The 134840-nt window shown below is 47.8% G+C and overlaps 17 protein-coding genes, 1 long non-coding RNA gene, 2 other non-coding genes and 1 pseudogene across 34 annotated transcripts in view; 10 read left to right on the forward strand and 11 right to left on the reverse strand.

The window, feature by feature from the left end:
- Positions 1–2578, forward strand: part of LOC117850490 (profilin-1) — a 2663-nt gene extending 85 nt beyond the window's left edge. The window contains exons 1-3 of the mRNA XM_034732315.2: positions 1–287; positions 387–524; positions 2211–2578. The exon at positions 1–287 is cut by the window's left edge and continues 85 nt beyond it. Of these exons, the coding sequence (XP_034588206.1) occupies positions 1–287; positions 387–524; positions 2211–2345 (560 nt within the window). The 3' untranslated portion in view covers positions 2346–2578. The remainder of the gene's footprint in view (positions 288–386; positions 525–2210) is intronic.
- Positions 2579–2920: 342 nt separating this feature from the next.
- Positions 2921–3824, reverse strand: LOC117850799 (large ribosomal subunit protein uL2). The gene is made up of 2 exons (XM_034732666.2): positions 3382–3824; positions 2921–3278 (listed from the first exon to the last, which is right to left on the reverse strand). The coding sequence occupies exons 1-2, from the start codon at positions 3822–3824 to the stop codon at positions 2939–2941; spliced, it is 783 nt and encodes a 260-aa protein (XP_034588557.1). The 3' UTR covers positions 2921–2938.
- Positions 3825–13165: 9341 nt separating this feature from the next.
- LOC117847103 (auxin-responsive protein IAA18) lies at positions 13166–16313 on the forward strand. Of its 2 annotated transcripts, none has more exons than XM_034728261.2 (7): positions 13166–13437; positions 14073–14435; positions 14539–14701; positions 15022–15302; positions 15434–15581; positions 15832–15895; positions 16074–16313. In XM_034728261.2, the coding sequence occupies exons 2-7, from the start codon at positions 14084–14086 to the stop codon at positions 16107–16109; spliced, it is 1044 nt and encodes a 347-aa protein (XP_034584152.1). In that variant the 5' UTR covers positions 13166–13437; positions 14073–14083; the 3' UTR covers positions 16110–16313. The 2 variants fall into 2 exon arrangements, with proteins under 2 accessions (XP_034584152.1, XP_034584153.1); XM_034728262.2 differs by having other exon boundaries at positions 13187–13437; positions 15040–15302.
- Positions 16314–25071: 8758 nt separating this feature from the next.
- LOC140222152 (uncharacterized) lies at positions 25072–26598 on the forward strand. Its single transcript, XM_072292354.1, has 2 exons — positions 25072–25473; positions 25561–26598. The coding sequence occupies exons 1-2, from the start codon at positions 25072–25074 to the stop codon at positions 26596–26598; spliced, it is 1440 nt and encodes a 479-aa protein (XP_072148455.1).
- A 12595-nt stretch (positions 26599–39193) lies between these two features.
- On the reverse strand, positions 39194–40551 carry LOC117850292 (uncharacterized). Its single transcript, XR_004639223.2, has 2 exons — positions 39727–40551; positions 39194–39638 (listed from the first exon to the last, which is right to left on the reverse strand). It is a non-coding gene; the product is annotated as an uncharacterized lncRNA (long non-coding RNA).
- A 1735-nt stretch (positions 40552–42286) lies between these two features.
- LOC117847894 (uncharacterized) lies at positions 42287–45970 on the forward strand. Its single transcript, XM_034729196.2, has 2 exons — positions 42287–45102; positions 45201–45970. The coding sequence occupies exons 1-2, from the start codon at positions 42393–42395 to the stop codon at positions 45662–45664; spliced, it is 3174 nt and encodes a 1057-aa protein (XP_034585087.1). The 5' UTR covers positions 42287–42392; the 3' UTR covers positions 45665–45970.
- Positions 45963–50948, reverse strand: LOC117847896 (hexokinase-5). Its single transcript, XM_034729197.2, has 9 exons — positions 50374–50948; positions 49334–49484; positions 49065–49247; positions 48330–48404; positions 47966–48121; positions 47733–47831; positions 47510–47640; positions 46743–46824; positions 45963–46661 (listed from the first exon to the last, which is right to left on the reverse strand). The coding sequence occupies exons 1-9, from the start codon at positions 50670–50672 to the stop codon at positions 46314–46316; spliced, it is 1524 nt and encodes a 507-aa protein (XP_034585088.1). The 5' UTR covers positions 50673–50948; the 3' UTR covers positions 45963–46313.
- Positions 50949–55822: 4874 nt separating this feature from the next.
- LOC117847033 (protein IQ-domain 26) lies at positions 55823–59021 on the forward strand. Of its 5 annotated transcripts, none has more exons than XM_034728175.2 (4): positions 55823–56191; positions 57107–57429; positions 57918–58076; positions 58172–59021. In XM_034728175.2, exons 2-4 carry the CDS (start codon positions 57124–57126, stop codon positions 58784–58786), a joined length of 1080 nt encoding a protein of 359 aa, XP_034584066.1. In that variant the 5' UTR covers positions 55823–56191; positions 57107–57123; the 3' UTR covers positions 58787–59021. The 5 variants fall into 5 exon arrangements, with proteins under 5 accessions (XP_034584066.1, XP_034584060.1, XP_034584064.1 ...); XM_034728169.2 differs by lacking the exon at positions 55823–56191 and adding an exon at positions 56198–57018; XM_034728173.2 differs by lacking the exon at positions 55823–56191 and adding an exon at positions 56198–56783.
- Positions 59022–62855: 3834 nt separating this feature from the next.
- Positions 62856–65708, reverse strand: LOC117846812 (probable pectinesterase 53). Its single transcript, XM_034727901.2, has 5 exons — positions 64999–65708; positions 64681–64870; positions 64376–64582; positions 63191–63426; positions 62856–63091 (listed from the first exon to the last, which is right to left on the reverse strand). Exons 1-5 carry the CDS (start codon positions 65421–65423, stop codon positions 62944–62946), a joined length of 1206 nt encoding a protein of 401 aa, XP_034583792.1. The 5' UTR covers positions 65424–65708; the 3' UTR covers positions 62856–62943.
- Positions 65709–66782: 1074 nt separating this feature from the next.
- LOC117848629 (proteasome subunit alpha type-1) lies at positions 66783–69781 on the reverse strand. Its single transcript, XM_034730105.2, has 2 exons — positions 69150–69781; positions 66783–67457 (listed from the first exon to the last, which is right to left on the reverse strand). The coding sequence occupies exons 1-2, from the start codon at positions 69498–69500 to the stop codon at positions 67005–67007; spliced, it is 804 nt and encodes a 267-aa protein (XP_034585996.1). The 5' UTR covers positions 69501–69781; the 3' UTR covers positions 66783–67004.
- Positions 69782–69917: 136 nt separating this feature from the next.
- On the reverse strand, positions 69918–74484 carry LOC117848627 (uncharacterized). Its single transcript, XM_034730100.2, has 10 exons — positions 74195–74484; positions 73484–73569; positions 73333–73410; positions 72625–72737; positions 72475–72537; positions 72050–72151; positions 71403–71952; positions 71041–71246; positions 70434–70597; positions 69918–70309 (listed from the first exon to the last, which is right to left on the reverse strand). The coding sequence occupies exons 1-10, from the start codon at positions 74362–74364 to the stop codon at positions 70159–70161; spliced, it is 1683 nt and encodes a 560-aa protein (XP_034585991.1). The 5' UTR covers positions 74365–74484; the 3' UTR covers positions 69918–70158.
- A 94-nt stretch (positions 74485–74578) lies between these two features.
- Positions 74579–80552, forward strand: LOC117848630 (pseudo histidine-containing phosphotransfer protein 5). Of its 6 annotated transcripts, none has more exons than XM_034730107.2 (9): positions 74579–74788; positions 74898–75102; positions 76239–76361; positions 78552–78682; positions 78779–78847; positions 79719–79790; positions 80176–80248; positions 80339–80417; positions 80492–80552. In XM_034730107.2, the coding sequence occupies exons 3-8, from the start codon at positions 76257–76259 to the stop codon at positions 80390–80392; spliced, it is 504 nt and encodes a 167-aa protein (XP_034585998.1). In that variant the 5' UTR covers positions 74579–74788; positions 74898–75102; positions 76239–76256; the 3' UTR covers positions 80393–80417; positions 80492–80552. The 6 variants fall into 6 exon arrangements, with proteins under 6 accessions (XP_034585998.1, XP_072148800.1, XP_034585997.1 ...); XM_034730110.2 differs by adding an exon at positions 76563–76709 and having other exon boundaries at positions 74582–74788; positions 80339–80552; XM_034730111.2 differs by adding an exon at positions 76591–76709 and having other exon boundaries at positions 74582–74788; positions 80339–80552.
- A 100-nt stretch (positions 80553–80652) lies between these two features.
- LOC117848626 (kinesin-like protein KIN-14K) lies at positions 80653–90629 on the forward strand. Of its 2 annotated transcripts, XM_034730098.2 has the most exons (22): positions 80656–80794; positions 80946–83465; positions 83850–84004; positions 84103–84216; positions 84834–85071; positions 85305–85402; positions 85494–85577; positions 85660–85737; positions 85818–85910; positions 86003–86032; positions 86336–86677; positions 86756–86837; positions 86927–87022; positions 87109–87288; positions 87397–87503; positions 87597–87772; positions 87889–88053; positions 88129–88382; positions 88499–88662; positions 89481–89839; positions 89981–90075; positions 90176–90629. In XM_034730098.2, exons 2-22 carry the CDS (start codon positions 83426–83428, stop codon positions 90241–90243), a joined length of 3018 nt encoding a protein of 1005 aa, XP_034585989.1. In that variant the 5' UTR covers positions 80656–80794; positions 80946–83425; the 3' UTR covers positions 90244–90629. The 2 variants fall into 2 exon arrangements, with proteins under 2 accessions (XP_072148797.1, XP_034585989.1); XM_072292696.1 differs by lacking the exon at positions 80946–83465 and having other exon boundaries at positions 80653–80794.
- A 139-nt stretch (positions 90630–90768) lies between these two features.
- On the reverse strand, positions 90769–90841 carry TRNAF-GAA (transfer RNA phenylalanine (anticodon GAA)). The gene has a single exon. It is a non-coding gene; the product is annotated as a tRNA-Phe (tRNA).
- Positions 90842–91198: 357 nt separating this feature from the next.
- Positions 91199–93737, reverse strand: LOC117848628 (E3 ubiquitin-protein ligase APD2). 2 transcript variants are annotated; one of them, XM_072292698.1, is made up of 10 exons: positions 93551–93737; positions 93327–93433; positions 93073–93210; positions 92873–92980; positions 92562–92631; positions 92387–92487; positions 92139–92276; positions 91937–92009; positions 91553–91841; positions 91199–91468 (listed from the first exon to the last, which is right to left on the reverse strand). In XM_072292698.1, the coding sequence occupies exons 1-10, from the start codon at positions 93645–93647 to the stop codon at positions 91393–91395; spliced, it is 1197 nt and encodes a 398-aa protein (XP_072148799.1). In that variant the 5' UTR covers positions 93648–93737; the 3' UTR covers positions 91199–91392. The 2 variants fall into 2 exon arrangements, with proteins under 2 accessions (XP_072148799.1, XP_072148798.1); XM_072292697.1 differs by having other exon boundaries at positions 92139–92282; positions 93551–93733.
- Positions 91272–91344, forward strand: TRNAK-CUU (transfer RNA lysine (anticodon CUU)). The gene has a single exon. It is a non-coding gene; the product is annotated as a tRNA-Lys (tRNA).
- A 4397-nt stretch (positions 93738–98134) lies between the features above and the next one.
- LOC117847785 (uncharacterized) lies at positions 98135–99445 on the reverse strand. Its single transcript, XM_034729073.2, has one exon. It carries the CDS (start codon positions 99267–99269, stop codon positions 98373–98375), a length of 897 nt encoding a protein of 298 aa, XP_034584964.1. The 5' UTR covers positions 99270–99445; the 3' UTR covers positions 98135–98372.
- Positions 99446–105997: 6552 nt separating this feature from the next.
- Positions 105998–106125, forward strand: LOC117851068 (small nucleolar RNA Z247; annotated as a pseudogene).
- A 1523-nt stretch (positions 106126–107648) lies between these two features.
- On the reverse strand, positions 107649–109021 carry LOC117850431 (uncharacterized). The gene is made up of 2 exons (XM_034732258.2): positions 108577–109021; positions 107649–108455 (listed from the first exon to the last, which is right to left on the reverse strand). The coding sequence occupies exons 1-2, from the start codon at positions 108613–108615 to the stop codon at positions 108024–108026; spliced, it is 471 nt and encodes a 156-aa protein (XP_034588149.1). The 5' UTR covers positions 108616–109021; the 3' UTR covers positions 107649–108023.
- Positions 109022–114576: 5555 nt separating this feature from the next.
- Positions 114577–116634, reverse strand: LOC117847233 (GATA transcription factor 9). Its single transcript, XM_034728402.2, has 2 exons — positions 116113–116634; positions 114577–115801 (listed from the first exon to the last, which is right to left on the reverse strand). The coding sequence occupies exons 1-2, from the start codon at positions 116410–116412 to the stop codon at positions 114947–114949; spliced, it is 1155 nt and encodes a 384-aa protein (XP_034584293.1). The 5' UTR covers positions 116413–116634; the 3' UTR covers positions 114577–114946.
- Positions 116635–128027: 11393 nt separating this feature from the next.
- LOC117849880 (uncharacterized) lies at positions 128028–134773 on the forward strand. Of its 3 annotated transcripts, XM_034731611.2 has the most exons (10): positions 128028–128164; positions 128248–128469; positions 128748–128808; positions 129048–129084; positions 129754–129831; positions 129944–130016; positions 130380–130419; positions 130601–130646; positions 133389–133500; positions 134248–134773. In XM_034731611.2, exons 1-10 carry the CDS (start codon positions 128114–128116, stop codon positions 134584–134586), a joined length of 1059 nt encoding a protein of 352 aa, XP_034587502.1. In that variant the 5' UTR covers positions 128028–128113; the 3' UTR covers positions 134587–134773. The 3 variants fall into 3 exon arrangements, with proteins under 3 accessions (XP_034587502.1, XP_072148801.1, XP_034587501.1); XM_072292700.1 differs by lacking the exons at positions 133389–133500; positions 134248–134773 and adding an exon at positions 130860–131305 and having other exon boundaries at positions 130601–130667; XM_034731610.2 differs by lacking the exons at positions 128028–128164; positions 128248–128469; positions 128748–128808; ... (3 more) ...; positions 130380–130419; positions 130601–130646 and adding an exon at positions 132451–133144.
- Positions 134774–134840: the final 67 nt, after the last annotated feature.

Here is a 134840-nt window from a genome sequence, read left to right on the forward strand (position 1 = left end):
CCTCTAGAACTCGTCGGTGTCGGACGGGGATCGGAGCTCACGCACCCCCCTCGATCAGCAGATCGATCTCCCTCTCTGACCCGTCCTATCGAGCAGCCCGAGATCATCAGAGAACAAGAGAGAGGAGGAGGAGGAGGAGGAGGAGGAGGAGGAGGAGGGCGAAGATGTCTTGGCAGACGTACGTGGACGAGCACCTGATGTGCGAGATCGAGGGCCACCACCTCACCGCCGCGGCCATCGTCGGCCACGACGGCGCCGTCTGGGCTCAGAGCGCCGCGTTCCCGCAGGTCATCACGATCGATCACAAAGCCCTTCTGTTACTACTGCTATCTTCTTGCTTTGATCGCGCTAACATCTCTTCGGAAACTTTTGTGCGTGGCGTCCAGTTCAAGGCCGAGGAGATGGCGGACATCATGAAGGATTTCGATAAGCCGGGGCACCTCGCCCCGACGGGCATGTTCCTTGGAACCACCAAGTACATGGTCATCCAAGGCGAACCTGGCGCTGTCATCCGTGGCAAGAAGGTGACTGCCCATCATATCGCTGCTACTGCTCTCTGTTCCCATGCCTTATTCAGTTATTCTTGTAGTGATATTTGTCGGTACAAATCGATCCCGAGTAGCGTAATATTGCCAACAGGGAAAACTCAGATACCACACAAAAGTAGGCACACAATTATTCGAATTTTCCCCCTCAAGAATTCAGGGGTCCTCCTTCATGATCCTTTCTTTTTGTTCATAACCCTAATTCATATTCCTTATTTATTCGTTCATATTTTTTGCCAAGAAAATGCCAAACTTAATACATTCGTAATATGATAGCACTAGGCCGGCAGTCTTTATAAAGACTTCTGAACCATAGTTGTCCACCATATATTTTATAATGACTCACTTAGTCCAAACTTTCAGGTTCCAAACTTTGTCCATCAGTTGTGGTTCTTCCTAAATTGCTTTCTTTCGTTGACCGCCCTATATAAGCGTTACATTGACTCTGGCATGGATTTTATTCTTGGAGCCGAGTTCTCGTTAGAGAAACGTTAGCAATTATACAGGTAATGTTGTTGAAAACTATTCTTCTGTCCCATATCCTGAACTCGAGACTACCCAACAATTCATACCTTAGACGTTTTATAAACGTGAGGTATGTGCTCAATCATTCTTCATTCCGCCACAAAGCTGCACACACTTACGGTGTTTTATTTGTCCATCTTCCTGATGAGCCTCCCCACGTGGTTGCTTTTTACCTTCGTGATGGTCTTCAAGAGAATTACTGACGAGTTATTGGCAAATTCTTCAGGCACCTGTCTTTGATCTAGCTAGAATCAATAGATCCCTTGGGATATAGTACGTTATTTGTTCTAGGGATACATATACCACGTTTGGCATGCAGTTTACTAAACACAACTTCTTGTTGCTTCTCTTAAGATTCTCCGTGGGCCTGTTTGGTTGCCTGGACTATTCCAGCCTGGCTCGCACCAGCCAGCCAGGCTCCCCAGAGCCAGGCTGAGCGCATGCAACAGGATGTGTTTGGTTCACTGCATGCAACGAGCCAGGCTCATCAGAGACGGTGTTTGGTTGTCTGTACATGTCACGTCGCATGAGATAAGATTAGAAAAAATAAGTGATTTTATAATGTTTAGCATATGGAGTTGTGTTTTAATGGTTTTATTTTACCTTTGTAAATCTTAATCTATTTTAAAATATATTAATATTATTTAATATATATTAATCATGTATTAATAACGTCATCAGTAGACTAATCCTGGGCTCCTGCGAGCCAGGCCCGGAGGAAACGGCCGCTCACGGCGTACACGTAGAGCCTGGCCGGGGAGTCGTTTTGCACGCGCTCAGCCTGGCTCACTGCGACGGAGGGTGCACGCGGTGAGCCTGACTCACGCGGGTGCAGGCCACCAAACAGGCTCTATATGACTGTATCATGTATCTACTAAACCATCTTTTTTTAACCTGGGTATGTTTTGTGTGTGGTTTTTGAATACTGAATAGTACAAAAAAAATTCAAAAATACCGGGCACATCTTTCCCTCACCATGTGAATATTTGGCATTCCCTGATAGCATACACTGATACAAGTAAAAAAAAATCTGCTATGGGCACTAGATTTACGTAAATTTAGTGGTTCCTCACGTGAGTCAGTTTTACAATCTTCCCGTCCAGTAGGATTGCCTTACAATTTTCTTGTTTTGCTTCACAGGGATCGGGTGGCGTCACGGTGAAGAAGACAGGGCAGGCACTCATCATTGGCATCTACGACGAGCCGATGACTCCCGGGCAGTGCAACCTGGTGGTGGAGAGGCTCGGCGACTACTTGATTGAACAAGCTATGTAGCGGCCTTGATGATGGTTTGAAACTTTGAATAACAAGCACATCGCACGTTGCCCCGTTTGCCTGGCTCTTATTACACCCTGCCAATTGCTGCTCTGAACAATTTCAATTCTGACATGCATCGCTTTGGTTCACAATTTTGTGTTTGTTCGATCATTTGGCTGTACTGTGACTTGTGTGTTACGAACACTCCATGGGGATATATTTTGTGCAATGGGATAGTAGGAATAAGCTAACCCCCTATTTTCATCGTTAATATTTTATGGCTTGCTCCTGACTTAAATGCATGACGATTGACGGTGTATAGTTCTGATCCTCAAATAGGATCGGAAAGGAAAGATAAATCCTCAAATAGGAAGAAAATATAAGTTTCGGTACGTATGTGAAGCATTTTTCCTAACCACAATATAGCCAAAAAAAACTTTTCACTAACTCAGAATTGATATGCCCTTCACGCAAAGAATTTACATGCGAGTAGGGACACATCAAAACAAGATCTTAAACAAAAGAGTCTCTTAAGTCCAAACGCACTCAGATCCAACAAAACCGTAGCTATCTCAAAAACAAAAACCAACGAACTAAACATTACTGCCATCTCATAGCATAGATTTCCCGGCGGTGACAGCGGCTTGGCCCGTGCGCCTGCCAGTCCTCCGCGCACCGATCTGACCGGTCTTAGCGCCGGGCGGAGCGTCGCGGCGGACGGTGGAGGCGTGGCCAATGTGCTGGTGGTTGCCTCCTCCGTAGGGATGGTCCACGGGGTTCATGGCCACGCCACGCACCCTGGGCCAGCAGTTCCTCTTCACGCGGAACTTGTGGTAGGCGTTGCCGGCCTTGAGCAATGGCTTCTCGGTCCTGCCGCCGCCGGCGACCTGCCCCACCATTGCGCGGCAGTTGCTCTGCACCAGCTTCTTGGCGCCAGACGGGAGCTTCACCCTGCATCCACGCATCATCAAAGTATCGTTAACTAACATGCAACAGAGAATAATGATCGTACATCAATTTGCACGCACGTGCGCATATATACAAGTGAATTAACCTGGTGGTGCCGTTGTCTGTGTTGTGGCTGATGACGATGGCGTAGTCGCCGGAGCAGCGCGCGAGGGCGCCGCGGTCGCCGACGTGGCTCTCGACGTTGCAGGTGACGGTCCCCTCGGGGAGCGTGCCGACGGGGAGGACGTTGCCGATGGAGAGGCTGGCGCGGCGGCCGCAGTAAATGAGCTGGCCGGTGTACATGCCCTCGGCGGCGAGGAAGAGCTCCTTCTGCTGCCCGTAGCGGAAGGGGTGGCGGAAGGTGACGCGGGCGAGCGGGGCGCCGCGGCCGGGGTCGTGCACGATGTCGGTGACGAGGCCCTTGAGGTAGCCGCGGCGCTCGCCGACGTCGAGCGAGCGGAAGCGGGCGGGGCCCTTGCGGTGGTGGGTGTGCGACTTGAACACCGACCCCGCCGCGCCCTTGCGCTGCGCGCGGATGACACGGCCCATGGCGGCGGCGGCGGAGGAGGAGGAGGCTTTTCGATGGATCGGGAGACACACGGCCGTGGTTTAGGTGCACGGGTTTATACGGATTTATATGGGCGGTTTCGTAGGAGGTACGGAAGGGTTACCTGCCTTATCTAACGGCGTAGAATGCGCCGCTGGGTGGTGGGTATTGGACTATGAGCCGTCCGATCGAACGTGAGGATACGCCGTCAAAGAAGCGTGAGCACCACCGTTTCGCCGCGACAGAAATACCGACGAGAGAAGGCAGGTGCTATCTTTTATATTACCAAGAAATTTGAGGACTTTCCGATGCAAAAGGTGGGCGTTTTATATTGGCATCCAAATATGATGTAGGATAAAATCTATAAAAAAATTAAAAATAAAGGCAGATCAGCCACCTGAAGATTTTATTAACGGGATTGTGGAATGTTTCTTCCAACCGTCATGATTATTTTGCAAAAAAGTCTCTCAACTTTTTCGTAATCAACCCACAGTCCACGAGATCATCCGGCGCTTACGCGTGTTGCAGCAGCCGCCCATGGCAATACCCTTGGGCAAGAACACTAATGGCCTGCCACCTTGGCCTCGCCTGCGGCACCACCCACGCCACACACCTCGGCGTGCTTGCCTTCACATCTGCATCCGTCGCTGGAGAACCCACGCACTGCATCATCTGCCACTGCTGCCACCTCAGCCTCGTCGGCGCCACCGCATGCCACACACCTCGGTGTGCTCGCATCATCTGCCGCCGCGCGTTGCTGGGTAAGCAGGGCTCGATCCCCGCACCCCCGTCCAGTCTTCCATTGCGGAGGTGCGTCGGCTACCTGCTCAATGGACGGCCACCTACTCAATGGAGGCAAGAACTCCGTGTTCAATGAGCTCATTGCCTTCGTTCCCTGATGCCCATTGGGCATCCTGAGAGAGAGCCCGAGCGCCACCTCCACCAGGCTGCCAAGTGGGTCGTCGACGCCACCAAGATGCTCGCTTGCCAGTGAGGATCTGCAGTCTGGTCGTCGAGCGCTCATCGTCAGCCTAGAGAAAGGCACATGCGGCTGCCTTCTGATTTGCTTGGGGAGGATAATGTAAGGTTTGTGAGTGAGAATAGAGATGTGTTTTGCGGCTGCCTGGTGATTTGCTCTGGGAGGACAAATTTGTTCATGGGTTTCTGGGCCGAAGGGAAATAGTAGCCTGGTGTACTTTTTTCTTTGGTCCTTTTATTTTTTTAAGGGCTCCCAGGTCAGCATGAGCTAGAATTTGAGTCAGCGTTGGACCCACAAAATTCACTACCGAGAAGGGTCTAATTTAATTCTACAGGTCTTGAACGTATGCGTGGAGTCACAATGGTAATTGTGACGTACCCGTTACCTACGAAGCATTGTGCAACTTCGTCGATATCTGGAAGAACATTGCGTGTATAGTTTGTAGGTCTAGCGTGCGCATAGGATGTGTGTGGAGTGTGCGTGGGTGTAGTGTGTGTTTGTATGTATGTTCGATACTACACTATACCATTGTTGCCAGCCTAAAAAACCAATTAGATGTATCGGGTGGGGTTTGAGGGTTAATTATGGAAAAAGTGAGAGTTCATTAGGACTAGAATCAGGTTCATTTGGTCGTGCGGTTCACACATGCTCCAATCCTCTCCACGACAATAAGAATTTCACATCTACATCTAACAGAAATAATTGACTATCATAAATCTAATTATCGTCGGAGCTTTGAGTCGTGTTTAACTATTTATCAAGTTATAGAGGAGTGTTTGTATTTTTTTCTCCCCGTTGCGACGCACGGGTATATTTTAGTAAAGGCAAAACAGCGGAAAAAAGTGAGCCAAGTTGATTTATACGGTAGACTTACACAACTACACCAGGATTCTGCAACGGCCCACCTCGCGGTGGCATCAAGATAACTGGGCTGCAGACGAGAAGGCCGAATGCATCTATGTATTTTCCGCGTCAGGATGGGCCATTTCACCTTAGTCACAGAAATATGGGCCTGTTCACCTAGAAAAATCACGCTGCAATTGTACAGACTGCCGGAAATCACTACGCTACGTCGCCGCTGACCACAGACCACCCCAGCGGCACGAGCCAGGATCAGCAGGATCAGGCGACAAGCAACGACGGCGGGGCGTCCGCGCCGTCCCAGCAAAAGGCGCAGCTTTGCCCCATCAGCATCCGCGCGCGGCGGCCGGCGCCGTCTGCAATCCCAAAGCTGAAGCCACAGATCGCACCGGGGCATTTCCCATTCCCACGCACGCCCTCCTGGTCCTCCCCACCCCAACCCAACCCTCGTCACCCACGAGACGCGCACCGGCCTCCTACCCTCCCTCTCGACGCCCCCGCAACGTGCGCTTCGGGTCGGTGCCGGCCGGCCGCACCAGGATCGCACCACACGGCGCACGTAACCGATCATATATGTGTGCCTCACAGCTGCACGCCACTCCTCGTCGGGCCGGCGTCGCGCGTGCACGAGACGCGTACGTCTCCGGCCACGCCCATCCCGCAGTCGAGGACGGTGCCGGCACAGGATGGACGTGTACTCCAACTCAGCGCGAGGCTCCAGGACCACCACCCAGCGCCGTAGCCGTAGTAGACGCCGCACCGTACCATACCGTCCATCTGCCCCGCACGGCTGCACGCACGCCTCCGGGCGCCGGCGGTGACCACGCGCACAGCCACTTCCAATTGTGCGCGCGGGCTAGCGCCGAGAAGTCCACTACTCTCCAATCCTCTCCCACGCGGGCGCCCGTCGGTGTTCACACCGTGCTTTCGTTTCGTGCGCTGCTCGCTGCGTTGCCGCTGGTGAGTTCCGTGGTGAGTTACGCGCTGGACGCTTTGCTCCGTCCGTTGTTCGATCGGCTTTGGCTTTGTTTCGTCAAGTAGAGTACCAACTTGAGGCGCGAGAACCTGAAAGGTGGTTGCTCTCTTTCTGGCCGGCCTCCCTTTTTTGAGTTCGGTTATGCATGGACACGGAAAGCGCAAGCGTCCCCCCGGTTGCGGCTGCATGTAGCTAGCCCGGCACTGTTAGAAAAGTAGCCCTCAAGCCACCTGCTAATCTCCACCAGCAGAAACGTCGATTGAATCTACCGAGACGAACTTGTACAATCACAGACGATAACGGAGACACGATCTTTGTTAACGAGATTCAGCCGAAACCTACATCCTCGGGGCATGACTACGAGCGCTCCTCCCCAATACCGCAACATTGGTCGCTCCGGGATCCTGGCATCGTGCCGCCTCCCCCCTCGAGCCTATCGCTATGTCGTCATAGTTACAACAGCAGCCCCTCATATTTATGAAGAGGCTCGGGTTACAGAGTATGACACGGACTCTACCCTGTACTGCTAAATACAACTCAAGTCCAATCGTAACCGGACTCGTACAAATATTCGACAAAATATCTAACAAACTCCACCTTGACGAATATTCCGCCATCTTGAAGCCGTCATGCGCGAACCTCCATGTATACCGGACTTGAGTTGTCACCTTTGCCGCTCTATCAAGAGCTGCCCGAAGGAACACTGCTATCCTACAATTCCCAACTCTGTGACTCCACCTGCAATTGTGCACCCTTCTCTTGTATCACTACAATCTCTGCAGAGCAAAATTAGATTCATCTCAAGCCAACACAACAACTGAATCTAACACCATGCTCAAGCTAACTGCATACATGATACTGAGAATCTCACAATCGCTACCGAGTCACATATCAGAATTGCCACACTAGCATTGCTCTTATGTTACCGCTGCCATACTATGCCTAGCGTCTTACACCGTAGTCTCCTGTAGCCATGTCCAACCAGATTACTCCAGTTGCAAGTACAAACACCACAGTCTATACTTCCTTCCAATTCAGCCCTTGAAGCTTCTTTGCGCCTTTCGATCCACGCTTTAGAATCCCATAGCAACAACTCGAATCGATCCGTGCCCTTGCTAATTTGGAAGCACGCAAACTCCTCTCATGCAAACCTGCATCCTAAGCTCGCGCTGCGTGTCGCCACGCCACAGAGAACAACGACCCTTGCTGATTTGGAAGCACGCAAACTCTTCCCATGCAAACATGCATCCTGAGCTCGCGCTGCGTGTCGCCACGCCACAGAGAACAATAACCCCATCAGCTGCCACGCTCCTATGTTGTCGTCGCTGATCCTGTCGTCGCCTCTGACCACGGTATGACCAGCCTGTTGCTGCTAGCCTCTTCGCCATGCACCACGGTATGTTCACCCTCCAAGTGAACTGTCCACCAACCATCTTGAACTATCCGCTATGTGCCCCGTGAACTATTTGGCCCGGTCTATCCGTCACAGGTAGACCACCAGTGAGCTGCTCCACACCTCGACCATGTCAACCTGCCACTGACTCCGTCCCTCCTGAGCACCCACTGAACCGCCATCGAACTTCAATCAGTTTCCTCGCGCGCCACAATTGAACACCGTCGACAACATCAGCTCGTCGCCAACGAGCCCGCAACACCGGCATGAGGTCCGATCTGCCGATCACTACCTCCTCCATCGCCTGTTGCAATTCTCCATCCGCTTCCACGACATCCTGTGATGCTCTTGTAGTTCTGTTGTATGCACAATCCTACCACGCACGATACACCTCATCGCTATATACTGATCCGATCGACGTGGCTCGTCGATCGCCAAACTGTCCACCCTCATCGTGAACTGCCACGTCGATCGCCGGACTGTCCAGCCTCATCGTGAACTGTCTGCTTTTATTGGTTCATCACCGTACCCATCTGTTATCATCGAGGAACCCTGCGCGAACCTTTGCTTCGTGTCTGCACAGCCCTGCGTGCTCGCGGACCCACATGCTCGTACTCTTGAAGCTGCAACTCTCGAGAGGATCACTTGTTGCCTCTTTGATCGATCTGCCTCGCTTCCCAAGACCGTGTCCGACTCCCCTGCACACTGCTAACACGCTGCACAGCACTCTTCAGCGCGCTCATCTGGTCGAGATCGAAAAAGAAAATCCTAAAGAGAAAAACAATGATGCCTTTTCCATGTAGAAAAACAACACGTCTCCTTTTCTCTTCCTTTTTCTTTCTCCTGTGCGGCCAATTCCATAGCAGCATGTAACTTGGACACTTCCGTATGAGCACACGTAACCGAGCAGCGAACCACTTTTGCCAAACGCGCACGTGGACTCCTGTCCATGCACGTCCATGGCCTCGCCGCATCGGTACCTAAGTCTTCTGCTCAGCGATAACATACGGCACCGACCGTACGTCGTGCAGATGCTAACCCCCGCGACTCCAGGTGTTCGCACCTCCTCTAGATCCAATTCAAATCATAACTCTGATACCATTTGTTAGAGTATGCAGCGGAATCTGACCCGGCCCGCTATACCCACGAGCCGGCATCCCAACAGGCTCAGGTCCACCGGAGTCCACAACAACAAGATCTTGAGCCTAACTCATCCCAAAAGACTAGCTTGATGGGTGAGGGCTGCCCCCACCTATATATTATGCTCCCCTACCATCAATTTTCGATGTAGGACTAAACCTAACAATCTTCCCTATCACACATCGAGTCCAACTCTTCCATCACATACCTGCACCAGGTTGCTGCTGCAGCATACCTGCAAGATTTGAGTGACAATGATGCTTAGGAGCCTAGCCATGACCAGTAACTAAAAGCTGCCATGCTCGAATATGATGTTTTATCCATAGCGGCCATTTTTAAAGGCTACTCGATCAGAAATGACACAAGTCAGGTGAATAATCTATTATCTTAGTACAATAGTGTTAAAAAGAAGCCACCATGTTCACCGATAGGATCTAGAAATTCCCACGTTAATCAGAAAAGGAGAAGAATATGCACCGTCGGATTTTATGATGATTTGACGGTGTGTAAACTAATCTAAAGAGTCTATATCAAAAAGACTAGCAAATATATATAAAATAATAAAAATATTAAGGTCATATAAATAGAATGGGACTTTTATTAGTTAAGAAAGTTTGTGTAGGTGCAAGTATACTTTATCTAAAGAAAATAATATAGGTATAGAATACAACTTTGATTTAAGAAAATTTGTATGCGTGTGTCCACATTATCTAAAAATATGAAACATGTCCAACTCCAATTTTATCCACTGTCACATATTGATGAATCGACGGGTCATAAACAGTACGACCGTGGTCATGCAGGTTATCAGGATCGCGGTACCCGATCGTAGGATCACACGATCCCATGATACTTCCTGCGCTCAGCGATACGGATAGGAGTCAGAATCGTTTTCGGGTGGGACCAATTTAGGATTGCGCTACGGGTCGTGGAGTCACTAGAATCGTGACACAACGCCGAAGCAATGGCACTGGCAGTCAGCCGGCTCTGATGCTGCGATGTCCTCTACTCGGGCGAGCAGGAAAACATCGCGACCTTTCTTCTCCAATGTGAGATGGCCTTGCGACCACGACCTCGGCTCCTGTGGCAACCAGGCTGTGCCACGACCGTGATCTTGCGAACAGCGTGACGATTGACGACCTTATTACTTGAGTCCCCTGACAAGCAATGTTGTGCCGTGACCTCATCTCCTCCAGCAAGCAGCGGGACTCGCAGACGCGATCTTGCCTCCAGCGAGCGGCACGGCGTCCACAGCTCATCTAAGATCCAAGGAGCAGCGGAGCAATCTTGCTCACCAGCGTGATGCGCGGACGAGCGATCCTTTCATGGATAGAGAAAAGAAGAAGAAATGTGCGGTTCCCGGTGGTTCTGGACTTAGGTGAAATGACAAGAATGAGAAGTCAAAAAAGAGTAAAAAAGAAAGTACACAACACCTTTCAAAAGAAAAGGAGTACACAGTGAACCTTCAAAAATTTTTCCATGCTAAAGCACGATTTTAAGAAGATGTAACGGTTCAAACTAACTCAAAACCTAAAAGTCAATGTCCAATATAACGGAAGGTTTATATTAAAAGAAAGAATGTCCAATGAAAGGTTTGTATTAAAAAGAGCCCGTATGATGTTCCTTAACGTTCTCTCCCTCTCGACGTAAAAGAATATATACCCGACCAAATTTCCTAAAAAAAATAACTGCCCAATCTTTTGCGGGTAGTAGGTAAAATATCTGAATAAATCCCTGCCCTCTATGCAGTAGAGGTTGGTTCGTTAGAACTTTATAGGGCGTGCAGCATCTCCAAGGAAAAGATATTGATGCTTGCCTACAACGGTAGTGCAAGCAGAAAACAGCTGCAACGGTGGTCAAGCTCGCAAGCTAGTGAGTTTGCCAATAACATGTATTTCACTATTTCCATTACCATATACACAGAAAAAAGGCATGCCATGCAGAGCCGGTGCCTGCAAACCTGTGGCCAAGTAGTCCATCGACCTTGGAAAGGCCATTGTCTTACTGAATGGATGGAGAGGATCTGCAACCTCGCGCTCTACGTCATATGCTGCTAGATTCCAATACAAGATTATGGATTGAACGATAAGGCTAGAATCCAATTTAAGATTACCGATGCTTGCCTTCTTTTCTTTTCTTTTTTCTAGAAACACCCTGGTCATTGACGGCTTAGTAAGGAGAAAGCAAATGATCATAGTCTTGCTAATACTTAGGGATAGTGTGACAACGGGAGATAGAGAGCGTATCGGTTGGATCCAACAATAGCGTAGTTGATCCGGCGATGGAGCAACTTGAGGCGGTAGCATTAGCCACAAGGTGGCGATTCGAAGGTTGGATAGGAGCATGGAGGGCAGCGGGAGCAAGAGAGCTGATGTCTTGCACGTACAAGCGAGAAAAGATATGGAAGTCAATGGTGTCGTGAAGATGAGAAACCGGAGAGGTAATGTGTAACCATATCCACATGCATGGATGCCTAGATGAGACAGATAGATAGAGCTAATAGATGCCTGTCTGGTAGCAACAATAGAAATTCCACGAACAAGGAGAAACAAGCAAAGAGAAATATGTGGAAGCGAAGGGATGGTCACCACCATGGAACAATATAAATTCTAGGATATTCTTTGACATTATTCGAGCCAAGCAACATGTTATCAGGTGATTGCAGGATAAAGTAGCACCCGACCTTCATGCACAACACATCAGGAAGATTGAATGGTCACCAATGGCAACACAAAGTGGAACATCCATTCACACATCATGAAGAAGAAGACACAACAATTGCATGGTGCGACCATTATGGAGCTGTAATGCGTTCGAACTAAATGACAAATGACAGTGGGGTAGTGCATAATTTAGATGGAGCATGATGGCGACAAAGAAAAGCATTGGGATGGCCATGAAGAAACACAACTTAACACATACATGAATAATTCGGATCAAAGGAAATTAAAAGAGAAGAAAAAGTTAGCATAGGTCACATTCCAAGTGAGTTGTCCATGAAGAAGCTAGCGTAATCAGATATAATATGTGAAGAACACGTGCGCAAGCAAAAGATATAATAGAAGAGAGGTAGCGCTATGAGCCCATTTGGGAGGGGTTTTCCCATGGCGAAGCTCTATGGGAGCACAAGCAGGAAAGAGAGGGGATGACCACAGAGGAGAAGGCTATACCTTGCTAGCCACAATAGCAAATTTGTTAACTCGAGTGAAAGGTGCAAGAGCCATAAGTCCATATATGATCTGGGGCAACAGAAAGTGAGGATTAGAGAACAAAAAAAAGAGGACATTTAGATATGATAAAAAAAACTAATGAGGATACATCCACAGCTCATTAGTGATTACATTCAAACACAAAACTAAATTCTAATTATTACTTCTGGTGGTATACATTGAACCATTCATCTAGATATTCGTGAAAAAGAAGAAGTGATCGAGCCGCATGCTCGCATAGTCGCATGGACCTTTGCTGCATAATTGAAGGAACCGTATGTAGCCCAACACGAACATATTCTTCAACAGCATGGGTCACCAACCATTGGCACACACAAATTGCACGACCCAACAGGAACGCCGACAGTGGTCCCCGGCTGCTGGTTGCTGAAGCCAGCCAAAACACGAACCATCCGCATTGCATCACACCAGGGTCCATCACACTCACCCGACACCAACTACACCCGCAGCATCCATCCCATCACATCACCTCACCCAGCCGCACTCGCCCGCCCCCGGAATAAGCTAGCGTCGCCTCCCTCCGGCGTGGCGCGGCTCGCCTTGGCCGTGGCCCGGCCCCGGACCCCCCAATCATCCACCCCACGCGCGCACGGCGCTCACACGCAACGCGACGCCGAAAGAGGACGACGCCGTTGCCTCTGAACCTGTGAATGGTATAGCACCAGCACCAGCAACCGTGTGTGTGATGAGTGCTTGCCGAGAACATGGTAGGCGAGAAAGTCGCAGGACTGAAAGGAGAAGAGAGATACAGTCTACAGGGATGTAGAGCTAGCTAGGGGCCCTAGAGAAAAGTAGGCCCAGGAAAAATGAACGGCGCCAACTCTCGGGCCAGGCACCATGCTGGTCTGGTGTACAAAAGAGAGGCCAGGCTGCCGCAGCCTCGCCACAGAAAATAGCAGCCTGCCTGCCTGCTTGCTTGCTTCAGCTGGCTAGCCGGTAGCGCCTCTCACGACCTCACCTCCACCAGGGTTGTCGAGTTCTTCAGCTAGCTCCGGTCAGGTGACTGCACTGCACCTGGTCGATCTTGCCTCAGCAAGTGAGTGTTCTTGGCTCCTCTCGCTCGTCTCTCTGCTGAATTTTCTTGCTGTACGGTTCATCAGTTCGAGAGTTTCGGGTGCTACGAAGTAGAGAAGGAAACCACCCTTGTCTGAATCGATCTGGAGATCGAACTTGACGTGAGAGTCTCAATTGGGTGCCTGAAGTGACCTTGTGCTGATCGTTTCCTCTGCTAGCTTGAGCACCTACTCACCTACTATGCGTCGTTTCTCTCTCCAATGGCATGCTTGCGTTGTAGAAGAATGACTCTGTTCGTTTGGGGCCAGCTCGAGAAGGTTTTGCTGTCTCCTCGCCGGATAGGATGAGCAGCCCCGACTGTCTTTGACGTGATTTTGATTTGGTGACCACACGAGTCATGTCTTTGCCAGCTTTTCTCTTCCAGGCTCGCGTTCATTTTGACCTTGGAATTATATATCGCACGTTTGTTTCACACTTTCTCTGTCCCAAGTTGAGTGCGAAACCCAACCTTTCAAGTAGTAGCTTACTTGTATTCCTCCCAACTCTTCGTCAAGTACCATCATAGGCTCTAGGGCCCTGACCTTGCTGCACTTCCAGTCAACCACCATCCACATATTTATATGCAAATTGAAGGTTGTTTTCCTGTGCCTCTTCTAGATCAAGTTCCAATGGAGGAAGGCTCCAGAGGGAGAGCTCCTTCCACTCCTCAACTGCTAGACCTCATCCGAGGCGAAGGAGAACGGAAGGTGATCGGAGAGGCAGGAGAACAAGGGAGATCAGCAAGAACCACAAGCTATGAAGCCGAGGAGGACACCAAGCTGGAGCTGAAGCTCGGCCTCCCTGGTGTCCACGACGAGGAGAGAGCAGCCGGCCCGAGAGAGAAGATGGAGCAACAACAGGAGAGCTGCACAGCACTCTCCCTTGGTTGCTTCCCATCACATTCGAGGCTCGCCACTAACACTGCTACTACCACGGGAGCAAAGAGAGGGTTCTTCGCCACCGTTGGTGCCAAGCCAGAAGGTAAGTACAAAGGAAATCAAAACATGCAACCGTTTATTAGTTCACAAATAAAGCTGCAATCTCCTTTTGTTTCTGACATCTTTTTTCTGTGCGATTTCTGAAGGTTGTAATCAGAGGCACCAGGACAGGGAAGGGTGTGGGAATGAGTTAACATTGGGAGGTGAAAACATGGCAGGTGAGAGGAAGAAAGGGTGCTGTCCCCCGCCGTCGTCGCATGACTCGGCTGCTGGGCCTGTGCACAGAAGCAGCAACCCCCACCAGGGGAGGTGAGGACACGCCTGTTTTACTGGCTTTCCCGTCTTTTTGTGCTCTCAGCTATGGAGGCTATGCTTGTTTATTTTTGTCATCGCGTATGCGTGATCTCTGGAAAGGATTACGTAGTTTAGTGTTTCTGTCTGTCTCAGCTTTACTTGTTGATCCTGGCTTTCTGGATCAATTATGAAAGCAAGTCAGTTCAGGAAATTACGTCGCATAATTAGAGATGCGGCTACATGATTCAAATATTTAGTTTGTTGACAACTACGTTTGCCTATCTCATGAAATATGTTTAGTTTTAAAAGAACTGAGACTTACTGAAACTCACCAGTGCTCTGATCCAATGTAGAGGTGCTGTTCTTCCAGTGATCGGTTGGCCTCCAGTCCGGTCCTTCAGGAGAAACCTCACAAATGGCAGTTCATCTAAGCAATCCCCTGAACGACCAAACGATGAAGCTGGTGACAAGGCGAAGCTAACCTGCAAGAGGAGCCCGCTTGTCAAAATAAACATGGACGGCAATCCCATTGGAAGGAAAATAGACCTCGCAGCATACGACAACTATCAGAAGCTGTCATCTGCCGTCGAAGAGTTGTTTTCTGGTTTTCTTGAAGGTACAAATGAAAGAACAGACCACAGAAAACAATACTCCGTCAATTTTTTTATAAAGACGAATGCTTGCGTATCTAAATAGCACCAATCAGAAGCATCTTTTTTACTTCTAAAATGTTTTTTGGTTCTGCAGCTCAAAAAGATTTGGACTGTACTAAAAGTGGAGAGCAAGGAGCGGAAGAGAAAATATTTTCAGGGTTGTTGGATGGAACTGGTGAATACACTCTAGTTTATGAAGACAATGGAGGGAGCAGGACACCAGTTGGGGACCTACCATGGAAGTAAGCCTCCTCTGTTCCTTTCTCTTTCTATGTATATCATAATTCACACACTGACACCTAGTAGCTTTCTGTAAGTTTCTTAAGCACAAGGAACACTACATTGCACATCATTTTTTTTATCACCTTCAGCTACAATCTGCCTTATTAATTTACAAGTGCAGTTATTTTATACTTTTGTCAAATTTGAGAAGGCCAATTCAAAACCATGCTGGTGTCCTATCTTAATTAAATTGTTTCCTAATTCCTGCAGTGTATTTGTTTCTATCGCTAAGAGGTTGAGGGTTATGAAAAGTTCGGAGCTTCCCCATGTTCTGGTAAGTAGGGTGCAGATTGAAGCTGTCTTTGGTTTCCCATAATGGAAATTCAAAACTTAATCTCTGGTTAAATATGTATAAATTAAATTATTTTATGTGCGGCATAAATCCCTGATATTGTTTTAGTTCCTCAATCCCAGGTTTCCCACTCATTTATATTTTTAACTTTTGTTTACAGACTAAAACTGCTTCTGGGAGGGCAGCAGATCACTGATATGGGCCCATCGTCCAGCCATTGGATCATGCAAGCTGTGTCAATCACCGGCTTCCTTTAGATGACTCCTTTTCTCTTGTAGAGATAAATCTAATAAGATAAATGTTAACAAACTGCAGATGCCTAAATGCACTGCACATTTTGTAATTTTCCTTCGATTTCAGATATAGCTATTCGGCATGATCTATTATTAGGTTTACTAAAGCTGAAGAATGTGCTTTTAGTGTGATGTGACAACTTTCAACTAACAACGCTGAGCTGAAAAAAGGCATACATAATGTTCAGATCACAATGGTGAGTGTTTGCTAACCAATAGAACAAGTAAACAACCATGGGAGGCTGATAGCTCATCAATAATGGAGGAGCAACGTCGTGTTGAATTTCCAAATGCTAGGGGGTGTAGAGTCAAATCATGCCAATTCCGCCCTAGAAAATTCAACACAACGTTTTCAGGTCAAAGTATTTGTCACAAGCACCATGACGAGTACTCTGACCTGATTCCAACTTTAAATAGTAAAGATCTGCGAGAAGTATGAGATATACCTACCTGTAATTTCACTATTGAAACACCACTATTCATCGACAGCCAGCTTGTTTGTGATCGGAAGCTCCATCTGCAGATAATCAATAACTGTTAGTTTTTTTAGAGATTAGAACTGTAAGTTATACATAAAGCATGGGACAACAGGCCAAAAAACAGCCATTTCTTTTTCTGCTGCAGATGGAAATATTCACTGCCATTCTTCCAGCCTTGGAATTGGGGACAAAGGAAAGGTCCCTGTCACTGGACCACCCCTGAATACCGAATGGCGGAAAAGAGGAAGAGACGGTGTGGATTACGAAAGAATCTTTAGCTCCTTTTGTTGTGTCCTTCCCAAACATCTGTATCCCCCGTGTTGTGTGCTAATATGTCACCAGCGTATATTTTAGTTGCTAGGCTAAATGCTATATTGCCTTTGCAAGAACATTGTATTGGAGCAGGTGAAAGCAGCATCAGTACAAAAATTAAGCATGCCAATTGCCCACTCCTTGGCTTATCCATATAAATACTAGTTGTGCAAACATTTTAAGCATTATGTCAGCCTGCTCTTGCCTGAACTACTGCATTCCAGTATTCTACTCTTGAAAACAGCTTGTCAGACAAATACATATGTACCGTGGTGGACTGAGATGCTATGTGAACATGCTAGTGGAGACTGCAAAGGTCACAAAAAAAGGTTTTTTAAATGGTTCCGTAGATGGTAAAGATGAGCAGCTAATTGAGATTCTCATATCAGCAGAAAGGATATGATCCGAACAATTCAGCTTCGTCAGACAGCTCTTGGTTTCTCCATAAAAAGTTGAACAGTCCTAGTCTAATCATAGGAGCCATACCAGCATGCATAGTTATTCATCATCAATGTTCAATCATAGGATCCAGATCCGTACCAGTATGTATAGTTTATTCATCACCATTGTCCTAGTATATAAGTACCTAATGCCTCAAAAGACATAACTGGTCCCTGCTTTTCTGCAGCTGGTTAGACTGTAGTGAGACTCCTAGGATGAAGATATCATGCATAACAATAACAATCTGGACATAGAGGTTATACATGAACGTGCAGAAAAATAAGAACCGTCTGCATATCCAGTAAAATACATGGTCATAAGCCAATTGATGCAAAACACTTGATAATGTCAGGTGGTAGTATATCTATCATGCACTAATCATGTCATACTTATATTGTGTAATTCATCAGAAGAAATGATTGTGGGAAGTATGGGCTAAAATCATCCGGGAGACTGACTTAGGATCACAACCAGGAACCTTTAACAGGACGGATAGATAGATAACTATGAGTGGCAAAAATAGCGAGCATCTCTTTTCCAGAAAGAGGATAGATCGAATTTAGACTCGCTGAAAATAACTGTTCGATGACAGCCATCAAGTTGGCGCATTGTGAACGGATAAAATCAAAGCATAGACAGTTCAGGTAAGTGCAACCAAAGAAAAGACTTTACAGCACGATAAGCAAAGATGTGGTGCTAAGCAGCTCTGTCCTCTGAGAGGTACGAATGCTAGAAACATGCAAAGTTGACAAATCTGATAAGTTAGGCATTGCACCAAAGAACAGCTTCGGTAGGTCCAGATTGTGCCCCCTATTTCGCCAGGTGGCCCAGTTAAAATAAGGCATAGACCACACAAAACAATGGATAAGGATTTCTTAATCCTTATCTCTGTTTGTTCGATACCAGGCAGAAAGAGATGACGAGATCCACACTTTATATCTGCACCAACCAAAATATATAATATTTTCATTTGGTACTTTTAATATTTTCGGAAGAACAAATTAATGTTTGTTACTTGTACTGGCGGCTTATCCTCATTTCCTGAACTCTCTAGTCAAGCGGCCCATGTTTTTCATTACTATAACAGTGATCTGCTATTGGTCTATCACATCCTGCAGCTACAGGTAATGGGACTTGACAACTCGACTGACTTCCTTGTCTAAACATTATTGTTTAAAATTATCCACTAGTACAATTTTGAACACATGAAAGCATCATGCAGCTGAAGGAAAACGCCTGTAAAATCTAAAATAAAAGGCCAGCATAAAGGAAGAGTGCCACTAACCCGAACAAGACAATTGTTAATCTGTCATGGGATACAATCCACAGATGGGACGACTCTTTCTTGTACTTGTTAATCTAATATATACTTTGCTAATCTTCCTAGCCTGCAAACAGAAGGCGTCTGGGGTATTGATGTACAGTGCGACCTGCAACTCAACTAAGCAGTAAGACGGTTCATTGTCACTTTGCCCTGATACTACGTGAGATTATGCCTTAAGAAATTGATAACACATATACTGCACCAACAGTGCAGTGAGATCGAGGTTTACAAATGGCTTTTGTTGTCAATAAAAAAGTGCTCATAAAAGAGCAAAATAGCAAATAGGAACATACTGGATTGCTAGAAATGCAGAAGGTCCTACCGTCCTAGGCCATTCACTATTTTCACGTCGTTTTCTGACCGCGCAATGGAGGGAACACCAACTGTTCGTACACCTCTCGGTGCCAAAAGGTAACCCAATGCTCTGTAGTATCCTAAGTACTTCACTTCCCGGTTTCGGCCCATCGGTGGCCGGCTGGCCTCCCCACCCCACGCCGGAACGGCCACACTGATAGGAGTAGCACTTGCCCGAGCAGGACGACCAACCTCGAGGAGGAGTCGAGTCGTCAGGGGGGGAGACATCGGCGGGGCACGAACCCTGTGTGAGGCTGGTGCTGCGGGAGACGATTTGGGAGACCTCTATCCCTCGACGGCGCCGATGCGGCAGTTTGACACTAATGGGCCGTGGCCGTGCTTACAGTATTTTTTTTGTTTCTTCAAGTGAAACGGGCCGTCGCAATGCAAGACTGGCCAGTATCAGGCCACGGACGCAGAACCAAAAACTCTCCGGACGGACCCCTTCCTTCTTGTCACCAAATTGGTAGGCCCAAGGCACTCCGCCCATCCGCAGGGCCCGAGAAATTTTCTCATGCCAGGTGACGTGGCGGCAAGATATTGGACGTGGTAAGGGGCATCATTGCTCTAAAATACACCGCTGATTTGGCTACGGCCAAATTTTAGGTTGGCCAGGTAGCGTCACAATCCAAACACTGCCGCAGCGAGAAAGCTACAGCTTCCAACTCTGCAGCGTTGAAAACAAGATGGTAGAGACAACGCGATAAAATACTTTACAACACAATAAGCAAAGTTTTGGTGCTAGGCAGCTTGTTATCTGAGAGAGGCACGAATGCTAGAAACATGAAAATTTGGCAAATCTGTTAGATTAGACATTCCACAAAAGAAAAAAGGCTTGGTCCAGATTCAGATAAAATCAATCCTGACCTTGACAGGCGAGCCAATTAAATTGGGACATAGACCACACTTAAGAGGTTAATTCTTAATATCTCCATTTGTCCCGCACCAGGCAAAAAAGAGGTGAAGAGATATACGTGCACTTTATATGTGCACCAACCAAAATGTATAATATTTTCATATGATACTTTTAATGTTTTCTGAGAACAAATAGATGTTTGTAACTTGTACTGGAAGTTTATCCTCGTTTCCTAAGCATTTTAGTCGGGGCCTGTTTGGTTTAAGTTGCTTAAGTTGCTTATTTGGAGTTGTTTATTTTTAGTTCGGTTGTTTGGATACCCTTGCTTATAAGCATTGAATGAGGTGGATATTGTCATGTTTGCCCCTAATCATTGAGAGAGAGAGGGAGGGCAACTAGGCATTCAATGAGGGCAAGGGGTGTAAAGTACATTGAATAGTCCCCGTAAGCAACCATAAGCAACCTAAGAGTTGCTTATTTGCTTATAATAAGTAACCCCATAAGCAACCCCATAAGCAAGAGTGATTGGTTTCATAAGCAACTTATTTACTTATTTTAAGTTGCTTATGCATAAGCACGTGAAACCAAACAAGCCCTCAATTGCAAACTGTCTTTCAATACTATAACAGTGATCTGTTAATGATCTATCAGATCCCACAGATAATGAGATTGGGCAACTCAACCGTGTTTTTTGTTCTTTATTTTAACATTGAGGTTTCAAAATTGTCCACTGGTACATTTTTTTTACGTCATAGGAATGGACCGCACGGAGAAATAATGTAGGATATCACCTGTAAAATATTCAGGCGAACATCTGGACAGTTACTAATCTGCCATGGGATGCTTCTACAGTTAAAATGACTCTTGCTTCTACCGGTAATATGTTATACTGCTTTGGTTGGGTTCAACTAGCTAGCCTGCAACAGAAGGCCTCAAGGAATTCCAGAAAACGCGACCTGCAACTCAGCTCAGTGTCACCTGCAGCGTGGACAGTGTTCAGTTCACTGCGTCCTCTGATGCCTGGTACAGTGATACGAGGATTGGTTGATGAATAAACAAACTCACAAGTCACAGCACATATAGATTTGTCCTAACGTTTCAGTGCTAAAATTAAGGTTTGAAGGTGTTGTTACCAATTAAAAAAAAACACCCGTTTGTGCCTCGCTTCAGTCTTGTCCGTCTCTCGCTTTCTCATCCGAGCTACGAAGTCCAAGAGTAGAAAGCCAGACGGCGCCGGCGACGCCACACATCCCCATCCGTCGTGCGGTTGCAATTTGTCTGCATCCCTCGTGCGGGTAGCGATCTGCGGCCCCGAAGAGACTCTTCCCTTCTCGAAGCAAATCATTCATGCAGTCTACCCGCCGTGCTATCTTCAGTTTCTTTACCGAGATTGTGCGACAAAAGTCATCATTTTGCTGCGGTGGTGTCCACTTGAAATCCTGGATGGAAACCACCCAATGATATAGATATCAAAACTTGATGACTCGTCCTGCAAAGCTTCTAGATGATAGGCAATGTTTTCCAAACCTTTGGACTAAAATTCAGAGACCAAGTACAGGCTTACAGTTCAATTTGCGAATCTCGTGAATTTATAACAGATTAACAGTGCATTTCGGACCAAATGGTCCTCATCCGACGAGTAGTAGCTCACCTAGTCACCTCGATCGACTGCTTGTACGCTATCCTTCTAGAGATCTGGACTCATGAAAGTAGAAAACTAGACGCCAGAGACGACAGTAGCTTGACGCTTGAGATAGACAGACATACCAATATCACTGCGGTACCTCTCCTCTGTCTGCAACTGCATCGATATAGCCTGGTGCCGTCGTGCGTGCGGGTGGCTGTCATTGTCAACAATGGAGGCTATTCAACCACAGCTAAGATCAAATACAGTAACTGGGGTTTATGGCCCACAGAATGACGCTGCAAAGATTGAGTTCCTAAATGAGATTAAAAACTGCAGGCCTTCTGATTCGGACATGTGGCTGTTATTGGGGGATTTCAATATAATTCTGAGTACACAGGACAAGAGCAACGATAACATCAACATGAAACTGATGGGTGCATTCAGAAATGCAGTTGAAGAAATGAAGTTAAAGGAGATCTCAGAGGTAGAAAATTCACATGGACCAATAATGTTACCCACACAAGAATAGATAGATTTTTTTGCACATCAGAGTGGGAATACATGCTGCCAAATTGCATATTGCAAGCTGAATCATCACTAGTGTCAGACCATAGCCCTTTATTGCTCAATGCAAAAAGGATATATTAGGACATACAGAGGGTTTAGGTTTGAATCATTCTAACCAGCCATACAAGGTTTCAAGGACGAAGTTAATCTAGCTTGGAACAGGCAGTTAATTGTCCATAACCCTTTCCTGAAACTACACATAAAAATGCAGCGTACAGAAAAAGATTAAGAGTTTGAGCAAGATCAAAGATAGGGCATAACAAGCTTCTGATGATGGCTGCAAAACAGTTCGTAGGAATCCTAGATGTGGTCCAAGAGTACATATAACTAAGCCAACAAGAGATTTTGCTAAGAAGAGATCTAAAGAACAGATACCTAACTATGGCTACAATTGAGAAACTAAGAGCAAGGCAAAGATCAAGAATAAATTACTTAAAGGCAAGAGATGCATCTTCAAAAAAATTTCTTTCTTAGTGCCAATGGCAGAAGACAGAAAAATTTCATTTCTGCACACTCAACAAGGGATTGTGCACGGACATGAGGAAAAAGAAGGTGTCATCCTGGACCACTTCACCTCAGTCCTTGGGGCAAATGCAGCTAGACATGAAACACTTAACTGGGAGTCAATCAACATGCCAAGACAAGACTTGAGCCAATTGGAGGTTGAGTTCACCGAGGGGGAAATTAAACAAGTGATTATGGACATGAAGCAAGAGTCTGCCCCAGGCCCTGATGGCTTCATTGGCAAATTTTTTAGGACATGCTGGGACATTATCAAGGAAGACCTCCGTGCAGCAATACAATACTTCTATAATATACATGGGCAACACTTCAATCTACTGAATTCAGCTCATATTGTGCTTCTTCCAAAAACAACAGAGGCAATAAAGATAAGTGAATACAGGCCAATTAGTTTGACAAACAACATTGCCAAGATCATATCTAAACTATTGGCAAACTGACTGTCACAGTATCTCAATCTGCTAGTTTCAAGGAATCAAAATGCTTTTATTAGGAAAAGGAGCATCCATGATAACTTCCTCTATACTCAGAACCCTATCAGGAATTTGCACAGATCATACCAACCAGCATTGTTCCTCAAACTAGACATTGCAAAGGCATTTGATTCAGTGGGGTGGGATTAACTGTTGGAGGTCATGGAGCAGATGGGATTTGGCCAAAGGTGGAGAGATTGGTGCTTCTCTCAATGGTATCCTCTTCAGTCCTAGTCAATGGGTCTAGGACACCTTTTTTCAGACACAGAACAGGTCTTAGGCAGGGGGATCCCTTATCGCCAATGTTGTTCATTTTGACTTTGGAGCCATTGCAGAGAATACTATGCATTGCAGAGCAGAACTCTTTTCTTACTCCTGTGGCTACCCAAGGAGCAAAAATTAGAGTAAGTCTTTATGTAGATGATGTTGTTGTATTTGTAAACCCAGTCAAAGAAGAATCGGACACAATCAGGGAAATATTTGACACCTTTGGGGCAGTGTCTCGACTTCACACAAGCCTGACAAAGAGTGCTACTTATCCAATCACCTTTGGGGCAGTGAAGGAATTTCAGTGGAGGATGTGATGCAAAACATGCCATGCCAGATTAAATCCTTTCCATGCAAGTAACTAGGCCTCCCTTTGGCCCACAGAAGGTTAAAAAGAATTGAGGTGCAGCCTTTAATAAATAGAATTGTAGGTAAGCTTCCTACTTGGAAGGGGAAATTGATGGATAGAGCTGGGAGGGTCACATTAGTGAGATCAGTGCTTACATCCATGCTAATTTACTTTCTCACTGTGTTCTCTTTGAAAACATGGGCTATCAAAAAGATAAATAGAAGTAGCTTTCTATCGAAAGGGGCTGACAATGATGCTGGATAAGTCTTGCTGCTGATCCTAGTCTAGTCCTGCTGCTGGTCAGCTGCTATACTGATTGACTGGAGGACATGGAGGACAGTGGGGTTGCAGCATATGCTTGCTGCAGCACCACTTTGTTGACTACTTTTAGGGTAGGACAGTCCTAGGCATCTTAGACTAGCATATGCCTTGATGCTTGGCTGGTTGGCTGCTAGGCCAGCTATAAATATGTATCCCCAACCCTTGGTTGGACATGGTATTATAGAAAGAAAACCCAGAAAATTGCCCCAACTCTTCCTAGTGCCATCCTCTCGATGAGAGTTACAGTTCAGATCCTAACAACTGGTATCAGAGCCAAACTATCCTGTAGCTTGAACATCTCCTACTCACATCCCTCCCCAGCCACCCTTCGTCCCCAGCCGGTAGTAGAAACACCAGCTGTCCCTGCTCACTCCTCTCCCTCTACGCAGACGAGCGGCAGCTCGTCGGAAGCAGCCTCTTCCCTACGCAGCCCCCATGGTGGCACGCTATGTCCGCAGGACAGTCTCAGCACTCAGTCGCCTCGAGCGTGCGACGTCGGCAGGAGGCCGAGCTCGCTGTGGTAGAGGAGCGTACCCGAGTGGTGGCAGAGACCGCTGCGGCGGCGGCAAGGGCATCAAGGCTGGTGGCAGCGGAGCTGGCTGTAGCGAAGGCGGAAGCGGAAGCAGCGATGGTGGCAGATGCCGCACGTGCGGCGGCAGCGGAGCTCGAGACTCTATGTGGTGGTAGCATCAGTAGTGCTACCTCTGCCGATGGCGGTACCGACGTAGAGCTCGTGCTAGCAAGGGAGGCGGCGCAGGAACGGGTGGCGCAGTGGGCAGCCGTGCACCCCCGCAGGCACGGCGGCGGCAGCCCAGACGGACGTACACGCGCCGGCGGCACTCCCAGCGGCAGCTCGCGCGACGACCGTGTTCCTGGCGGATATGGTGACCGCGACTCCCAGGGCGACCCACACATCGACCTCGCACTGGAGGTCCAGCGATTGCAGGAGATGGCTGCCTAGCTGGAGGCGAAGATGGAGTTCGATCGGCGGCGTGGCGGTCGGGTCGACGGAGAGCGCGGCCCTTACAGGCAGCGCGGCTCTCCCTCCCCGGACCGCCGTCATGGTCGCCACGGGGCCCAGGCTATTGTCAGGGAAGTAGGCCCCGGTGGTGGGTGGCCTACCCTCACCAAGACCAACTACATCGAGTGGGCCGCGGTGATGAGGGTGAGGCTCCAGGTGCGGCACATGTGGGAGGCAGTCCGGTACGGTGACGTCGACTACGATGAGGATCGACGAGCGTTGGACGTCCTCATCGCTGCAGTCCCGCTCGAGATGCAGTTCTTGCTTTCCCAGAAGCGGACTGCTAAGGAGGCTTGGGATGCCATCACTGCGACATGCATCGGCAACAACCGCGCCTGCAAGTCCACACTACAGGCACTTCGCAAGGAATAGGAGAACCTGGCCTTCAAGCCAGGTGAGGATGTTGATGACTTTGCTCTTCGTCTCAACACTCTGTTGCAGAAGGTGGTGCAGTACGGCGACAACACCTACGGCGAGGAGAGAGCTGTCGAGAAGCTCCTCCGCTGTGTACCCGAGAAGTATAAGCAAATCGCTCGCTCGATCGAGTCTCTGCTAGACCTCTCCAGGATGTCGATCGAGGAGGCGATAGGTCGCCTCAAGGTCGTCAACAGTGACGAGTCACAGCCTCCCTCAGGGCCTGTCATCATTGGTGGGAAGCTCCATTTCCCTCAGGAGCAGTGGGAGGCCTGCCAGGGTGATCGGAAGAAGGGGGAGCCTTCTTCCTCGACAGGCGGCTGCAGGCGCGGCAAGCCACGCAAGGCGCCCAAGGCGCGACGAGGCACCGAGGGCGGCGCGCAAGGAGGCACCCAGGGTGGTGCCGCCAGCGAGCACAGGCCGCCACAAGATGATGCGTGCCGCAACTATGGCAGGCTTGGCCATTGGGCCAAGGACTGTCGACAGCCAAGACGCGGCCAGGCTCATGTCGCACTAGCGAAGGAGGAAGAGTTGGCTCTGCTCCTGGCACATGCAAGCATCGAGCTAACTCCAGTGGCATCGGCCGCAGCAGTTCTCCTCCACCTTGATGAGCCGAGGGCACACGCCTTCCTCGGCGATGGCTCCAGCAACGATAAGATTGAGGGGTGGTGCCTCGACACCGGCGCTACCCAGCACATGACCGATCGGCGGGAGTTCTTCACCGAGCTTGACTCTAGCGTTCGAGGCACCATCAAGTTTGGGGATGCCTCCGACATAGAGATCAAGGGCGTCGGCTCCGTCATCTTCACCGCCGAGTCTGGAGAGCACAGGCTGCTCACGGGAGTGTACTACATCCCCACACTGAGGAACTCTATCATCAGCCTGGGACAGCTGGAAGAGAACGATTCGCGCGTGGTGATCAACGATGGAGTCATGAAGATTTGGGACCGTCGTCGTCGCCTTCTTGCCAAGGTAACCAAAGGCGCAAATCGACTCTACATCCTTAATATGCAGGTGCCACAACCCTTCTGCCTCGCTGCTTGTCGGGACGACAAGGCATGGTAGTGGCACGAGCGCTTCGGGCACCTTCACTTCGAGGCCCTAAAGCGGCTCAGTGCCAAGGTGTCGTTGTCAAGATTACCGGGTCAAGACTTAGACTAGTAAATTTCTTTTATGCGCGTAAGGCTTCGAATCGTGGCGTGAGAGACACAGGGTTTAGACTGGTTCGGGCAAAGGAACGCCCTACGTCCAGTATCGGGAGCTGCTCGTGTTGCCCATGCGGGGTTCTGTAGTAGGGGTTACAGGAGTGCGAGAGAGGGAGCTGATCCCAGGCCTCTTGGGTGTCACTGATGCTCTAAGTGGGTGTGAGTGTGTTCTGTTGGCTTGGAAGCCCCCCCTGTCTCAGGCCCCCGATTCTCCTTTAATAGCGCAAGGAGGCCACCGAGGTTACAGGTGATACCGGCTGTCAGGAGAAGTAAAAGAGATAAACAAAGCTAGGTAGAATACAACACAAGGAGAGGGACCAAGTCCCCAGACCACCGGCGCCCTCGCCGGCCTTCGGCTCCTGCCGGCGCGTCTGCCGGAGGAGGGTGGCCGCCGTCGTGTCCCGTCGATGGTCTCCTCGACGGCTGTCGCCGCTAGGCGTGATGATGGTGTTTCGTCGTGGCACCTGTGTCCGTTGGGGGAGGCGGCGGATCCCGCCATCTGTTGACGGCCCGCGGAAGGCGGACGTCGCGTCCCTGTCGCCGGATGCGTGGGGCGCGAGGAAGGGCGCGACTTCCTCCTTCTTCGGGCGGCGCAAGCCATGAGTGCCCTGCTGCGAATCAGGGGGATCTGCGGCCACTGTAGCCTGTGCGGTCGTGGCTACAGTGTTCCGCTCGGGTACTTGTGGCGGGTCACGTCGAGGGGCGTGGGCGTCTTTCTGCGTGCTAGAGCCGCGGTGCATTTATGGCGAGACGGCTGGGGGAGCCCACAAGATCCGCGCCCTCGTCCGTCGGTCTGCGCTTGAGGTGGACACTTGTCTCGCGGGCCCGGATGAGTCCAAACCCCTACGCCCGGGGTCGGGCGAAGCGGAGCCTTGCGGCGAGGGGTCGGGCGCTCCCGACGCTGGGACCGCGGTCGGGCGAGGTGGAGTCCCGCCATCGAGGGGTCGGGATTGTCCGACCCCGGGGCCCTGGGTCGAGCGAGACGGAGTGGGATGTTCTCTGCCTCTACTGGGTCGGCGGAAATCGTAATTACCGCAGGTGGGCCTGGGCCTTCATGGCTGTTGCTTTAAGCGGCATTAGGAGGTCGTTAATATTTCCCCCCAACACAAGGAGATGGTGCGAGGCCTACCATGTCTCGATCACGTGGAGCAGTTCTGCGATGTATGTGTGTTGACAAAGCAGAAAGCAGAGGCGGCTCTCCTTTCCCCAGCAGGCGAGCTTCCGAGCCAAGGAGCGGCTCGAGCTCGTGCACGGGGACTTGTGTGGTCCGGTGACACCGGCCACACCCGAAGGATGACACTACTTCTTGCTGCTCGTCGACGACCTCTCCCGCTACATGTGGGTGATGGTCCTCGGCAGCAAGAGGGAGGCTACGGACGCCATCAGGCGCACGCAGGCTACTGTGGAGGTGGAGTGCGGCTGCAAGCTGTGCGTGCTGTGCACTGACAATGGCGGCGAATTCACGGCGGCTGAGTCCGCGTCGTACTGCGCTGATGAGGGCATTCAGCGCCACTACTCCGCATCGTACAGCCCGCAGCAGAACAGCGTCGTTGAGCGGCACAACCAGACAGTTGTGGGGATGACTCGGGCCCTCCTCAAGTAGAGGGGGATGCCGGCTGTTCTCTGGGGAGAGGCGGTGGTGACGGCTGTCTATATCCTCAACTACTCGCCCACCAATGCGCTCGACGGCAGGACGCCATACGAGGCTTGGCATGGGCGCAAGCTGGCGGTGTCCCACCTGCGGGTTTTCGGCTACCTCGTGTTTGCCAAGGAGCTTGGCCACATCAGCAAGCTTGACAACAAGAGCACTCCAGGAGTGTTCATCGGCTACGCGGAGGGCTCGAAGGCCTACCGCATTCTCGACCCGGAGACACAGCATGTGCGCACAGCGCGCGATGTTGTGTTCGACGAAGGGCAAGGATGGGCGTGGGACAAGTGTGGTGAAACCACCCAACTTAAACTGGCTTAAGTGCGTCTAATTGCTATCAGAACAACAATTATCCAAAACGCACTTAAAACAGTGTAAGTCCGGTAGTCCGTCAAGGATTATGTTCACAGAACTCCTTGAAAACCTCCACGGTGTATTCCATAGCCATACATCAGGATCGCTTCCATGATGGGATAGCATCAACAAACATTACATTTTTACATATATAACAGAGGTATGATTTATTACAAACCATAGATTGAAGATACTTCACAGTGCAAGTTAAACCATTGCTAAGAGTTTAGAATATAAACCAGCCCGGGGTGAGTAATTAAACATCTAAGTTTGTTCTGGGGAATCATGAGACTCATATGATACCCTAGTTCTTCGGAGCTTCCTCCTCGGTGGGTCCCTGCTGGGCTTCTGAAAACAACAACAAAGGATCCCCTGAGTACGAAGTACTCAGCAAGTCTGACCCGTCTAACCAATATAAATATTTTTGACATACTGTATGATAGCTTTATGGTGTACTGGTTGACTCACATTTTGCGAAAATAGCTTACTATAAGTGAAATCTTAGTTTTATCTTTTATTTCAGACTGAGTTTGTTACCTAACCAGTCTAGATGAAGAAAAAAAAATTTAGCAACCAGATGGAACTAAGTCATACAACATATTTATTCAAAAGCAACGGTTCTCTTCTCTTTGTTACACTACGATGCTTAAGCGATGATCAAGTGCATTCATATCCGAGAATTGCGGCGATCTGGATCGATTTACATCCTGCAAGAGATACCCGACCACCAGCCATGTACAACGGGTCGGGTTGCACATAACGACCTTTCGATTAGATGTACCCAACGATCAGAAATATGACTACTCGAACCCAGGGCCGCACCCCCACATGGAATCCCACGTCTGGCGATCTCCACTGTGAGTTTCAGACTACGCCCTGCCCTTCCACTGCGCGCCAAGCACGGGTACGAAATATTTCCGATCAGAGAGCCAACTAACCTACCGGGCTTGCTGGTTCCCATATAGCAGTAAGCAACCAGGTAATATCACTTGATCAAAGGTTAAAACAATGATCGGTCCTTAATCAAATTAACCGAGTAGACGGAACTACGGAACTCAAGACTCCTTTCTTGATTCCATCCAAGCTTCCGTCCACTATCTTCCAAAACAGGTCATTTCTTTGATATACATATGTATGACAATGTTACCTTAGGAAGCTGAGTGCCATAGGTACTCAGGAATGGTAAAGGTAGCGCGACTATGCTTTGCTAAGCATGGGATACTTACTAATTATTAAACAAGTGGCAAAGATGTCCTTAATAACAAGGTTGGATTGTGCATAAAAGTAAGGTTTTAATCAACTCCTAGACTTAATGCATTCATAAAGAAATAACCAATAGTTGGACACATGAAATAATAACTCTAAAATAGATAGGCATAGATGCACCGGGGCTTGCCTTGATCTGTAAAAATGTTAGCGTTGCCCGACGGTCCAGCTTCACAAGGGATCAACTCAATAATTTCCTCAAACTCCGGAGGTTCTTCAGAAATTTCAAGAAATTCCGCTTCTGGAGCTTCAGTATCTACGATAAAGCGTATGCATGAGTCAGAGATGCAACTTTTTAAGCACAGGACTCTGCAACTTTTTTCATTATAAAGTTGCAAGCTAACAGTGACTTAGACAACTTAACTTCATGATAAAGTTGCAAGCCAACAAAACTCGACCCATAACGTCTAACTCGCGATTTTAAACTCCCTTATTTAAACCCATTTTAGACTTTTCTTTTTATTTTTGAAAAGCATTTGAAATAATTTCTAATGTAAAAGAAAATGCAAAACCATAGATTAACATTTGTTTGGAATTAATCAAAACATTATTTAGGATTTTATTTATTTATAAAGCTTAAGCATTTATTTAAAATTTTTAAGGAAAAGCATTAAATAAATACATAAATATTTATCTTTTTAAAAGCAAGCCTTTTCTTTTATTTTTTAAAAGCATCAAAAATATTTTCTAACCTTAAACTCCTAATCACTATAGATTATGGTTAATTTGTAATTAGGAAAGCATTAGTTCATATTTTATGTATTTTGGAATTATTATTTATTTAATACCTTTGATTAAAGGCACTAAATAAATACCCAAAATGTTTCTATAAATAATTAAGGTTTAATAATTTTAATGTGTAAAGGAAATAAAAACAATCCTATTAAAATTTATTTCACTATTTTTGGGTACTTATACCATTTACAGTGAATTAAATGGGTTGGCAGTTATTTAAATCTATTTTAAAATTGAAAACACTAAATCTTATCCGAAACCTCCCCTGGAAAACCTTTTCTACCGGCCCCTAACATATCCCTCCTCACTGGCGTGTGGGGCCAACCGGCCAGACCTCCCCTGCCCGACGCCAAAGCAGGGCGCCAGGGTGGGCAAGGCCGGCGGCTCACCGGCAGCAGCCTCGCCGATGACGGGGCCAGGCCAGGGAGCACCCCTAGGCCCTGGCGCACCCGTGGGAGGCGGCGGCCCCCTCGGAGGCGGCCTGAGCCAGGCCCTCCACAGGCGGCGGCGCCATGGCCGAAGGCCGGCCGGCTCGAGGTCCGGCGGCGGCGCAAAACACCCGGCGAAGGCGTCCTACGGCCCTACACGGCCTGGCTATGCTCTAAAGACCCCGCGAACGAAGAGAAAAGGCGGCACAGAGGAGCTCACTGGAGGAACAGGGGTAGCGGCCGAGCGGACAGGAACGGCGGCGATTCGGGCTTGTCGGCGGGGAGCTGGGAAAATGGAGTGGTGTGGGGCATCGGCGAGGTGCTGACGGGGCTCCGGGCGGGTGGAATTGCGGAGGAGTGCGGCGGAGCTGCAGGTTTGGCCGGCAGTGGTGGTGCTCGCTTGAGCTTGTGCTTGCGCGGCAAAAGAACGGCAGCCGGTGAAACGATAAGTGCGGGAACGGTAGATATTCAAGCATTCACCGCGTGCATGGAGGCCACCTCGGCGACTTGAAGGTGTGCATGGCGCGGTTGGGGTTGTTGCACTGACCAGCGGGCAGAAGTGCCGGCGGCGGCACGGCTCTGTTCTGTGCTCTTTCTGCTCTCCTTTATCTCCTCCAAACTGTCATGTTCAGGCCTCAATTGCTCAAAATTTTCCATCTCAACATGTAAAACGCTTTTAAGTAAACTTGTAGAGTAGTCTAAGTACTCCATTTGATAGATTGGCCTTCAACCGAGATGAGCACCCTAACGCTAAGATTTTGAAGCTTAAAGTTCAGCCAGAACCTTCTGTAACTGAACCTTAGTCATCAGTCTCGTCAGGTTCCAAAACAGAGATTTCTTCCCTACTTTGAGCTCAATTTAAATTGCTTAAACTCCTTCCATACAACATGAACCTTGCCTATCCTTGTTCTACAACTAACAAAGATTCCATTTTGCACATGAACTCATATATCTTTTACACTGGATTTTTCTGAAATTCACTCCTAACATTGCTAGTCAACGTTGTTTTCAAACTTGGGATTTTCTTGGCGAGAAGGCTGAAATCTCCTGATTTGCTGATTTTGGGCTTCATTTTAAATTCAAATCTTCCAGTTTATCTGGACAACAACATTTCATTTACCTTCTCCATAGTCCATATTTCACTAATGTCCAAAAACATCTGCTTACTTACAAGAGAAATTCTCGAGGAATTGGCTCCAAAGTCATGTACTCAATATCATTTTCAGATTCGCGCGTTTTCAGACGATGCTCAGTAACTTCATCAATTTCATTTTCAATTGTATGTCTGAGAGGTTTATGACTTGAATTAGACCACCAACTTCTCTCTCTTGAGTTCTAAATACTCTCAAGTCTTCATTTCATATGTTTGCCAAATTTATTCGAATTTGAAACTCCAAATTGCAAATTTGGTCGAATTCGGCTCAAATTCGACTCTGGCTCAAATTACCTTCCTTTAATCCAAACTTCACCATTAGCTTCTTAATATCATACTTAAGTTGTCATTAACACTGGGTGTTACAACAAGGTGGTGGATGACGGTTCGACTCCGACGTACGACAGTTTCACTGTCGAGTACGTCCACTTCGAGGGAGCTGGGTGAGTAGGCAGCTCTCCTTTGCCGAGCGTGCCTACCCCAGTCCCCGAACCTCCACCGACTACAACGCCTGCTACTCCGGAAGCACCACGCTCTTCAGCCGCGACTTCGGCTGCGACGAGACTCTCGCCGGCACCACCACAGCCGTTGACACCAAGTACTCCAGCACCGACGGCCACCCCTCCGGGCACGTCTACTCCGACACCAGCTCATGTCAAGCATAGCCCGGTGGAGTTCGCTACTCCACTCTCTCACGACGAGGAGCGCATCGACGCGTACCACGATGGTGAGCAGTTGCAGTACTGTACGATGGAAGACCTCCTCGGCGACCAGCCGGTGCCGGGACTGGTGCCTTACGACCTGGAGGCACAGTTGCACCTTGCGTGCGATGACAGCGAGCCTCGATCTTTCACGGAGGCTGAGAGACACGCGACATGGCGCGCCGCGATGTAGTCGGAGATGGATGAGGTTGAGAAGAACAGCACCTAGGAGCTTGCTGACCTCCCTCATGGTCACCGCGCGATCACCCTTAAGTGGGTGTTCAAGCTGAAGAGGGATGAAGCCGGAGCCATCATCAAGCACAAGGCTCGCTTGGTGGCACGCGGGTTCGTGCAGCAAGAGGGGATCGACTTCCACGATGCTTTCGCCCCCGTGGCATGGATGCAGTCCGTGCGACTCCTCCTTGCACTGGCCGCCCAGGAAGGCTGGCGTGTTCATCACATGGACGTCAAGTCGGCATTTCTTAACGGCAACTTGAAGGAGGAGGTCTACGTGCACCAGCCGCTGGGTTTTGCGATCCCCGGCAAGGAGGGCAAGGTGTTGCGCTTGCGCAAGGCCCTCTATGGCCTGCGGCAGGCACCGAGGGCGTGGAATGCCAAGTTGGATTCCAAGCTCAAAGGGATGGGCTTCGAGCAAAGCCCGCACGAGGCGGCCATCTACCGGCGGGGCAATGGAGAAAATGCCTTTCTGGTGAGTGTCTACGTCGATGACTTGGTGATCACCGGCACCAAGGATGCGGAGGTGGCAGCGTTCAAGGAAGAAACGAAGGCCACCTTCCAAATGAGTGACATGGGGCCTCTCTCCTCCTACCTGAGGATCGAGGTGCACCAGGATGACTCCAGGATCACACTTCGACAGACCACCTACGCCAAGCGCGTCGTGGAGCTAGCCGGGCTCACCGATTGCAACCCAGCTCTCACTCCGATGGAGGAGAGGCTGAAGCTGAGCCGCGATAGCACGACGGAGGAGGTAGACGCTACGCAGTACCGGCGTCTTGTGGGGAGCCTTCGCTACCTCGCCCACACATGGTTGGACTTGGCATTCTCCGTCGGCTACATCAGTCGGTTCATGCAGCGACCGATGATGGAGCACCAACAGGCCGTGAAGAGGATCGTCCGCCACGTTGCGGGGACCCTCGACCATGGTCTCTTCTACCCGAGGTGTCCCGGGGCGGCACACTTCGTTGGGTACGGCGACAGCGATCACGCCGGCAACATCGACACTAGCAAGAGCACGAGCGGGATTCTCTTCTTCCTCGGCAAGTGCCTCGTTAGCTGGCAGTCGGTCAAGCAGCAGGTGGTGGCGCTGTCCAGCTGCGAGGCCGAGTACATAGCGGCCTCCACTGCTTCGACTCAGGTGCTTTGGCTTGCTCGACTGCTCGGTGATCTCCTTGGCAGAGGCACTAGAGCGGTGGAGCTCAGGGTGGACAGCAAGTCCGCTCTGGCCCTGGCAAAGAACCCCGTTTTCCATGAGCGGAGCAAGCATATCCGGGTGAGGTACCACTTCATCTGAGGCTGCTTGGAGGAAGGAAGCATCAAGGTGAGCTACATCAACACCAAGGATCAGCTTGCGGATCTACTCACCAAGCCCCTTGGAAGGATCAAGTTCCTTGAGCTCTGTTCCAGGACCGGGATGGTCCAACTTTCCCACAAGACGATGCACAAGACTTAGGGGGAGAATGTTGGATAAGTCTTGCTGCTGATCCTAGTCTTGTTGCTGGTCCTAGTAGTGGGGCTGCAGCTACTGTGCTGCTGGTCCTAGTAGTGGGGCTGCAGCTGATGTGCTGCTGGTCCTAGTCCTGCTGCTGGTCAGTTGCTGTACTGATTGACTGGAGGACATGCAGGACAATTGTAATGACCTTGGTTAATCAGCTGAGTTAATCCTCAACCAAAGTCCTTAATTCCGCTGTCTCAGCTCTCCTGAGTTTAAGCGCTCAAAAAACTCCAGTTCCCAGTCCCGACCCTTGAAAACCCAATCCAAAACTGCCGGTTCTTTCTAAGTCCAGAGGCAGTGTTCCTTCCAATCTTGGAGCAGTGGAGAAACCCAGACTGACTGGTGGACCCGAAATCTTTCCCCGGATCTCCCGAGTTAGACGCGCCTGAGCAGCATGCGCCCGCTTCAGAGCTTCCCCACCGCGTGGCTCAACTCCTCCGACGCCCGCCGCCTCGCCCAGTCGCCGGCCGCGACAGGATGGATCAACGCGCCCTCCTCCCCAATCACAGTGGAAGCCCCCTGCAACCCTTTCTGCCTTGCCTCGTCTCGCTCGCGCCCTCGCCGGCCGTGCCAAGGTGCCCCGTCGCCACCGTGGCAGAGTTTTGTCGCTGCTGCGTCAGACCACCTCGCGACCCGCGCCCATCATCTCATCGGATCCCCGGCTGCAAGCCCCGATGCCTTTCGATTTTTTTCCGCCCCTCCGCAGTCGCGCCGCCCACGAGCTCACTCCATGACGATACCTCCCTCGCCAACCCCGACTCCGGATGCGACAGCTCCTTTTTCCACCTCGCCAGTAAAATGCCCCGGCAAGCCGCTGTTTCGCGCTTGCCCGTGCCGCCGCTCGCCCTGTCACTTCGCCTGCTGCAACCTTGCTGGCAGCGCCTTTCTCCCTGTCACACGCCAGTCAAATCCGCCGCTCGACACGACCAGACCACGCGCGCCTCCGCCATATCTAAATCCCGGCAAAGCCGCGCCTGCGCCGGCCTTTTCTCCAGTGCCCAATAGCCGAAGATTCTATCTCCAAGGCTCTGTTCCGCCGCCCATCGCCGCTCAATCGCCGCCATGGCAGCGCACTTCATCTTTTCTCTTCCCGGTCTTCGTGCTGCTCGAAATCTCTCTCTTCCGTGCAGCTATAAAAGCGAATACCAGAGTCCCACCGGAGTTCCTTCGTCATCACTGTTTTGCCGCCCATCCTCTAAGCGCACTTGAGCACTCCCGCTGAGCTCTTGAGAAGTTCCCCTCTCCGCTCAAACCCGCTTCTCCTCAATCCACCCAGTCGTCTGCTCCTCTGCGCTGTGCGAGAGCTTCCTTGTTGCCCACAAGAAGCACCGTCGCCGCCGGAGCACCGTCAAACCTCGCCGCCGCCCAAGCCTTAGTGCTTAAGTCCTTCAGCCCAAGTCTGTTCCTTCCCGACCCCAAACCTTCACCAGTAGACCTGAAGGTAAGCTGCCGACCCCTTTTCCAGTTCGCCCGACCCCTTTTTCCGTCTCACCTGACCCTGTCTGTTTCGCCGACTTTTTATCCACCTCGCCCGAGGGCTCGGCTGTATCTTTTTCCTTGATCCGAGGATATCTGTGTAAAATATTGGGGACTTCTCTGTGTTAAGTATAAGGACCCCGGCACAGTTATTCCTTAACTTTAAGGGTCAGATTACAAGTTTACCCCCACCCGACCCTTTTATCCTGTTCTCCACCAACTAAAGTTGAACACCCCCACCTTTTCTGTAGCTTTACTACAAGTGTCCGGGCTTTAACTTGCAAGTGTTGTTGAAATAACCGTCTAAGTGCTAACTCCTGCATTTGCATTCGTGTAGAGTTACATCTCGCCGACGGCACCTACGAGCTACACCCGGCGCCTGAAGACGGAGCTATAGCAGAGCCGCCAATCCCAGAAGCCGAAGTTGCAACCGCTGAAGACCAGTTCCCCTCCCCTCCGCTTGAAGGCAAGCCCCGGAGCATGAACTCATCTTTCCAAACTTGCACATGCCTTCCTTCTCACGATTGTGCATTTACGTATAGGAGTTGTTTGCAACCATAGATGCATGCCATAGTTCCTTTGAACTGAACACTAGTCTGTTGGGTCGAGTAGTTGCAATGCTTAATAGGACTCGGTAAAAGTCGAGTGATTCCCTTTCACTCGCGAGTTATAGGAGTTGGTTGTTCTTTTTCTGGTTACAACTATAAGGACAATGGACGGGGCAGGGTTATGGTTAACTCTTTTGGTGGTCGGCTGGTCGCCTCGTCTGTTTATTGAATCTGTTAAGGCCCGACAGTGGTGGTGTTCGTGATCGAGTGTTTGAAAGTACTAACTCATACCCATTATGGGATGGGGAAACCTAGTACCTGATTGAACCTAACCGTGAGCGGTTCGATCCACTGTCTCTGGAACAAAGTTCCTCTACGGCCGCACATGGTGGCAAGTGTGGTCACAGAACGGCAGAGGCCGGGTCTGTGGAACCTTGCACCAAGGGAAGTGGACCCGACACGGGTTAGGGAATTGATGGGAAAGGACGACACAGGAAGTGACCCTCGGTGGTGCGTGGATGTCATGAGGTTAGGTTCACCATGCATGGTTAAAGAACTCGAATCGATTCATCTGCCTCTCACAGTTTGAGACTGCTTGATCGCAATGCTACACTGAGTAATGAAGGAGTCTGATGATGACATGGTCTTGATGTTGAGTTTATATACATAAAGTTGGATCTATGCTTGCTTAGTGTAAGTTGCAAATGTAGACTGGTTGATGAACTTAGAATCTAAGCTAAAACTTGAAAGCAAGGACCTAACATAGTAGCTTTTGGCAAACAAAACCCCTCAGCCAAAGAGCCTTGCATGTCTAGACGTGGTGGTGTAGTTTTGCCCACCGGACGGTTAAGTCTTGTTGAGCTTAGCAGCTCAGCCTTGTTTGTGGCTCTCTTTTCAGGTGAAGTTGAAACTTCAGAGCTTGCTGCTAGCACTTGGCCGCCCCAGCTTCCTCCTAGGTGGACGGTCGAGTGGGATCCTTCCTCGGACAGCGGGGAATGGGATCATTGATGTCCTGGCTGGCCTCACCAGGGATATCCGACCCCGACGATTAGCTTCCGCTATGTTTTACCTTCTGTTGTTTCCTTTCTAACTTGTGAAACTCTGATTTTTAACCAAGGTGTCATGAATTGTTAATCAAATGGTGGATCCGTTATATTCTTTGGAACCACTCACCTTCGTGTGAGCTATGCTAATTTGGTCTTGTTAAGTGGTTAAATCGGATGAAATCCGACGACCCATCGAGTTAACTTGATTAAGGCATGAGTATCGCGTGTCAAGCGATTTAACCGTGCTTTAGTTAAGTTAATCCGAGGTGTTCCACCACAACAGTGGGGCTGCAGCATATGCTTGCTGCAGCACCACTTTGTTGACTACTTTTAAGGTAGGACAGTCCTAGGCATCTTAGACTAGCATATGCCTTGATGCTTGGCTGGTTGGCTGCTAGGCCAGCTATAAATATGTATCCCCAACCCTTGGTTGGACATGGTATTATAGAAAGAAAATCCAAAAAATTGCCCCAACTCTTCCTAGTGCCATCCTCTCGATGAGAGTTACAGTTCAGGTTCTAACAAATGCTAATGGGGTCACTGTCTGGTTAATTGGAAGAAATGCTTGCTGCCTAAAAACCTAGGTGATTTGGGTATTTTGGACCTTGAGCTATTCAGCAGGGCATTGAGACTGAAATGGCTTTGGTTTGAATGGAAGGATCCTAAGAGACCTTGGGTTGGTTCTTCAACACCGTGTGACAACACAGACAGGCAACTGTTCAGGGTCAGCACTACTGTCACTGTGGGTAATGGAGCATATGCAAAATTTTGGCACTGCAGCTGGTTAGATGGAAGGGCTCCCATGGACATTGCACCTAGCTTATACAAGTTGGCTTGGAGAAAGCAAAGGACTGTACAGGAAGATATCACAAACCATAATTGGACGTGTGGGCTTTGGCGCATGACATCTTTTCGAGAAATGGTCGCGTTCGTTAACTTGTGGGAAATGGTGCAGGATGTCCAGTTAAATGATCAGGATGACTCCATACGGTGGCGTTGGACAGCAGATGGGTCATACAATGCTAAATCGGCGTATAATGCGCAGCTGCAGGGAACTTTCTCAACTGGGCAACATGATAATGTATGGAGAGCTTATGCTGAAGGAAAAATAAAATTCTTTGCTTGGCTGCTTCTCTAAAAGAAAATCCGCACAGCTGACAAAATGATAGCTAGAAACTGGACATGTTCAGACATCTGTCTCCTGTGTGACCAAGTACCTGAAACTGCAGCTCATATTTGTATACAGTGCTGCTTTTCAAAGGAAATTTGGTTGCTAGTCTGCAATTGGATGGGCTGGGGTGCAGGCTTCGTATCAGGCACTGAAGATGACATTCAGGAATGGTGGAGAACAACATTGACGCCACTACAAGCAGCGAAGATCGGTAGCGGCTATATGGATGTACGTCACATGGAACATTTGGAAGGAGAGAAATCGCAGGATCTTTGAAAAAAAAAACAATGCGTTCAGATCAAGTTTTCGGCCGCATACAACATGATATCATTCTTCGACGACGGGCGTGTGGCACTCCGAGAAGATCTGCTTCCACCTTAATGTCTCCATGCTTTCCGGTTTCCTCTGTGTGTATGAGAGTAATTGTTCACCATGTAATAGCTATGTAATTTTCAGACCAGACTAGTCTCCTCTTAAATGCAAGGCAATGCTTCTGCCAATGTTTCGAAGAAAAATAAACAATGGAGGAGAAAAATAAACAATGGAGGCTACTCGCTGCTCTTCTCTTCTGGAAGCAAATTATTCAGTCTATGGGTAGACTTGCAGTGCCGCACCGTTATGTCCGTAACTTGCTGTCCGCCCCTTTTCCGAAAAATTAAATAAAAAGGAATGATCAGGAATGTAGGATTAGCACTAAAAACGCATTAACTTTCTTCGGTGGTGCAGAAACCTTATGCGAAACAACTATCCAAACTTGACACTCCGTAGTGCATGCGTTTTCTTCTTACAACAACTCTACAAGCAGAAGCTTAAATGGCTGAAATCGTGACCTGAGTAGTGATCCACTTACTGACATACCAATGACGATCAATGCTGTGCACAAGTTCAGTTCAGAGACGCGGTTCAAAGACTGCTCTATATATATGCTTCTTCTAAAAAAAAACGGACTGCTCTATGCTGGAACCCCAAATATCTCAGAGACCAAGAAGAAAGTAGAGGCAGCCTGCCTGTCCAGTTCAGTTGTTAACTTGTCATTGATAGGATAACATAGATGCACAGGAAGACTTTTTGTTCCCGTGGAAAACTAGTGCATACAGCTTTGTGAAGCCGGTCCAAGCACGGCGACAGTTGATTAGCTCATGTCTTGATGATGGTCAGCAAAGGCGAGCCGGGCCTTGGAATTTCGCTTTGGTCGCTGACGTTGCACGGCGACGCTTCTTCCCACTCCTTTCCTTCCCTGCACAGTACCAGCTGCTCACCTATGTATCACGAGACGTGTGGTGGGATGGGCACTTGGCAATCTCTGTGGGAGTGGGTCAGTGGGAGACCAGTCAACGGTCCATGCGATGCTATTTAATCATTTGCTAACGTTCTAGAAGCAGCAGTTAATTGGCGCGGAAAACTATTTTGTCGCTGCGTCGTCGCTCTACTACACACTTTGTAGATATAAGTTTCATGATTACATAGTGGAAGTCTACACTGAAAGATAATGTCTTGGTCTTCCTTCTACTCTACACAGTAGGGAGATGTTGACATGAATACCGCCAGCACGTGCACAAGCCTACACCGACGACTGCGATGGACGGACAAGGATACATGCGGGGAATGAGAATCAGCAATTAAAATAGAGGTTTCAGTACTTGAACACAAGGGCTGTTTGGATCCTGGTGCTAAAGTTTGGTCCATGTCACATTAAATATTCGGAGGCTAATTAGAATAATTAAACATGAGTTAATTATAAAACTAATTACACGGATGGAGGCTAAACGGCGAGACGAATCTATTAAGCCTAATTAATCCAATTAATTAGGCTTAATAGATTCGTCTTGCCGTTTAGCCTCCATCCGTGCAATGGGTTTTGTAAATAGTCTATGTTTAATACTCCTAATTAGTATATAAACATTCGATGTAACGGGTGCTAAAATTTAACAGGGAACCAAACATCCCTAAAGTAAATCTCAATGTGTCCTGAGGTCCCTTCTTCTAAATTTGTTTGCTCGGCCAGCAGGACGACCACGAAGAATAGGGGCCAGGAGCACAATTGTCTCGTGTCGAGGAAAGGTACCTGTGGCATAAAATAACTGGAGTACAGGGGTGTTTGGCTCCCACATGCTAAACTTTAGCACCTGTCACATCGAATGTTTGATAATAATTAGAAGTATTAAACATAGTCTAACTATAAAACTAATTACATAGATAGAGTCTAATTCGTGAGACGAATCTATTAAGCCTAATTAGTTCATGATTTGATAATGTAGTGCTATATTAACCATTTGCTAATGATGAATTAATTAGTTTTAACCATTTGATAATGATGGATTAATTAGCTTTAATAGATTCGTCTCGCGAATTAAACTAGGGGTTCTACAACTAATTTTATAATTAACTTATATTTAGTCCTCTAATTAGCATCCGAATATTCGATGCAATACGTGTTAAAGTTTATAATAGCGATCGTGATGCAGCACACGAATAAGCACGTGTGGTAGTATGCCAGACGCAGTATCGTCCTTTCCATTTTCGCTTTCTGTTTGTCGAGGACTGGCCATGTAGTATTCTCAGTCAAAGCGTCAAACAACCAAACAGGGACCCACTACAACCTCATCTTGGACTTTTCCGTTTGACTCGCTTTGGCTCGCCGCCTCGCTGTGTCCGTGAGATCGTGACCTCGAGCTGACGCGGCGCGCCAAGTTCTAGTGCAGTGGGTCCAAGTGTCAGGGGACGCACTGAAACGCACACATAGCACGAGCACGCCAATGTAAAAACGTCGTTCCATGCGGCAGCGGTAGTCGACAACGACTTGATTTGACACGTATAACGACTAAAAACACCAATAATTTTAACCAGTGAGCTAACTGGGAAATTGGAACGATGAATTTGCGACACCCACTGGACTGAGAGCTACTGATTGGTCTGTTGGTCATTTGAATTTCGGACCATCGTTTGCTGTCGCTAGTGATCGACCAACACCTAGCTGCAGCGGAATAGTCTGCTTTCAGCCAAGCGATAAACACGTTGCTAAGTTCGGTGAGTAGTTTAGCAGCCACATCGAATAAAATCATTCTCGAACATATCCGATCCCTTTCAAACAAAGCTGAATTTTGACCCGTCTAAACACCGAAGAAAACAACGTGCAACCGCCACTATCAAATGACACCAGCGAACCTCAACTCTGAAGCTTCCAAGCAACCATCACCCCCGCTAATCACCAAAAAGGGACAGAATAATTAACGCAAAAGGCTGCCGTCACCGTGCCCCGTTCCGGCGTTCCCACTACATAACAAGGCGCCCGCGCACGCTCCAGGGTTCACACCGCATCACACGGTCCGCGATGGCAGCCAACCACCACCGCACCTGAAACGCACGGCGGCGCGCGGCGGAACCAGCCCAAAGACCATGGCACGGTCGTCGCCGCCCGGCCACGCCTGGCACCGCGTCCTGCCCCTGGCGTGCGCCTGCCTCGCCCTGCTGGCGTGCCTCCTCCCGCGCCACGCCGCGGCGCAGCAGGCCGACGACGGCGACGAGGCGCGGCTGCTCCTCCGTATCAAGAGCGCATGGGGCGACCCGGCGGCGCTCGCGTCGTGGACCGCCGCGGCCGGGGCCTCCCCGCACTGCAACTGGACCTACGTGTCCTGCGACGCGAGCGGCCGGGTCGCGTCGCTGGCCCTCCCCAACGTGACCCTGTCCGGCGCCGTCCCCGACGACATCGGTGGGCTCACCGCCCTCACGGCGCTCGACCTCTCCAACACCAGCGTCGGCGGCGGCTTCCCGGCGTTCCTCTACAGCTGCACCGGCATCGCGCGGATCGACCTCTCCAACAACCGGCTCGCCGGGGGGCTCCCGGCCGACATCGGCCGGCTCGGGGGCAACCTGACTTACCTCGCCTTGGACCACAACAGCTTCACCGGCACGATACCGGCGGCGGTGTCCAAGCTCAAGAACCTGACGTACCTCGCTCTCAACGAGAACCAGCTCACCGGCACGATCCCGCCGGAGCTCGGTGACCTGATTAGCCTCGAGGCGCTCAAGCTCGAGAGCAATCCGTTCGATGCCGGCATGCTGCCGGAGTCGTTCAAAAGCTTGACGAAGCTAACCACTGTCTGGCTGGCGAATTGCAGCCTCGGTGGTGAATTCCCGAATTACGTCACGCAGATGCCGGGGATGCAGTGGCTCGACCTGTCGACGAACAGATTCACCGGAAACATACCACCCGGGATTTGGAACCTCCAAAAGCTGCAGTACTTGTATCTTTTCGCCAACAACCTCACCGGCGACATTGGCAACAATGGCAAGATCGGGGCAACAGAATTGGTAGATGTCGACCTGTCCATGAACCAGCTGAGTGGAACCATCTCGGAAAGCTTTGGAAGCTTGCTGAAACTGAGATACTTGAACTTGCACCAGAACAATCTCACCGGCGAGATACCAGCGAGTATTGCCCGGCTACCGTCCTTGGAGTTCTTGTGGCTGTGGGACAACAGCCTCAGTGGAGAGCTCCCGGCGGAGCTCGGAAAGCAGACGCCGTTGCTGAGAGACATCCAGATCGACAGCAACAACTTTGTCGGGCCAATTCCGGAAGGAATCTGCAGCAACCAACGGTTGTTGGTGCTCACCGCCTCCGATAACCAGCTTAACGGCTCAATCCCGTCCAGTCTTGCCAGCTGCCCCACTCTCATATGGCTTCAGCTCCAAGATAACGAGTTGTCCGGTGAGGTGCCGGCCGCACTGTGGACGGTGCCCAAGCTTTTGACCCTGTTCTTGCAGAACAATGGACAGCTGAGCGGAACCCTGCCGGAGAACCTGTACTGGAACATATCGAGGCTTTCGATCGACAACAACCGGTTCACTGGACGGATTCCGGCGAAGGCGGCTAAGCTCCAAAAGTTTCATGCCAGCAACAATCTCTTCTCCGGTGACATACCAGCGGGGTTTGCTGCTGGGATGCCACTGCTGCAGGAGCTGGACCTGTCGGCGAACCAGCTCTCTGGGGCAATCCCAGAGAGCATGGCGTTGCTCAGTGCCGTGTCGCAGATGAACTTGAGCCATAACCAGCTCACCGGCGAGATTCCGGCCGGGTTGGGCTCCATACCGGTGCTCAACCTGCTGGACCTTTCGTCGAACCAGCTTTCCGGTGCCATACCGGTGTCGCTGGCATCGCTGAGGTCCAGCCAGCTTAACCTGTCGTCCAACCAGCTCAGCGGCGAGGTCCCGGCGGCGCTGGCAAACCCCGCCAACGACCAGAGCTTCTTGGGCAACCCGGGTCTCTGCGCCGCCGCGTCGTTGGTCGGGAGCCTCAAGGGCGTGCGCTCGTGCGGGGCCCAGCCAACCGACCATGTCTCGCCGAGCCTCCGTGCGGGCCTCCTCGCCGCGGGAGTGGCGCTCGTCGCCCTCATCGCGGCGCTCGCCGTCTTCGTCGTCTGCGACATCAGGAGGCGGAAGCGGCGGCTCGCGCAGGCCGAAGAGCCCTGGAAGCTCACCCCGTTCCAGCCCCTGGACTTCGGCGAGGCCGCCGTGGCGCGCGGGCTCGCCGACGAGAACCTCATCGGCAAGGGCGGCTCGGGCCGCGTGTACCGCGTCGCGTACACCAGCCGGAGCAGCGGCAGCGCGGGGGGCACTGTGGCCGTGAAGCGCATCTGGACCGGCGGGAAGGTGGACAAGGGCCAGGAGAGCGCGTTCGCGGCGGAGGTGGACGTCCTCGGCCACATCCGCCACAGCAACATCGTGAAGCTCCTCTGCTGCCTTTCCCGCGCGGAGACAAAGCTCCTCGTCTACGAGTTCATGGAGAACGGCAGCCTGGACAAGTGGCTGCACGGCCAGAAATGGATGGCCGGGAGCGTGATGGCGAGGGCCCCGTCGGTCCGGCGAGCGCCACTGGACTGGCCGACGAGGGTCAGGGTGGCCGTCGGTGCCGCGCGCGGGCTGTGCTACATGCACCACGAGTGCTCGCCGCCGATCGTGCACCGAGACGTCAAGTCCAGCAACATCTTGCTCGACTCGGACCTCAACGCCAAGGTCGCCGACTTCGGCCTCGCGAGGATACTGGTCGAGACCGGCAAGGCCGACACGGTGTCCGCCGTCGCCGGATCGTTCGGTTACATGGCTCCCGGTACGTGTCTGTCTCGTGATCGTCTCGCTGATCCTGAATGCCAATTTCTTTCTAGTGGCAGGCACGTCAACTTATTTTTGTCACGTTCGTTCGTGCAGAGTGCGCGTACTCGAGGAAGGTGAACGAGAAGGTCGACGTGTACAGCTTCGGGGTGGTTCTGCTTGAGCTGACCACAGGCAGGGAGGCCAACGACGGCGGCGAGCACGGGTCCCTGGCCGACTGGGCGTGGCGGCACCTGCAGTCCGGCAGAAGAATCGCCGACGCCGCGGACAAGTGCATTAGGGACGCCGGGTACGGTGACGACGTCGAGGCCGTCTTCAAGCTCGGGATCATATGCACCGGCCGCCAGCCGTCGACGCGGCCGACGATGAAGGACGTGCTGCAGATACTGCAGCGGTGCGAGCAGGCGCACCAGAGAGCCGCGGACGAGAAGGTCGCCGCCGACTACGACGCCGCCCCGCTCCTGCAGGTGCAGGTGCGAGGAGGCAGCCGACGGAAACAGCTCTCCGATGCCAGAGTGATGGACGATGGCAGCGAGGGTGGTTTCGACTGCAACGTCTGAAGAAAAGCAGAATGAGCAGATGGCTGTAGGAACCCTGACCACCTCAGGTTAGGATCTAGGACGGGTACACTAGCAGCCTTGTGTGCAGTCTTAGGAGAGCATACCAAAGGATAGGCACAGCTCACCACAAGCCAAGTAGCCAACAACACTGATGGACAATGCCACAGTGGCAGTGCCATCCTATAGGTGCCAGTAGCTATGTAACTGCAAAGTATAATTTTGAAGCCATGAAATATGCACTATAACTGCAAAATATACAACTCAGTCATATATTTGAGGAAGCAGTGAAGAGAACACATGGTTAAATTCGTTCGTGTCCTCCTCTTTTATTGCCAACACAAAACGGTTAAAAAATTTGATTGGTTTACAACACCATACAAGGGGAAAGAATGGGCAGAACACGAATGGCATTGTCCAACCTCCATTTCCATGCTCCTGCCGTCCAAACATTTATGCCATTAGAGAACCTCCAAACTCACTCTATACTAGCTATATCCCGCTGCAGAGAACTTGAGTGCGTCCGCAGAATATCCAAGAAAGGAAGCCGAAAATTTCCCCGAGGAGAGCCCGGAATATTAGGAATGTTTGAAGGGAAAAAAAGAAAAATGAGAAGCTACACTCAAAGTTTGATCCACGCTTGATTTCAAGACTAATCGGCCTCAGCATACTGGGAGTGTGAGGCTGCAAGAAGAGCAGCTCCAATGCCAGAGCCATCGTTGGCCAGCTTGGCAACCACGGAGGAGGAGGCCTCTTCACCGAGCAAGTCTGTAAGAGTTGTTTCTACGCAGCTGCTGAACTTCTTGTAATGTTCATAGAGCCCACCATCCAAAGCAATGACGGTCCTTGGCATTTTACTGCCATTGCTTGGTACTTTGTCCCGGCCTATCTTCTTCAGGATGCTGTATATACCAGCAGCGGCTAACCGTGCCCCACGCTCTGCAACAAGGTCGCAGATGTGTCGAGTAATGTATCTTACTTCCAGGGAAGTATCCGCGACCTAAACATGAGATAAAATATTTCATAAGTGATCAATAGTCACTGAATCTTTGTGAACCAAATTGGCACAAACAAGCCATACCCCCACAATATCCTTCAGCTTAGCTCCCAGAATTTTGAGGTCATGTGAGGAGTCATGATGCATGGCTGACATATCTGGTGTCCTGTGATACCAAAATTAATGTGTTCATAAAACTCGTTCTCTACAAGCATAAAATTCAGAAGTCTAATGTACTAAGCATAAAGTAGAACAGAAGAAATGTCACAAATACTATATTACTATTGGCACGGGGACTTCTACTTCATCATATTGCGAATATGCTATAAAGCCCAATCCATTTATCTAACAATCTTAGGAGTCATTCAAGGTGAATTTTTTATTTGACTCCAGACAAATAATTTATTAGCCTTGAAATAACAAAGCTATCCATGAAGCAAGGTGTATCTAGCCACACAATTTCTCATGCCATCCAGCTAGTTATTCAATATTTGCAGCATATCAAAGACCAAGTATAGAATTGCAACAGCTTATAATGAGACAGAGAGTTGACTATAAATATTCTGTCATGTCACCTTCTTTGGATTACTTATTGATGTGACATGTAGCTTGACAAGAGATGCAACTTCCCTGTCTATTCAAGTATGACTTTATTGCCACAAACTAAAAAATATCATGGGAAAAGACGCCAAACTCTTGATGTCAGATGTGTTAACATTCAATGTAGATGATCATGGAAGTCAAGAAAACTTTTAACCAGCTGGGTGGCCAATGAAAGAAAGAAAAACTGATTTTTCCATACCAGGAAACAGGCATGGACAGTTTGGTGACAATAGATCAAGAAAGCATACCTCAGTACAAATGGCTGCTCCAGCTTAGATGGTACAACATCCCCAAACAGGGAAGCGTCATGCGCCAACTTCAGTAAAATTCTTCGCACAATCTCTCCTAGATACATGCCGGAAATCAATTTTTCGTATATCTGTCAGAAAGCATATACAAGTCAGCCACATATATTCACACAGTTTGCCTAAAGAAAGAAAAAGGGAAAGTAAACGACCAGGCTGACAATACCTGTTCTCCAGGGTTCAAACTTTCGAAGTCCATGGCTTTATCGTATTCTGAAAGAGGAAGCTTGTCGGATTTGAAGCTCCCCCATTCCGTATTAATTACCTAAAAGCACCCACAATAATTTCAAGGTTACTACATGTTTCTCATGTGGGGTGAATTCTACAACAGTGAAATACAGTGCATATAATGGTTCCATAACTTTGTTATTCCCAGTAATAAGGAATTCGAGAACTAACCATGTTCCCAGATTTAGGAAGTAACCCAGTCCATTTAGGAATTGCATTTGCATGCTCCACATATGCTGCATTTGTACCAGTGCCCAATATTACAGCTGCGACTACATCGTTATCCATATATCTTCCACCAGCCAATGTGCCAACCGTATCATTAACCTACAAAATATCAATACTCAGTCTAAATATTAGAATTTAAAAAGTATCTGAAAGAAAATTTTTGCATCATTCACCATTTTTTACATTTGTCAACAGGAAAAACAGCTAAAATAAACTTAGCATCACGAATTTACCATATGAAGAAACTAGCAATGTTTTCAACACAATGATGTTGTGCAAAATTTGAATAAAACCTATAGTTACTTACCAACGCCGTAACTTTCATATCTAGCCCCTGCCTCTCCATGGCCTTGCTCAACTCAGACACAACATCTTCACCAACCTGATTCCAAGGCAATAAAATATCCAAATCAAACAATTGTTTTATTAAAGGACACTTGACAACTAACACAGACATCATTCAACAGATAGACATGATATTCTTTTAGAGTCTAAGAAATGTCCTTCCAAGATAACATCAATTTACTTTTAAGAGAAAAATTGTTTGATCATAATCTATATGGAAAGCAAAAAGAGCCGAGCAGGTAAGTTTGTTTAAAGGTAAGTAATTCAACATGAATCACATTAAAATAAAGATAACAATCAAACATCAAGCTGGCATATCTGCTACAAAATTCTAGTGTAACTGAAATCATGTCCCTCCAGAAATGAGGAAATGCCCAAGTTTCTACTTTGTATTAAACCAAATTCTATACTAGAAAAATGTAGGAAAAACTACGTATTATATCTTTGCAGAAGGCCAACGTGGTCATGACTTCAAGCACTCTAACCTGGTGGTAGACACAAAGATATATGGGTACCCTTAGAATTGGGTTTAACAAGGAAATATTCAATAGAAATTCATGTACTATTAAGAAATCTCACTTCAATCCCAGCTTACAAAACTACAGATTCATGTACTATTAAGAAATCTCACTTCAATCCCAGCTTACAAAACTACAGAAAGGTGTTCGATTGATGGGGTTATGTAAAAGTATTTTACCATGCCATTGACGGAAAAGCCCTTTGTCCACTTGATGAGTGTTCCTGATGATATTGATGTTTGGTTCACTGGGAAGGAAAAGGTGAAACCAAGTTCTCTCTGCCGACCCTCTGGGAGGTGGAAATCTTCACCTTCAGTGTCGACAAATTTAGCCAATGCAGCAGCAATAAAATCGAATAGTTCCTGCATCGATAATTCAAGATACATAAAGCAAGCAGCGACAATAACGTACAACTTTAAGAAAATAAAAACAGAATATGAGTACTCACCAAGGAAGTCCCGACCATCAGATGTGGTGGAATGGAAACCTCCTCATACTGTTGTTTGACAACACGTTTCTCCCTTCCTCCTAGTTGGACTCGCAGCACACGGAAGTTTGTGCCTCCAAGATCCAGTGCGTAAAACAGTCCATGTTCATCTCTGCAGAAGCAGGACCTAGATGATTAATGAATGAAGTGCAACACGAGTGTTGGAGTTAATATTCTGCACCCATGAGTGGATTGCCAGTGGATTGCCTGAACAAACTGGTGGTGAAAGAATCATTATACTTAATAACCTTCATCTCTCTGAACATGACTGTGACAATTTGACTACAAATACAGATATTGCTTCTTGAGAGCATAATGATTCTACCAATTTATTGCACCAGATAAGTTCAGTTAGTGGATATAATAATTGGTCAAACTGCTAAAAGAAACTACAAGGCACGACGACCACAAATATTCACATTTCTACAGAACAAATATAGATGGAGTGGGAGTAAATCTAATATATATGTGCCCATAAACTAGCAGTTAAGCATCAACGCCCACAATTGCATTGCAAACAGCCAAACACCATACCCAACTCGTCAAAATTCCATCTTGTTTGACGTACCAAAACCGGTGCCTTCTCAAGGATTTCTGTGACAGCGGAGTTGTAACTAGCGATCTACGAGGCCACACACATCGAAAGCTCATGCATCAACGATAATCCACAGTTTAGCAGATGAGTCACGAAGAACCAAAGGAAGATCAGGTAGGAGGGGACTATCCCCAATGCCGCTTAATCACGACAAGCGCAACCTCTCCGTAAAAATCACAACAAAATCGCGGATCTCCACCCATTTACCAAAAGTCAGCCCATTCTAACCAAAACAAGGAAAAAAAATCCCCGCGCTTATGCGATCAATAACGCACGTCCAGTCCAGATCACGTCCGTAAGCTACCTTTCCCGAGAAGCCGGCATCTCTGCGATCAGCACAGATCAAAGCCCAAACGAAAGGAAAGGAAAGGAGAAAGCGGGATCAGATCGGAGAAAAGCCCTTTACCCGGTGGGGAGATTGTCGACGTAGCTGATGAGCATCTTGAGCTGCGCGTGGATGTCCGCGCGCAGGCCGCGCTCCATCTCGGTGACCATGGCATCCGCGATGCTCCGCAGCAGCGCGGTGGGCGTGGCGAGGCTGCGCTCCACCTCCTCGATCACGGCCGCCGCCCGCCTCTTCCTGTCCGCGTCCGCGGACCCCAGCAGCTCGGCATCGCGCCGGCGCCGCCTGCGCGCCAGCACGACGGCCACACCCACGGCCGCGCACACCACCACCGCCGTGCCCACCGCCGCGGCCTTCCCCATCACTGCCGATCCCGATCCCCCACCTCGCGCCCGCGCCCTCGGATGGAGGGACCGATCCGAGCGCCGCAGGGACTCCGCGTTCCGGATCCGAGGCCAACACCCAGTGGATCACCTCTCCGTTCCTGCCCCGGCCGCGTAGGAGAAGAGGAGGATGGGGAGCCACTGGCACGGGCGTTTTTAACCGGTAGCCAACCACCCCTCGGCTTTCCGGAATTCACGGGTCCACCCTCGGATTCGGACGGCCGGGATGCGCCCGTGGTCGAGCTGGACGGGCCGGATCGGAGCGTGGGGTAAACGGATCTGGGGGGGCTGCCTGGTAGTATAGCCTCGGGGATGAGAGGATATGTGCTAATTACTGGATGGGCATGAGATTAGTTGGAGGATGGAAACAGATAAGCGATTGTTTCCGCAAGAAATGTCCCACCAAACAATCGGGTGGCCCGTCGTGCTTGCCAGTAGACAATGACTGGTGGGTCCAGGTAAGCCGAGGCCCACGCGTCAGGGGGCGTGATAGGGGTTGCGTTAGGCCGCTGAGCCCAAATCGGAAGGTAATTAGATAGGGATACAGCATTGAAAGCGGGGGATCTCATCCACGTGCACGGGCCGGGCCCAGCGGAGATTCCTGACGTGAGGACGGGATGTCTCGAGGGCCTCTTGGAGATTCGTGTGGGACGGAGCCATCCGAGCGGGCGGTTGCAGGGTCAAAGGCCGGCAAGCAACTGTCCGCGGTGGAGGAACAGCTCCTCTTCAACGATCGCTAAGGGGAAACGGGAAATAGCGTCGCGATCACCACCGACACATACGCCGTGCAGCTCTACGGCTGACGCATACGGTGATTTTTTTTTCCCCTTTTGCTGTTTCTCTTCTTTCTTGTACGCAAATTCTCCTACCGGACAAGTGGATAAGTGCAGGTACGCGAGATGAGAATGGATAATCCCGTGCAAAGTTTGAACATATCCAGATCTGTTAAAACAGCATCTTGATAAACCCGGTGAAAAGAGATCTTGATATGGAATGGAGTAGTACCAAACCAAGCTTTCCCAGAGCTTTTTTTTCTTTGCCACGAACCCCAATAGCACATACAAAACAGTAATAGGGAAGCCACAGTTCATACAAAATTTCAATTTGCCTTTGTCCACACAAGCACACAATCAAGTCATAGACTTACAACAATGGATCTCCAATCTCAATCTGGAAACGGACAAAGATACTTGGTCATATATTTGGGGATCATCAACATTCACAACCAATAAGGCATATCAAACAATCATCGGACAGAGAAGCATACATCCAACATTTCGTTGGCTCTGGAGATCACGGTGCTAGAAAAAACACAAAAATGTATTTTGGTTATTTCTCAAAGACCGATTAAGCACAAGGGATCTCTTACGAAAAAGACACATGCAACTAGAATCGTACACATGTGACCTTTGCATTCGGTAGAAAAGGGAAACAGTAAAGCACTTATTCTTTTGTTGCAACTTCACCAAAGCATGCTGGAATAGCATTGGGGTAACTTACATTACAACAAGGACAACAATGAACATCATTGGCCAAATAAAGACAAAGTTAAGGGTACCATTTTCTATGGAAATCATTATACTCATGACCTGTAGCATTTGGACAACAAGAAACGGGTTGATCTTCAGCAACATTGACCCACTGCCGCAGTTATGCAGAAGGAAATTCAACTCTGAATTTTAGGATCTGTTGTTAAGAGCCAGGGCAAGACACATTCAGGGTTACACTCTGTTTAGTTAGTTTTAAGTAGACACCCTTTGTAGACTTTTTTCCTTTCTTGTAATAATCCGCACTCTCCTTTCTTTACTTCTTTAATATAACCAGCAGGGTCGGAACACTTCCTGTTCCTTAAAAATAATAAAATAAGATCGGAGAGTATCAACACTGGATCTACAGGTAGGCATATGATGTGAGAGGAATATTGAAGTTCCAAAATTAGAGAAATCGGTCTGAACAAGTGCTAAACAGCTAAAGGCATAGGGATTTTATTGGCAGGACTTTAGTAACTAGCTTTACCTATCCCTAACATCGAAATATTGTCCCTATGCTTTTGATCGACCCATATAACTATCATTTGGCCTCTAGCATCGCATAACTCGTCAAAAGTATTATAAGAAAATGCTAGAGAATAGAGATGCTCCGTTTACTGATGATACACCGGTAAAAACTCGTCCGTATAGGAGAATCACATAGGCTATATCCAAACCTAAGTAGGTGGGTGTTTGTGATTTTTTATTAATTTATTTGAGGATAACTATTTTTAAGCTGGAAAGTACTTCCATTAAGACATGATGCTAGTCAAATCGCTAGCGTGGTTGTCGATATACAAACTACGAAGTAGCTTGAACTATAAGCCCCTCATCTGAACTACTATTGGGGTCTACATTTTGTTTCTGTCTGGCCCAGTGTAGACTGGCACGTGGAACTGAGCAGGCCCAATCCACAAAAAACACAATTGGCTACGAAACCCACGTGTTATCTAGCCCAGTGCGCCTGCAACGGCCCAGTAGTGTCTTGTGGCTACAAATCATTCCGCTTCGTGGTAAAAACCGCGTAACGAAGCGCCGCTTGCAGGGAGAGCGAACGGAGCACTTGTTTGCGAGTGCAGCGCTTCGGCTTGCTGCTGGACCACAGTAAATGCATGCATCGCGTGCATCATAGTAGCCCGACACTAGTACCGATCTGCAGGCCTCTTGAATGCGGGCTCCCCCAAGTACCGTGCGCGTGGCCGGCCACGGCGCCACGCCGCCCGTGTCCGTTCCTTCTTCATCCGAGGCCTTTTTAGTTGCCCACTTTGAACAATCAAAATTACTGTAGCAATACTGTAGCGTTTCGTTTGTATTTGTGAATTATTGTCCAAATATTGACTAATTAGGCTCAAAAGATTCGTCTCGCAAAGTACAACAAAACTGTGTAATTAGTTTTTGATTTTGTCTACATTCAGTACTCCATGCATGGACCGCAAGTTTGATGTGATGGGGAATCTTCTTTTTACATAGTGCTAAAGTTGGGATTTTGGGACTTAACAAGGCCCGAGACGCGCATAGCCTTCTACTCCACACCCCCCAGCTGCACGTCTGCTCTGCCTGGTGCCTGCGCTTTACTAAACGGATAGCCTGTACGGTGGCAGTGGTCGCTCCCAGCACTGCACTTGACAGGGGCCCTCTCCGCCGTTTGAGACTGGACCGAATTGAACGCGGCGCAAGCGCAATCCCGCTTCCGGCAATGGCCCTACCGTCGCGGCGGCAGGTCTAGAGCTGCTGGGTTGAGCCGAAAATGCCTTGTTTGTAGGGCATGCATGCGTGCTGACATGCAGCGCGACGGGGCCGGGGCTGGGTTGACCTCGAAGGAGAAGCAGCAGAGGTGGCACAACGGATCGAATCATGAAATCGAAGCGGGGCGAGGAATGGGGGATTGATGAGGGTGATCGTGTGTCGTGTTCGTGGTGCCGTCTGGCCTGCCTCGGCCTTTATGGCCGGCCCGCACGGCACGGCAGGGATCTCGTAAGCTTTTATCGAATCGTAGCCTTGATTGCAACCTTCATTCAATCCCGGTCCTCATTACTCAGTTAACAACCGTCCTCTTCGGACCTGCGCCGTGCTGATGCTCTATGCTATGCTTGCTCGGCTCCTTCAATTCTCTGCGGCCCCTACGCATCGATCGCACAGTGCTTCCCGGCCGGAGTACCGCGCGCGCGCGCAGAGCACTGGAGCAGTTCGCACGCCGCGGCAGTAGAGTACAGCAGTGTACGTTACTAGCACTGTAGCACTACTACTGCTCTTCGCGTACATGGCGTCCGTCACGGCGTCGTAACTGCTTCAATTCCGCCTTCAGCTGCCATGAGTCCCGAGCGAGATCCCCCGGTCCCCGGCGGCACGGGGAGAAGGACACCGCATCGGCAGGGTGATCCGACAAGGATCATCGGATCCCTGCGCGGCTGTGCGCGTCCGGGGGCGCACGCGATGACACGAGCCAGTGATCTTCTGGCCCCCATGTCGCGTGCCGTGCTACGCGCGCGAGAGCTCCAGGGACGGCACGCGGGCGCGGATACGGTAGGCGCTGTGCTCCAGACCAGTGGTAGTATACTAGAATACCAGTGGCAGAGCGCTCCACGCTGGCCGGGTCCCGCCGTAGCGTACGGTGCCCCATATCCTGCATTGTGCATTCCTGCTCTCTGAAGTCCGAACTCTCTCCGACTCTCCCACCCTCACCGGGGCCTCAACCTTATTCCTCGTCGGGATGACATCACCGCCCGCCCGCCTCGGCGACCGTGTCATGCCGCTTGACTCGGGCCAAAACAGTTGTTTTTTTCTGCGGCGGGCGCGCGCACGGGCCTTTGCGTCACGCGTTCGTCCGCGGCGGGGGCGCAGTCGCCGGTTGCGTCGCGGCGAGGGACGCAGGGCTGGACCGATAGCGAGGGGAGGGACCACGTGCCAGTGGTGGTACCAGAGGACGCGTTGTGTGCATTTGGGTTGAGGACACGGACTCGACTCACGGAGGGACCGTTTGGGTTTCGGCTCCGTCCACTGGTCGGATTGCAGTACAGGAGCATTCTTGATGCTGAGAATTTTTGGAAGCTGGAGAGGCTAAAAATGGCCAGCAACCATGTTAGTTACCGGTGTGGTTTAATTTGCGGCTCTAACTACGTTCACAAGGCCACAACCGTTGGTAGCATGGTAGCACTACGCGTTGCCTGTGTTTGAATTTGCTTATAAAGTAAGCAAACAGCATGGAGCCATTAAGGACTATTACTACCACACCACACCTACAGGGTGTAGGATAAGTCAACACCAACCATTAAACTTTCTGTTCGAGGGTCCCCGTTGGCCGTTGCGGATACTCCCACATGGAGGACGGAGCCATGACCATGAGCCATCGTTTTTGCAATTGCTGATGGGTTCAGCAGTACTCCAGTGCAGGACGCATAGCATAGGCTTTCCCAACAATGTTCATGTACTCCCGATGCATTTATGGGTCTGCAGTAAACGCAACGGGTTCTCGTATACCTTCGTACGTGTGGCCCTGCAGTTGCCATGCATCACCACTCCCTAATAGCTTCCCAGCGCGGTCCAGTATCTGCAATCGAACACCGAGCCCTATATAGCGCGCTCGCCGCTGCAGCATCCGCCGACGGCCAACCGCACAACACAAGGCGAGGCACCAGATCCGCTCGCACATTTATTTTGCCGGATCACCGAGTACCGAGTACCAGCCGTGCTACTGGTACATGGTAACCCGCCGCGCCGAGTGTAGAAAGGGGTGCGGTTTTAACCGGAGAAACCAATTCGGCAACGCCCCCAAACCAAACAGCTCGGCCTCGTGGCATCCCGAGAAAGAAAAATCATTTGCCGGATCGGATCTTGGCGCGGCCTCTTGGCCGGACGCGGCCGCGCCAGCCAAGCCGAGCCCGGCCAGCCACCTCCAAAAGCCGCGCCCCGGGCCGCTCCGCTCGCGGCGGTTCCGTATCGCGCCTCGCCGACGCCGTCGTCCCTTTTGAGGTGCGAATGATTGCGGGCTTCGCGTCCCCACGGCGAGACGACGACGCCCGCGGCCTCGTGCCGCTCGTGTTTTGAGCCCTGCCCCCGGGTCCGCTCCGGGTGTGGCCTCTCTCGCCTTGTTGCCTTGCTCTCTCCGTCTCTCGGGTAGCCGCCAGCCGGGCTCGTAGGGCTAGGGCGCGAGGCAAAGGCAAGCAGGAAGGGGGAATCTTTGCCCTCCCCACGCCGAGCTGGAGCCAAGCGGTGCCGTGGGAACACGCGTTGCGTCGTCTCCGATTGGAACAGTGGTTCTCATCTCATCTGCATCGGCTCGGTGGTTGTTGGGCTGCTGGAAAAGTTCTCGGGAAAAGGTTTCCTCTTCGGGGCATCCGCATCACGTAGGCCTCACTTGCTTCCCTTCTCTTCTCTTCCACTGGCTGGCGCCTCTCTGCAAGCTCCTGCTCCTCTGCTACCTGCTCGTTCTTCTCCTTGGCGCTACGCTTCTTGCATTTACTCTGCCGGGCTCTGCGAGGGCTTTCGGTTTTGGCCTCTGTGCTCAGTCGCATGTTGTTTGGCTGCAGCAGACCTCTGTAAAGGCTACTTCCCTCTTCTTCTGGTCAAGCTTCTCGCCCTGTTCGAGTTCCTCATCCTGTTCTCGTAGTATTTTAAATTGCAAGCCTTTTTCTCGTTTTTGTGGTTTTGAAAAGAGGAAAACTTTTGTTTCGACCAAGGGTTGAAACTGCGACTTTTGCCATTTGGTCCTCTGCATCTGCACTGTGTAGCTTTCAAGAACTCCCGAGTTCATCTCCGCGAGTTCCCAGTTCCCACACTGTAGTTGCTCTACCTTTTCTGTAATCCCGTTGCTCCCCGGCCAGTTTCTTTCCCGCATTCTTTTACAAGCTTGCTTCTCTTTTTGAAGCATCTGCTCCCCTGCTGCAGCTAGGAGGACGCACGCCATGGGGCGCGCGATGAGGTGGCTCAAGAAGGTGCTCACCGGCACCAAGAAGGAAGGGGAGAGGGACCGCAAGGAGCACAGTAATGCCGCGTGCGCCAGCGGCGGCCTCGGGCTCGGGCCGCCGCCGGTGGAGAAGAGGCGGTGGAGCTTCGCGAAGCCGAGGCACAGCATGGCAGACGGCGGACGGAGGCCCTCGGTGACCGCCGTCGCCGCCGGGGAGCTGTCGCAGGTGCGGCCGTGCAACTGCGGCCTGGAGCGCGAGGTGGAGGCCGCCGTCGTGATCCAGAAGGCCTTCAGAGGGTACTTGGTAAGTTTGCTGTCAACCGGTTCTTCGTGTTCATGATTTATTGCCATTTTTCTTTGTTTCAAAGAATTGTTTGATTTGTTTCTGCTGCAAGCACTGTTCAACTGAAGAGTCCGGATGATTTTGGCCACTCGTTTTCAGTTCTAAGCAACGAATCGATGAACAAGTATGCATGATTCTGTCAGATTCTTTTGCATTTGCATTGGACAAGATATTTGACTTCACGAACTGCTGCAACTGCAATCCATGGCTGCTTGCTGCTGTTCCTTTCCGTTGAGTCGTTAGCTGCTGCTCACTGTTTAATCTGCTTAGTTTAATCACAACCTTTTCGCGATATTCTTGTTTATTGCTAGAGTGCTTCGTGAACTGCACGGTGTGACGCACCTAGTCGTCATCGCAGCTGTTCAATGCCCAATTCTTTTCGGTTTCCGATGCTGCCTGCAGCGTTCCGATGTGACAGTAAAAATTTGAATCTTGCAATTCATGTGCAGGCGAGGAAGGCGCTGCGTGCTCTCAAGTCGCTCGTGAAGCTGCAAGCTCTGGTGCGTGGCTACCTCGTGAGGAAGCAGGCCGCCACGACGCTGCGCAGGCTGCAGGCGCTCATGAGGCTCCAGGCCAGGACGGCGTCGTCCCGGAAATCTGTTGAACAAGTGAGGAATTTTGATACGCGATAACATTGCAAATGTCAGCCACATTTTACAGGATAGACGTAAATTTTAAAATTTTCATCGCCTTTTGTGCGTAGGAGCGGATTGGTGGTGCGCGCGTGAAGCCGGTGGTGCACCGCCGCCGGCTGTCCGACGGCGGGGACAATGGGTTCGATCGCAGCCCGCGGATCGTGGAGATGGACACGTGCCAGCTCCGGTGCCGGTCGTCCCGGATCACGAGCCGGTACGCCGCCGACCCGCCGGGCGCCTCGCCGCTGCTCTACTTCCAAAAGCCGGCTTCGCGCCTCCTGGGGCAGGAGCTCGAGCCGCCGCACCCCAAGACGACACACAACACGCCCCGCCTCGGCGCGTTCCCGGGCTTCCCCGGCTCGCCGGCGTCGAAGTCCGGGCGCGGCGCCACGTGCCGGGACGCCGGAGGCAGCCCGCGGTACATGGCGGACACGGCCTCGTCCGTGGCGCGCACCCGGTGGCAGAGCGCGCCGAGGCAGCGGCAGGGCGAGCACGCGGCGGCGCAAGGGCAGGTGGCCGAGCCGAGGCCCAGCGTCGGGCGCAGCGGGTCCAGGAAGCAGGCGCGGCCGCAGCTGCAGGCGCTGGAAAGCTTCAGCTTCAAGAGCTCGGAAGCGAGCCGCGTGGAGGACTCGGAGCTCAGCGACGAGGTCACCAGAGACTACTACCTCGACCGGCTCTGGTGATTCCGCCATGGCATCACCAGCTGGTTGAGGAGGAGGAGATTTTAACATTTTGGTACATATTAGCATTAGGATTATTAGGATCAAGAAGGCTTAGATCATGGCGAGAATTGACTACTAATCTAGAAGGATCATGTAGCTCGATCGAATATCATCAGATCGAACGAAATAAAAGAAAACTATGGAAAAGAAAACAGTGATGGAAATGCCACAGCTTTGTGCAGCTGTGAACTTGTGATTGCTTGTTCCAGTTCTGACACCGTACCCCAGCAACTTCAATGCTGAAACCGACGCCGGCAATCGCTAGATGATACGTACAAATGGCATGTAGTAGATCAGAACGGAGGGGTTCTTGGCACTGACAGATCCTTCGCAGTGAAAACGAAGGCTGTGGTTGTCCTACTCCCCAACTGGCAACTGCATTGCGTTTATGGATCGCAGCTGATCGCTTAAATGTTGACGTGCCGTGCTCTGACGTCAAGTACCACTACTGAAGTGGTGCTTGACTGCGCTTGCAGACGCAGCTTTGAGTACAAGCCAGTCTGTTGAGCGTTGACACGGCAGAGCTTGGTTTCAGCTGCAAGGGTTTGCAAGGAACTCCAGGCTTGTTTGGATCGAGACCTGGCAGGCAGCTTGCCGGCCAGCAGCGATCTCAGCCCTAGACGACCAAAATCGGACGCCTGGGAGCATTGTCTGAGCTCCAGCCAAGCTCAAAGCAAACAAGCCTTATGCCTCTGCACTGCACGTTTGGAAGTGGCTCAGTACCAATATGGAGTACGTGTACTATACGGTTTGCTGTTAGCCGGCGTTAGCAAAGCTCCAGGATGACACAATCATATTTTGCAATACGCGGATGACACAATCATATTCATGGACCATGATTTAGAGCAAGCTAAAAATATGAAGCTATTGGTCCGCATTTTTGAACAATTGTCAGATTTAAAAATTAACTTCCACAAAAGTGAGATCTCCTGCTACGGTGAAGCGAAACAACATGAGCAACAATATACTGAATTGTTTGGTTGTGAACTAGGCGCATATCCTTTCAGGTATTTAGGAATCCTGATGCACCACAATAAACTACGCAATGCAGACTAAAGTGCTATCGAGGAAAGATTCAAACGCAAACTAAGCACCTGGAAGGCCAAACATTTATCTTACGGGGGACGACTGGTTTTATTAAACTCTGTCTTGAGCAGCCTGCCTATGTTCATGATGTCCTTCTTTGAACTTCCTGAACGTTTCCTGAAAAAACTTGATTTCTATCTATCAAGATTCTTTCAGTAAGGCAAGAATGATAAAAGAAAGTACCGTCTAGTCAATAGGATATCTTATGTCGTCCTAGGGTCTGGGAATACCTGACCTTTGGATTAAAAACAAGTGTCTACTTAGCAAGTGGTTATTTAAACCGCTAAATGAAGATGGTACATGGCAGACTTTACTTAGAAATAAGTATCTAAGCTTGAAGTGTCTTTCTCACATAAAAATTAAACCTGAAGACTCGTATTTCTAGAAAGGTCTGTTAAGGATCAAGGAAGATTTCCTGGGTTGTGTACTTTATGGGTCGCAAACTAGATTTTGGGAGGACATTTGGTAGGCTCTAAACCACTAAAAGAGCAATTCCTTAACCTGTACAATATAGTCTACTATCCTCATGTTATATCCTCGTGTTACATGGCAAATGTCATGAATCAAATGCCATTGCGCATTCTTTTATAAAAGATTTAATTGAGGATAAGTTGACTGCCTAGAATAACCTGGTAGCTAGAATAGCCTCGTACTGACTTTTAGATGGAAGGGACAAGTTTACCTGGGATTTGCATAGACATGGTAGTTTCACCGTGCAGTCCATGTACCAATATCTTATAAATCAGGGCATTTCCTTCACCAACAAATTTATATGGAAGCTGAAAATACCTCTGAAGATAAAGATATTCCGTGGGTGTGGCAGCTCTTACGTGGGCAATTTGGTGTACGCGTAATGATTTGGTTTTTGAAAAAAAATGGTTTACCTCTTTTATGCAAGCTATCCTCAGAGGAGCATATTGGTTGCGATTTTGGTCAATATTGAGCATATTGGTTGCGATTTTGATCCCTATTATAGTGTGAGGATGCAAGAGAGACTGTCCTCTTAGCAAGCAATGCACTCGTGGTGGTCGTTTTGGATATATTTGTTAAGAATGGATGGAGAAGTAATAATAGACTTTGCTTTTGTTTCCTCCTTCAGTTGTACTATTTACCATTTTATCCGTGATGAGCTTATAAACTGAAGATGTTGTAAACTTAGCCGTGTGCGCAATCGCATGGGTCGGAAACTTATCTATTTTATTCAAAAAGCAAAGCTCCAAGATTCCGGCAATGGACATCCGAAAGGACAGCATCACATTACCAACATTTCGAACAAAGAAAAATATTTCTCCATGCAAAATGATGCAAAATTACCTGTGCCTGTGCTGAGGTCCGACGCGTGGTTTCGACGCGGGGGCACACGACAAAACCAGAAGACTTCCCCCATCGCGGACGACATCACATGGCCCGCGGCTGTCGATTTTGTTTGAGCCGACGGCGTGATGCGAGGGGCGTTTGAGATTTGTTCGCATCTGCACGCCGCGACGCTGGTCGATCTGGATCCTGCAGCCCACGACAGCCCGGCGTGGCCCGATCTGCCTGCGCCTCTGCAGGGAGAAGATTGCTGCGCTGTGAAGCGTGTACGCAAACGCTTGACGCTGTCAGTGAGTGGCTCAGGTCAATGCTGGAGTCAAATACTGTGGTGACCTGACCTGTTACTAGTAAATGCTGGTGTTGCTCTGGGTCTGTGAATTGTGAAAGAGATCGAGTGAAATCTGCAGAGTTTTTTTTTTTTGTGTTTGAAAAGAAGGAACGTGTTGGGTCTTGGAACGGACGACAATGTGGGCAGAAAGCTCGGCTTTACTTGATGAGAAATGCTCAGCTTTTACTGGATTTTTTTTAGAAAACCGGGTTGCATTTCATTTATTTATATGAAAAGTTACACACATATCCTTACAAAGGAATCCCTGATAAAAATAAAAAATTACAACCAAGTCCTTGCAAGGTTCTCCTGGTCATCTTCGATGCCGGCAACCGGAGCCACCACCCAACGCGCCGCCCCTGGAAGAGAGGTCCGCCGAGCTTGAAACTTAAAGCCGGTTCCAACCTCGACGTAGAAGCTTCCAAAGAAGCCACATAAAATTTTAACGCTACATCAATTGGCGCACCGAACACTCCGAAGCGCACTTGGATCGTTGAAGGCCAAGCAAACCAAAATGGCCATCGGCCATATCATCGCCGAGAGAATCAGGATCTGCCGCCGCAAGCACTGCCGGCGACCCTGAAGCAAACGACGTCGAAACAACCCCAAAAAGGAGACTCCAACCCGATTTCTCAAGGTGGGAGTAGGCATACCTCACGGATTCATCTTCGCAAGACGCGTCGCCACCGCCGCAGTCGCCGGAGATGATCTAGAGGGACAAAATCACCGGTAGCCGGAAGTCAAAGCCACCGGGATAAACTAACCTCTGCCTCGCCGTCGACGAAGCGAGGAAACCTAACCCTAACCTAACTAGATAAGAAGAGGGTATGTACACCGGCCATCGATCCCGCGGCTCCTCTCCACCTCCGGCACTAGGTCGGTCGCCGTACATGATGAGGAGCCGGCGAGATCGACGCCGGGATCGGAATCGCCCTTGCGCCGCCCTTGTGTACGGTAGAAAGGGGGAGGAAAGGTCGAGAGAGTGCGAGCAGTAGTGCGGAAAGGGTTTTACTGGATCTTTTGGTTGCAGACCTGCAGCAACTGCAGTGATTGCTCCAATGATGGACTGGGCTGCAAATGCATTCATAATACACGGCTAAAGCTTTCGGGCCTGGTCGGTGAAGAAGGCTGGCATAGGCCCATGCAGGTATGTGACTCGAAAAACTTCCGTGGGCCAATACTTTTATTGGGCCTTAGCCCACAAAGGCCCGCTCGTGTAGCAGCAAGCATGGGGGCAAATGGAGAGAACCGAGACGGCGAGACCGAAAAGGAGATTGCAGGGGACATCAAAAGCTCGTGCAATGGCAGCAATGTGGAATTAGTATTTGCGTTCTGTTCTTTTCTCTTCACAACAATCAAAGTCATGGCGTGTCAATGAGTTCCTCCCGTGCTACAACTTGAGCCACTCGAGCCCGTCGATGAAGTCGAGCGAGATGAAGGGCTTGGCCTCCTCGTCGGTGAGCTCCCGCGACCACTGCACCCGGCCGGCGTAGTTGGCGCCCGGCCCCGTGCACTTGTACTGCCCGTAGAACACCGTCCTGAAACATTCGAGCGAGCAAAGCCAACCGGCGTCAGCATCCGGCACGACACGCGAGCAAGAAGGAGAAGGGCCGATGAAGAAGAAAGAAGGCACCGACATCTCCCGGGTTGGGTCGCCCCAGTTGTACCATCCGCGCGGGATGATGATGTTGTCCATGTAGGTGTAGGCGAAGACGACCCGGGAGAAGGTGCCCCAGGCGCGGCCCAGGTAGAGCGCCCCGGACCCCGTCACCCGGCAGTTCACGAACGAGAACCCCGTGTCCTCCAGCAGGCTCTGCCTGTTCTGCGCCGTCAGCGCCCCGTAGTTCCGCGCGATCGCGTGCACATGGCACCCCTGCAGATGCATTGCATTTTCCATTTGTGACACTTCATGTTACGGCAGCAGCCATGGGGACGCAAGAAAGCAAGCATAAAAAAGGCAAGCAAAGCCGGCAGGCGTCCACGAGGCGTACGTCCAGCCGCCGCGTCACGGGCGGCCGGGGGCTCGATCGGCCGGCACCCTGTGGCCAAGCCGCCAGAGAACCTGCAGGCCTCAGGAAAACCGCACACCGCAACCGTGCCGGCGCCAGCGACAAGGGAGCCACATGAAGGGTTCGCCTCACCTCCACTGTGCCCCATTAAAAACTGAAAGGCAGGGGGGATTACTTAATGGGCATCCACATTCCATTTGCACCTGCTTTTCAGCGACCTCCTTGGCAGTAAACGTGGCCGGATACATGCTACTGTTGCCTAGTACATGTTATAATGATGTGCTCGTACTATAGCATCCTCTTGTCCGTGGCTGGACGCTGGTGTTGAAGAATGTACTAGCCATGCAGGGCCAGCCAGTCACAGGATCAGGCCAAACGAGGACAGAGCACGAGAGGATGTGATGCGGTGAGCAGCACATCGGTGGCGCCGGGTGCACGGACATGGCGCCACGGAGCTAGTGGGAGGATGGCATTTTGTCCCCACAGATTCTTTCTGGGACAGCATCACAGATTCACAGTCCCATGCCTAGGAAGGAGGAACTTTCCCCCGGGTTTAACAGTTTCTGTGTCCCGTAACCGGAACCTGAAGTGCCATAGCCCGATACGGCGATACTGCAATGACGGCCTCTGTGACTGCTAGGACACTGCCACGTAGGACACGAGATGCTCTGTGCGGAAGCTGTGGCTACTGACATGCTCTGTGCGGAAGCTGTGGCCTTTGGTTAAGCTGGAGCTCTGTTTGTCCGCGTAAGGCAATGGAAGGAACGTGCAGAGTTTTACAGCAGGGGACGTAGTGCGTAGGCTGCTGCTTACCTCGTAGAGGGAGAGCGCGTTGCCGAAGATGAAGTCGATGGAGCCCTCGATGTAGCAGTCCCTGTAGTAGTGCCGGCCCAGGTGGTCGTACAGCGTGTCCTGCGCGCCCAGGAAGTTGCACCCCACGAACGCCGCGTTGTCCGCCGATATCCGCAGCGCGACGCCCTGCTTGCCCAGCGCGCCGGGCTTCGGCATGGGGGCCGTGTTCTGGGCAGCGGAAATGGATGTCAGGTTCGTCGTACCGTAGCGACAGAGAACAAAGATTGCATCCAATTCGTTCCCACGGGAGGAAGAAGGGAAGGGACCTTGAAGGTGATGTTCTTGGCGACGAAGAACATCGAGTTCACGGCGAACGTGGCGGAGCCGAACGTGCCCATGGCCCTGCCCCAGGACCCGACCGTGTCCGCCGTGTCGCCCCACTGCACCACCGTCTTGTCGGCGCCGGCGCCCTCCACGGTGACGAACGCACGCATCGGCGATATGTTCACCTTCTCCCTGCAGCACGCAAGTACAGGTCTCGCTCTTACGCTCTTGCCACGCTAAGCGCTGGCCATTATAAACCCAAGAAAGAAACAATCTCCAAAACACAGGGCGGCCGGGCAAGAGGCGCGCAATGTACGTACGTGTACGTGCCGGCGTTGACCTTGATGACGACGCGGGCGAGGTTGATGAGCGGGAGCGAGTCGACGGCGGCCTGGATGGACGTGAAGTCGCCGGCGCCGGGGGTCTTGTCGACGACGAGCGTTCGGGCGGGCAGGATTGCGCGGTTGAGCGCCCGGTTGTAGCTGCTGTGGCCCGGCGCGCCCATGAAGCGCACCCACCGCGTGAACTGCCGCTCGATCGCCTCCACCCGCGTCGCGTTCACCGGGTACGGCTTCGCGGCCGCCCCCGCCGCCGCCGCCGCGCCGCCCTTCCCCGGCCGCAGGCGCCGGGTGTGCGTGTGCCGCTTCGGCCCGTGCCTGCCCCCGGCCGCCACCCCGCCGCACGACGCGGCGAGAAGCGCCGCGGCGACGCAGCAGCAGAGGAGCACGAGCCGCGCCGTCGCCATCGTCGTCTGACCGCAATGCCAGCCGCGCGCGGTTGCAGTGGCCGTGGCCGGTGGCTGTGGGCACGGTCGCGCTGCCCACAATAACTAGCAACCGGCCAGGGGGAGGGGGGCTATAAATTCCGGAGGAGATAGCGTTATGGGGATCACGGGCGTGGCGATGGAGGGACGGACGGAATGACTTGGCTCACGAGCCGCGGCGGGAGAGAGAGCGAGAGGCCGCCTGTTATGTTGGTTGGTTGCGGAGGCGCGTGCGCGCGCATCCAGCCGGCGGCGCGGCACATCAGCACATGCATGCGCTCGCGTCCTCTGCCGCGAGGCGCCCGTGTCTTTACTAGCGAAGATGGCATGCTTGCTAGCTGAAAGAAAGGCCCGCACGGCACAAGTTGTTGCGCCGTGCTGCCTCGGCAGGATTTCTCGTGCGGGGAATTGCCTCGGAGGCTGTGACGAGTAAACTTTCTCCTGGGGGGTTTGGTGGTGTGTACGGACTCGAGTGTGATGTGTTTTACCCCGTGATGCAATTTGTTTGGAGTACTGTACTAGCAGTGTACTACTGTTCTTTCTGTACCTGCTGAGTCCAATCTTTCTTTTGCGAAAGGCTGCATTATCACGGCAGTTCACTCAGCGACTCAAAAGATCACGGGTCAAAACTCAAACCACATGAAGCCAGAAGCCCAGAGTAAACCACGAGATCGCTGCCGGCGTCTCTCCGAGACGAGTTGGATCGCTTACAGGTAAGTCCTTGGACAAAAGATAGGTATCTGATGTAGCCACACATTTCAACCACGCTTACCATTGATCGGATAAATCGACGCATTGCTGTTAGCATGAAGCGCCAGCATCAGCAGAGCTGCTTATGCAGTGTCACGAGTTTACTCCTGTTTACTTACCCATCATATTCGCAACACCTTTGGACATGTCCAGCGAAGCGAACCATGAAGGTTAGGTAGGTGGGTACAATACAGACGCGGGGAAGTGCCTTCCTTTCATTCCTCCCATCTGATGGATTCCTCTCCAGTCAGTGTTCCTATGGACTTAACTTTCTGGTCGTTTCTTCGTGCGTGCTTGCTGCCCACCCGTGACCGCGAGCTCGCTCTGCGCGATCGCTAGCGGCTCCATAGATTCTGCCTCAAAAGGAAGAGGATAATGCGCAGAATCGCTAGGTGCCAGACGCATTGGCTGCTGCTCGCGAGCTAGGCACCCGCGTTCTCACCTTGAACCGTCTGGCACTGCCATGGCCATGGCCAATGCACTGTGTACAAGTGCATTTTTTCTGCAGAGTGAGATTTGTACACATGGTAGACACACCTTGTTGGATCAAACCAGGCCGACAATCATTCTAACCACACGGATAGGCAAAAATTGAGCTGGTCCATGGAACCAAAGGATTTTTGTTTGCATCGCTGGATGATGATCGGTCCAACCCATAAAAAATAAAGGCGGACTATTGGTCCAAGAGACCAACATAAAGCTGGGAGCATGGGAGTAAGATTCCACAACACTCACTATTCATCAACTTTCTAAAACAGCTACTCCTACAAACTCAGAATTGTGGCGCACGGCTGGTAAATCAGGTCACCAGAGCTAGATGTCCATGGGCGCAGCATCTGAACCCCTGCCCTCCTCCTGCATGGAGCTTGGCTCCGTGGGCGCTGCCTCGGCCGCCTCCATCGAGTCAATTGTTTCTTGGATCTTCTTTGCGTCAATCAGCTCGAATGGCTCAATTGTGTCATCAGCCTTTTGGCCGATGATGGCAACAGTGCAGTTGGAGCTGGTCAGCTTCTCACCTTGAAGCGTTTCCTTTATGGCAGAGAGGGCATCCTTGATCAGTTGCTCCGGGGTGTAGTCCTTGTAGCCCTTGAATCTGCGCTCAAGGAAAGTCTTGGCGACCTGAGAGCGAGAACCAATAGCAAATGCCTGGTACTCAAAGTAATTCCCACTGGGGCAGTTATAATAGAGATGAGCTCCAGTCTCGTCCAGTCCGGCGACAAGGAACCCAACACCATAAGGCCTCTTCCATGAGCGCTGTGTGCAAACCTGCAACAGCATTAAAGAAATAACAAGTAAACACATAAGCCAACTGATGCGGAAAACAAAATTACAGGAGTATTATCTAGGTGCACATTGAAGGTGATTAGGGATTCATCTCGATATTTGCATTCAATTAGGAAAAAAAAGAATCACACCAACAAACGTGTTCAGACGGACAAGTGCCTCAAAAAATAGGCATGCATGGTAACAGAAATTTGTTTATTCATATATACAGTATGATCACAGTCAAGTTTGAGGATACTATCTTGATGAATTAACTAAAAAATTCTATAACCCCAACCAAGCACACGTAATAGACGTAATACTGGTCACAGCTTGACCCTCCAGTATTCAAACAGTTATCATAAGGACCACTTTCCCCAACTCCACATCAATACAAAGCTCATGTACAGCAGCATATGTGTAAATAAAAATACTTAAGGAGAAAATAAAATCGTGAACTTGGAGCCAGACTTGCTTGAAGCAATGAAGTTGCTAATCGGTGATCCAGATACCAAGTCATAGTCAGGTAATAGATTAGACTCACAGCAAGGTTTGCAAATAATATAAGGCAGATAGTGATTTATTCAACACAGTGTGGCTAGGCTGTAATATACTAATATACAACTATCATCTTAACAGCACAACTACTAGGCATAAATATCGGGCATGTTGCATATGACGTAAACTATTAGTATACATTACTAAACACAACAGTTTGAATGTGAAACTTGAATCTTGTTATGCTTGTTTCGCCAATAGTTTATCTGTCAAAGTCTAAGGTGACACATAGGCAAACATATACATCCAAGTCTCCAAGAACATCATATCAAGAGCAGAACTAACATACATGATGTAAACGCCACTATTCATTGGCAGTGAAACAAGATTCAGAAACTGTAAATGAAATTATGACAAGAAATTGAGTTGACTACAAGTACAATAATATGCTACTAAACAAGAAAATGCAAGCAAGATGTTCATATCATAACATCAATTTTAGCGTGTTTACTACTTGCTGTTATGAACTAACAAGAGAGACATCTTGGCTTCTCAAGACCATGCTGGGTAGGACAAGACTGACCATAATTCTCACTTAATGAAACATCTTGTTTGCAGCCTTTCTACCTTCTTTTGCAATTATTTTTTAATTATCACTATCTCAATGTATTCCTCCAATCATATCCTAACATAAATGTCACAGCTTCTCCTCACTGTAAGTGAGTGTTCCCTTTCACAACTGAGCAGTACCTCCAACAGCTAATTCAACATTTTCACATCCGCAACTCCATAACACTATGCCTACTAAATGTCCGTAACCTGAACAAAAATAAGAGCAGGCAACATTCTGCTTTTGGAGTAAACTATGCAGTGTGCACAGTAAGGAACTCAGGTAACTTTGACAATGCTAAAATCTATTAAATTATTATGCAAAAAGGAAGATGGAATCCATCATCCTAATACGCAATGCACACATTAAATCCAAATACAATGTACCATGAACCAAACGATGGAAAGGCTAATATCAGCTATAGGCGATGGTGGATTGGTGATTCCGGCGTTCTAACGGATCAAAACTCTAAAACCAAACTAAAATTCTATCCGAGATTACGCACGAAATTACAGCTCCCGCGGCAGATCTGATCCCTCTATCTCAAAACCCTAAAACACAAGGCAGATCGAGCAATCGAGAAGGACCTGCGCCTTGTCAGCGAGGCGTAGCGCGAGCCTGGACACTGGGAGCGGCGCTTCGTAGACTAAGGAGTGGTTGATGCACTCGTTGCGGAGGAACCGGGAGAGGACGCGGCCGTCGGCGGTGAGCCCCGCGAGCGCGACCCCCGCGTGGTCGGCGACGCGGAAGACCTTGCGCTGGTGGGAGGAGAGCTCGGACGCGGCCTTGTTAACGGAGGCTAGGACGACGTGGTTTTGGGAGCAGAGGCCGACGCAGGCGGAGCCCTGCTTGACGGCCTCCATGGCGTACTCCACCTGGAAGAGCCGCCCCGCGGGGCTCCACATCGTCACGTCGGTGTCGTACTGGTTCCGGAACATTCTCGAAGCTTCTACTCCTACCCTACCTTCGATTTCCCTCCCTCGCAATTTGAGGATCCCGGGATCGGTGGTGCCGTGGTGCTCGTGTGCGGCGTCGGGTTTGGGTGCTTTGTTGGTGCGCGGAATTTTCTTCTTCTTGGCGGCAAGATGGGACAGGAAGAAGGGGGAAGTTTATTGGGGCCCGCATGCCAGTGAAAGAAGGAAAAGGAGTGCGGCTGCGAGAGTGGTCCACGAGTCGTGGGTCAGTGGGTGGGCCACGGAATCTTTTTGTCTGGGCCGTTCGATGCGAAATTGGGTTGGGCCTAATTGCCCGCGGACCTTGAGCAATCCGGATAATACGCTAAAAAAAGAGAACTAGGCAAAATAAAAGAAAAGAAATCCATTGTCCATGCAACTTCAAAGCATCAATTGAAAATCTAAGGAAAAAAGACAGTTTATTCATGAAAAAGGAATATTTTACGACAACACAGGATTATTTTACGACAACAAACACACATGAGAAAGTGATAAGTTTACAAGGAACTTCACCGTCCCCAGGATACAAGAAATACAAAGGAGCTAGAGGTGAAAGGAAGAGATGGACTCTGGGACCACCAGGTCATAAATAGTTTAGTAATTCACTGCTACAATGGTCTATATGTGCATGGAAGCTTGAGCATCACTCGCTCTGATCTACTTGGGCGTCATCTGCAATTTGTGAGCTGCGGATCCCCCAGAAGGACCTCGGACGCAGATTCTTCTTGGTGGCTCTGAATAGCCAGCCTATGTGGGACTCGCAGGCTGCGCATGATGCAATTGTCCACGAGTACCTGCGCAGCAAAAGTCATACTTACAAAGTTGAAAGAGGCAGCTGCCGATTTAATTTTTAGAGTCGAAGGTTTTATTACAGAAAGTAGGGAACTAAAAAAGAACAACGAAGGATTAAGTTCATACCCTGGAAACCAGCTGTGAACCGTTGAAGGATTGCCAATGAGAGCAAGCCCAGTTGCATTGCTGACTGTAATTGTCTCATGGACACAACCATGAGGGTTGACATAGGCACCAAGAGGCCCATCAGTAGACATCACCACCATGTTACTACGTTTTGCTATATGGGACTGCAGAAGTAACAAACACATCAGCACGACTGCAGAAGTAACAAACACATCAGCACACTGGAGTTATAAAAGCAATCTCGAAGTTCTTAGGTTCAGTTATGCATTTTTAGTCTGATATAGTTATGCATGTCACTACGTTTTTAGTCTGATGGCCAACATTTGCAATATGAAGTATTATTGTTTCTAAATCACATCATGAAGCATGCAACAGCTAACCAATGAGACTTCTAGCCTCTGCTTGCAACCATAAAACCAGACCTTATAACAAATAGAGAAGGGGAAACGAAGGAGCCAAAAAGGCTAGGCTAACAGGGTCATACTAAATAAGCAGTATTGGTGTGATACCATTTAATAAACCTTTTGTTATGGATAGAATCCAATCCAAAGGTTCATTAATTAGGATACTTGTTCAAATAGCACTACCAGAAACAGTAGATTATTACCTGGCAAATTCTGCATTTAATAAGGTTAAAGGCCTTGAGAAGCTGAATTTCTTTCTGTAGACGATATGAAATTCCGTCGATCTCCAGAAGTTTTTGTCTCACAGATTCTGAAACTGGAAGTTTGCTTCCGATGTGAAATGACAAGATGTCTGGCTTTCTTACATGATCGTCCATGCTTGGTTTTGCAATTATCTGTCTCCATAACTCTACAACAAAGGTGATGGTGTAAGCAAAACAATTGATCAAACATTCCAACCATGCCGAAGGCTTTTTGCACTTAGCTTAGAGTCACAGGAAAAGAGTTACAGCTATCAAAGAACGTACAAACGAAATAGCTTAATGAGATAGAAAAATTTCTCTACCTGCAGCCCTACGAGCAAGTGTATATGAGTCATACATTTCATACACCCACCGATGCCAAAATGATAATGGGGCCTGAGAAGCCTGCATTGAGTAAGCATGGTACTGTCGCAGCCGCTTAGTATCTCTTGTTCTTGCTGTTGGCAATGATCGGAGAGGTGTCAAGCAAAGATCATCCTCGTTGCTCGTGTTGGTCTTCTTGTCCGACCGACTTGATGCACCACTTTCCCTCATAGAACGTCGCTTCTGCCTCCACCGCTGGTGCATCAAATCTCCCTCTTCATCTGAGGATGATTTCATTGAATCACTCAACTGTGAGCCTAGATGGCTCAGCCTTATATCAACTGCTGAATGGTTGCTTGCATTAGGTGATGGAGTATCGCACTCTAGTTCTGAATCTATATGATCTTGTTTGATCGGAGACATATCCAAACTGATGACTGACGAAGAAGTGTGCAGATTGAACCTATTACATGCAGCTAGCTGAGCAAACGCATCTCTTGGAGTTCTCAAAGGAATATCTTCTTCAATGATTTGGACTTCACCCCAAACCTATTGAGAAGAGTAAAATGAAATGAAACAATGTCCTTTCCTGTTCCTATTACAAAAGAATGAGAACATGTCACTCTCAACTACATGGTGGACTTACCACCCGATCAACGTCAATCCAGTGCCTCCTCAGACGAAATCGTTGTTGGCCACGGGCAACAACATTTAATGAACCATCATCCAACCTTCCAAGTTGACGTATCTATAAGGTGACCAAAAAATTATCAGCTCAGCTAGCCAGGGTATTCAGAAGAAGTTGTTGCAACTTATGACGTCAACAAAATAACCAAAAGGAAATGAAGCCCATGAGATACTATGTATGAGATAGTCTTGAAGCTAAATGCATGCGAGATGCCGAGATCAAATAATGTTTAACCAGTGGACACATGATTGACACATCGCAACACATGCAAATGTGATTCATGGTTCTCTAAAAGTTATCCAATCACATGGAAAATAGGTGGACAATTGCTAACTGGTCTGCAAAATGCAACAGAAAGCATGATAGAAACAAGTGTGCAAGACCTCTGCTGTTGTTCCAACTAAAGCAGCATAATGTCGATGATTTGAGTGTCGACGCATGAGAACCTGGACAATAGAGATATTAATCATTAAACAAAATCCACAAGTAAAAGTAGCAAGCTAGGAGCTAGATCTAACATGATTGGTACGTACCACACCAATTGTGCATGGAGCATCAGCCAGTCTCAAAGCTTTGTCAATAGTTACTACTAATCTAGACTGAATTACTCTGAGAGGCAGGGTAGCTCCAGGAAATAGAACAACGCCTGCGAAAAGAAAATGCATAGGACCATTATTTTTATGCATTTAAGAGATAATATTTTTACATTATGGCTGCAATCTGTTAGTGCATAGTCCCGCACGAATCAAGCAAAAAAAATGGTGGTGTGTCTCATCTCCAATGCACAGGCTTTGCAGCTAAGATGAAGTTTTTCACAGTGTTTATATCCAGTATCCATACCAGGACCCCACAGGACAGGAACATAATTGCTCAATATTCTTGAATCTTGATTATCAAGAGAGACCCCCACATCCTTCCAGACGTCCCTATTGGGCACCAGGACACAAGCATATCGATTTTTGCATGCCTTCCGTTTGCTTTATGAATAAATTTGAGGCACGAATATTACAAAACAATACAAATTTCCCCATACTCGCTAACAATACCAACAGCTATATAGTGCAAAAAATGTACCCAGCTTTGATGAAAGTAATTCAAACAGACAAATGCAAACGAAGGAAAAATGTGATAAAGGACAGTATGGTGGAAACTGGAGCGAGCGTTATTTGTGTCCCTTCAAGATTGACAAGAAGATCAAAAGAAAGAGTGTAGGAGAGCAAATACAGACAACCAGACATTACCTTGAAGATAGAACATTGGTAAGTTGATGACTGTGCCACCATCTAAGAGAGAAACTCTACCCCGAGTATCATCAACCTCTGAGTGATACAAAAAGAGAACTTCACAATTTGCAATCAGCGTGATAAAAATAAGACTAGGAAGGACATTTACCACCAAGGTAGGTGTGTAGTGAGGCTAGCGATGTATTGAATGTGAAAGGTCCAGAGGTGCTAGCCACTCCATCTCCATCATTAGCTCTGATAAATAGAAATGACAAATATTGGGAAAATACCATGAAAAAGTTTGCAGGCGGTCTTTGAAGGCATCAATCTCCATAAATAGTAACGAATGAACAAGCACAGAATAAGGCTGAGAATGTTCTAAGCTGCACTGCAATCTTCAGCAATCACTACATTTGATCAGTACAATTGGAACAAAACACAAAGTGCCGAATGCCAAAGAGATCAAGAGTTCAGGACACTCGAAATGAAATTTTGGTCAAGGATGCAAATTTAACATTGCCCTGGCTTTTCAGAGTTGTTTTACTTTTCCTTTATGCTGAAACCCACAACTCCCCAACCTAGACAAATAAATTAGTTCTTCAAGACTGAAATTGGGGCGTTTAAGATCTTCATAAGCTCAATGATCACCGATAACAGCCTCCAAATCATAATTCCGAAATGTTTCGGCACGCTGATGCCACTGATTAGGGCCTTCAGGCTTCAGCAAATCAACTCTACAAGAAATGCGCAACGAGCTTCCGTACGACAAACACACTACAGCGCAGTGGGAACCCCTATGTTGGAGAAGGAATATGAATAAAAATACACGCCCACGGAGTCGAAGGAAGGCTTGTGTTTGGCCTTGTGGCCTGCGGGTCACCTGAGGAAGGCATCGACGTCGTCGTCCTCCTCGTTGCCAGCACCTTGCTCTTCTTCCTCCTCCTCCTCGTCTTCGTCGACCACCTCGACGTTGAGCTCCTCCATGTCGAGCTGCAGGATCTCCTCCATCTGCCGCCGCTCCCGCTCCGGGATCCCGTCCCAGTCCGCCATCACGCCGCCGGTGCCGGGGACGGAGACACCACGCCGCAAACGCAAGCGAGATTTGGAGGATCCTTCGCTTCGTCTCCTCACCCTTCTGTTGGGCTGTACTGCGGCCCATTTTCCTATAGACACACACACACACACACACTGCCAGCCGGAGCTCTTTTTACTTCCTCTCACATCGGGCCCACCCAAGTGGCCAAGTGTACACGGCCCAACCATCTCCTCTCAAAAGAAAAAAAAAAGAACGGCCCACCTTGTCCGCCGCGGCGTCCACTCGCCGCCGTCGAGCCGGCGCCCCAGCGCCTCAAGAGTCAAGGACGGTAACCACTCCTCCGCGCGCTTCACCTTGCCAGCTCCGGTCTCCACTCTCCTGGAAGGGGTGGGCGCTGGGCACACTCAGCAGTCACCAGTGCTCCTGATCTGGATTTGTGTTAGTTCATCTTCAACCACGTGTGATTTTTTTGCCGAGCATTTGTATGGTGTTTTTCGAGCTTCCGGTGCTAGATTGCGTCCAAGCTGATCCGTATTGAACTGAGCAGGTGACGGCCGGACTGCTCGGCGAATCGGGGACCAATCGGTTGTGGAGGTTATTGGAGGGCCCTGTCCAAGAATCATGTGTCGCCTGTGTAGGCAACTAGGCATCGGTGCAGCTTGGCCCCCAATTTGGATGTCACTAGGGAGGATGTGTTGCTGTGTGCCTTTAGCCCTTCACATCAACCAAGGAATCATGATATCTAAAAAGAGGTAGTGTATCACTCGACACACACTGCCAATACATTATGTGAAGGATTGCACAACTTGGGTATTCGTTTGTGTTTTTTTTCCCAATTAATAGACCACTGAGCTAGCTTTGCAATCCATTACAAGCAAGTCGTGTGCATCACTGAAGAAGTTCTGAACTGTGTGCTATGTGCCTCCTTTTGGTGATGCTTGGCCTCAATGGTTCGAGTTCCTACTGGAGCAATACAATTGCACAAGCCTTCAAATGCTTAACAAGAGTACTGGAGTAGCTTTTTCCATTGATACAATACTCCCTTGCTGTTGAACACACGCCAATTACTGGTGTCCTTTGCAGATTCAATTTGGCATTTAGGATTGAAGTTATAGTATCAAAAAGCAATTGAACATGTATACAAAAGGGAAACAAAGATCTTCCAAAGGCAAAGCATAGTAGAGTTTTTTGCCTGTTTGGAGGGTAATGCCTAGCATCAACTATACAAAGCTCATGTTGCAGTAAGTGGTGGTTGTTTAAGTTACAGGAAATTGCATTTGTGGTTGCTAGCCTGCTATAGTGCTATGAAGGGTATGCTGAATACTTATTATTTTCAGCTGGCACAAGCCATTGGTATGGATAGACTTGGTACACAAACGCAAGAGGATATGCCTGCCATGTATATGGTCATATGGTGCTTCTTTAGGCCGCGATCAGAGAATCTCACCATAGGACGGTGGCCCACCATATGATATGCTGCCCATTTGATGTATCAAGTAACATCTGAGATGAATTGTGTTACACTTAACTGCTTCGAGAAATGCCCAAATTTTCAGCAAAACTATTCTCTTAGAATTTCCAGAAAACTGAAATGAACAAAAGAAAAACTGAACACTATTTCAAAGCATGTATAGTGATTATTATTTTAAGCAGCGGTAGATAGCAAGCAATTACCAGATGGTTTCAATCATTTCTTGCACAATATAATGACTGCGGGACTCGACACGCATTATGATTAATCTTATATCTCATATCAGATCACAACATAAGTGATGTGTCATGTGCTATACATCAACCCAGTATATCGCATCTATTTCTAGGTATAAAAATGATCCCTTTGTTAAACTTTTATTATAATGAGTTTGATACTGTTGTTATCTTTGTTTAGAAACACAGCAGGTGGACTATGCATCTGTCACGTCTTCAGGGTACTATACAAAAAGATAACTACTATTATCTGATCATGCAATTGCTACTGAGATATCTCATCGCCTGTGTGTTGTATGTTGAGGTTGGTACACTCTTCTAAGAATGTTGTCATGAGAATGTTCTATCGGTAAAGGGAAAGCGATACCACAGTAACAATGTGTAGTGAGACTATAGGATCTTTTATGAACACATGCATCATTCAGGGACGGTGGCAACTGCTTAACTTGCATGCAGACGATTTTTGTCCATTCGTTTCAACTTTATTGATATGTTCCATCAATAGGCTTTCTGGTTGTTTCACTCCACGTCAGATTCTCTTATCAAGATGTGATGCTGATTGAAGGCGTGAAGGGCACTTGCCGGACCAATCATTGAGTGAATCTATTTTACCCCCTTCTGCCACGTGGTCCAGTGATTTCAGAGAGTTATGGTTTGTAACTGCTGAAAGGAACTATTGAAATCATTTTCTTTGTCGAACTTTTTCTGTCTGTGCAAAAAGTTGGCATCTCGTAGTACTATTCTAATTCTCCACCATTGTCTTTGATTTTACCGCTACATTATGCTTGAACTTTGAGGGGCAAAAACTCAAGTCTCCTTGTGTCTGTCAGACAACACATTCATCCCTGCAACGTGTCACCCTGCAAATGCTAGCATATGTCATAATTTGAATTTAACATAGTAAACACTTTAAATGTAAAAAGACAGCATCATATGAAACATGGTAATGGATGAATCTTTTTTTGTGATAATTATTTGCTTTTTTCACATTTGTAGCAGACACTTGACTAGATGCATGACTTTTTGTGAAAGTTGCCCCACTAATCACTGAAAGAAAATGCTTTTTTTGCAGTTTTGTTTTTGCTTCACATCCCACAATGGCCATTTAATTCTGCTTTCCTGATTTGAATTTGAAGGATCCATTTCTTGAAGGGAAACTGTGTTATAGGTTCAGCTTTATCCATTTTTCCTCCTTGCAACGTGAGACTTAACTAACTTGGAACTTTCCAATTTAGATACTTCATTGGGTTATCCCACACTCAACTAATTACTTTTGAATGGAGTTAGTCTTCTCAAATCGAGGAATAGAAACCTCTATCGGTAGCTACCCTGGCCCTCCTCTATTCCTTTGCATTTTCTTCCATGAAAAACAGCTCATAGACAGCAGAGTTTGGCATGGGCTCAAAGCTAGAGTTGATGACAAATAAAGTAATATACCTGAGCTGTTAATGTATTATAAGTACATATACTGACCAAGCACCGGGTTAGAGCATTGAACTTTGGGAGTCATTGTAACTCCTGCCCGGACCCGGATTCGGAGCACGGCACCTTCTTAGAACAAAGCCTGGGGAAGTCGGGGACCGCGGCTGAGTGTTTTTTTTTGTAAGTACCTATACCGTCAATAACAAAATGATAGCAATTTATCATCACAAGTAATCATAAACATTGGTCAGGAGAATTTTCTATGGGCATTGTGCCAAGTAAAATAAATTGTCGATCTTCTTGGACTGGCGGTAGTAATGGATCTACATAGTTCAAATAAGAGCTGTTATGGTTTCTGCAGGCTAAATGCGCACAACATGCACCTCAAATGAGCATCAGAAATGTAGCTGTTTAAGTCATTGTCCAAAATGTGGATAGGTATTGCACACCTTGGCGATGAAATCCCTAGTGTACGTGGCATGCTAATATTTGCTATTCATACTTAGAAATATCTTCACTTTCACCTATGCAGCTATGCTGGGTGATAGTAACAACCTCCTCGGCTATATAAATGAACCCCATGTCCAACATTTTACAAGCAAAGTGATCGACCAGTTGCACATGCATTTTGTGCCTACTCTACCTTGAAGGCATTCATTTGCCTCTGTTCCCATCATTCAACACTTGTAAATGGAGTGTTATAATTTGCAGCGCCAGGCAGCATGCTTGAAAAAGAACCTCTTTGATCAGGCATGTGTTCTATTCTTCTCAAGCATTGTGGTTGAGAAAATAATGTGTTTCCTGTTTGTTTAAGAAGTACTGCAGTAATCCTACCAATATATCCCGTGCACAATAGGACCAATTCACTTTTGAGGCTATGCAACTCAACTTCTCAATTCTTTGTCTATAATTATTTGTGCTATTTTCAGTTCAGCATTGGGCAAGCAGTAGAAAACGGTGTTTTCTGCAAGATCATTTTGCAGTCATTTCATATTAGTTGACAGAAAGAAAGCTAATCAGAACCTAAAACACAATGTTGAATTAAGTCTGTTTTTTGATATTGTAATGACAGGGGTACTTGGATGAGCAATTTTGTCAGATTGAAGACTTGCAGGATGAAGCAAGTCCTAATTTTGCAGAAGAAGTTGTTTCCTTATTCTTCAAGGACTCAGCCAGACTAATGACAAATATTGAGCAAGCTATGTAAGTATCGGCGATGTGATAAACTAGGATGGCTCTTCCTCTTTACATGCTCACTGGTATCAACTTTTGTTTCTAATAGCTAACAATACTGTGCAGGGAGAAGAACCCCAGAGATTTCAATAGATGGGATTCACACATGCAGCAATTGAAAGGAAGCTGTTCTAGGTTGCTCCACCCATATAGTTGTTTCTGTCTTTGTTTCACTGCATACATGATGTGTGCCTAACTGCCTATGTGACAGAACTATTGATGATGGACTTTAGACGTTGTTTGAATTTCTTGCCCTTTTAGGCAAGCTCATGATAAATATTAGTGACCTATTTGGTGAGGGAGAGAGATCCTGTTTTTTCCAACAACTGACCCAACTTAGTTTAGGAAAACATTTCCAAGTGGAGGAGAGCCACATGCAGCCCAGGTCGTTTTCATGGGTTGGAAATGATAATGTATAGGCTATGTACTGTTTTCATATGTTGCCAGTGACCTTACTGTTATTTTCAAATGCTAACAAGTGGACAACAAATTTATCATCGGACCCATTTATTTTGTCAGAAAACTGACAACAAAGACAAAACTGGGAAACCTTCCATCAAAGGCAAAGGGAGAAAATTAACTGGATTCTAGACTGACTGACTTTTTTACCCTTCATAAAGCTAGGCAAAGAACTTGAACAACTCTTCATCCTCATCTGTTGGACACAGTGGCTAACAGCTACTCTCTTCAGCTACTTTATATACGATTTCTTGGACGCTTAAACATTTTTGGTTGATTTGAAATGCATCTATAAATGCCTTGCTAAATGGTAGATAACAAGGCTCAGAAAATGTGTAAGCATATTTTGTTTTGATGAGATCTGCTAAGGCATAGGCAAATATTAGTTGGACACAGATACCAACGCTGCATACAAGCGATGCATGTCATGATATCACTGTTACTGTTTATTTCATATGATACATATACATTTATTTTGACATGTGCTTATATTGTAGCAACTTTGCGTCTTTATGATCCATGCCTAACATAACACTACTGGCCACAGCATTGGTGCTTCTAGGATGAAGAATGAGTGCACATCATTCAGGAATAGCTGTGGAGACGAGAATGCTGAAGGGTATCTCTACCTTATCACTCCCTCCCTCTCTGAAAATTTCACTATGTTTTTTTTTTTGAACTTGGAACTTTGGATAGTGAGTCTTAAGATGACTACTCAAGCCAAATGCCTCACACTCCCCTAAAAAAAAGGCATGATAAAAGTACGTTAGTTCCCACCGATATTCAAGTTTGAGTACCCAACCAGTGGGCACTTTGCAGAAAGCAATAAGATGAGTAGTGCCACCTTGATGGAGTTAGCCTGGCATTGCCCATGGCATGTGGAACCGTACTACTACACATGCTTTGCTCTTACCCTTTCATCTGAGACAGCCATTAACTTTTCTCTGTGATCGAGACTTGCTAATCAGTCATTACTGATACACCCGGCTTTTGTTTTCTTGCAGCTGCATGAGGTCTTTCCAAAAGTTGAAGAGGGAGCATGGTGTCCTCAGGCAGAAGCTGGAATCCTACTTCCAGGTAACCTTGGTCGACCGAGCAGCACACCCAGCTTTCATCTCTCGAGAGCCACTCATCGCCTTGCTCATCTCGCCTTTGTACTGTGCACAGCTGCTCCGACAAGCCGGCCCTGCTGAGACTGCAATCAGGCGTGGGGGGCGATGACTAGCTTGGCCCTCAAAGTCTCCAGGTAGTCCCTTAAGCTGGTATTGCTGACTAGCTTGGCCCTTACGGTGATGTAGCCTGACAGACTTGGTGTGCCAGGTCTGCCTCTATCTCTGTATATGATTTATATGGTCAAATAAACTCGATGGAGTTTGCATCATGGGACCTCTGCTCGGCGCCCTGGCTTTGTCCACGCTGCCATTCGGATTGGGATGGCTCGATGCTGCTGCGATGTGCAGTTGCTCAAAACTGTCGGTAACCATCGAGGCCGACCCGATGTTGCGATGGGTGCAGTCTGGCCCTGATGGACATCACTGAACTAACAAGGATAGGGCACGACACGGCAATCCGTGTCGGTAACTCTGATGGAAATGCGATCGAGATCGGCATGACTGAGCCATGGTAACCAGAGCATAATATTCTCATCTCCAACTCCAACCCTACCTTACATTTCTATTAAGTTGTATGCACCAACAAGTTCAACCCAAAAGCTTAAGCTGATAAGAAAAGGTGGACAATTCACTTATACTCCAACACTCCCCCTCACGTGTAGGCTTTCTCAGATCGCATGTGGAAATTGGAGTGGGCTGCAATTATTTTATTGAATTGCACCCGTCAGGATTCGAACTCGAGATCTCTGACCCTATACCATATTAAGTTGCATGCACCAATCAATTTAACTTAAAAACTTAAGTTAATAGAAAAATGTGAGCGATTCATTTGTACTCCAACAATTTCGAACCTGACCGCGAAGCTCCAACCACTGTGGAAAGTGGCAGTGCTGCGTGGATCGCTTCAAAACTTGAGCGCAGGTCCACCTCACAGCGTTATTTCAAAAAAGAAAAGATTCACTTCACCGCGCGTCAAGCGATTTGGCTCGGCACGGCCGGCTTCTCTCAAAAGAAAGAAAAAAGCTCACAAGAAGCCACGGCCCACGAGTAGGCGAGGCGGGAGCACGATTGGAATTGTTTGACGCCGTCGACTCTGCCGAATGTGCCGGCCACCAACTAGGCCCCGCATCCCCGTTACCGAGAAAAAACCTCAGTTTACCCTTTGGGTACACCGTATTAGGCCGATGACTCGATGGTATTAACCCAAGTGCCATTGCGGCTGCTGCGGTGGGAGAGCAGGGAAGGGGTATTTCCGTGATTATTGGTGGAGCCGGGGTCTTTTGAACTTCGGGCTCCCCGAAGCTTCAAAAGAGTCTGGCGCGCACGTTGTGTGGATGTTGGAGGCTTGGAGCCGTGGCGTACGTCGTCACCGGAGCAATCTGACGTCGTCAGTTCTGGAGCCGTCACTGCGGGCTTCGTCGTCAGTTCTGTGATGCTCCTGCTCCGTTCGTATTTTTGATGCAAGGAAATGTGAGCGTGCGACTCTGAAGACTGACACAGAGACTCTCTCTCTCTCTCTCTCTCTACCCCGTTATAATCCAAAAAGCTTTTCAAAAAGTTTGAGCTACTGATCAGGAGAGCCAACCATGCTAACTTGCTCCACAAATCAATGAACAGTAGCTGATTTTCTGATTTACAGTTCATACGATGGAGATTGTCATTGAGCACGGTGGTCATAATCCCCTTTGAACCACACTAAACTCCACCCTGATCCAAACACGACAAAATTTAACCGCGAGACTTATTAGCATGAGTAAAGGACAAGCTAAGGAATGCGAGCTAGCCGCTAAGTTGAATTTCATGCGGTAGAATTTGTTTTATCATTTCGATTCTTCAGTTCAGCAAAATATTCATTATTTTAGTTAATTATTTTTTATAATGATACGTGATGTACCCGTTAAGTCTATATTAAATTCATAAATCTTCTAACCCCCTCTCTTGGAGAAAATCAGCAAGGTAGAGCATTCACATCCACTCTATCAAAATATACCCTTAGTTATCTTACCTCTGCTCTTTGCATTTCCTTTATCTACTTGAACTATCTAATCTATTATCTCCGACTTTGCTCCAACATTATACCACCATATTTGTTGTCACCATCCACTACCACTCTAACTCAGTTTCATTATAGTATCCTTATGATGCCTTCATCTTGCCAACGAGTCGTCCTTGACTCTCGTGGCTGGCGGTGTCACAACCATCTCATCCTTTTATGATCATCGCCACCACCAAAAATTAATTATTATTCTATGTTTTCTCGATTTCTCTTAGTCTCATCGGGTTCTATGAAACCCTATCCTGAAACCTAAACCCTAAAATATCACCGGATAAAAATTAATTTCATATGCTAGAGCTCTAAAATACTTATGTATGATGTAGTGAATTTGTATAATTTTAGCATATAGCACATCAATGTTGCTCGGTTTTATACCCAACCTTACTACTTGAGAACACATCAAAATCTATCGATACGTGTTCTCACGACTTGCAATGACTCATCCTATAAATTTTTTTAAATATGTGGACATTCATCGCCAATGAAAGGAGAATGACAACAGAATACCACATCATCATTGTAGTAATCATCTCAAAAGCATTCACATCATGGTAACAATGATTTCACTCGATGGCATGCCGATTTGGAACTCAAACCTGTTTGTTGAAGAATACCACTCATGGATTTATTTTGGTGGGCGCAGATTAGGCTCAGGTTCTATTCTATTTCTCTTGCAAACCCAAGAAAACTAAATTAAATCCGTGAACAATAGAGTATCAGGAAAACTCTTCGAGGAGTATCACTCTCGTCAGCCTCGCAAACTAACGGTAACGGCGAGGGGTGCGCGAGTTCAGGAAGAGCGAGAGGCAATCCCGCAATTCAACACGCGACGCAGAAAAAACAATTCGAAAACCCCCGACCTTCGCGAGAAAAACAACAAACCATTCCGAAACGAAACAGAGAGCTCACGCACGCACGGAGGCCAAGGCGCAGCCCGGCACCCGTGGCGGAGGAGGAGGCGGAGGCAAAACCCCCCCGCGCCGCATTGCCTGATTCGGCCGGAGCCGAGCTCGAATCCGCGCAATCTCGTCGGCGGCGGGCTCGATCTGGGCCGGGGCCTCCGCGCGCCGGCGCGGGCGGCGAGGAATGGGGAGCGTGGACGGCGAGGTCGACGGGATCCACGCAGGTGAGCCGGCTGCTGATCTGGATGTGCTTGGGTTGTTGAATTCTGGGCTTGGAGCTCAATGTTTGGGTTAGGGAGAGTCTTCTCGTGATTTTGGGGGCGATTGTGTTAGTAATTGGTCAGCTATGGGAAGCCGGCTGGATTTTAAAGCTCTTGTTTACTGCATGTTGAGCTGAATTTTAGCTCGGTGGCCTCGTTCCTTGGATCTCGATGTTTGAATTTTTTTTCACTAATATATTTACTGAAGTGGCACTAGTGTGTGCGTTCGTCGCGGTTACGCTGCTGTTTGCTCTGAGATTTTAGTTTCGAGCTGTTGAACTTGGAGTTTTTGTTTCCTCCCTCATTTGCAACGTAATTATATCACACGCTGCTGTAAAATCCTTGTAGCTAATCGGCGTGCCGAGTTGGTAAGATGGCTCAATGCCTTGCTCCCAGAATTGAGTTTGCCATCGGATGCATCCGATGAAGAGCTGAGAGAGCTGCTCGGTGATGGTGAGGTCCTGTGTCGTATTGCGAACACACTCATCCCCGGTGTTCTTGAGGTGAGCCTTTGTTCCCGGATAATATGTTTTGCTTTCATTCTCATCGCCCTGCAGAGATGCTGATGTTTTTGCTTTGAGTGCGGGATTCTTTCTTTAAGGGGTCATGGGGAGGTTATGCATCACTGGATCAGAGGTCAGGCAATGTGAAGAAGTTCCTCTCAGTGGTTGCTGATATGGGGTTGCCAGGTTTCAGTGTGAAAGAACTTGATGAGGTAAGGGTTCCATTGTCACCAAAAAAAAAAGTTGGTATTCATGCCAGAACTCTGAATTTCCATAATTGTTGAAGCCCACTTCCTATTACATGGATGCTGTTTTTGGTACATTATTTCATAGTAGGGTACTTAGCATTATCGGACATTTTTTTTTATAGTTTGGACATAAGCCACTTCGCGGGTTATCTACTCATCTGTGATCACAAACAAATAAAAGACTACAATGTATTTCTAGAGGCTATTTCTTTGTATTATTCGTGGTGATAGATACCCTCTTGATATTATCGCAATTTGTAGCTATGATTGAACTAGAGTTATAACTTGTAGATCTGGTCCCACAATAAAAGATATTGTGTTAGTTTTTGTATTTTGTTGATTGCTTCCAAGAAGCAAGCCTACAGATATGGCTTTAGCTTTAGATGTCACAACATAGTTGTACTACCCTGTAACATGTTATTGTATTCCAATATTTTTTTTTAAGTTGCTGAGGCTCATGAACAACGGGAACTTGGACTAAAATTCCACAGTTCTTGTATCTGTATATTTAAGATGTAATGTACTATTTTTCATGCCCCTGGTTGCTACATTCTGTTAACTCATAGACTTGATGATTACAGGGATCAATGTCTTCAGTAGTGGAATGTCTCTTGGTTTTGAGGGACAGTGTCGACCCTAGATTAGGTGATGATAGTCCACAAGATGTTGCCAAAACTCCTTCGAGGAAACAATGGGGAGTTTCGGAAATGGACAAGCCTCAGGTTCCTGGTGCAGCACTAGGGAAAAGATCCCCTGGAGAGGACAGGAGAAATGGTGTTCCAGAACCCAAGGCCCATCAGAAAACTTCTGTCTTTTCTGGTATTCAGTTATTGTTACTTCACACACAGTTTTCTAGAATTATATAGAAAATAAATATTCAGATCCGGATAGATAGTTATATTGTTTATACAAACTTGCAAACCTCAACTATCATTTCCAAGCTTCACATCCACAATATTACGTTTTGCACTCTGTATCGAGTGTCATCCATTATGATGGGCTGCTGTTTCTATATGCGTTTAATCTACTGTGGATTGTTGTATATCCCGCAGGACAAAAGTTTCGTGAAGTTTTCCAATTAAAACGCGGATCCTATTCTGATCTTCCTGCTTCCAAGATTTCAGAGATGATGCACTCTAGTAGCTTAGATGTAAGTTCTTCAAGGATACTGCCCAAAGTCGTTGAATTATGCTACCCTGATATTTGGTATCCCTGTCTTAACAGTTGTAATCTTCTCACAGAATGCACCGACACAGTCACTCATTAGTGTTGTTAATGGAATTTTGGATGAAAGCATAGAAAGGAAAAAGGGAGAAATACCACATGTATGTGTGTTTTCTTAACTACATCTCCCTTTTCATTGATGATTATTTACAACAATGCATTACTTTAACCTCCTCATCTCAGCGTGTAGTTTACTTACTGAGGAAGGTCGTTCAAGAGATTGAGCGCCGTCTCTGTATTCAAGCAGAGCATATAAGAAGTGTAAGAAAATCTGCCTACAACATGCGTTTTCCATTTGGTTACACAATTTTTAATCCTGAATTAGATATCCTTTTCCGCAGCAAAATATTATCATCAAGACAAGAGAAGAGAAATACTGTTCAAAAATTAAAGCACTTGAAATGTTGGTAAAGGGAACAAATGAAGAAAATCAGGTAATGGTCATTTCCCTGATTAGAAGGCAACATTATGACTGTTTGAAAGCTTTTTCATCTTTTAATATTGAATATGTGTTTTTTCTCATCAGATGGCAACAAACAGACTTCAGATACTCAAGGTTTGATCCTCATCCAATAGATTATAACTTCCTATAGTTTTGAAATCTTTCTCTTTGTTCGTCATGTCAATAAACATCACTGCTTTACCACTTATACTGTTACTCTGTTAGTATAATTTATGGTTGCAGACGTAATAATATAAAGATGTTATATCTTTGAACCGTTAAATACAAAATACCTAGTGTCATAGAAAGCATGACTCAGTAAACATCACTGTTTTACCACTTATATTTGTAGAGGAAATTGTGGTAGCACATATGAATATGATTTGACATAGTAGTATATCTTTTCTCATCTTTCAGGATGAAAAGTCAAAAATTGAAGAGAGAAGAAAACTCAGTGAGCAAGATGTTCACCGATTAGTGAAAGAGAAAGAACATTCTGAAAATATTATACAAAGCCTGAAGAAAGATATGGAAGCCATGAATAGGATGCATGAGGAACAGCTTGAGAAAATCGAAAGAAAGGCAAAGCAAATGGAGGAACAGTTAACCACCAAAGTTAAAGAAGTTGAGTATCTTTTACTACAATCAAATAAGAAAATTGAAGAAGTTGAGGCTGCTTCCAAGCTAAAATCACAGTTGTGGGATAAGAAAGAGAACATTTTTCAGAGTTACATGGATAATCAACAATTATATGTCAAGGTTTGCTTTTCTTTAGTTGTTACTAATCCATTTTTGTCCCTTTTATTTTCTTTACATGCTATCATCTTAAAATTGTAGGACATAAGGATATCATCACGAACAATTAAAAATGATATGTATGCGCTTCAAATGAAGTGGAGAGATGAGATGTCCAACTTAGGTATGTATCTATTGTTTTCTGCTGTACAAAAGTTTATTGCAAACTTGATGTCTAATATCTTTGTTCTTTTGCTGCTAAAATCTGTGTAGGATCTGGGTTAAAATGTTTGGTTGATGCTGCCGAAAATTATCACAAAGTTCTGGCAGAGAACCAAAAGTTGTTTAATGAAGTGCAAGAACTAAAAGGTATTTTGGTTTTCAAACGTTCTTTGTTACCTTAAACCCTAGGTACAGATGTGATAATAATGGCTCAATCTTATCATTTCTTTCAGGTAATATAAGAGTATATTGTCGTGTTAGGCCATTTCTTCCTGGTCAAGATAAAAAATCTACCACAATTGACTATATGGGGGAAAATGGTGAGATGCTTATTTCAAATCCACTTAAGCAAGGAAAGGATGGGCATAGAATGTTCAAGTTTAACAAAGTGTTTAGTCCATCTGCTACCCAAGGTATATTTTTTTCCTCAAATTTGGAATTAGTTGATTATTTCCTGCGCGTTAGGGGAAAATTGTCACATCGATAGTCTTGTAGGCTGATTATTGTCTATAATTTCACAGCTGAGGTTTTCTCTGACATACAACCACTGATTCGATCAGTTCTTGATGGATTCAACGTTTGTATTTTTGCATATGGCCAGACTGGTTCTGGCAAAACTTACACTATGGTACTATTGCCTCAATCATAATCAAATATTGCCTATTACTACAAGGGTGATGTTACTGATGTAATCTCTGTTTTTCTTGTTGTTATTCTTTAGAGTGGGCCTAGCACATCAAAGCAAGACTGGGGTGTCAATTATCGTGCTTTAAATGATTTGTTTGATATTTCACTAAGTAGGATAAATGCCTTCTCGTATGAGGTGGGAGTACAGATGGTTGAGATATACAATGAACAAGTTCGCGATCTTCTATCAAATGATATTGCACAGAGAAGATATCCTTTTTGAATTCTATGACATTTTTCTGCATTACAATTGTCAATCATAGACATGTATGAACTTTTGATGGCATTCTTGCACCAGAATAGTGTTTTTCTTGACATAAAGAAACACTTGGGATTTGGAGCACTTCTCAACCGAATGGGCTTGTTGTCCCAGATGCAAGCTTGCACCCAGTTAAGTCGACATCGGATGTATTAGACTTGATGGAAATTGGGCAAGCAAATAGAGCAGTTGGTTCAACAGCTCTAAATGAACGTAGTAGTCGGTCACACAGGTTAGTCGAACGAATAACTAAAGATTTCTCGACCTGCACTTAAGGATTACAGCCTATTTGAAAATTTCTTTGCAGTATTCTAACTGTACATGTTCGAGGGCTGGATTTGAAGAATGGGTCCACCTCTAGAGGCTGCCTACATCTAATTGATCTTGCCGGGAGTGAGAGGGTGGAGAAGTCTGAAGTAACTGGGGATAGATTAAAAGAAGCTCAATACATTAACAAGTCACTCTCTGCTTTAGGTGATGTGATTTTTGCTTTGGCACAGAAAAGTACCCATGTGCCATATAGAAACAGCAAGCTAACACAAGTTCTTCAAAGTTCTCTAGGTAACCAATATTTACTTTTCTTAGGGCAGTATTTACTTACTTGTAATAAATCATAGATGTTGAAATAGGTTTATGTGAATCTTGTAAGTGTTTCTGAACATCTTTTATTCTTGCAGGTGGACAAGCAAAGACGCTAATGTTTGTTCAAATAAATCCTGATGTTGAGTCATATTCAGAAACTATAAGCACTTTAAAGTTTGCTGAAAGGGTGTCTGGAGTAGAATTAGGTGCTGCGAGAAGCAACAAGGAGGGAAAGGATATAAAAGAGCTATTGGAACAGGTTATTATACTTCAACTTCTGTTTGACTTGTCACTCGCTGGAGTTTGTTTGCTTTCTGAGCAATTTTAGCTTTGGAAAATCAGTATGCAGAAAAGAAAGGCAAGCTTTTATCTGAATGTTTTTTTTTTTGACTGCATCTGAATGTTATGTTAGTTTGCTTGACGCAGTTTCGCAGCTAAGCTATTTTAGTTTTAGAAAAATAGCATGCTGAAGAAAAGGCAAGCCTTTATATGAATGCTGTGTTAGTACTTACTACCAGAGTTCCACTTCCAAAGCATGTTTTGCATGCTATGATCTGTTCTTTCCCAACTTTCGAATCAATTTCAAAGCTCAAGTGGATGTCGTGATTGCATTAGCTAGTTAAAGATATGACATGCATGAGCTGGTTTTGATTAATCTTCGCATGATCATGCCGATGTTAGTACTGCGCTACTGGTCTTTTTGTGAAACCGTAGTAGGTTCTTTGCAAGCTCTTGCTAGCTGAATTTTCTTTAGTTCTTTTTCTAGTTTTTGTTCCATACTGCTTATGTATAACAATATACCACAAACAGACAAACCAGTCACAGTTCAGAACATTCACAGTGCTACAGACATACTTTTGGGTCAATCATAAAGTGGAACTTAAAAGGGAAAATATCAGGACCGAACCTTCTTAGTGCCGATTACAACCTCCAAATTGGTAGAGCTGTTGCATGAAAGTTGTGTTTTTGTATGCTTGTAATGATGTGACATTTTGTATTACATTCTGCTTGTGATACCTCCATCTTTTTCTAAGATTATCCCAGTTTGAAAGTAAGCATTTTTCATATTTTATCCAGGTTGCGTCTTTGAAAGACACAATTTCACGCAAAGATATGGAAATTGAGCAGCTCCAACTCAACAAAGACAAAGTAAAATCCCCAAATTTATCGTTTGATAGAAATGGGGTTGGTTTGATGAAGAACACAGTAAACCAACCTAGCCAACTATTATCTGGCGAACGGATGCTCAAGTTTAGTGACAGAGTTCTATCAGATCCTCAGAGTTATGCTGAGGCGAATGGAGATTCAACCAACATTGCACCTATGGGCTTAGATGAAGCAGAATATGAGGACAATGCATCTGATGATGGTTTACCAGCAGGTGAAACCGAGAATTCCAATCCAGAGAAAGCTGCTGAGATGACAGCGGAACGGCTGTAAGTCATCTTGACTTACTTGATCATTTCTAGCAAAATAGCTTGTTATTTCTATCTTTTAAAAAAAATATATATTGATCATATCATAACAATAATATCAAATAATGATAGCTTATCTGATATGTTAAAAAAAATTTGCAGGCACAGAGCCCCATCAAGGATAACCAGATTCACTCTCACGAAAAATGGGCAGTCGTCTAGATCAAAGCTAAAGGATGCTGTTTTGAAAACTCCGAGTATGTATTCTACTAACTTTCTAAGCCAATCAGGCGTACAACTTCTTTACCATGATATGCTAATGTTACTGTTCTAATAAGACCTGTATTAATTGTATAGGTAATACAAAAGCTCCATCGAGCCAATTGACAGGAGCTTCAGCCAGGGGCTCTAAAAGATGGCAGTAGTGAAGCATGAATGCACGATCGTGTTGCTCGTTTGATATCCATTGTAATTCATGTGAATCCCTGGGGTAGCTGTAGGGCCCATATATGATTGTAACTGTAGAGATGGGGAGAAGTGAGGCATTCCGCTGGCAGAAGATTTGAGGCTATGTTTGACCTTTTGCTTATGCGGATCAAACACCAAGCAATGCTCTATTGCGTGTGAAACATTCTGACTTGTGACCATTTGGAGAGGTGGGTGCTTTGCGTGTGAAACATTCTGACTTGTGGACCATTTTGGAGTGGTGGGTGCGCCTCTGGAGTTGTATATCGATGCACTAGTGTATCACCAATTTGTAGGCTGGAAATGTCCAACTCTGAGCCTGAAAGCATTGAGCTTTTCCCATGTATATTCTGCTTACCAAGCACATCACATTTAGCCGTTCAGGAGTGAGAGCTGCGACTTTCTTCTAGTATGTTCAGCTAAGGAATTTGGCAGTCCCATTAGATTGCAAACTTGTCCTGCCCAAAAAATGAGAAATCAGCAAGTGCGGTGAGCGTGGATCGAACACGCGACCTTCAGATCTTCAGTCTGACGCTCTCCCAACTGAGCTATCCCCGCTTGATGCAACTTTTCCAAACATATGCTATATAACAGAATTGTAAATAACATTGGTTTCTTTTCAGTTTCCACCTTTTTTACGTTGGCCGTAATCTGGAAAACCCATATATTTCTACATTTAATGAAAAGCCTCTTTATTTGCAGCTAAAATTACAGTTTGTTGTATACCAGGCGTGCTTGTTATTTGGTTGCTTTGACATGTTTTTGTCACATCATGCGGTCTTACATACAAATGCTATTGGTAGCATCCCACATGCAAATTTAGCCTAGGCAAGGTAGGTGGCTTATTATCACCATACACCACATATTTATTATTTAACGTGCAACATAATGCAGTTTAGTGACTGAAAGGAAATGTTCATCGTATGTCTTAATCAAAGTTATTACCATTTAATTTTAAGTAACTTCTACAAATTTTAATAACATCCAAGCCCGTCTAGCTCAGTCGGTAGAGCGCAAGGCTCTTAACCTTGTGGTCGTGGGTTCGAGCCCCACGGTGGGCGCTGTTAGTTTTTTTACTTTTGATTTTTACTGCACAGCAGTTCGGTCGGTCAGACAGCGTAGATCCTCTTCACTTTCTTCATCTTCCTCCGGCAGATCGGGCAGCCGCCATCTCCCTCCAGGATCCTGCAACGACATTGCTTTCGCCCCGTTTAATCACTCCTCTTTGATCACAGCATCTGCGCGCTTCGAAAGTCCGAGAAGCTTTACCTGGCACCGCACGCGTAGCAGGTGGCGGAGTGGCCGCACGGGAGGAAGAAGCAGTCCTTGGGGGCGTCGCAGCAGAGCACGCAGCCGCCCTCGCCCCTCTCCTCCGCGCCGTCGCTGCCGTCGTGAGAGACGGAGTCGTAGGACGAGCCCAGGCTCGCGCCGTCGTCCTCGTTGCTCCCCGACAGCAGCGTCCTCCTCCTCCGGTCCGCGCCGCGGCGGCCTCCGGTGCAGGGGCCGAACAGCATGTCCAGTATCTCGTGCAGGAGCAGCAGCACGATGGCCAAGATAGCTGCGAAGGCGCGGGACATGGATTCAGCTGGCCGAATCGTGGGCCGTGTGAACATTGGTTTTGCAAAATGTTGCAGGTGTCTGGGCCAGTACTACCTGATCCGACGATGTACACTATCCAGCGAGGTTCGTATGACAGTTCTACATGCTGTGCGTCAGAATTCAGTCCCTGGAGAAAAGGTTGTGCGTCAGAGATGAGTGCGTGCAACTCAAGTGGGGCATGGAATTCGGGTCCATAGTGGAATGGATAAGCATGAAAGAACCTGAAGATTACAAGAATGTGCGGTTTACTTATTACCTCTTTCAGGCCGGACGACAGGACGGCGACATTTTGTCCTAGAAATGGTAATCTGTAGGTGCAGAGATCGTGGCCCGGCGAGCACCTGTAATCTGCTCCAGTGGTGTTGTAGAACATGGTCCTGATTGTGATGTTCAGCTGCACCTGCCGATAAGGCGATTAGAGACCTTCAGAGGAAAAGCCAATGCTGTTGCACATCATGTACGAACTCCAGCAGGCTTCCACCTAATGATGACTAGTTCACTCACCGTTGCGTCCTGATGGTCGTTTAAGTTGTGGACGGCAATGTAGTACTCGGAAGTGAGGTCAATTTTCTGTTCGATTGTTCCATTTTCTGTGGTTATGCAATCTAAAATCATTGATACGGAATGTTAGTACGTCACTGAAGCAGTTGTTGGTCGTTATGACTTTGACAGTGCTTACCCTGCACCGAGTCCCAAGACAGTGTGTTGCTCTGCGCTGATGGGATTTCGGTCCACTGCATAAACCTTTCCTTACCTAGATATTGAAAGGAAAAGATAATGGCACCAAACGCAGTAATATATTGGATTAGCTGGATTTACCCTACGGACTATTGTTGGCTATCTTACGTAGGAGTACTAATTTATCAGCAAGTGATGGCGTGATGCATGCTATCACATCTTTGCAGTTGCGATAGATGAACTTCAAATGGACCTAAATGTCAATCTATTACATATATCCCTCGTTTTGTTATACCTGAAGCCTGAAGGTACCTTACCTTGTGCAATGGTGATGCATAGTGGATAAGGCGCGTCAGTCTCAGACTTGACGCTGTAAGCAGCTTCAATTTGGGCTCCCTTGTTGAGGAAATATGCCCATTCCTGCACGATACAAGGAAAAGCTGACAGTCTGATAGACACACTGCCTGACACTGACAGTAACCGGCGCGATAAGCACGTACTAGTGGCATTACCTTGTGAGAGTTGGCAGGCACGACGACGCGGCGAGCCTCCGACCACTCGGCGGGCACGTCCAGCGGCGGAGCTCCGGCCAGCCCGTAGAGCACCAGCCCACCATCGTTCCCTTGTGACTCTGCCTTCAAACAACTGACCTGCAAAATGCAAACGCGCTGAACACTTGATGCCTTCAGAATTCTTCAGAAAATGCAGAAATTCAGTGTTCAGCTGCCTCTTGGAGCATGAGCCGTAGACAGTATACTCTGCTCACCTTGAAGCCCTGCACGAAGACCGAGCTGGCCTGCACGAGCCGCGAGCACCCCGGTCCGACGGCCAGCTCCACGGGGCCGTAGTACCAAAGCGCCAACGCCATGGACGCTGCACAACATGAGCTCATCAAGAAATATGCTACAGTTACAACACTGTGACCCCTGACACATGATCAAACAGATACGATGGTCGTGAGGGCGAGGGTGACTCGACAGAGCAAGAGACCGAGGAGGCAGGACGCGAGGAGCGAGACGAAGCGGAAAGTCGCCGCCTCCATCGAGCCGTTCACGGCGGGCGCGTGACGCGTGAAGGACGGGCGCATGGGGAGCGTACCTGGCGCATTCGTTCGATGGGGGCATTGGGGCGGATACTAGGTAGGCAGCCGTAGCCACTGGTCTCGCGGCGCGTGCGCAAGCTACCGGTCTGATTCTGACTGACAGGAGTAAGCGAGTGCGGCCTCTGTTTCTGTCTGGAACTGTGGATGACTATACCGTCACCATCTCAGGAACACGGAAAAGATGTAAGCGTAGGGGGATGCTGTTTGTCGAAGAAGACTGGTTACTGTAAAGTAATCTGCGTTGCACAGCACCACCATCTTGAAGAACTCACCATCAGTGTTTCTAGACCAACCACGAAAGAAAAAAGACATTGTACCAGCACGACATGCCATCCAATCCAAGACTACATGAATAGCATTTGAAGCGCGCATATTTCAAAAAAAAAAACATTTGAAGCGCGCCATTAAAGATACGGGACAAGAACTTTGCTGAAAACCGATCGACCGAGGCAACGTATTTGTGCTGGTTCCCGAGAGATGAAGAAGAGAACCTACCGCAATACGGCGCTGTCTTACCAGCGCGCGTTGAATCCCGATAGCCCCCGCCTTCTCCGAACTTTTCATTTTTTTTTAAAAAAGAAAAACCTACAATTTTTCATTTTTGAAATATTATAACTTATACACATAACTTTGACGTATAGTTTTGTACTAACAACTTTTTACGAGAAATTTTTTTAGCACAACTTGAATAACATGCAGAACTTATGCGTACAACTTTTATATACAACTTTTAAAAGAATAACATCGATTTTCATTTTTGGTATTATACACATGATTTGTACGTATAACTTTTCCCTAACAACTTATGTGATAAAATTTGTAACACAATCTCATGACATACACAACTTATACACATAACGTTATTCGTAACTTTTACAAAAGTGTTATTAAGCAACTTATGCATATAATTTATACGCATAACAATATTTGCTTACTACAAATTGCATTGAAAAAATAATTGAAAAGGAAAAAAAGAAAAAGAGAAAAAAACAGCACGTGCCCGGTGGGTCCCACTCCTCCCGTCACGCGCCACAGGGCGCGCTGGCGCGCGCGGGCCCATTCAACATTGCGCTGCAACACGAGGATTTAAAACATGCATGAGTACTCTACAAACGATCTACCACCGTCGAAGTGCAGATATCCTAAGTTATACTGTACTAGCAACAACTTCCACCAAATGCCACCATCAAGTCATAACACCAAAAGCTGAAAAATACCTAAACCATAGCCTTTGAAAAATCTTTTCTCATCAAAAACTTTGATTAGCAGTTACCTATGAAGATTAAAATCTTTATGTGATACTTGAAAAAGAGTAATCCTTACAAAAAACAATCTAGCTAAGTGAAATTAGAATGGTAGTAAGAATGTAGCTTTTGTTGCGCGGAAGAGACTACCCATCATCTTTTTTTAGTATTCATACGCTAGATTACTAAGATTACTATGGCGCGTGGTACATATTATTTATGGAATTGCACCACCATTAAACTCCATCAATGGTTACAATAGGTGGGGCAAAAACCAAACCCATACTTATTGACAGGGGCGGCGGCTTTGGGCAATTTGGCTCACAAGGAATGATGTTATTTTTAATAAATGCCAACTAAAATTTTTATGCAGGTTCTTTTCAGGGAACGCATTGGCTTCGGCAGTGGGCGCTGTTGCAACACAATGATGAGATAAAGGAGATCATGACAATCACCGGAGACATTAGCTTTTCATTTTTTTTCTTCTCATGGATGGACGTTTAGTTTACGAATTGGTTTTTGATATTCTGGATGCTGTATTTAAACCTCATGTGGTGATGCTACAGTGTTGATCGTGTAATAATATGTGGAGTGATTTTCTTTTGTTAAAGGGATGAAGTCTGAACTCTTTACATTATTAAAAAAATAGCCTTTGAATTCGGAAACAGTATCCAAATCCAAAAGGACGCACTCTTGCACCGCCGCACGATAATAAAAGGCCCGTTCCACATGACGTGAGAAACACCACAGGAGGCAAGGGCCCTCGACCTCACCTGCGCCACTTTAGTGTTTTTCTTTAGTGATCGGGCAAACTTGTGAGCGAGAAGAAAGAAATATCACTGGACCGCGCTGCACTCTACGCTTTGCCGTCTCTCGAATCGATCGACGTCATCGACATCACTCACCTCATCAGATGGTTTGGTCCAATCAATGGTTGAGAACTTGAGATCACGTTTCGGATCCCCCCAATCATCACACCAACTCCATACCGTCCGTACGGCGCCTAACCCAAGCCGGAGCACGCTTCTCACGGTTCGCTTTTCGCCTCCCAACTGAAACCGCGCTACGGCGCCTGTGGCCGAGCCCCGCGCCCGTGACCGCGACGCGCGCGACAGCCACGGGGCCGCCGCCCGCCGGCCCTTCCGGTCGCGCTCCCGCCCCCGACCCGGCCGCCGCTCGCTTGATCGCTCCGCGCGCGCTGGCTAGCCTCTCCATCCCCCGTCGTGCCGATCCCTTTCCGCTCATCAATTCCCGTCCAGCTCCTGCAAGCAAACGGTGAACCCGACGCGCGCGCCGGCCGCCCCTGCCCGGCTGCCCCCGAGTCCGCATCATCGCGCGGTGAGAAAGCAATCGCGCGGGAGGAATTCGTGGAGCTAGCACCCCGCGCGCTGTGAAATAAATTCGGTCGCGCGCCGGCCGTCAAATCTCGCCGCGCGACGCAGTGTGGCATCCTACTCCCACACGCCTGCTGCTGCGGTTCCGTCGCCGCCAAGCTCCGATCCGTGTCCGGCGGCCGCCTCTCCTCTTTCTCTTTCTCTTTCTCTTTCTCTTTCTCTTCCTCTTCCTCTTCCTCCGGCCGGTGATATTTCTCCGCGCAAGCCTATCACGGTACCTGCCGGGAGTGACTGACGACGACCTCTGGCCGCGGCATACTACGAAAACTACAACTCTTACTCCGTCGGGTGTAATGCCTGAACTTTCGTGACAACCAGCGACGACAGTGATCCGCGACAGATCGCTCTCAGTGGGATGATGGTCAGTGATTTGCTCAAACTAATTGCGAGAGGCGAGGAAGCTGAGGGCTCTACTCTTCCCGCTGTGGTCCCTGGCTTGGAAAGGTCTCTGTTGCCGTTTGCTCTGTGCAGGTGAGACTGTAGGGTCCGGCAGAACCATCAGAGTTAAAAGCGATCGTCTGCTTGGTGATAAGCTCGGAATGAATTCTGAAAGGTCCCTAGAAGAGGACGAGGACTCGCGAGCAACTTCGAAGTCAGCGACCGCTACTGCACATGCTGAGATTGTGAACTCGGGGCATGGAGACTCGCATCTGCTTTCTGGGGAAACTTCGTCAGTAGATACACAGCATAGAACAGAGACTGCAGAGTATAGGCCTAGCAGAAAGACCTGCTAGGGGTTTTTAGTTTTACCGAGCTGTCAGTTCATGTTCATCATCTGCGGTCCGAAAATGAGATGGTTGGCTCAACCTCTGCACTTTTTTGAGAAAAACCAGCAGCCTCCTCGAGCTGTGAGACTTAAGGCATATGGTTCAAAGCAGCTATCAGGCCCTTCAGGTCTTCATGGAGGAGCAAACTCATAATGCACGGGCATTACGCCGTGAACTTTCAACATGTCACGAATCAGGGACAGCAACCCCATGTATAAACTTCTTACGAAAAGACACCAGACATGCATGTTACACAGACCGAAAAACACGCTACCGAGACAGTGATTTCCTTACAGCGAAAACACACGTGCCACAGTTATAGTATGATCTTGAAATTAAAGGCCATTCAGCCCATAGAACAAGATGATTCTCTTCTACGTACCAAAGGTAGCGTTCATAAGAGAAGTTACCATACTATCCCTGTCCATGCACATGGTAATATCTGACCAAGTAGTTTTGGACTGTGGATAAGTGATAACTGATAACAGGGCCATGTATAGCACGATCTCCAGATCGGCGAGGATATGTGCAGGCGTGCAGCACGATAGCACTAGCTTGGTAGGTAGGGGCATGCGTCACGCGATCATGTCTACTACTATAAGGTAAGTAGGATATGTGTCCCAGATGAACGTGATTACCCCGAAGTCGACACAAATTCTGTGCAAATTTTGCGATGACAAGTTGACAACTCGGTGAATGCAGCATCGATCGTATCGTTGCAGTTAACCCAAAATCCCGAAGCACGCTTTCATTCGGAAAAGATCAGGAGCTTCAAAGCATGCACCGACTGTCTCCCTACTTGCCTATCCCTGATGTCACCGCTGTAACATCGAAATTTATAGGCGAAAATAGACTGCAAACCACAGACTCAATCTTCTTCCACACAGCACTGGAAACAAGTACTGTAACCGTTCAGTTGTTATACGTCAACACAGCACCTACCAGCAAGCTCCCTACTAGCTCACTGAAATCGTCTAAATACGCATGAAGTTTAACAAAGATTTAGCCCTCAACTACGAACGCGTAAAATGAAAATAGCCTAGTTCAAGACAGGAACTGAGAACGAATGACGAACAAGTTTCAGCAAGTGTTGTTTTTCAAGCCTCAATATAACAAAAATCAAGCACTGCAACTCACACATCAAGCTGTCAAAAAAGCAGCTAGGAAAAGTTTCATGAGCTCGCAACATCGATCGATCGACCGATCGTCTAGGAATAAAACGTACCCTTATCTCCATGCATTGACGAATGCATGAACTACTCACAAAGACTAGAGGCCGCGTGATCTGCTTCTTCACCCCCTAACCTATCTGGTCAAGTAGAGCGTGCCCTGCGGCTGCTGCGTGCGCAGCTGCTCGTAGAAGCTCGTGATGAACTCGTCGGCGCGCCTGTCCACCGCGCCCCACCCCTCCTCGCTGTCGTCGTCCCACAACAGGTAAGGCGAGTCCGTGATCCGCACCTGCCGCGGCGCCGGGCCCATCGTCAGCGCCGGCCACGCCACCGTCGGTTCGAGGTCGAGGTCGCCGCCGTCGTCGTACCCCGCGAGGTCCTCCGTTGCCTTGGCCGCCTCCTCGACGTCCATCAGCGTGAACAGCCTCGTCACCGCAGCGGCCGAGCCGTGGTAGTGGTAGTACTCCGGCTCCGACGAGTGGTCGCATCGTCCCTGGTCGGCGGCGCGCTCCTGCTGGCGGCGGAGGCGCTGCTCGCGGCGCCGGCGCTTGTGCATTGGCGTGCTCTTGCAGCTGAACTCGACCTCGCGGGGGCGGTACTGGTACTGGCACACGGCGGCAGCGGGGTCCATGGACCGGCACGAGAAGGAGGGGGCCGCGGGTCTCGACGACGACGCACGCCGGCGACCGTGGCCGTGGCCGCGCCCGCGCCCGCGCGGATACGGGTGCACCACCGCGGCGGTCGGGTCCATGGACCGGCACGACAGCGACGACGACAGGTACGTCAGCACCGGGTGCGGCTCCCGCGCCGCGGCGAGGCTGCGGCCGCGGTCGCGCCTGCTGCTGCTGGAGAGGAGGTGGTGCAGGTGGACGCCGAGCGCGGCGAGCTTGGGCTGGTGCTTCCTGACGACGACGAGGTAGGCGGCTTGCATCGCGCGCCACAGCTTCTTGGCGCTCACCGCCCGGGCGCCGTCGCCATGAGGACATGGGGAGCCACCGCTTGAATCCATCGGCGACGACTGGCCGCTGCTCATCGATCTCGCCTTGTTTCTTTTCTCGTCTTGGAAAGATCCCCGGTGATCTTGGCCTTTGTCTTCCAGGAATGGTTGTGTGTGACAGGATGGATTGCTAGGAGAGGGCAGGAGGTTGAGGTATTTAAAGGCAGGGGCGAAATTAGCGTTCGGTATTTGTCTCTCTTTTCCTATATTTTTGGAATATCTGGATTTGATTGCTCAAAGAAGCCCAAGCACGTAACATATCTGTCTCCATAACAAGAAAGATAAGTTAGCTCGAGTAAATCATGCTTGTGAAAGTTTGTTACAACCAAAATACCCATAAACATGAAAATTGTCTAAATCAAGGCTATGCCTAGAGCACACTAAAAAGGTTATTTTGAACTGCGCAAGCAACTCCACACAATCTGGCATTGAGTTATCCTTAGGGATCAAAATTATCTTAATGTGTATTAATATGAGCATAAAATAACACAATTTTTAGATCAAATTCGATGCCTGTTTAGACCCGGCAACCTATTGAGGGGATGACCGAGTTAATATTTTGGTTAGTGGAGCTCGTTGAGATCAGGAACTCGAAGGTAAATGCAGACACACGATTTAGATAGGTTCAGGCCGCTAGATTGCGTAATACCCTACATTCTCTGTGTTTGTTGCATTGAATTCCTTTGGAGGGGGTCCCTGCCTCGCCTTATATTGCCGAGGGCAGAGTTACATGTTGGTTGGTTATCAGAATATTAGTTGGATACGACTAAAGGAATTCTACTCTTATTACAACGAGTGCTTTCCTAATCCTCGACTAGTTCCTATCTTTCCATGTAGACTACGCCGTCTTGCACCATAATGTCCATATCATATGCGTCTTGGTGTCCAGCCCTATATTTAGGACTGTCCAAACCTTCTAGTGGGCCCATAGATGTATGTACGACAACCTCCCGAGTACTTTTTAGTCAAATGCAGCAGTTCCGAGCACTTTTGTAGTCTTCAACGACTAGTTTTGGTGCTCTTCGAGTACTTCATCTGGTTGAATCTTCAAAGATACCCAAAAACTGTCATGCGGCTAGAATGTGCTCAAACCTCATTTAACTCAATCTCATATTTTTCAATTTTGAATTTTATATGTAAGTGCGACAAAAGTTGTACTCCATATGGAGTAGCCCCCGAGCCTTAGGTTGAATTGAAGAACCAGGCTGACCGTTAATCTGTAATTTGCATCACTTTTCCCTTAAAATCCGGAGAAATTTTTTTTCTATCGATGGACACGTGGCACACAGCCCCTTGAGCCTTTAGCCGACTAGTTTGGTGGGTATAAGGGTCAACCTTTAGTCAACGTGACCATCTCTGGAAAGAGATCTTATCTCCTCCCAAAATAAAGGAAATTGCCAGCCAGGTGTCTTGAATTCTGGGGATCTTTAAATCGAATTCCCTTTATTTGCGCAGTTTTTACCGTGCCACTGTTATAAATAACGGAGGAAGTTATCACTTCTGCTTTACCCTTGCCATTTGCCTTTCCAACTTCCATACATTAGCCCTAGCACCGCCGCCATTGTTCAATCTTCGAACACTTGCGCCACCGTCTCCCCACCAAGCAGCCTCCGAGTGTATGGGACTGAAGACGCTCGTGACATCAAAGATAGGAAGGAAGGCTGCTGCATCCAAAGCGGGCGAGGGCAAGAAGAAGAAAAGTTCTGACAAGAAGAAAGAGCCGCAGTTGTCGGTGCCCAAATATGGAAAAATCAATTAGACCGTGCCGCCAAATCCTATCTGTGCCTGGAAGCGGTCAACTCTGAAGGAGGAGGAGATCAAAGCGGTCGTAGCCGCCAAGTTACTCCAAGATCAGAACTTCATCAACTGGAGATCTGCTTATGACAACGTCTGCCCGTTGAAGACCTATCTCAATGAGACGGTAATATTTACCCACTTTTTTACGTTAACATTTTTTATGTCACGACTCACCACCAAGAAGCATGGATCGGAGCTGTAGTATTCAAGCCGTTGTTCATTACTAATACAAAGCTTCTATGCGCTACAGATTTGTAGTAATCTGTAATTCCTTGGACGGATCCATAAGCTACCGCTAAGCGCTAAGCTCTATACCACTTTCCAAATTTAATAACGCGCCACCACACAGCCAATGGCCGGATCAAATCAACAGTTGATGAGCAATGACCATTGACCAATAGCATGCTCCTAGCACATGCTCCTAATGATGGTGGCTTAAACTATACACTACAGGTTTGATTTTGATTACTATTTCGCTGTAAGCAAACTAATTGGATTCAAGCAGATTCTTGCCGAATTTTTGTACAGTCAGAGGTTTCTGTCACACAGTTCGTTAAAGATTCAAGCAGTAACTCAGATTCTTGCTGAAAGCTGTACGTAACCAACTCTACAAAATGCAGCAACGACGACCACTCCTATCTCCCCAACTCCAAGCATATGTAAAATGTTTATGCTTCGACCACTTTGATCCCCTTTTCGGGGGGCTCTGTACGCTTCAGCTAGATATTTCTGAATCTGTTCATTCAAGGGTACCTCGATCGAGACCTATAATGGCGACTTGTGCCCCGGTGCTGACTGATCAACTGCAGATTATTCAGGTATGGCTTCATTTAGTATTACCAAAAATAAGCCAAGTTTGGCTGATCCTAACTCGGCTATAGTGCTACGCTAATCTCGATCGTGTAATCGTGTTGTTGGCCGGGCAACTAATTTTGTTACCCTGAAATGTCATACGACGACTGGAGTTGGTTGTTAGCCTGAAAGTGATATGGCGGGCCTAACAATATGCAAGAGATAGAAGGGTTTGTGTAAATAATCTGACCCAGTTAATAGAATTGCAGAGACCTTGCGTTACTCTAGGACTGGTTCAGATAAACTCTCTCCATTTCAAATTGTAGGTTAATTCAAATTGTAGGTTAAGTCATATAAATATACACTATAGAAATGTCAAAGCAACCTACAATTTAGAACAGAGAGAGTACTATTAAAATTGAAACTTGTCAAAACAACCTACAATTTAGAACAGAGAGAGTACTATTAAAACTGAAACTTGTCCTTGTCTGGATTCTAACTATGAGCTCGTAACTTTGTGTGTGAAAATTTTGATGTGTTTGTTCACGCTTTATCTCCCCTTTATTTGTGACACTTTTTTCGCGAGGAGTTTGCAGTCTGAAATTTACGTATCATTTCGTATATATACACGTCTAGTGTTTTTTAGAGGCTTAAATTACTGAGTAATAACCAGACCACCAAATTCACCATCTTCACCCTGGGAGAGTAAAATTGGCCCAATAGTAGCTCGACCCAATTAGCCGTTCCGAGCCCAACAACTGAGGCAGCATCCTATGAAAAGGGCGCCGTATGCAGAACCCGGCGGGTTGTACACCACAACATCGATGGAGTCAACGCAACCTGGGACACAGAAAGCTGAACGACAAAGACACAGATACGTGAACCAAAGCTGAACATATATGTTCATATACACAACAGTATGGATGGATGGGTGCATGCTACCTACTATAGCTAACCTGAACACCTCCTGATGCATCCTTCTGGGATCTGGCGGCGGCATGCAGCCGTACCACTACAACGTATAATATACTAGCATAGATGCACGTGCGACACGCACGTGACATAAAAAAATTTGACAACCAATAATTTCAAATTCTAGCTGCAACCAACAAATTTTTATTATTACAATTAGGAGCAAAGGTGTGTAATCCGGCAAAAGAAGCTGCGCTCCTATGCGCTACCATCTCCTTGCAACCAATGCTGCAGTGGCGCACTCTTGGTATTAGCAATTGTTTCCCAGGTACGTATAACCCTATGTTTCATGTAATCCCCTCTCTCAACCTTGTTGTATGTTGACGTTGAGCGACAATCGTCTGTTGCCCTCCTTTGCAATATAATCCGGTGACCCATCAAAGAAAAGATACCAATACAAACTGGCAGATGGCGGTCTCATCAGATTTTCTTTGAGTTATAGCACTAAAAGCTGCCATCAATTCTTGGACAATAATCAACGAAAATTGGAAAAATCTCACATTTGTGTCTAATGAAGGAGGCACCAACCAACCATGCATTGTTCTGCCTCATGACAAGGTTCAGTGCTCCCGCTGAACTAAAATAACTGCTTGTCCAGGATAATGTAAGAGCATTGTTTGTTTAAAGATGATCTGAGAACTGACTAATTTTTTGCTTTAAATATTCAGAAATATTAATGAAGGTTAAATAAAACAATAGAATATTTGTTGATATAGTTAACAACAATTTCTTCTTTGATAGAAGAGAAGAGAGTCACCTCCGATCCACAAGCAGTTACTCCCTCTTCTTCCCTTCATCAAAGATGAAGTAACTAAAGAACAATCAAACATTCAACAGGCAAGCAAAGGAACATCAAAACTTTAACGACAAATTGCCACTGAATTAATGCTACAAAGCTGCAATTTCTTAGAAAGAAAAACACCAACAGAAGGTGAGGGGGATGACGGCTTCATATTGAGTCCAGAAGAACCAAATCATTCATATTTTTGTACTCCCAAATCAGCAAGCACCCACAACCTGTTTCTTCTCCCTAATCTCCTCTCTCTGTTTTCCTCCACGAGCAGAGCAAGCAAGCAGGTCATCGCCAAACCATTCCACCGGGCTGCATCCTCGTCCCCGCTCGTCGCGCTCATAGGGAGACACGGTCACGAGCAGCTGCCCCTTCTCTGCGTTGACCTACACAGGCACGGGTGGGCGGGCAGTGGGGGCAGTGGCACAACGCACGCAGGCCAGCGCCATCGCAGGTGCAACGGAAGTCCTTGGCAGAGCGTGGGAGGATTAAATCTCAGGAAACCAATGCCTCAACTGGTGTTGTCGCATGAGAAGATGATGTATTCGACCACAGCTCGGCGGAGCATTTGCGGAGGATCTCCACTACGGAGAGGCGGAGAGCCAGATGCCATCAAACTTGTGGCCGCGGTAGTCCACACACCGCGCTCGATCCAGGGCGGCCCCAGCAGCCAGGCGCCGTCGAAGACGTCGGACTTGCGGCTGCGGCAGTCGGCGCTCGATCCAGGGCTGGCCGCACAACCGAGTAATTGCGTCGAGCAAAGGTGATACTCAAGAGAGCGAGAGCATGCATCACGGCTGCCACTTCTACAGCTCCCGCGCCTCCACTTCCACCCCCGCCGGCAGCTCTGCGAACTCGCGCTCCGCTGAGAATATGTCACGCTTGATTTTAAAACAAAACAAGTGCAACCTATATGTATACCAGGATATAGTTTTATACATATAGTGATATTATCAGTGAATAACAGTAATAATATCACGTAAAAGAATATAAATTATGACTTACGAGTCTATAAGAGATATACAGCTTAATCCTGCAAACAGAGGCTTCACACTTCACAGGCAATCAACTGGGAGTTGCGTACGCCTAGAACTCAGCATCATTTGAACGCATTTTTGAAACTTTTGCACTCATGAAACACCAAGATGCATCGGCATGAATGTAACACACACAGAATCATTATATTTATTTCAAAAAAACACTCAATTGTTTTTCCTATACTACATTTCCTGTCAAGAAAATAAATGTTGGAAAAATTTTAAAGTCATGAGAAAATTATTGTTTAATGGTTTTTCAAATCACATCCAGAAATTAAAAAATTCCAAGGTGTGACAGGATCCGAGAGGATGCGAGCGCGGACAGGAGGAGTGAGGACGGGAAGACGGCACCATGTAGACGTGGAAAGGGGGCGATGGAAGGAGGCGAGGGGAATCGGCTAACAACAATTTTTCAGGTGCTGCAAGCCTGGGTACCCAGGCGGGTAAGCTGCAATCGCGGTGAGAAAAAACGGTGCAAAACGGCAGAAACATTTTCTAACTCCCGGTTTTCATGGGTCTGCACCCCCTCCTACTTCTCGAGGCCTGACAATTGGTCCGGTGTGAGGGGTACGTTGGATCCAATCTGAGTGACAAAGGTTTTCAATTATTTTTTATCTTTATAGTATAGATATACTACGCCCGTGCTAGCTATGTAGAAATGCAATATGTATTAGATTTGGTTTCTGTTACTACTCGTGTTCTAGTCCGATTTAGAGTTCTGATCATGTACACCTTGGTCTTGTACCAATCCCTCAAGTACTGGCACTATATAGTGATATGTATCGGCTGCCTTATGACTAAGCCGTCTCAACCAATCTCACATGGTACCAAGTGCCTACTCCTCCTAGAGAATCATCTAGTTGCGAAATAGCAGTCCTTTTTTTCTCGACGACGCCCATGGCCTCAATGAGTTCTTCGGTTTCAATCTCCTTTTCAATTCCGGTGTCCAAGAAGCTTACTCGGGAAAACTTCCTGGTATGGCGAGCCCAGGTCCTTCCTGCCGTCCGAGGTGCTCAACTTGTTGGTCTCCTAGATGGGTCCTACGTTATGCCGACGCCGACGTTGCGAGTGGAGAAGGCCGACAAATCGTCAGAAGAAGTGGAGAACCCTGCCTACGGCAAGTGGATCGTGCAGGATCAACAAGTACTGTCCTATCTCCTCTCATCTATGACCAAGGAAATCTTTGTTCAAGTATCATCGCTGGAACATGCATCTGAAGTATGGAAGGCGGTGGCAATATGTTTTCATCTCAATCCAAATCACGAATCTTGCAACTTCATGCTCAATTATCTAGAGAAAATAAGGGGGACAGCACTGCTTCGGCTTATTACTCTAAGATGAAAAGCCTAGCTGATGAGTTGGCTGCAGCTGGGAAGAAATCTGATGATGATGACGTGATTGGCAATATCCTCAATGGACTTGGTCCATATTATAATCCTTTTATCTCCGCCATGTCTGTGAAGGACAATCTATCTCTGAGTTATCTCTATGGTCAATTTCTGTCCTATGAAGCTCGGTTAACAAGCTAACGATGGAGGGCACTTTTATTCATCTGCCAATGCTACTGCTCGTGAATGTGGCTGAGGTTGCGGCTGTGGTTCTAGCACTGGTGGCCGTGGTTCTGCTCAGGGACATGGATTCCATAATGGAGGCCGAGGATGCTACAACTCCTAGTTTTGATGATCAAGATGAAGTGCTAATCTGCCAATTATGTGACTGTATAGGTCATATTGTTTTAAATTGTTGGTATAGGTTCAACCGCAAGTTTGTTCCACCCAATAACAATGGAGGAAGACCTCCACGATCCAATACACAGAAGCCTGCTTCTTCAGCTATGCCCTCCTACAGAGTTGATACAAATTGATATATGGACTCTAGTTCTACTGATCATATCACAAGTGCGTTAGATAATCTCACAACAAAGACAAAGTCCACTAGTCAAGATCAGATCCATGCTGCTAATGGCAAAGGTGTGGGTATTAATCATATTGGTAAATCCATTATTCATACCCGCAAACGTGATTTTTCTTTCAATAATGTTCTATCATATTGGTAAATCCATTATTCATACCCGCAAACGTGATTTTTCTTTCAATAATGTGCTATCATATTGGTAAATCCATTATTCATACCTGCAAACGTGATTTTTCTTTCAATAATGTGCTACATGTTCCATCTGCTAAAAAAATCTTGCCTCGGTTCATAAGTTTAATTTTGACTTGGTTCATAAGTTTACTAAGGACAATAATGTTTTTATTGAATTTCATCCTACCTTTTTCTATGTTAAGGATCTAAACACAAAGACCCCTCTTCTTGACGATAGATGTCAAGATGGCCTTTATCTTATGACGCAGTTCTCTTCCGAGGTTCATCACGCTGTCAAGCCTACGACATCCCTGTGGCATCATCGTTTAGGACATCCTTCTTCTGTCATAGTCAATCGTGTGCTTCGTGACAACAACTTGTCGTTTAGTAGTGAATCGAGTCCTTTAGTTTGTGATGCTTGCCAACAAGCTAAGAGTCACCAATTACATTGTCCCCAGTCTGATAGTACTTCTTCTCCTTTAGAGTTAATCTTTTCGGATGTTTGGAGCTCTGCTCCTAAATCAGTTGGTCATTATCAATACTATTTAAGCTTTATTCATGATTTTAGTAAGTTTACATGGATATATTTGCTCAAGAATCGCTCCGAAGTGTTTCAAGTTTTTCGCAATTTTCAGCAATATGTTGAGCGTCTCTTTGATAAAAAAGTTCGTGTTGTTCAATCTGACTAGGGTGGAGAATATCAAAAGCTCAATTCCTTTTTTAATGAAATTGGCATTATTCATCATGTATCTTGTCCTCATGCTCATCAACAAAACGGCTCGGCTGAACGCAAACATAGGCATATTGTTGAAGTTGGTCTCTCCTTGTTAGCTCAAGCATCCATGGCTTTAAAATTTTAGGATGAAACTTTCCTAACAACCACCTAACTCATTAATCGAACATCTAGTCGTGTTAGTGATTTCACTACGCCCTTCTCTTAGGCTCTTTCATGAAAAGCCAAATTACCTTTTTCTTCGAGTTTTTGGTTGTGCTTGCAACAAGCATAAGCTTCGGTTTCTTGGAATCGTTCCAAGAAATGTGCTTTTCTTAGCTATAGCAATCTTGATATAAATATCTCGATGAACCTATATATACATACGTACGCTATGTATAAAGACCTCTCAAAGCAACAGAACACGCAACACCAGTTGCTACCACAGCTACTTACCAGCTACTACATGCATGGCCTACACACATACACTACGTATACGTCGTGCATGTTGCGTGCCAGTATATATATCACGGCAAGCAAGCACAACAGGGGGGTGGGGAGGGCGGAGCGAGCGGGCACGCGCTCGTCGTCGTGCCCCTGTGTCGTCAGACGTAGGGCAGGGCGCAGCTGGCGGCGCGGGCCAGCTTGTTGTCGCCGCCGCATGCGGACAGCGGCGGCGGGACCGCGGCGGCGGCGGCGGTGGCGCCGCTGATGCTGCTCCTCCTCCGGCGCTGGCCGCTCTTGCGCGCGATGTCGCGCATGGAGCTGGCGAGGGACAGCTTGGGGTTGAGGCGGACGGTGGAGTTGAAGCGCTCGCACATGGCGGCGTGCGCCTCCACGGCGCGGGCCACGGTGAGCGCCGGCTCCCGCGCCTGCCGCTCCTTGACGGCCTCGGCGCACAGCCCGCACACCCACTTCCCCTGGAACCGCTCCCGGACGCGCCCGATGTACGTGGGCGTGCACTCCTCCGCCATCCCGCAGCACTCGCACCGCACGCTCCGCGCCTCCGCGCCGCCGTCCGCCGCCGGGTCACCGCCCTGCGAAGAAGCAAAAGCACCACGTCCCCAGGTCAGTACGTACGTGCAAATCATTATTATATTCACATCGATTCCAGATCGGTCGAGCCTCGAGCGGCAGGTGAAGAGCAGCGATCGTTACCGTAGGGGTCTCGGTCTGCCTAGCTAGGCGCCACGGCATTACGGACTCGATCGATCTCTCGAAGCTTCTCTAACCAACAACTGTTACACGGCGGCCTGCTAGGCTGCTAGCTACCGCGAGGTAGTTGGTTAGCCTGGCCGATCAGTCACCTCGCTCTGCACACGGGTGGCCGGTCACTCGTCGATCACTTGCACTGTCGCGCGCACGGGCTGCTGGCCGGCTGGCTGTGGTTGGCGACGACCTGCCCGGGGGGCCCTATTTATAGGCGCGGCGCCGGCGGTAGGGGTTGGCCCCCGCCCACAGCATCGCAGGCAGATCCATCCCCTGGAAAGCGGAAAACCCTGTGCGCGGCGCGGGCGCGGGCGCGTGCGGCGCAAAAGGGGGATGGAGGACGAACCCTCTCCGTCTCCTGGCGATCTCGAGCAACTTGGGCCAGGCAATTGTTACCCGAAAAGCGTACGTCTCTTTTCCACGGGATCAAAATATCCTGTTCACCCTGGCTAGCTATCTCCCTCTCTCTCTGCTCTCTGTTCGTCGTCGTCGCCGTCGTCAGAGAGAGAGAGAGAGAAAAGTGCACGGTGGCCACGGTGTGCTAGATCTTTTCGATCGATCGAGCTCGGACTGATCAGCTAGCGATAGCATCTAGCGGCGAACACTTGGAACCTGCTTGCCTCAATCTCTGTCTCGTCGGTTGCGGGCCACTGTTTAGTGGAGTAAGCCTCAGGCTAAACCCCATTCCCCTGTCTTTCTTTCTGCCCATCATTTACCTCCGGTTTTTGCTGATTAATCCGCAGAGCCCACGCTCTTAATCGTGAGGTTACGAGGTGAGAATCGTGAGGTCATAAGGTGTGCTTATTAATCTTTGCCATTTGCAGGCATGGCGGATGCGTGGATCGAGCAGCACCGCAGCGAGGGTTGTCGAGATAATCTCGCGCCTGTGACTGAGAGCGCCTCACGGGATGCGCATCGGCGGCGGGGTCTCTTGCCATGACAGAGCTCCATCGCCTAACCTCATCTCCCCGCAGGACGATGAGCACATTTTCCCTGTCCCGTTCCTTTTCCTTTTCCTTTTCTGATCACTCTGTCGTCCTCGCTCATCTGTGCTACTGTGCCTGCTAGCCGAGACGAAGCTTTCGCCCGGCCAGGGTGACCACTGACCTAGTGACCTACGAGGCTACGATGCCCGAATAGGTCAGGCAGAGGCAGGAGTTAGTAGACAGGAGGAGGAGGTGAGCGTCGGAGCTAGCGACCCCGATCAAGTGGAGCTCTGAAGCTCCTGCGCTGTTACCGTCTCCTGCAATTGGTAAACTACAGTAGCAGGTGATGCTCGATGATGATTCTTTCCTGGCCGTGGTGCAACCGTCATGCATGCATGCATGGGTGCTTGTTTTATGCAGATCACGCTATGCAGCAAAGAGCAACAGGGAAGGCATACACATCTACAGCCTCAAACAACATCCGTCCTTGGGAATCACATGGCGACAATGCATGAGAAATGAGAAAAACACGAGGAAAACCGAGCACACGGGAGGCGAGCTAGCTGTACATCAGTACATGCACGAGTGCCGGAGCACCTTCCATATCATAGTTACTAAGTTTGTTTGGCGTGATCGTACGTCATAACACTTCTTTTAAAGGAAAGATTTGGTACTCCTCATAGTCCTGCCCACTTAATGTTTTTCACATCCCTAGCTACTCCATCCGTTTTAAAATGTATGTTGTTTTAGCTTTTCTAATACATAAATTTTGCTATACACATAAATATAAGTTTATGTCTAGATACATAACAAAATATATGTACGTAGAAAAACCAAAACGATCTACATTTTTAAACGGAGGAAGTATGTTTTACATCCATCCCTAGCTACATTATTTTACTTGTAACACCCTGCTGGCCTGCTCAATTTAATACCCTGACTCAAATTTTCACTATAGCATTTTCATTTTGCCAGATTAAACTCAGGACTCAAATGACTAATTGTGATTTCCAACGGGAAGATTACTCAGACTCGATTTGAATCCTTTTAAGCTGGCAAAAATACGTCTTAGGCATACCTTAGGAAAATGCCTGGTACTTCTATAAATATTTACGGAAGTTTTGAGGTGGTTAAACAGCTATCTTGCATGTGAACGTGTGTTCTTACCTTTGCATAGCTGTTAGAGAAGATGTACAGCACTCCTCAATAATATGGAGAAGAAAAATTGAAGGGAAATACAAGAAGTCGCTGATGCTCTCTGTCTACGAAGCACTCCTCAATGTGGTTGGGAAACAAAAAAAAGAAAGAGTTTAAAGAGACGTTGCATGTAGCACTGCACATGCATAGCATTCCAATTTAACGTTTCTGTAACAAATTTAAGCTGCTAGAAAAATTGTGAGGCAGGACTGGTCTTGACAACAGCAATGGAAACCAATAGTTGGTACTCCTTCCGTTCCAAATTATAGGTCGTTTTGGCTTTTCTAGGTGTATAGTTTTTACTATACACTTAGATATAATGTATATCTAGATGCATAATAATATCTATGAACCTAGAAAAGATAAAACGACCTATAATTTGAAACGGAGGGAGTAGAAACTAGACGGCCAGCAATGTGTACAGAAAACATATAGGTGATCAGTCCATTACTTCACCAACAGCTTTGCAATTCCTTTAATGGCGTAAACAGCAGTTACCGCTTGACTACAGTAGCTGCATATATAGTACATATCCCTACTTTAAAATGCAGATATTGTCGTGCAATTTTCGTAATTGTGTCTGAATATTTGAACATATTTCTAGCATCGAGAGCCTTCGACTTTTGTTCAATTGTCGTGTCTCATGATCTAAGACCCTACTAATTATTGTGATTTGGACTTAATTATGTGCAAGATAATAAGATTATAACAAAGTTGTGAGCGGAATAATCAAAATGTTGTCACGGAAACATACAAACGTACATAAGTGAAAGCAAAACCACTTTTGATAAAGCATACAATCCTTCTTGCATACCGCCCATGGTATTTCCATAGTCCTAGTAGCTACAGGAAGCATGAGAAAAAGGTGGGCAAGATCTCGATGGTCCTAAAAGTAGTTGTCCTAGACCCCTACTAGTTACATAGAGTATGAGAAAAAAGTTCAAGATTAAGTTGAACCAAATTGTCAAGATAAAAGTGAGCCAACTCTATATTCCACACGGGTAAGATGATGTGGTTTCGATTAAAATGTGGCACGTCATACTAATGAGATACACTCATGATGAGATATAAATTTTTCAGGTACCTATGTCATAAATACCCGTCACTATACTACATGTGTGGACACACAACCAATTCTTATATCAGCATACAATTCGTAATAAAAGTAAAGGGAAAGACTCACGAGATGTATCTGTGACAAATGTAATCCTCTTTGCGCTCACTTTTTTTCACTTTATTTGGAGTGTCATGAGATATGTTCTGTTTCGCCCACCTACAATGATGCTACGACTCTACGGTAGAAAAAAACCGCTGTCAGTAAAATGTCTTGCTTTCTTCACCCTTCAGTCCTTCACAGGACACAGACAAAACCACCAGGATAATTCGATAACGGGCCTTTTCTCATGGGCCGAAAGCACCAGAGAGAGAGGAGGAGGAGAGAGGAAGAAATATTACGTGGGCCTGTAGTCCCTTCTTGAACGCAAAGACTTAAGAATCAAAATATGAGCTGAAATTTTGCATATTTGCAACAGAAACGCTTTCCTGCTCGTCTCCGTAAAAAAAACAGCGGAAACCGATTCCGCTATTGAAAATCACGACGAACTGATCGATACCTCATCAAGCTCATGAAACCGCTGGGAGCTTGCCCGGTTTTCAGGCTTTGTTCGGTTTCCTACTCCCAGACCCTGAAGTAGCAGATGAATTCAGGGGCAGCAGGACATTCTCGGTTCAGTGAACGCATCGCTGCTGTCCTGGATACGAATCATACGATACGCTGGCACGGGACACGGTTAAAGGCGCGTCACGGACGCGCGCGGCACGGGAAAGCTGCCGCCGCGACGCCGAGGGAGGACGGACGCCTGGGCTGCAACTCGCCTCGTCCTCGTCCCCGTCCCCTGCTAGCTGCTACTAGCTGCTAGGCGGCGCTGGTCGCGTGCGTCGCTCATGGGGTTCTCGCCCTGGGCAATGCGGGTGCGGTGCGGCAGGGTGCTTCCACTGGCCCCACCGTCCACGTCGTCGTCACGTGCCCGCACGTGCTCAGGGTCGCCGGACTCTTTTCCAAGCTCTGCTGCGTTGCCGCCACCTTGCCTCTGAGCCGGGCTGCCAAAAGTCGGCGAGGCCAAACAAACAGCGGGACGCGGCCGCTTGGCTTGCGTCGTCGCGTTCCGGCCGCTAGCTGCCGACCTGCCGCCGTCTCCCGAAGCCAAGGGCGCCACGGCACGTCCGCGCGCGGCTGCCCGTGCATGTGAGGCCCCCCCGTTCCGGCAGCGCCCGTGCCGGTGGCTTCCGCTTCGCAGAATTAAAGGCTCGAAGACGATCTTTCTTCGCCGCTGTCTGACGAAACGTCCGGTGTCCGTCACATCAGCCATCCTCCCAGATCCATTGCTGGAACGAGAAATCCGGCCGTGGTGTTCCCCCACCAACACTGCTGACTGAATTTGGGCTATCTATCTCCATGACCTGCTCGCTGCACACAGCTATCTATCATATCATATCGTACATGCATGGCAACGATGGGCATCCGAAAATCACATGGCATCATCACGCATACTACTTGTTGCAGCAACTTCGTCAACACTTCGTCCAACTATATATCTGAATTCCGAACCCCCTGAATAAATGGTGGCAGGCAACTGCTGAAATCTCTCCGCTCCGCGCTTTTGGTCATTGAGTTAGTACCCACCATCATGATCAGTTTCCTGAAACCGATCTTGCTGCGTGTATGCCATACAATGGTAGCATCCTCACAACTGTCCTGAGAATGAAGTTAGTAGCTGGCATGAAGGCATACCCAGGACACACTCGCCAGGGCTTCTTCGCTTGTACGATAAGGAGCTAGCGTTTTTTCCCTAACGCGTACCGGGTGTACGTACAATCATTCCGTGTCAGGCAGACCATCTCTGCTGCGAACTACTCCCTCGTCACGAACGCAGCAAGATGAACTGTACATGAGTAGCGCTAGCAGTGGTACGTGACTCGAAGTGTGTCTATGAAGATAACTCCGGTCTCTGCCTGCCTGCCTGCCCGTCCTGCTTGTATTTTGTCTCGAACTGAGCAAAGCAAATTCTCACCATAAAAGCAGTAGTCGATGGCTGATGAGAGGGCCTTTGCTTCAGGCGAAATCTATCGGACGTCGATCCCTCGGCGTCAGGACATGCATGTCCTTGGCCGCTGGCTCTTTGTCACGGCCATGTGACATTTACCGGTGGGCGCTCTGCGCACAGGTGTCAGGCCTTTGGCAAAGCAGGTAGATAGAGCGCATCGTCGTCACCGCATCGAGTGGTATATAGCTGCAAATGTAACTGGCAACCATCCAATAGATAATTCGAAGCTTTCGGTGGTCAGGTACGTACCGCCACCGGTCGCTCGATCACCCCAAAAATGGGGCCGAACGAGGAGGATCAATCCAACGGAGCCCGACCAAAACTTTTTACAGCGAGGTGGTTGGAATTGGATCCTATGCTGAATGTTCTGGCCTGCTGCAACCAAACCCAACCCCACATGAACAATCGCCCCACTGCTACATGTACTGGAATGCTTCTTTCACCGCGTACGCAACTGGGGCTGACGTGTGGGCCCCAGCGACATGCCAGCAAAGGGAAGAGCTTGACCATTCAGCAGGAGATGCGTTCGATCTGTGTTCTGCAAGATTCTGATGATCATGTGCACCCTTTTTCACCCTGGCCAGTGAGTACTTTGGTTCGGCTGCACACACCACAATTGTGAATTGTGACAGTTTGTGCGCACCTTATCATACATATGCCACCGACCGGTTCACCGGTGCGAGCGAATCATCTTGCTCGCCGAAATGCAGACAAGATTGGGATTCACATAAACTATAGCTTTGGAGTTTGAACTTAAAACTGCTTGTTTACTCTTCCTCTAGGAGCTCTGCATTATACAAATCAAAAGATGCTACGAAAGAGAGAGAAAGGGGGGGAAAAAAGGAGGCTAAGAAATCAACTCCCTAGAATTATTTTCTAAGGGGTCAGGAACTCAAAATCCGAGAAGAGTCTAAAAAAGCTCAAAAAAAAAGCTGAGAAATGGAGAGAGAAACAAAATTAAGGGTTCCAAAAAGGACTGGCAGATAATTAAAACCTGGAGAAAAACCTCCTAGAAAAGATCAGTTTCTGGTTTTGCTGCATTATTCCTGGGCTATTGGATCAACTCTAGCGCAAAGCAAAGGCGACGACGTCCTAGATGAGCTGACGGAAGTCCGGCCCTATGCGGTTGTGGATCAAGAAGTCGTCGCCGATGAGTGGCCCCGTTGGCCCGTCGAACAGCAGCGGGCTGGGCGCGTGCATTAGGCCGCCGGCGGCCCCGGCGCCCACGTGCCCCATCGCCTGCGGCTGCGGCTGGTACTGGTGGTGCGGGTGCAGGTGCGCCTCCTTCTGGCGGCGCAGCTCGAGCACCTTGCGGTGGGAGTTGGAGTGCTTCGACACCACGAAGGTCGGGCTCGCCGCCGGGCGGTACTCCGGCACGAGGCGCCCGGACTTGTACCGGACGCCGCACGCGTTGCACAGCGTCTTGGGGCCCAGGGGCCCCGTCCTCCACTGCGGCGTCTTGTCGGTCTCGCAGTGCAGGCACCTCCTCCCCTCCCCGGCCGACGCAGCCGCCGCGGCGGCGGCGGCGGCGGCGTTCGGCGCCGGGGTTGTCAGCAGTTCCTTCTTCTTGGCGGGCTTCGACGGTTTCTTGGCCGGGAACGCCGGCGCCGCGGTGCCGGACTCGGACGGCGAGATGGCCGCGGACGCCGGGGACGGCGGCGACGCGGGAGGGGGCGGGAGCACGAGCAGGCGGGAGGCCCAGCTGCATGGCGCGATGCGGGAGCGCTTGCTGCGCGCCTTGCCTGGCACGGGCGCCTCCGGTGGCAGCACGCCGCCGGCGGGCGGCGCCGCGGCGGCCGCGGGAGCGGGAACGGACGCCGTGGCGGCGGCGGAGGAGGAGGCCGGCGGGATGCCGGTGATGAGCTGCAGTTTCTTGAGGTCCTCCGTGGGGAAGTTGTCCTCGCCCATGTAGTTGGACAGCCATTCCAGCTCCGCCAATTGGTCGTACTGCGCAGAGATTCAGAGCAAGAAACCAGTCAGCAATGGCTCAATGAATCAGTGCCGAACTATTTTCGGCGGTCTGCAGACTGCAGATAGAGTGTGGGGGGCGTTTAGGATGCTGCTATTTTTGGCGGCAGGCTCCATCAGTTACTATTCACGGGACGTTTCCTCCATTCAAGGAGAACTTTAATGGGTGCCGGTGATAGTTGGACGGATTATCGTAACCGTTCTTCAAAGAAAGCGCGGAAAAATTCGAGCAATTCGCCGGAATTCATGCAAAAATACACGACGTTCAGGACGAGAGGCGAGGAATTTACCGGCTCGACAAGCCCGCCGGAGAAGTCCCCGTCGGCGAGACCGGAGAGGGAGTTGCTGCAGCTATCCAGTACCGTCACAGTCGACGAGTCGTTGGACGCGTTCCCCGCGGCACCCTCCTCACCGCCGGCGCCGGAGCCACAAACCCCCGCCTTACCACCCTCCCCCTCCCCCTCTTCCACCACCGCCTCCTGCACCTCCTCCTCCTCGTCGCACGGCAGGTCCAGGAGGTCGTCGACGAGGAAGAGGTCCGCCTCCTTCTTGACCCTCGCGCCGCCGGCGCACTCGGCCGCCACCTCCATATTCACCCCCAGAGAATTCGTCTTTTGTTTCCTTCTTCCTCTCCCTTCCCCTCCGCTTATTCTGTCTGATTTTTTCTGCGGGAGGCAGGCGGAAATAACGAGAGAGAGAGAGTAGGGTTTAATTGGGACGCGTCCGTGGCGTTGGAGAGCGGAGTGGAGGACGACGAGGGAGGTCAGCAGAGATGAACGATTCTTGAGGAGTAAATAAAGCCACAGCCACTCCCTCCCCCTGGCTGGAAACTACTATAGGCAGCTTTAATGGCCGGTTAAAAATGAGAATATCTCTTTTTATAGCAGTAAAAAAATCCAGAAATTAATGGTGCTATCAGACAGGGCACAAGAAAATAAATGAATATTTGGAGGCTTCCCAGTCAGAGCTGGACGATGACAACTGTAGTGGTACTACTCGAGAGAAGAAAAAATAAGGAGAAATTGACGGCAGACGGAAGCAAAGTGTCTTCTCAATTTCTTGTGTTTACCACATGGCCAAAACGGCTACAATTTGGTGAGGTACATATACTATTTTGTACGTTAAAGCTTGCATTCATCCCATCACAAATATTAATCTATAAAAACATGGACACGAAAAGAGTTGTATATTGTAAATATGTTTTTCATAATAAATCTAGTAAGGTGAACCTTGTGTTGTCAATCTATATAAGATTTTAGATATTGGTATAATCAAATTTAAAAAATGGCTTGGAATAAGCTAGATGGCGTGATGGACTTGTATTTGTTGAAAGTACGATCCAAGAAGGCAACTTAGCATGAAAATAGAAGCTACCCTATGGCATAATGTTAGTGTTGTGGGTGTACAACCAGCTCAGCAGAGTTCGAATCCTAACCTTGACATTAGCGTTTACCGGTTTTTAGAAGTATACAGCTCGTACTCCCATTACATGGGATCGTGCCTCTAAAGATAGTTTCTGCTAGGTGTATGAGACGCTCATACATGTGTATATGTGTACGTGAAGGTGTGGGAGGTGTGTGTCGAGTGTGTGAATATTATTTAGTGTACTTAAAAAAGCAAGATGAAATGTATGTACAACAATGAAATGTCACGCTGTAGTAATATTAGTGAGGAAGTGAGAGGTAGTTGCCCTATAACGTAGATATTTGAACCACTATTTTAAAGGCATACATTATGTATTAGACCCCGTCCCAACTTATAACTCCATATTAGTTTTGGAGTTTGTAAAATAACTTATAACTCCATATTAGTTTTGGAGTTTGTAAAATAATTTAAAATGGTTTAACTTCGATCTCCATTTAAAATTGGAAACAAAATGACTCACCGAAACACTTCTAGTCATGGTGATACAATTTGGCTATTGGCTTTATTGGAGTGGAGCTTAGGGAGAAGTTCATCCATGTGATCCGTGGTCAGCAGTGGCGGGTTGTTGTGCCAATGCAGTGGTTGAGTTGTGGTGAGCTGTTGTGATGGTTGTAGTTTTTCTCCCATTTGTTTTGTTGTATACTTATCTTGCTTATTTCTTCTTTTTAATATAATCGACAGCTCTTCTGCCTTGTTCATTTAAAACAGGTGTGTGGAGGGTGTGTGTTAAGCGTGAAAATATTCTTTAGTGTATTTAGAATGGCAGGATGATATATATGTATATATAACAATGAAGAGTTATGCTGTGGTAATATTAGTGAGAAAGTGATAAGTGGTTGCACTACAACATAGATACATGAACCATGATTTTAAAGGCATTCCAGCCCAGCATATTGCTCCATATCATTTTGACAAGCTAATTTAAAATGGTTTAATTTATATCTCCAGTCTAAATTTGAAATAAATAACTCACCCAAACACTTCTTAGTGTACCCGTACCTTGAACTCTATAATTTTTTTAAGCTAGGAACCCAAACTGCTAATATTTTTATGTGGTGTCATTTATACCAGTGGTTTTACATTTTTATTTGTGCGACATAAAGTGTATGTATGTTACTCTTTTTGAGGGATTTGTTATCATTCCACAAAACTTTTTTTGTGTGGTAGTAGTTAGATGCATACTTTGCTAGGGTTACAATTGATCTATTTCATCTAATGCCAAACTAGGAATTTGGTTTTAGATTAACATGTCTGGATGGTGCACATATTTGAATAGAGCAGAGTTAGGGCCTCTTTGGGAGGGCTTCAGCTCCAGCTTCTTCAATGGCTCCTACTGAAGCCCTGCCCAATGGCAAGCTAGCGAATAGCTCTAGCGGAGAAGCTCCGCAATTCCCGCTGACTGGAGCCATTCGGTGCAGGGGGAGCTGAAAAAAGTGGCTCCCCCCGGCTTCACCCTCACCTCCCGTGGTTCTTGGCAAAAATGCCCTGCCCAACGATGCGACGGCTCATACAAGGGAAGAGCAGCAGCCGCCGACGCCGGTGGCGGGAAGGGTGATGGCGCGCCCATGGAAGCGAGGGCGCAGCGACAACAAAGATGTAGCAGAGAGATGTGGGCGTTGCGCAGCGTGGCGGGCTGGAGCCCGAAGAGCCATGGAGCGGCGGGCATGGAGTAGGGAGATGGGCTGTCGCGCAGCGCGGTGACCGGCAGGAGTGCGGCGGGGCTGGCCAGAGCGTAGAGAGATGTTGTGGGGGCACGATGCGGGAGCGGTGCAACGCACCAGGGACGAAGCAGTCGGTGGTAAAGCTTGGGGTGACGTGCTGCCACCGGACACAGGAGCACCACCGCCGTTGAGTGGATAAGAATGGGGACGGTGAAGAAAGAAGCTTTTTGACAGGGAAACGACAAGGCCGGTGAAAAAATATGCGGCAGAAACTGTGGAAAAAAGAAAAGAAAAAAGAGACGGTGAAAAAATATATAAAAAGATGATGTGGAAAAATTAAAAAAAAGGTTAACATATGTAAATGAAAATAAATTAAAGAAATGGTCAATTTATAATGATATTTATTAATCTTTTTTCATTTCATATGAAATCAGATTATAAATTAAAGAAAACTTCGAAATTCATTTGTAGAACAAAATCAAATCAATAAGGGTATATTGGTGATGTTAGCTTGTGGTTGCATCCTATGCAAGAATTATGCCTACTTTTGTAATTACAAGGCACACTAATTATTGCTTAAAAAATAATCCTTTTAATTTATTTTTAATTTCTAATGAACTTAAATTATAAACTAATGTTAAACATTCAATTCATCTACTCAAATAATCAACCACACACAGCCAAGGACATACATGACATTTGACATCTACATCCATTCCTAAAAATACAATAGAAGCCGTTTTGCCAAGCACTTTTTAGAACGGCTTCAGCTCTACAAGCTGCTCCAACAGAGGAGTCACAACAGAGCTGTTTCAACCATAGCCACAGTCTTGCCAAACGAGCCCTTAATGTGTTTGTGCACTGGGGGGGAGCACTATCAACACCCCATACCGATCATCATAGCATTGTACATCATGTCATATGTCATGGACTTTTCTACAGAAAAATAAAAAATCACCTACAATGTTATAACAGGCCTGACATCATGTGCTATGCTGCTAATAACTGCGCCATGCTACATTGACCGATCATTTTTTTAGGGTAAGAATGCAAAAAAGAAAAAGATCTCGTGAAATGCACCTACCATGGTGAATCATGAGCACATCGGTGCTCGAGGAAAAAAATGTTCTCACCGACGTTATTAGCACCACTACTAGATGTTGAGGGAGACTAAGCCGACGTCGGTGATCGCGCCACGTCGAGTGAGCGCGCCGGGGTCACCTCACTCACCGGGAAGGTGCGCACGTCACGGGCCCGCCTCGTGCTACCACGTAACCGCCACGTGGGTGAGCCCGCCGCTGTTTGCTCTCTGACCGTTGGATGACGCGCGATCGGACACGTGGGAGGCATCGGAGAGGGGTTGGTGATAAAATAAAGCGGTGCTGGCGGGTGGGCTGCGTGACCGCGTCAGATAAGGTCCGTCCGGCCCTGCCTGCATGGTCTCCGATCCCGAGGTGGATTGGCCTCGAAAGGCGTGACAAAGTGTTGGGGCCGTTTTTCGTTAATTTAATCGTTTTTGCCTCGAGAATCGCGAGGCCACCACGCACCTGCAGTTGAGCATCCACACCACTTCATGGAATGATCAAATGGTTCGGTAAAACAGGAAGTACCGTCAATAACCGTCGTAAGTACCTGATATCCGTTGCCGAGAACAAGATGGGCCTAAGTGCCAGGTACGGTACGGTGCCGTCGTGAGTACTACTAGCAGCCTAGCACTAACATGCATAGGGGCATGGTCTTTCTTGTGTTACGGAGTATGAACTGCAGTGCAAATCGGTGGAATTATATCTAAATTTGAGATAGCAATTTATTTTCTTACAATATCTTTTGGGAAGACATGATACGAAGAACATTATCTGATCACAGCTATACATACAAAAGCAATGTTCCTTGAGGATGGGGTACCTCGAAAGTTTTATAATGTCTAGGTAACAAATATTGATACTGAATATTATTGGATTTTATGTTATCAAAAGCTTATTATTAGAAAGAAAAATAGATTACTCAATCAAATAGGGAGACAAAAGCATAACATCAATGTTACACTTAAACTCTGATGGTCTGAAAATGAAATGTTTTCTTAGTTGGCACCTCTTTTCCTCCAACCACCAAAATTAGGGAAGAGTTTTTTCGGGGCACTACTAGGAAAAACGTCATTAGTACCGGTTGGTAACCCCTTTAGTACCGGTTCCGTAACCGGTACTGGGAATTCAATACTAAAGGGGGTCCTTTAGTGCTGGTTGATAACCAGTACTAAAGGATATTAATTTTTTTTAAAAAAATGAATCCCTGCCCGTACCCCCCGGCCCTGCCCCTTGTCACCGGCCCCCTCCCTCCCCTCCCTCCCGCCGGCCCCCTCCCACTGCCCTCCGCCCCGCCTGCGTTGCTGCTCCGCCCTCCGGCCGCCTGCCCGCTTTGCCTCACCTCCGTCCCGCCTTCGCCCTCCGCCGCAATAGTGAAAGGATCTGTCTCTATGTTAGGTGACTGAGATTTTGCTTTTCTATCGGTCACCGTTATCAACCATTGGATGCTAAATCAACAGCTCAGCTTCAACAGTTTAATTTCTCTCTGTTTCGTGTTTCCTGCTCGCCAAGTAATAACGGGTCTGATGTCTGTCTGTTGCGGACCCGTTAGGCTTGTTGGATTCTTGTCGACCTGTTTGATGCTAGTAGTGCAGAAATTTAAGCCCAACAACAAGCCTAGCTATCTGTTACCATTGCAGACATCCAATTTTTGAATGTTTGATCAATTTTTACACCAATTTCACACATACGAGATAAAAATACAACAGACACATCGAGATGCATTATTACTCATGGTTATTTCAGGTGTGTCAGAAAAAAAATCTTGCTGATATATTCCAACATTGAATACAAACTTTGGATGCTGTCCTTTTTTCTTGAAACTTGATACAAGTGGTCCTTGATGAAATCCTGATAAGCCAACAGGCTATTCCCAATCATTAAGATTTAAGAACCTATATCTGTCAAATATGCATCAAACTAATAAAAAACTGCACAAAAAAACTGTCTGCTTGTTTGTGGTATTCTACTATTCTTAAATCAGTTTTGCTCATTCTTAAAAATGTTAAAAGCCCAACTATTTGTCTGTGACTGATCTTACAACAACAATGGCAAGGAAAAAAAAAGGCACAATAAAAACAAACCTTCCAGTTGTATATAATGGCCCATAATATTAAAAAAACAAGGCCCATTGCAAGAAATATCGATGTCCAGGCAAAAAAACTCGCATTTCTTTTAGATCCCAGTCGTACACTTGACAAAAAAAGACCACTACCAATTTGCTTGATAGAATTTCAATTATTGTGTGGAAACCACAAGAGTTTGCAAATAAACAAACAGGAAGGCTGACCATAATGTTGAAGTTCCAGCTCCCATTGCATCATTGCATGTTAGAATGTTTTCTCTATTACCTGCTTTAAGTTGAACCACAAAAACACTATCAGATTTATGCAATCACAGTACCATAAAAACAGTGATGAGATAACAAAACCTATGTACACAAGACACCATGTAAATGGAGTGGCAGCAGACGTAATACATAACCTTATTGTACATTGTTAAGGTCTAGACCAAGCAAGAGCAGCAAGAAAATCCTCAAGTCTAGCATGAAATAAACTCTGGGCCTAGACCAAGCAAGACCATGATTAGCTGAAAACCAGTCTGTTTCTTTGGTTAGACTCATTATCGCAATTGGATATAGTTCAAAATAATAGTACTTTTACACATTCGGCAAGGTATAAAATCTAATAAGTTGGAGCATAACTAGTTATACCATTGACACAGATACACAAAACAACTGGAAAGAAAAAGATACAAAAAAGAGCATATACAATACAAGTGAGGACCAGAGCAGTAAAGTTATATGCTAAATAGTTAATTAAAATAAATAAATAAGTGTATAATGAAAAAGTTAATTGATTACATACTGATCATATATAAGCTACACATGTTAAGAGAAATACTTTGGGCTAGCAACAAGCACCGGTCTAGGAACAAGGCTCAAAAAAACAATTAACTGGCAATGATTCAACTTACAAGATATTCTCATGAAAGTTCAGTTTTTGAAGTACAATGAATAAAACTTTGAACATTCTTGATAATGTACTCTGACCTGAACAAACAAAAGAGAATCTAACCTCAATGGGAACTGGGGAGCTATTTGCCTCTGGTGAACTAATCCATTGAACAGCAGCAGCAAGCCATTTGGTGTTTTGAGCAATTTATACTTGAATCTGCAATAGTTACAATGGAGGGGGCTCGTGAGGGGAGACCTGGACCTCAAAAACAAAATCAAAACCACTACGGGACACAGGAAAATTGCCGAGTGCCAGGGGCACTCGGCGAAGGGCAAAATACACTCGGCGAACCGTTTACACTCGGCAAACGGCACACGGCAAAAATTCACTCGGCAAACACGGATTTGCCAAGTGTTTTGTGTCGCGCACTCGGCAAAGTCTTTGCCGAGTCTTTGCCGAGTGCCCAGAAAACACTCGGCATCCAATTTTTGAAAAAAATAAAAAAAAAATCCTTTTCCGCCGCCGCCGCCACCACCGGCCGCCACCACCGCTAGCTCCACCACCACCGCCACCACCGGTCGCCACCACCGCCAGCTCCGCCAGCACCACCTCCTATGCCGCCATCACCACCAACCACCACCAGCACACCCCCACGCCGCCGCGGATCTGGAGAGGGCACCGGCGCCGCCGGATCCGGCGAGGGAAGGGCCGGCGCCGCCGGATCTGCTGGAGAGGGTGGGGGAGGGGTAGGGGTGCGCTGCCGCCAGGCCCCCTCCCCTTGATCCGCGGCCGCTGCCCGGATCTGGCCGCCTCCGGAGCCCCCTCCCCTCGAGTCGCCCGGATCTCACCGGCGGCGGAGGGAGGGAGGGAGGAGGCCGCCCCGACCGCCAGATCTCACCGGTGGGGAGCGGGGCCGGGAGGGGGCGCTGTCCGACGGAGAGGGAGGGGAAGGGGCGCTGCCCGGCCGGGAAAGGAAGGGCCGGAGGAGGGGCGCCGCGCGCCGGAGGAGAGGGAGGGGAGGGGCGCCGCCCGCCGGAGAGGGAGGGGAAGGGGCGGCGCGTGGGTGCGGTGGGGTGCGGCGCGTGGGTGTGGGTGGGTGGGTGGGGGGGCAGGGGGGGCGTCAGGTGTTTATGTGACCGGCTGGGCGGGCTGCGTCCGCGGTGTGGAGTTTGCCGAGTGTAAAAAGGATAACACTCGGCAAACTCCTTCTTTGCCGAGTGTCCCAGATTTGGGCACTCAGCAAAGATTTTTTTTCATTTCCCACCTTTTCCATAATAGTTTCGACTGATATTATTTGATTATATTATGCGGTGACAGGTAAATTCACTCAACAATATATATTTGATTATTCTACTCATATTATTTCATTATTTTATGCGGTTATAATTCAAATTAAATTTATATGAATTAAAATTCTATAATTGCACTTAATACATTAAAATTATCTAACGGTTCCAAAAAAATTACAAAAATTTCATATGAAACAATATATGTTTTCTATTGCCTATACAAAAAGTTTTGTAGTCAAAACAAAACTCGACCGTCACTCTAACTCTAATTCTTATCGAATCCTTCTCAAAGCTACTATTCTTCTTCTGAGATGTTTCAGTTTGTAAACATCGTACGTGACGACATGTGCGAAATCTTCTCAATTTTTTACTGCAGCCTCCACGTATGATATCATCACATCATGACAAATCTCATGATTTTCAAACTTCGCATGCTTTTTTTACAATTAAAAAATCATTTGGCCACACATTCATGGTCGTGTTTCCTAAACAAAATGTTCAAAATTTCTTTTCATTTCACGGGTAAGACCTCAAACTTAGCTAAATAACATGAATATCATTTTTCTACTCATTTTATTCTATAGTTTGAATCACTTGCAGTTCAAATTTGACATATACAAAAAATTTCCTTGAAATGCAATTAATTAATTAAATATAGCAAACAAATCCAAAAATGTACCAAATTTTAACATGGAGTACCAAATGTTGTATGTGGGGATGTGGGGAGTAGAAAAATTTTCAAGGTGAAAAGAGAAAAAAACTTATTGTTTTGCCGAGTGGCAAGAAAAAAACACTCGGCAAAGAGGGGGGTTTGCCTAGTGTTTTTTTTGACACTCGGCAAAGACCCGATTTGCCGAGTGTTTTTTCTTTGCCGAGTGTTTTTGGCTTGGCACTCGGCAAAGAGCTTGTTTGCCGAGTGTTCGAAAAAAAACACTCGGCAAAGAAAAACACTCGGCAATTTTTAGTTTTCCCATAGTAAACCATATGAAGCTAGAGCTCAACATCAGAAGGTTGTTCTAAATTTTAGGGGGGGAAAGTAGGCCCAAATTACTGTAAGCGCATCTCTTAGAATCATTTCACGCATATACAAGTTACAACACACATTTCAGTGGCGGAATATAATTCAAGAATTATTAATTGAACAAAGTTCTAATGATGCTTCCAGTTATGCAGTACACAAACAAATGATGTGTAAGATAGCAAGTACTACAGGACCAGAAGCTTACCTTCTAGAAATAACAATCTTGATTTGACCAATCACTAACAAACAAGATCAACAACTAGAGCATACTGAATCACCATGGCCTTAAACCACTGGAAGAAAAACACAGAAAGATCTGTGACTAAATTAGGATCACCATGTTCCTCATATGGCTCTAAAAAAACTTAGCGAAATCATGCACATTTTCCATATTTACAGTAACAAACAAAGGAAATTATAGTACTACTTAATGGTATAATTTAAAATATTGATGTCTAACATTTTAATTTCAGTATTGGTGGTGGGCAGCACATGGAGAATCTGAAGCTTCTAGTTACTAACATTTGACATACAAGTTACAAAAACTTTAGTGGAACAAATATGCTTTGAACAAGTTCTGATGATCTTACATTAACAAAGACATCCTCTAGCTACAAGCAAAAACATTAACTATCAAAAAAACGGCAACTAGACCGAGGACAACTTGATGAAATGAGAAGCAGCCTCTGATATAACTGCTGCAGTAGCCTTACACAACAGCCCTCCTAGGAATTCAAAGTCTAGTATCTCGGTCAGTGCGCATCTGCAAAAAGTCAACAGTGCTGAATGCTCATCATCTGGACCAACTTCCTATAGGCACGGGAGCGCAGAGTCCTTATCATTGATTTTAGTCCAGATTGTACATACGAAAATAACACAGACCTGATTATACAGGAAATAAAACAAGAATACAGGCCCAGTTATACTACAGACCGAATAGGCAGCATAAAACCATGGCATTAATTTTTTATGCGAAAATGGTAAAAAAAACATAACAGATGGCTATGGTGATCCACTAAAAAATCCCACTAAAATTCGATCCACTCTTACCTATGGTGAGTACAGTAGAGTAGGTTACCCTTTTCTCAAATAGTTCACCATACAGTAGAGTAGGTTACCCTTTTCTCAAATAGTTTTTTACAAAAAGTTTCACTGAAAGGTTTTCTTTTTCTCAAATAGGAGAGGACAGTACTCCAAGTACATTAGAGTAGATCACCAGGTGAGTTACCTAGTACCTACTAAACCTAGAAAACACAAACAAACAGCAACAAAAAAAGGAATCAAAATAAAAGGTATCAATTCTAAAAGATATTGAGTTAGGGAAACAAATAAAATGCATCAATTGAAATGATAATGTAGGTCAATTATACCAAAAATGATAAATTATAGTGCAGGTATACTAAAATGCACCCACGTTCCCCCACGGCCCGGCTTATAAAGCGAGGCGACGGACGCTGGCTCCCACCGGCCACGTGAGTGCGAGCTGGCGGCCGTGTCAGGCGTCATGTGAGGCGGGGTCGCCGCGGACGTGACCCCCGCCTCCTTCCCCCGTTCCTCGTCGTCCCGTCTCCGTCCGCGGTGGTGGTGGGCAGGCTGCACCGGGCGCGCGCGGTCAATGCGCGAGCGGCGCGGCGCCACCCGTCTTCGTCCCCGGCTCCACGCCCGCGCTGAGTACGCGCGCGCGCACGTATGTGCGGCGAGCCCATGCCGGGACTCATCGCCGCGCTGGCTGCCTGGCTCCGCCGCCCTGCCACGCCGCGCCGAGCTAGGGCAGTAGCGTGCGCGAACGCGACGCTTGCTATGGATTATTAATCGCGCTCTCTCGCTTGGTTTTATCCTTGACGCAATGATTGAGAACGGGACGGAGCTATGCGCGTGTCGAGTAGCAGTGATGACGAATGCTCCAGATGATGGGGGGTTTTGATAACAAGCCATAATGCTTAGCTAGCGCAGTGTCCTTTTCTTCTTCTTCTGTGTGTCCGAGTCTCTTGGTGGTGCAGAGAGGGTAATGCGTCTCCTTACCTTTCAGGGGGTGAGTGCGCTGTTCCCTTGCCTCGTCCGTCGTCACGTACGAGAGACCGGTGACGCTGACACACAATTTGGCACCGAGAGACGGGCGAGAAAAGGGGGGCTTGGTTTGGTCACCGGACACCAAATTTCGCTCGATGATACGATACGGAGCTCCGCTTTTTTCTCACGACGCGATCGATCGGCGAGCCCTTTCGCGTCTGAAAACGAAGCACACGGACACATCACCGCTGAAACTGGAACGGATTAGGCGAAGTGATGGATGCAGCCCGCTGCCCGTGCTACGCGCCGAACTTGCTTTCTGCCAGACTAGAATGCCTGCCCAAATCGAGAGGCGCGGGCAACGACGGCACGCACGCGTGCTGTACGCGTACGAAAGTACGTTCAAGAAGTCCAATGTCACGTAGCTTAGCATGGGTGACGCGTCGGAGTCGGACACTATGCATGCATCGCCTTCCCGTGGGCCGTGGCACGTACGAGCCCATGCGAGTACACTCACTCCTTGGCACTTGCTGCTGCAACCTGCAAGTCACCAAAACAAGATGTTGATGAACGAACTAACTTTTGCATGTTGACCTCTTCACACTTCACTGCTGGTTGCTTCTTTTGAGCCTGCACCGCGAAAGATGAGGTCATTTTGACTTTGAGCGCACTATGTTAATTTCGGCCCTCCTCATAGTGATGCCGAGCCCATACGGCCCAACTTCTAGCACAGCCCGATAATCCGTTGCGGCCATCCGGCCCACGCGGCAACTCGTTATCGACAAGCACATCACCCTTCCAGCCTTCCTCGTCTTCCTCCTCTCCGGAACCGACAGCTCCTCCTCCATGGCTCCTCCGCCGCGGCGAAACCAGCCGCAAAACCCCACCCGGAGGAAGGTAAGCTCCAGTCTCCACCTAACGGACCCCATACTCTCCATCAGTTCCGTAATCCTAACCCTCTCGGCTACTCCCTGTCGCAGGGCGAGGAGCCGTGGCTGGCGGCGAGCCTCCGCCCCGCGAACTTCCTCCCTGGCCTCGCCATCGGGTTCCTCCTCGGTCTCCTCCTCGACCTATCCTCGTCGTGGAGACCCAAATCAAACCCCGCGCCAGCTCCGGCTCCGGCAGCGGCGACCGCGCGCGGCTCCAGCTCCAAGCGGGCGTCGGGGGGTTCGTTTGCCTCCGGCGGCGAAGAGCTTAAGATGGTAAGTCGAGCTGCGAGTGTGCTGCGTAAGTAGACATGCTGAGATATTCACTGTTGCAGCTAGTTCGCCACCCGCTATATACACCCAACGTTCGATTGATTTGACACCTGATTCTGAAATCTTATCATTCGCCGTGCTCTTTATGGATTTTTACACGATTATATTGTTGATGAGGATTTTAGATGCTCATCTTCCGAGTTGTGTTTAACAATGCTTTGTTGAAATCCCACAACTATAGAATTGAGCTTGTTCTCAGTAATGGCAGTGGCAATTTGCAGGTTTTGGTCGTGCGCCAGGACCTCAAGATGGGGGCTGGGAAAATAGCGTCTCAATGTGCTCGTAAGTTCATCTTCAAGTGGACGCATGCTGTTTTGTTTTTGGATGCACCTCTGTTTGACCATCCCTAGGCTATTGTATACTTCATCACTAAAATAAGTTACATAAACTGCGTCTATCCTACAACAATTAACTTTTTGCCAGAGCAGTACCATTCTTAGACCATAGAGAATATTTGTTTAGTTTTATGCACTAAACTGTCTAAACCAATTTACATCTCTTTCATTGCTAATCACTTGCAGATGCAGCGACTGGCTTGTATGCAGAATTGTTGTCAAGGTGCTAACGCGGTTTGCAATCTTGCTTCATTAGGTAGTTTTAGTTGAAGGGTGTTCAGATGTACATTTTTCTCTTCAGAAACATAAATCTTTCTTTGTAGTGTTACATAGGAACACACATGATTGATATCAACAAGTTTTAATTAAATAAATGCTGTTGATCACAACAATGTTGAGTGCATTTCTGCATGGGTATTGGCACCTTTCTTTATTGGATGTTTGGTTGAAGGCTCACAAACTAATATATCTTGTGTGAGTAGCCACTGAGTTTGAAGCACCAAACAGTTTCGCTATTGTGTTGGCCACAAGGCCTCAACTATTGCATCACTCACCTGTTGAGTCTCCAGAGACAAGGCTTTAATTATTGTAACACCCATATGTGTCCTTAACTGCAGTGTTAGCTCTTTTCATGTCCACTATGTTGTCAAATGTCAACTAAACACTTTATAGGAAAAGGTAACTTTTCAAACAATTAGTGATGTGGTAGATGTAGAGACTAAAATTGAAAATAATTGGATGGAAAGTGCAGGATTTTAATTTCAGGAATCTTAGTTTTCCCCTTGTATGTGTTTCCTATGTCTGTGCCAAGGACCTATTTGTCTACCTTGTGCTCGTCAGTATTTTGTGAAAGTTACACCCTTTTTTTTATCACCTGATATATCATTTGCAGCAATCGAGGTCTTTTGAGACAGTGGGAGCAACTTGGACAAGCTAAGATTGTTTTGACATGCAAGAATCAACAGGAAATGTCAGTCCTTGTTCTCTTACTACCTACATTTCCATTGAGCATATTTACATGGTGGCGACACATAAGTTTCTTTTTTACTTTGAACATGTTTTCCCCTGTGATCTATCATCAGGAACCGGCTAAAGGAAATGGCACAAAATCGAGGTATCCCTACATTTATTGTTGCCGATGCAGGCCGCACACAGGTTTGTTCCATAATTTTCATTCTACCTATTTCGATCTGTAAAAATAGCCCTCTTGGCAGCCTTAACAAACATCGGGAAAATACCATCCTTCTAAAGTTATGAAACATATCCAAGTGATTCATAATCTGAAAATTACTTGATCGATCGTGATTTGGGTATTTCTCTTAAAAAAATGCTATACTTCAATTATTAGTTCTGTGCAGGGCTTTTCCTTTTGGATGCTTATTTTTTTTATCTTATCTGCCATGTTATGATTTCAATGGTGTGACATTTCCATCTTCCATGCATAAGAAACGGGGGTGGCAGCAATTTTATCAATGGGTGTGGTTCTATCTACCCTGACCATTGTCATTTTCCTTGAAGGTGTTGGCTGGATCGAAAACAGTTCTTGCAATAGGGCCAGGTTAGATTCTCAATCAGATGCTCAGAACTTAATTCTTTTTAGCTCTGCATCTATCTTTAAATTTGCATGCTTAAACTGTATGTCTGGATTTGGAAATCCTTAGATTTCTTCTTTTGTTTGCCAATGCAACAAGACTTTTTCATGAATTGGGGATTTGTGCTGCAATAATTACCTTGTGCAGGGAGGAAAGCTGACATCGATTCAGTTACTGGGAAACTGCGTTTGCTGTGATCTGCTTCCCAGAGACGGTCAGTCGTCTATTCTTCTGATTGTTTAGCATCTTGCCAACATAGTACTCCTTTGAGAGCCCTTTTAAAACCATAGTATTAGCAGTACTTATTGATGCAAATTGCATCTTCATGCAGCTTCCAGCATACGTTTGACAATCACTTTATGTGCATAATTACGGCTAATTTGGACATTATGTTTTCTCTCTCCAGAGTATTGCCTATCCACATGAAGAGTTAATTGTGTTCCTGATTAGCATCGGAACATTTGCCTGTTTAGGATTCGAACCAATCGCTGGTTTGAGATCACGGAGCCTTGGAGCAATACGATGATCTGTATGCAATTGGATTCCAGAATCTTTCAGGACGATGCCAGCTGTAGCCATTTGTAGGTTAACCTGGAGTGATTCGTGAAGATTAGTTTCAGGCTGGTCCATTTGAAATATTATTGTTTGTATAATTTTTTATGCTTCATCTTGATGCACTTTTTGTGACGCTGGAAAGGTACTTGGTAGTTTCGTCGTCGGAGGTATCGTTCCTCTTTAAGTAACGGATTTCTCTAAGCAACGGATTACTTATTCACCTGTATCGTGTGACAAGAGGAAACATGAAACTTCTGTAACTCTCAAGTAGCAGGCATGGTAGCCTTTCTCGTCAAACATTCCCACCACACCGCAATTCTGTTGGATGTTGTGCGTGCCTTCCTAGTTCGTGCAAAACGGCTGAGTACGCAGGATTCCTAAACTATCATGAAGTGTTCCTGCCGATTCTTTCCTCGAAGGTGCAAGATGCCCCGAACGGCACTATGTATGTTGTAATACCTTCTCAAGTTTCCGTTTTAGAACAGTTCAGATCTGACTACTGGTGGGTAGTTAGGCCTATTTTCGAGGATTGCACTCTTTCGTGGGATTTTTCTAAAAGCTAGAATTGTACTTTTCATGAGACGGAGGGGTACTCTCGTGGGTCATTTCCAAGTTCCAACACATGTTGGAAAAGCAAAGGAGTGTCAATTCCTCACCCAAGTGAAAATAACCCTTCCCTCACTTGACTATACGATCCGAGATCGACGTCTGAGATCGAACCGGCCTCCTCCTTTATCTCGTCCACCGGTCACCCCACCTTATCCGCTCACCTCCACCCAACGCCGCCCACTGCCTCCTCCCCGCTGCCTTACCGGCGCCGGCGCGGCCCACCCTCCCACCGCCTCCCCTCCCTCCTCCGTCCCCACCATCCGTCGTCGCTACTGCTTCACCGGCGCCGTTCCTTCACCACCGCCGTCGGCTACGTCGCCCCTGCCCCCGCCCCGGCACCGCCCAACCGCCTTCCACCACCGCCTGACCGGCGGCGCCCCCGCAACCGCCACCTCCGTCGGGCCAGCCTCCCGCCGCCGGTCCTCCCTCTAAGGCCATCGGTGAGTTCCCAACCTCGAAAACCCTAACCACCGAACCCCCTAATCTCGCCAGAGCTGCTCGTCGGAGCTCAAATCCAGCAAGGAAAAAATCGAACGAGGGAAGACCATGTTTTACTTGGGTGAGATATAGCTTTTGCCAAAAGCAAAGAGCTTACGTCGATCAAACACTACATCGCGAAAGTTCACGTTAAGTTCATACACGCAAGTAATACTGCAGTTCAGAATTTGGAAAGTGTGAATTAGTTATAACAGCTAGTTTGACTGTAGGTCTCTCGCTTTGAAATTTCTGCCAAGATTTCTATTCTGGTCCATGCGAATTCGGGCTGGCCCGTGCCAATTGCCAGCCTCTCGCAAGGCACGGAGCGGCCCAATAAAGGCGAGCAACCAAGCAGAGAGAGAGAGGCGCCGCCCGCAACGAACACCCACCAGCTCGGCCGCCTCCCCACGCTCCTCTCCCCTAGCCCCAGGCCCCGCTCTCCATTGCAGGAGGGAAAGGGCGCACCAACTCCGGAGCCCAAACCCTCAACCCCCACCGCGCCGCTCCGCCCCACCCGCACATGGCCTCCCCCTCCCGCTCCCCCGCCGCCGCCCGCCGCGGCCGCAGCGCGCGGCAGTCCCCCTTCTTCCGCGACCTCGCCTCCCCGATCCCGTCCCACCGCGGCGCCTCTCGCTTCGCGTCGTCCGCGTCCACCGCCGCGGCCCCCTCCGCGACGCCACCGCCGCCGCCCATCTTCACCCTCGACGACCGCTACGCCTCCGCGGACTTCTCCCCGGACCCCACCGCCTCCGACCTCCTCCCCGTGGCCTCGTCCCCGTCCCCGCGCGCCGCCGCCAGCCGCTCGCCGTCATGGGACCGGTCCCGGGGCAGGGTGGCGCTCTCGGCACCGGGATCCCCCATGGATGGGGTCGTGGAGCCGGCCCGGAAGGAGGTGCTCGCACTGCCTCCGCCTGCGAGCCCTGGCACCCCACCTCTTGCTACCACAGCGGAGGCGCAGTCGTCTGTGACCCCCGCACAGGCACCGGTTAGGACGGAGCCGGTGGCGAACGGAGGGGAGGCGGAACGGGAGGAGTGGGTCACAGTATTCGGGTGAGAAAATGATGCTTATGCTCTGTTTTGCACTGGATTAGCTTAGAAATGTGTGTTGGCAGACGCGTATGCACATGTTAGATTTGGTTCTCGAAATAGCTTCGGTGCGTGTTCGTCCTGAGTTGACGCTCCTGGCATTTGCTTGCTCCTGTTTGTTTTTTCCCGGATATTAATTTGTACCCCTGATTGTTGGTACCTTATATGATATAGATTGATTTCTTTGCGTTTGTACTCTTTTATACAGATTCTCTATTGGAGATACCAACCTTGTTCTTCGGGAATTCGAGAAATGTGGAGTAATATTGAGACACCACTCTGGTCCAAGAGATGGTAACTGGATTCACATATTGTACCAGGTAATGACACATTCAACCACTGGCGTGCTTCCATTTTCTGTTGCTGTTTGATTTCTTGTATCTTTGTTATCTGAAGCTCAGGTTGCCCTGTTGCTTACCAGCGGTTTTTAGTTGCTAGTGAACTGTAACAACTGGACAAATCATTTATGCTCCTACACCTCCATAAGGCAGATACATAGAGTTGATTTTCCAATATTTGAAGGGGTTGAATAAATGTTTGTCATATCAGCTTCAGTTAATAGGATGGCGTTTTGAGCTGTGCCACCATGAGCACCAAGTTTTTTCCTCATGTGTTACGTGTACCTGTTATCCTTTGAACATGAAGCATGTTGGTGTCTTATGTTTTCACAATCACATCCTCGAATGTAGTGCCACAAGGATTTGGGATTATTATGTTTCAAAATTTTCATCTTGTAGCACAATCCATCGTTATGTGATGATGGGTTTGTGGACATCCGCGCATTCTGGGTTAGTAGATGTTGGAAGAACAAAAGCAAAAGGTATAGTCTTGTGAGGCTTGCTAAATAACCTTCACCCAGTTGAGCTATAAGGCTTACTCAAATGGCAATCCTTTGAACCCCTTTTCACCATCAAGTAGTTTTGTTGTTGGTAGCCTTTTTCATGTATTTAGACTAAGAACCTGTTACTACCGATTTTACCTTTCTGGATGGACTTTCTCTTCAAAGTTCAAAAGTCTCAGATGAATTTAAACTGACTGCTTTCACCATTGTATATTTGGTATTGAAGCGCTCGTACGACGCTCGGAAGGCCCTCCAGAAAAATGGTATCCAACTAAGCAGTGGGCTCATAGTTGGAGTAAAGCCTATTGATCCAGTGCATCGTCAGCAGCTGGATCAGAGGTTAATTGGAAGCAACCAAGGAGGTTTTATGGTTTCCTTGCCTTCAAAGTCACTTGCCTTGAAGAGCACAGGCGCATCGAACCAGCTAGGAGCTTTGCCCCGCCCATATGACCCGAAGGCTAACACAAATGTTAACCGAGATGCAGGCCGTCGTGCAACCGGCAGTGTTGCTGCACCCGCAAAATCAATTGTAACCAATGTGATGGATTTGATATTCGGCATTTGATATGCCAATGATGACCTATTGATACATCGTGAGCATTCTCAGTTTCTTCTGTTTACTCATTTGAGAATGCCAGAACGCCAAAGATTGGGCAGCAAATTTTGCTGAAACTGAGAGATTACAAAGAGTAAACTTCTTTCTTTTTGGCGATGTAACATTCATATTGTGCAATTTTTCACGTTTAGTTGCACTTATGCTGTCTTATGATCTGCCTAGATGAGGGCACCTGCTGTATGCTGGTGGCTATGCTCCTTTTG

Source organism: Setaria viridis, chromosome 3 (assembly GCF_005286985.2).
Source record: "Setaria viridis chromosome 3, Setaria_viridis_v4.0, whole genome shotgun sequence".
Classification (NCBI taxonomy): Eukaryota; Viridiplantae; Streptophyta; class Magnoliopsida; order Poales; family Poaceae; genus Setaria; species Setaria viridis.

Excerpts from the sequence above, each read along its gene's own strand:
- LOC117847785 (XM_034729073.2), bottom strand. The coding sequence starts at position 99,269 with ATGAGCAGCGGCCAGTCGTCGCCGATGGATTCAAGCGGTGGCTCCCCA.
- LOC117849880 (XM_034731611.2), top strand. The coding sequence starts at position 128,114 with ATGGCTCCTCCGCCGCGGCGAAACCAGCCGCAAAACCCCACCCGGAGG. Across the intron at positions 128,165-128,247 it reads AAAACCCCACCCGGAGGAAG|GGCGAGGAGCCGTGGCTGGC; the intron begins GTAAGCTCCAGT and ends TCCCTGTCGCAG. Across the intron at positions 128,809-129,047 it reads AATAGCGTCTCAATGTGCTC|ATGCAGCGACTGGCTTGTAT; the intron begins GTAAGTTCATCT and ends AATCACTTGCAG.
- LOC117850799 (XM_034732666.2), bottom strand. The coding sequence starts at position 3,824 with ATGGGCCGTGTCATCCGCGCGCAGCGCAAGGGCGCGGCGGGGTCGGTG. Across the intron at positions 3,279-3,381 it reads ACAGACAACGGCACCACCAG|GGTGAAGCTCCCGTCTGGCG; the intron begins GTTAATTCACTT and ends GCGTGGATGCAG.
- LOC117848629 (XM_034730105.2), bottom strand. The coding sequence starts at position 69,500 with ATGTTCCGGAACCAGTACGACACCGACGTGACGATGTGGAGCCCCGCG. Across the intron at positions 67,458-69,149 it reads GCCTCGCTGACAAGGCGCAG|GTTTGCACACAGCGCTCATG; the intron begins GTCCTTCTCGAT and ends ATGCTGTTGCAG.
- LOC117847103 (XM_034728261.2), top strand. The coding sequence starts at position 14,084 with ATGGAGGAAGGCTCCAGAGGGAGAGCTCCTTCCACTCCTCAACTGCTA. Across the intron at positions 14,702-15,021 it reads AGCAACCCCCACCAGGGGAG|TGCTCTGATCCAATGTAGAG; the intron begins GTGAGGACACGC and ends GAAACTCACCAG. Across the intron at positions 15,582-15,831 it reads GTTGGGGACCTACCATGGAA|TGTATTTGTTTCTATCGCTA; the intron begins GTAAGCCTCCTC and ends TAATTCCTGCAG.
- LOC117847896 (XM_034729197.2), bottom strand. The coding sequence starts at position 50,672 with ATGGGGAAGGCCGCGGCGGTGGGCACGGCGGTGGTGGTGTGCGCGGCC. Across the intron at positions 49,248-49,333 it reads TGATGGTCGGGACTTCCTTG|GAACTATTCGATTTTATTGC; the intron begins GTGAGTACTCAT and ends TTATCGATGCAG. Across the intron at positions 46,825-47,509 it reads GAGCAGCCATTTGTACTGAG|GACACCAGATATGTCAGCCA; the intron begins GTATGCTTTCTT and ends TTGGTATCACAG.
- LOC117850431 (XM_034732258.2), bottom strand. The coding sequence starts at position 108,615 with ATGCCGTGGCGCCTAGCTAGGCAGACCGAGACCCCTACG. Across the intron at positions 108,456-108,576 it reads GGCAGACCGAGACCCCTACG|GGCGGTGACCCGGCGGCGGA; the intron begins GTAACGATCGCT and ends GCTTCTTCGCAG.
- LOC117848627 (XM_034730100.2), bottom strand. The coding sequence starts at position 74,364 with ATGGCGGACTGGGACGGGATCCCGGAGCGGGAGCGGCGGCAGATGGAG. Across the intron at positions 72,152-72,474 it reads TAGTTGGAACAACAGCAGAG|ATACGTCAACTTGGAAGGTT; the intron begins GTCTTGCACACT and ends GTCACCTTATAG. Across the intron at positions 71,247-71,402 it reads ACTTGCTCGTAGGGCTGCAG|AGTTATGGAGACAGATAATT; the intron begins GTAGAGAAATTT and ends CCTTTGTTGTAG.
- LOC140222152 (XM_072292354.1), top strand. The coding sequence starts at position 25,072 with ATGGAGTTCGATCGGCGGCGTGGCGGTCGGGTCGACGGAGAGCGCGGC. Across the intron at positions 25,474-25,560 it reads CCTGCAAGTCCACACTACAG|AAGGTGGTGCAGTACGGCGA; the intron begins GCACTTCGCAAG and ends ACTCTGTTGCAG.
- LOC117846812 (XM_034727901.2), bottom strand. The coding sequence starts at position 65,423 with ATGGCGACGGCGCGGCTCGTGCTCCTCTGCTGCTGCGTCGCCGCGGCG. Across the intron at positions 64,583-64,680 it reads CCAAGAACATCACCTTCAAG|AACACGGCCCCCATGCCGAA; the intron begins GTCCCTTCCCTT and ends TCCGCTGCCCAG. Across the intron at positions 63,092-63,190 it reads GGCGACCCAACCCGGGAGAT|GACGGTGTTCTACGGGCAGT; the intron begins GTCGGTGCCTTC and ends CGAATGTTTCAG.
- LOC117847033 (XM_034728175.2), top strand. The coding sequence starts at position 57,124 with ATGGGGCGCGCGATGAGGTGGCTCAAGAAGGTGCTCACCGGCACCAAG. Across the intron at positions 57,430-57,917 it reads AGGCCTTCAGAGGGTACTTG|GCGAGGAAGGCGCTGCGTGC; the intron begins GTAAGTTTGCTG and ends ATTCATGTGCAG. Across the intron at positions 58,077-58,171 it reads CCCGGAAATCTGTTGAACAA|GAGCGGATTGGTGGTGCGCG; the intron begins GTGAGGAATTTT and ends TTTTGTGCGTAG.
- LOC117848626 (XM_034730098.2), top strand. The coding sequence starts at position 83,426 with ATGGGGAGCGTGGACGGCGAGGTCGACGGGATCCACGCAG. Across the intron at positions 86,033-86,335 it reads ACAGACTTCAGATACTCAAG|GATGAAAAGTCAAAAATTGA; the intron begins GTTTGATCCTCA and ends CTCATCTTTCAG. Across the intron at positions 88,663-89,480 it reads TAAAAGAGCTATTGGAACAG|GTTGCGTCTTTGAAAGACAC; the intron begins GTTATTATACTT and ends TATTTTATCCAG.
- LOC117848630 (XM_034730107.2), top strand. The coding sequence starts at position 76,257 with ATGCATCTGTCACGTCTTCAGGGTACTATACAAAAAGATAACTACTAT. Across the intron at positions 78,683-78,778 it reads ACAAATATTGAGCAAGCTAT|GGAGAAGAACCCCAGAGATT; the intron begins GTAAGTATCGGC and ends AATACTGTGCAG. Across the intron at positions 80,249-80,338 it reads AGCTGGAATCCTACTTCCAG|CTGCTCCGACAAGCCGGCCC; the intron begins GTAACCTTGGTC and ends TACTGTGCACAG.
- LOC117848628 (XM_072292697.1), bottom strand. The coding sequence starts at position 93,647 with ATGCGCCCGTCCTTCACGCGTCACGCGCCCGCCGTGAACGGCTCGATG. Across the intron at positions 93,434-93,550 it reads CCTCGCGTCCTGCCTCCTCG|CGTCCATGGCGTTGGCGCTT; the intron begins GTCTCTTGCTCT and ends CATGTTGTGCAG. Across the intron at positions 92,981-93,072 it reads TGCCTGCCAACTCTCACAAG|GAATGGGCATATTTCCTCAA; the intron begins GTAATGCCACTA and ends TGTATCGTGCAG.
- LOC117847894 (XM_034729196.2), top strand. The coding sequence starts at position 42,393 with ATGGCACGGTCGTCGCCGCCCGGCCACGCCTGGCACCGCGTCCTGCCC. Across the intron at positions 45,103-45,200 it reads GTTCGGTTACATGGCTCCCG|AGTGCGCGTACTCGAGGAAG; the intron begins GTACGTGTCTGT and ends TCGTTCGTGCAG.
- LOC117847233 (XM_034728402.2), bottom strand. The coding sequence starts at position 116,412 with ATGGAGGTGGCGGCCGAGTGCGCCGGCGGCGCGAGGGTCAAGAAGGAG. Across the intron at positions 115,802-116,112 it reads CCGGCGGGCTTGTCGAGCCG|TACGACCAATTGGCGGAGCT; the intron begins GTAAATTCCTCG and ends ATCTCTGCGCAG.